Below are 144,179 nucleotides of genomic sequence, written 5' to 3' on the forward strand. Positions count from 1 at the left end.
AATCAATGGTATCACATAACATCTATGGATTGTTATTATCAACTAGTCATTTACAATACCACAAGGAGAAAACTTTCTTTCACATTTTCAAATGATAACAATGATGTCAAAGAAAATCTGTGACTCGTACCAATGCTTTCATAACAATATAAACTCCAAATGAAACATGCATATACAACCTTATCAATATTTTCTTCTACACGTACATTAGGTAACAATGATACAATCTCCTTCCATCACAATGGGGCAACATAAGGGACTTTTCAAAATCATAAGGAACATGGACATTGAAAGATATGGACAATGAGTAGCATGAACATTGTCCAACATGATCGTTGAGAACATGAACAAGCTGGTGAATCCTCCTTCACAAATGAGGGCACAATGTCAAGTTTTCTCATCCAACATCAATCTGCAAGATGATCATTCCAAGCCATTTCCATTGCTCCCTTGGACACAAATCTGCATATGCAACACAACAAAATAACAAGGACCATGGGTGCTTTCCACCCAACCATAGGCCTCAAAGAGACCACCCCCGCACTAGGGAAAAAGGCTCAAACTAGGATACACATACAATCTTTCAATGCATAAACATTACATTTCAAACTTGAACAATTTCCCCCCAAGACTATTTCACAATGGCTTCACAGATGGAACCATAAACATAGGGTGAAGGTGTGTTCTAAAATGGAGACTTGCCATACCAAACCATATTTGCAATAAACAATTTTCATGCCCTCTCGGGGCTATCATAATTCACCAAATTTCATGCCCTCTTGGGGCTATCATAAATGAACCATTTAATGCCCTCTCGGGGCCTCCACATTTCCTCCTCCAAATCCACTACCATCAGCTGTAACTCCTCAAACTTCCTTTCTACACCATACTTTCCTTATCACCCCCAACAAGATATGAAATGTTATGGCATACAATGGAGCCCATACTCCAAGGTTCTCAATACATTTTTTGAACCCAACTTAAGCCCTTCACCCTGGACTTCTCTTCCCTTCCCACAAGGGTGAGTGTAAGTCCCAATCCCATAACAATACTCAAGCACAAAACAAGAAAACAAAATCAAGTAGAAATAAAACAAGAAATTTTGGCAAACACCCCACTAGTTTGGCCAAGACCCTTTAATAAAGCCTTCCCACTAACTTATTTTAGCAAAAACACTAAGCCACTCCATCCTTACGAACTTGTCTCCTCTAAAGGTTCATCGATAGCCCTCACGAGCTCTGAGTTATGACCCTCGAAGGATCGACCTCAAAATGCACTTAGAGCACCTTGAAGACTCCTCGGTACGGGGTGGCCGCAAATGATGGATGGTCTTCGTGGCCAGAACAAAGGTGTGACTAGGGTTCACCCGCTCATCTGGAGCTAATGGGACTGATGATTCGATGCCAAGATCAGTGGTTTCAAAGTTACGCTGTGGTGCACCTATGAATTGAGGCACACTGCGAGTTTTGGCATCGAGCGAGATCGTTGTGCTGAATCCAAACGGAATGTGATCTCTAAAAAATGAGATAGGTTATTTTAGGCCTTAGGATCACCGTCCTGTAGCATTTGATAGTTCGTCGATAGCCCTCATGAGCTCTGAGTTATGACCCTCGAAGGATCAACCTCAAAATGCACTTAGAGCACCTTGAAGACTCCTCGGTACGGGGTGGCCACAAATGATGGATGGTCTTCGTGGGTAGAAAAAAGGTGTAACTAGGGTTCAACCGCCCATCCGGAGCTAATGGCACTGACAATTCGATGCAAAGATCAGCGGTTTCAAAGCTACGCTGTGGTGCACCTATGAACTGAGGCACACTGCGAGTTTTGGCATCGAGCGAGATCGCTGTGCTGAATCCAAAAAGAATGTGATCTCTCGAAAATGAGATAGGTTATTTTAGGCCTCAGGATCACCATCCTGTAGCATTTGACAGTTCATCAATAGCCCTTACGAGCTTTGAGTTATGACCCTCGAAAGATCGACCTCAAAATGCACTTAGAGCACCTTGGAGACTCCTCGGTACTGGGTGGCCGCAAATGATGGATGGTCTTCGTGGCCAAAACAAGGGTGTGACTAGGGTTCACCCACCCATCTGGAGCTAATGGCATTGACGATTTGATGCCAAGATCAGCGGTTTCAAAGTTACGCTGTGGTGCACCTATGAACTGAGGCACACTGTGAGTTTTGGCATCGAGCGAGATCGCTGTGCTGAATCCAAACGGAATGTGATCTCTCAAAAATGAGATAGGTTATTTTAGGCCTCAGGATCATTATCCTGTAGCATTTGACAGTTCATCAATAGCCCTCATGAGCTCTGAGTTATGACCCTCGAAAGATTGACCTCCAAATGCGCTTAGAGCACCTTAGAGACTCCTCGGTACGGGGTGGCCGCAAATGATGGATGATTGTTTGAAGACTACTCCATGTGTCACTATCTTTCTTGGAAAAAAAATTGCTTTTGAACATCAAGCTTGCAATATTATCAATTATTGTCAAACTTTTTCAACCAAGTCAAAATGTCAAATGCAAATATTTGTTTGCATTTTTTGCTAAGGGGAGTTTCATAAATTGACTTTGATTTTCTATGTCTCTAGTGCTTGAACATACTTAAAATGGCTCTTTGGTCTTAGAGCTATTGGTATTTTCTAACTTCATGGTCTATGATATGCATACTAAGAATTTCTTTCACTAAATGGTTTCCTTGATCTATTGACTACACTTAAATTTGTTCACTTGTCATCTCTCTTTCTATATGTTCAATACAAAGAGCTAGAAGAGACAAATAATCTTTCTTACCTTCATCTCTCTAAGCACATGATAGAAATCAATTCTAAACTTGAGAAAAGGTTAGAGGAGAATATTGCATTCTTAAATTAATCTCCCTTAAGACCTTTACATACACACGGGGCATTCTTAAATTAATCTCCATGGAAGAAAATTTCATAAAACTAAAGATTCCATAGTGTTGAAACATAAAATCCAAGATCTCATTTATGATGGGATTGTTGATACCTCTAATGACTCATCGACTCATAGCCTTCATATCCAACTTCATATCATGTCAGTATGCATGTGCTATCTTGCTTATTGGCTTTAATTGCTTATCTACATGCTATCTTCTTTCATGGATTTTATGCCTTATCCCAAATGTGCTTCATACAACTTTTCAATATGAAAGTCTTTCAAAACATTATACAATATTATGACTCTTTATGCTTTCAAATGCTATGATTGGTTGTAAAATGGAAGAAATCAAGTATTCTAATTGTTCATCCGTACTTTATGGATTTTTCTTATTTGATTAGTTTGATAAAAATAGTTTTAATAATCATAATGTCAGCTTTATGTCAAATAAGGAAAAAACCAAATTTGTAATAAGATATCCGCATGCAATTATCTTTCATATAGTTATAAATGCTCTTAAAATTGTTGTTATAGCCTTGTATCACATGCAAATATGATTTGGAAGAACTTGTTCAATATCTTCCTCTTATAATTCCTTACAAAGAACCTACCAAAATACAAAAACCATATACAAAAAACTACACATTTTACATCATAATACATCATAAATTTTAGAAATTCTCCCCAATACCACCCCCCTCCAACTCTTCATGATGTACCTACATTCTAATATCATACAAAAATTAGTAACTTATTGTATTAAACAAGATAATCATCAATTCATTAAATCATTATGAAGAAAATAACATAAGAAGTATATATACCTAGTCAAGTATTCCAATAGGGTCCTCTCTCTATTTTAGGGTCTCCAACAAGGCTTCATGATCAACATTAGCAATAGTAAAAATTTCTTTTACTTTTGGTCTTCCTTGATGCTTCAATAACTTTACATTTGTTGCTATAATAAGATGCGAATATATGAGAATTACTTTGTGCTTCTGATGGTCTTCGAATGCAGGAATTCCGTTCCTTCTAAACATGTATGTCCGCAGCCATGTTCCAGCAACAACCACTGAACCAGTAGGATACGTGAATCCATCATCATCTGTGATCGGTTGTGCAAGTTGTTTTTTTTCCTCTTACACAACGTGCTAACCAATAATTGGATTTCTCATCATTCCCCTGTGGTGTAACCAATGCAAAGACATGTCCTGGCTAAAGTAGATCTGATAGATGATTATGCTCAAGTGAACTTTCCATGTCATCATTTTTGATAGAGGGTATGATAGACAATGGAGTAAGATAATGTGGAGCCCATGTGTCCACCTACTCACTTGACTCACAGTGATCCCAATCACACTGAAAACAAGTACGACAAAAACAAGCTAGTTGTTGTGTCCAAATGGTCCATGTACTAGAATTAGAGCTCTGAAATGAATGCATTTTTGATGAGTTTTTCACTGTAGCACAATCTGATCTATCACCTATGGAACCTTCCTCAACCAACCAAAAGAACTTGCGTACCACTGAATTAAGGGTCCCCCCACTGTGATAATGCTAAACTACACCAATCAACAATGCTACGAGCATCAAGAAGCTTTGTTGTTGAAATCTTCAGTTGTTCCTTAACTAGAGCTCTCTTCACACATGCCCCTGCTCCATCATGTTCCCCTTTTCCATGGCCGGACTCAAAAAAACTCCAAATATGAGGCACCCCTCTCTCTACGTGCATCCTACACAACCAATAAAACATGCGAGCATTCTTGAATTGACCTGTACAATTATCTGACCAAATGATATGTCTATCCATAGCAATTGCATGCTCGTGTAAGAAATAAAAAATATTCTCGAAACAATGTTGCACAAACTCGTGAGAGTGAGATCTATCATCACTCATATAAAAATGATACTCTCTAATAATCTTTCGATTATCTTTCGCACTATCAGGGGCATGTCTATATGTTATGTGAACAAAAATTGCAATATGAATAGAGTTGTAATACTGAGATTGTGTCTCATTTTGAGGTCGCAATGTGTAGTTTTCAGCAAAATCAACAACTGATATAATAGTGCCAATGGGAAAAGTCTCCGCACATGTTCTAAATTGTTGATCCAACCACTGAGACCTGTGACTATGTCTTGCATACTTGTAAAAAAGATTTGCCTTGAAATCTGAAATAAAATTAGCCACATTGATATCTTTTCCAACCAATTCACATCTAGAGCTCTCACTCCCACTCTTCAATGTGTATTTCACCATTTCATAGACCCTTTTTTTCATTATTGTCTTTCCAAGATCTTGTTCACACCCCTCATGGAGACATGTGTCAAACTTGGATAAGCCACCACATTCTGAACACTTCTCATTTAAGCAAGCATTTTTATAAAAGGAACAACCATCAACTCTACGACATAAGAGTTGATCTAACAAGTCTCTTGATGATTTTGGTAGCCCACTAGCCCCACAATCCTCCAACATTTCTTTACTATGCAAAGTAGAACAGATGGAGCATAATAGTTCATGGTGCATAGAAAACTCAACATGATATTTGCAACAACATGTATTTCGAATTTTGAGTGGCACACAATAAAATGGCTTCAAAGATTCAAAAGCCCTTTGTGATATATGAACACTTGGATGACTCTCTCTAAATTGTTTGAACAACATAGTTTGACTTACCTCCAAATAGTGTTTAGGATGTGGCATGCGGTCTCTGATGCCAATTCTCAACTTTAAGACATCTTTAGCATTGGGTGATACTCGTGAGTTAGAGTGCCAAAATTCTATAATTTTTTCCTTCACATCGTCGGATAGCTTCTTATCAAAACGTGAAAATCTCCCACCAAATGCCCATGTTTCATTTTGAAGAGGATCATCAATTTTCTCTCGTCGACTAAGTGCTCTTCTCAAAGTAGTACGATTTAGATTCAAATCAATACAAGTTTGTCTCATATATCTACCCTTTCTCAAATGATGACTTACCAAAGAGGTTGTAATAACCCTTCGAGCAGCTCTATTATCTTTCTCTCTGGTATTTTTTCCAACGCTATTGAGAGCACTGAAAAGATTCTTCACAATAATGGCATTTCTTTCCAACTTTTTATTGACACGAATTTTCAATTTGGAAAGCATAGGTCTCATCTTTTGCATCTTTAATATGTGCATGAAAAGCTGACATTGCTCTACCACTGTCTTGTTGCCGAAAAACATCTGATATAGTCTTGAAGCCCATAACCGAATGGTTCTTTCTGATTTTTTTCCTTCCAAACTAGTCATAATCGTTTCATCAATTTCAATTATCCATTTTGGTGTTTTAGAACCTTCATGTCGATTATAATTAGGAGATATGTAAGGTTCTTGTGCATTAAGTTCCTGTGCATTGTCATCTTCGACATGGTCAATTATGCATTTTGGATTACGACTTGGTGGCATTTCTTCTTCAAAATTTTCAATCTCTACATTTTCAATTTTCGCATTATCATTTTCAATAGGTACATTTTCATTCCCCAACTGTACATTTTCATTATCTGACTCTATGATTTCACCTTCTATTAATTCATCGTCAACTTGATTGATATTTAGCATACCTTGTCTTTTTTTTTCAGTGTTTCATTTTGTCCTTTTCCCTATATGCTGCAATGTCTTCATTGGATATTTTCTTTTTACGTTTATTCTTTCGACGACTGCTGCTCCCCATTCAGATGACAAATTCGAACACCTAAGGTTATATTTTTGAATTCTTTTTGATTGGTTGGGCCCCAAAACACGACTTTTTACAAATCTCGTGAAAAAAGAGGTAAAAAAGTAATGTTGTCGGGTCTGTAGGGACAGTTAAATATTTGAAATTGATGCAAGTATAATCGGATATCCGATAATAGATCGGATATCCGATCCAGGATCGGATATCCGATATAGGAAAAGGACTTTTGGGGGGAAAACTTGCTAAGGTTTCCCTCCTTTGCCACAATAATATTAATATTATGAAAATATTTGGAGGCAAATGACTTTAATTTATAACTAAGTTAATAGTATATTAGTATTAGTATAAAATATCAATAATATTAATATAAAATAGTATTAATATACCTATAGTATCAATATTATTATTATACCTATAATAGTATTAATATTATTAATATAGATATAATAGTGTAAATATATAGTGTTTATTTATATTAAGCTACAATATATAGTATTAATATATATTATTATTATAGCTATAATAGTATTATTATTATTACTATACATATATTAATATTAATATTTAGTGTTTATTTATATTATAATTATTATCCTAAAATAGTATAAATAGTATATCCTAAAATATTACGTTATATATACTAAAATGTTATGTTATTATATAGATATATTAATAACATATATATTAATATAATAATATTTATAATATATATTATATTTAATAAAAATATTACGTTGTTATATATATTATATTATTATACATATTAATATAATAATATATAATACAAAGAGGGTTGTCATTTAATGGGTCAAAGGGGGTCATAGGTCACCCTATGACCCCCTTTGACCCATATGAACGACTCGACTATGTCCCTAGGGGTCCTAGGATCCCTAGGGACATACGTCGTCGTTTAATGGATCAAAGGGGGTCATAGGTCACCCTATGAACCCCTTTGACTAATATGAATGATTCAAATATGTCCCTAGGGGTCCTACCCCTAGGGACATATGTCGTCATTTAATGGGTCAAAGAGGGTCATAGGTCACCTATGACCCCCTTTGACCCATATTACCCATTCGAATATGTCCCTTGGGGTCCAAGGACCCCTAGGGACATATGTCGTCGTTTAATGGGTCAAAGAGGGTCATAGGTCACCCTATGACCCCCTTAGATCCATAATATCCATTTGAATATGTCCCTAGGGGTCCTAGGACCCCTAGAGACATATGTTGTCATTTAATGGGTCAAAGGGGGTCATAGGTCACCCTATGACCCCCTTTGACCCATATTACCCATTCGAATATGTCCCTAGGGGTCCTAGGACCCCTAGCGACATATCTCATCGTTTAATGGGTCAGAGAGGGTCATAGGTCACCCTATGACCCCCTTTGACCCATAATACCCATTCGAATATGTCCCTAGGGGTTCTAGGACCCCTAGAGACATATGTCGTCGTTTAATGGGTCAAAGGGGGTAATAGGTCACCCTATGACCCCCTTTAACCCATATTACCCATTCGAATATGTCCTTAGGTGTCCTAGGACCCCTATCGACATATCTCATCGTTTAATGGGTCAAAGAGGGTCATAGGTCACCCTATGACCCCCTTTGACCCATATTACCCATTCAAATATGTCCCTAGGGGTCCTAGGACCCCTAGAGACATATATCGTCGTTTAATGGGTCAAAGAGGGTCATAGGTCACCCTATGACCCCCTTTGACCCATATTACCCATTCGAATATGTCCCTAAGGGTCCTAGGACCCCTAGAGACATATATCGTCGTTTAATGGGTCAAAAGGGTCATAGGTCACCCTATGACCCCCTTTGACCCATATGTATGATTCGAATATGTCCCTAGGGGTCCTAGGACCCCTAGAGACATATGTCATCATTTAAAGGGTCAAAGAGGGTCATAGGTTATCGTATGACCCCATTTGACCCATATTACCCATTCGAATATGTCCCTAGGGGTTCTAGGACCCCTAGGAACATATGTCATTGTTTAATGCATCAAAGGGGGTCATAGGTCACCCTATGACCCCCTTTGACTCATATGAACGATTCAAATATGTGCCTAGGGGTCTTAGGACCCCTAGGGACATATGTTGTCGTTTAATGGGTCAAAGGCGATCATAGGTCACCCTATGAGCCCCTTTGACCCATATGAACGATTGGAATATGTCCCTAGGGTCCTAGGACCTCTAGGGACATATGTCGTTGTTTAATGGGTCAAAGAGGGTCATAGGTCACCCTATGACCCCATTTGACCCATATTACCCATTCGAATATGTCCCTTGGGGTCCGAGGACCCCTAGGGACATATGTCATCGTTTAATGGGTCAAAGAGGGTCATAGGTCACCCTATGACCCCCTTTGACCTATAATACCCATTCAAATATGTCCCTAGGGGTCCTAGGACCCTTAGAGACATATGTCGTCGTTTAATGGGTCAAAGGGGGTCATAGGGTGACCTATGACCCCCTTTGACCCATATTACCCATTCAAATATGTCCCTAGGGGTCCTAGGACACCTAGTGACATATCTCATCGTTTAATGGGTCAGAGAGGGTCATAGGTCACCCTATGACCCCCTTTGACCCATATTACCCATTCGAATATGTCCTTAGGGGTCCTAGGACCCCTAGAGACATATATCATCGTTTAATGGGTCAAAGAGGGTCATAGGTCACCCTATGACCCCCTTTGACCCATATGTACGATTCGAATATGTCCCTAGAGGTCCTACGACCCCTAGAGACATATGTCGTCATTTAAAGGGTCAAAGAGGGTCATAGGTTACCCTATGACCCCATTTGACCCATATTACCGATTCGAATATGTCCCTAGGGGTCCTAGGACCCCTAGGGACATATGTCGTCGTTTAATGCATCAAAGGAGGTCATAGGTCACCCTATGACCCCCTTTCACTCATTTGAACGATTCAAATATGTCCCTAGGGGTCCTAGGACCCCTAGGGACATATGTTGTCATTTAATGGGTCAAAGGGGGTCATAGGTCACCCTATGACCCCCTTTGACCCATATGAACGATTGGAATATGTCCCTAGGGTCCTAGGATCCCTAGGGACATGTCATCGTTTAATGGGTCAAAGAGGGTCATAGGTCACCCTATGACCCCATTTGACCAATATTACCCATTCGAATATGTCCCTTGGGGTCTGAGGACCTCTAGGGACATACGTCATCGTTTAATGGGTCAAAGAGGGTCATAGGTCACCCTATGACCCCCTTTGACCCATATTACCGATTCGAATATGTCCTTAGGGGTCCTAGGACCCCTAGAGACATATATCGTCATTTAATGCGTCAAGAGGGTCATAGGTCACCCTATGACCCCCTTTGACCCATATGAACGATTCGAATATGTCCCTAGGGGTCCTAGGACCCCTAGAGACATATGTCATCATTTAATGGGTCAAAGAGGGTCATAGGTTACCCTATGACCCCATTTGACCCATATTACCCATTCGAATATGTCCCTAGGGGTCCTAGGACCCTTAAGGACATATGTCGTCGTTTAATGGGTCAAAGAGGGTCACAGGTCACCCTATGACCCCCTTTGACCCATATTGCACATTCGAATATGGTCCTAGGGGTTCGAGGACCCGTAGAGACATATATCATCTTTTAATGGGTCAAGAGGGTCATAGGTCACCCTATGACCCCCTTTGACCCATATGAACGATTCGAATATGTCCCTAAGGGTCCTAGGACCCCTAGAGACATATGTCGTCGTTTAATGGGTCAAAGAGGGTAATAGGTTACCCTATGACCCCATTTGACCCATATTACCCATTTGAATATGTCCCTAGGGGTCCTAGGACCCCTAGGGACATATGTTGTCGTTTAATGGGTCAAAGGGGGTCATAGGTCACCCTATGACCCCGTTTGACTCATATGAATGATTCAAATATGTCCCTAGGGGTCCTAGGACCCCTAGGGACATATGTCATCATTTAATGGGTCAAAGGGACCTATGACCCCCTTTAACCCATATGAACCATTCGAATATGTCCCTAGGGTCCTAGGACCCCTAGGGACACATGTCTTCATTTAATGGGTCAAAGAGGGTCATAGGTCACACTATGACCCCCTTTGACCCATATTACCCATTCGAATATGTCCCTAGGGGTCCTAGGACCCTTAGGGACATATGTCGTCATTTAATGGGTCAAAGAGGGTCATAGGTCACCCTATGACCCCCTTTGACCCATATTACCCATTCGAATATGTCCCTAGGGGTCCTAGGACCCCTAGAGACATATATCATCGTTTAATGGGTCAAGAGGGTCATAGGTCACCCTATGACTCCCTTTGACCCATATGAACGATTGGACCCCTAGAGACATATGTCATCATTTAATGGGTCAAAGAGGGTCATAGGTTACCCTATGGCCCCATTTGACCCATTCGAATATGTCCCTAGGGGTCCTAGGACCTCTAGGGACATATGTCGTCGTTTAATGGGTCAAAGGGGATCATAGGTCAACCTACGACCCCCTTTGACTCATATGAACGATTCAAATATGTCCCATAGGGACATATGTCGTCGTTTAATAAGTCAAAGGGGGTCATAGGTCACCCTATGACGCCCTTTGACCCATATGAACGATTCGAATATGTCCCTAGGGTCCTAGGATCCCTAGGGACATATGTCGTTGTTTAATGGGTCAAAGAGGGTCATAGGTCACCCTATGACCCCCTTTGACCCATATTACCCATTCGAATATGTCCCTTGGGGTCCGAGGACCCCTAGGAACATATGTCGTCATTTAATGGGTCAAATAGGGTCATAGGTCACCCTATGACCCCCTTTGACCCATATTACCCGTTCAAATATGTCCCTAGGGGTCCTAGGACCCCTAGAGACATATATCGTCGTTTAATGGGTCAAGAGGGTCATAGGTCACCCTATGACCCCCTTTGATCCATATGAACAATTCGAATATGTCCCTCGGGGTCCTAGGACCTCTAGAGACATATGTCATCGTTTAATGGGTCAAAGAGGGTCATAGGGTAGGTTACCCTATGACCCCATTTGACCCATATTACCCATTCGAATATGTCCCTAGGGGTCGTAGGATCCCTAGGGACATATGTCGTCGTTTAATGGGTCAAAAGGGGTCATAGGTCACCCTATGACCCCCTTTGACCCATATGAACAATTCGAATATGTCCCTAGGGTCCTAGGACCCCTAGGGACATATGTCGTCGTTTAATTGGTCAAAAAGGGTCATAGGTCACCCTATGACCCCCTTTGACCCATATTACCCATTCTAATATGTCTCTTGGGGTCCAAGGACCCCTACGGACATATGTTATCATTTAATGGGTCAAAGAGGGTCATGGGTCACCTTATGACCCCCTTTGACCTATATTACCCATTCGAATATGTCCCTAGGGGTCCTAGGACCCCTAGAGAAATATATCGTCGTTTAATGGGTCAAGAGGGTCATAGGTCACCCTATGACCCCCTTTGACCCATATGTACGATTCGAATATGTCCCTAGGGGTCCTAGGACCCCTAGGGACATATGTTGTCGTTTAATGGGTCAAAGAGGGTCATTAGTCACCATATGACCCCCTTTGACCCATATGAATGATTCGAATATGTCCTTAGGGGTCCGAGGACCCCTAGGGACATATGTCGTTGTTTAATGGGTCAAAGAGGGTCATAGGTCACCCTATGACCCTCTTTGACCCATATGAACGATTCGAATATGTCCCTAGGGGTCCGAGGACCCCTAGGGACATATGTCATCATTTAATGGGTCAAAGAGGGTCATAGGTTACCCTATGACCCCATTTGACCCATATTACCCATTTGAATATGTCCCTAGGGGTCCTAGGACCCCTAGGGACATATGTCATCGTTTAATGGGTCAAAGGGGGTCATAGGTCACCCTATGACCCCCTTTGACCCATATGAACAATTCGAATATGTCCCTAGGGGTCCAAGGACCCTTAGAGAAATATGTCTTCGTTTAATGAGTCAAAGAGGGTCAAAGGTCACCCTATGACCCCCTTTGACCCATATTACCCATTCGTTTATGTCCCTAGGTGTCCTAGGACCCCTAGAGACATATATCGTCGTTTAATGGGTCAAAGAGGGTCATAGGTCACCCTATGACCCCCTTTGACCCATATGAACGATTGTAATATGTCCCTAGGGGTCTTAGGACCCCTAGGGACATATGTCGTCGTTTAATGGGTCAAAGAGGGTCATAGGTCACCCTATGACCCTCTTTGACCCATATTACCCATTCGAATATGTCCCTAGAGGTCCTAGGACCCCTAAGGACATATGTCATCGTTTAATGGGTCAAAGGGGGCCATAGGTCACCCTATGACCCCCTTTGACCCATATGAATGATTCGACTATGTCCCTGGGGGTCTTAGGACCCCTAGGGACATATGTCATCATTTAATGGGTCAAAGGGGGTCATAGGTCACCTTATGACCCCCTTTGACCCATATGAACGATTCGACTATGTCCCTAGGGGTCCTAGGACCCCTAGGGACATATGTCATTGTTTAATGGGTCAAAGAGGGTCATAGGTCACCCTATGACCCCCTTTGACCCATAATACCCATTCGAATATGTCCCTAGGGGTCCTAGGACCCCTAGAGACATATGTCATCGTTTAATGGGTCAAAGACCTATGACCCCCTTTGACCGATATGAACGATTCAGCTATGTCCCTGGGAGTCCTAAGGACATATGTCATCATTTAATGGGTCAAAGGGACCCCCTTTCACCCATTAAAGGACGACATATGTCCCTAGGTGTCCTAGGACCCCTAGAGACATATATCGTCGTTTAATGGGTCAAAGAGGGTTATAGGTCACCCTATGACCCCCTTTGACTCTTATATATTAATAATATACATATTAATAATATACATATATATTAATAATATACATATCAATATAATAATATATATATATATATATATATATATATATATATATATATATATATATATATATATATATACACACACACACACACACACACACATATACATATTACATTATTATATTTAATGAAAATATTACGTTATTATATAAATGCATTAATAATATACATATTAATATAATAATATTTATAATATATATTATATTTAATAAAAATATTACGTTGTTATATAAATATTATATTATTATACATATTAATATAATAATATATAATACATATTACATTTAATGAAAATATTACGTTATTGTATATATTAATAACATACATATTAATATAATAATATATAATACGTATTTTATATATAAATTACGTTATTATATTTAGTAAAAATAATAATAATATATATTATATTTATAGATTGTAATAAGATTAACATAAGATATTATTATATATTACTAGATTATATCTTGTATGTTTACATTACGTTATTATATATATATAATATATTAAAATATGCCTTTACATATTAATATAAGTGAAATAATTTAAAAATAAAAAAGTAGAACGTTTAAATTGAATTTCCCTCCAAAATTTGAAAATTTTTGGAATTTGACTACCGAGCCATATCAGATATCCGATCAGGCTTGGTATTTACCAAGCCTGCCCGGTCAACCCCAAAGACGTGTTTATAGAGAGTTTTAGTGATACTCAGACTTCGGGTAGTCGTCTGACAATGTTATTTTAATTGAAATTGAATGAAACGAAATGAGTTTTTTAATATCACTCTCTAGATTCCATCAATATAATTTCTGTCAAATTCTGAGTTCGATAAGTATTTATTAGTTAATTATCAATGAAGATTATTGTAAAGTGCTGATTGACATACTGAATAAAAAATAGCTATAACTTTCGAACAATATAACATTTTTTAAATCTAAAAGTTGCGTCACATTCTATACTTCACCTAGTATAAGAAAAAAACAAAAAAAGAAAAATTTGATCAAATTTTCTATTAGTTAGGGTGGTCAGACACGAGACTTTTTTTAATCCGAAAAAGTTTTGGTAGAAAATTCATATTTAATTATTTATTTGGAATAAAAATATCAAAAAATATGCGTCACATCCGGGCATGAGTCTAGTTTTCATATCTATAATTATATTAAAAAAATATTATGATTTGATTTTGATTAAGGTGGTCAGACATACACCTACTTTTTATTTTCGCCCTGAAATTTTCTTAGTACTGCATTAAAATTCAAACTTTTGGCCAATCAATTATTTTTTTCTCCTGATAAGGTCTAGTAGTTTAGAAACTACATTCAATTTTCTACAAATTATTTTCTTACAACTTTTTGATATAAAGTCCATAACCACTTCAAAATTATGTGTCAAGTTGACATAAACCTGATTTACTGATTTTTCACTGCCACTTAAGGCCATAGTTTGGTACACCATGATCTTGCACATACCCATAAATTGATTTGTTTTTATGAATGTTTTGCAATTACATGAATTAACAATATATTCTTGAACTTTTAAATGGACCAGTATCTTATCCATTGGGATATAGAGTCAAAGATCAGCAAATTTGGACCTTTTTAATCAACTTGTGATTAATTGTCAACATTAAACTCTAAGTTTCATTCTGATTGTCATGATTTTCACAAACCCTAAACCTTACCATTATAGAAATAAATTACCTAATTCTTTAAATTAGTAGCAATCAATAAGAGATATACAATTTTTTGAATTGCATTAAACTAAATGAAAATTGTTCATTTAGTCCCAAAGTTATGGATATGTGAGAAAAGAGACAAAACTTCAAAGATAATGATAATTAAGGATAACTCCTTCTCATTCAGATATTAATACTACTAATAGAAAACTCATGATATGAAATAGAGACAAAGCATTGGCCCCAACTATTCACTTTTTGTATTCAAGTATGCAAATAACTGAACTCATTCATATAACTATAGAACAAATGGATGAACTACAAAATAATACATGACATATGAGAAAATTCTATAGATAACTGACCTCTACTCTTCATCTTGGGATGAGGACAAGCTACATATGAGAGGAGGACACATGTCAAGATATTAATGGATACAAAACTTTGGAAGAAGGGAACAAAAAGGTATATAGAAAATTCTTCCAAAATATCAATTAGAAAAAGATAAGTAGCTGAGAAAATAAAGGAACATTTATATTGGGAATTTTATCTTCTTCCTCATTCTCCTTTACTTATAATCTAGGCAAAATATCTCAACTACTTCTTGCTGGTAGAGCTTTAATTTCTCCTAATGGTTCCTTGACATAAAGTTCTCTTTTGGTGGGCCACTCTGTAGTTTTTACTTCTTGTAAGTCCTGAGTGGCTTTGGTCCATCTGGCATCCATGACCACTTTGTATTCAATAATAAACTTATTTAAATCTATTTCTGCCTTAAAAATGGAATCAATTAACTTATTGTAGGGAATATTAAAAATGTCTTCAAAAATTGACACTATAGCCTCTTGAGTCAAAATTTTGTCAAAGGAGGTAAACCACTCCTTCCAGTCTTTCACTATACTAGTGGCATCCAAAATTGGTGGTATGCAGGGTTGTATCCCCTGGGATAAAACATTCAACTTCCCTTGTATAATTTGCAATTTTCCAGTGAAGAAACCCATCAATTATTTCACTATTTCTAGGCCTTCCTTTATTGGAATTATTTTGTTAGGTAGATTTGGCTTTTTAGCCATTAATACAATTAGCCTCTCTAGAAATTGAATATATGGCCCCCATAGATTAAATGTGGGTGATAGCCATTATAGTGCCTCATTGCAAAATTGTTCAACACTTTGTAAAGCAACATAAAAATTATGAGCCTACTGAGACATGTTTTTCAACACTTCAATCCTATGACTCATCATGTTTTAAAGGAAAATTGTCCTTATATCAACTCCCTACTGAGTAGATGGAGCATCAATGCTCATTATTCTTGGTTTTGATGCCTCCTCTTCCACATCCTCTATTTGTATCAAAGCCTTAGCTATATCCTTAGTTGGCTGTTGTTGACTTTCAATTTCTACTCTTTGTTTTGCAGCAACTGTTTGCTCTACCTGTGTAAGTTGCTCTTTAAGAGATGTAACTTCACTTTCCAATACTTGAACTTTGGCCTCAAGCTCCACAATTATTTCTTTGTATACATGGCTGCTTCTAAGCTTATTTTCATTGAGCTTCCTAACATCAATGTAATAATGTATGGATTTTGCCAATCTTGTTTCCATCTCCTCTACCTTGGCTTCATTCATAAAGAAAAAATGTTTTAATGCCTTAAAAATCTATGTGCTAGAGGTGCCCTGTAGAGTCCATACAATCATGTTACCTTGATCAATACTCTGTACATCCATCAACTATGGCTTATTTGAGGTAGGAGCCATACTCCAAAATACTAGCAATTTGGTATCAATGTTGAAACTAGTCCCTCTCTTCATTCCATCTGCACCAATTGCCTCATAAGAAATAGCATTCTCTTGCTTCCTTATTTGATCAAGCATAAATGCTTGTTCTAAGTCCCATATAGACATTAATAACATGCCACTCCTATGTACTAGATCCCTAGCCTCCTCTAGAGTCATTACTTCACTCCCAGGATCATAGGCTTGCAACTTCTCAACAAGTTCCATCTTCTACTCATCAGACTCTCCTGGCTTCGTCTTTAGCACAAGTTCACTCTATTTTATCTTGTATAGGAAACTCTTGAATTCAATGGACTTGATGAATTCATAATCCTCTAGGAACTATTGGGCTTGGATGACCCTATCATCTAACCTTGCTAGTACTAGTTCCAAGTCTGTGAGAGTATTTTCTATTGCATTTATTCTATTTTGTAAATAATTTTTTCTTAAATTAGCAAAGTACTGACTATTCCTTGGAAAAATCTATAATGTCCTCTATTTTATTTTAGGAGGGACACTAGTACATTTGACCCCATTTTTAGACCATCTATTACAATGTTTTAGATTAGTCAGAATATAGAGAATATAGAAAGAAAAAATATATATTTTTAAAAAATTCATGCCTGTGTTGGTCAAAATTTTGACCAACACGAGCTTAACATGTAAAAAGGGCTTTAACGCACGTAGGAGCTCTAATTTTTGTTGGGAGAGTCAAGGTTTTCCCAGAGGTCAATTGAAGTTCTGGGCATAGTTTTTGCACAGTGGCAGGCATTGAAACACAATTTGGAGTGATTTATTATGTTCTAGGGAAGTATGTTGAGTCCTATGCTTCTTTCAAAAATGCAGTGGCAAAACTGCGAGCAAGTGGTGAGAAAAGTCTGCCTTTTTTGGTATTGTCTTGAATTAAATGGGATTGGCATGCATGCAACAATATGCCATAAATGAAGTTGCAGATTTGCTTGAAGAAGTGAGGAGTATATTGGAAGAATTATGCACTCCCTATCATCTAGATACACTTACAATTTATAGCAATTTGGCTAGTACATATGATGCAATGGTAGGTGAGAAAATTAGTTTTAATTCTACCTTTATTTGTTTTGTTTCTTACATGATCTTTTTCTTTAAAGTATATTGTTTTTGCTTTTATTCTGAGATGCATTTTTTAGCAACATGTGGATCCTTCTTGGTTATCTTGGGCTTCTCTCTAGATCTATTAGGTTTGAGACTTCTTCGTAGTTTCTACAGATTGTTACCCACCTAAGAGGTCTTGTCTCTCAATTCTAGAGAGGGCATGTATATAATTTATAGTTTTTACAATACAACAATTAAGTAGGAAAGTGGGGAAAATGCATTGATGGTTTATCTATTGTATTGAAATTTATAAAAAGTGTAATTTCTTGTTTGCACATATGCACTTGTTAGTGGCATCTATTGTGAGTGGCATCTATTGTGTTTTACCAATCTTGATTAATATGCACAAACCACAATCCTACATCTGATTATTCAATCTCATTAGTATTGTTTTAAAGCTACAAACTTGTGCTTGTCTATCTTGTCAAGGTTCTATGGTAGTGGATCCTTAAGTGAATACATGTTTTGTGCATGTAAACTGTTTGCTTGGGTTATGCTTTCCCTTAAATTGTTCTGAATGTGCATTTTCTTGTGATTGATCAAGCTGGCACAAATTACTTGACAATTTCTAGGCTAATTTTAAATTCTTTTGAGAATAATAAGTTACTGGCAGGCATTGAAGCACTAATTGGAGTGATTTATTATCTATATTGTACGAAGCATCTACGTACATGAATGAATGTGTGTATCTATATTGTATGAAGCATGTCTATACATGAATGAATGTGTGATTGAATATATGCATCTATACATATATGCATGTATTAATACATATATTTCATACATATATGTGTGTATTATGTATTGTACAAAGCATGTGCAATTGAATGTATGCATGCATGCTTTCGTTGTAGGGCTTCAATGTACTTACATTTCGAGTGGTTTGGGTTCTTTATGCTTCTATTTGTTGCTTCTTGTAATAATTTTCTTTCAATTGTCAAGGTTTTTGGTAATTTTACAGTGAAGTTTTGCATCAATTGAAAATGCACCCCTTACATTGTTAAGAGCTAATGGTTTAAGTTTACACTATAGTCTTTCAATCCTTCAAACAATTTTGACCTTCATTGCATTTGAAGTTCTTACACTAGGGAAATCCTCATTCTAACTATCCAAAGTTATTTGGTATTTACAATTTTAGCTTCGTAAAGCTGGCATACTACTATACAAACCCAAAGCCATAGAGCGCATTCGATCCTCCAGCAAACGCACCTCCAAGCCCATTGTTATCAATGATTGTGGTCAGCTTTAAATGATCTATTAACTTAGGGTTTACTACATTTCTATTTTAATGCTCTCTTAAGTTCCCTAGGGTTTGGTCAATTATACTAACACTTACTAGTAAAAGGATAAGCTATAGTAATTTTAAAATATTTGTATGCCTCTGGATGATTACTCGAAACAATCTTAACAAGTTGTTTTCTTTCCATATTTTGAGCGGAGCAATAGCATATTTGTGTGTGATCTTTTTTACCTTGATCAATCTACACTTTGACATAGATAAATGAAAAAAATTTGATAGATTCGCTGCTTAAATTAATTGACTGAATGCAAGTATTCAAAATTTTCTTAGCATAGCCCAAGTAGTTTTTTTCCCCAAAAATTTGTGATTTTAAGTTTTCAAAAGATTAAGGAATGCCTTGGTAGTATTTCCATGTCTGTTGTTTAATATGGACATGTGGTGAATAATTTGGAGAATTTGATATTAGCCTTGATATCTCAAATCCTAGATTTGATGCTTTTAGAACTGGATCTAGGCAGTTTTTACTGGAAAATAACAATCAGTTTTACAGTGAAGTAAGTATGCTAGTAAATCTTAAAAATGTTTTCATATAATACTTTCACTCTTATAGATCACCTTTCATTGAGTTTATTATTTAAGTGGCTTTTCATTTGTTTTATAATCTAAGGGGCTTATCATTTTAAAGATATACATGACCAGGGATCCATAATTCTTTTTAGTTTCTTCGAAAAAATTTCATGGCCTACTTTTACTGTCATTGATTTTATTATTTAAATTAATATATTAATAGAGTTAAAATTTTTAATATTATTTATAGGTTATTTTTTGTGTATTTTAACTCTAAGATAGGGCACCTATATTATATGATAGTGTGAACATTTGTATTTGGATCTATGATGGATTGTTTCCTTGGCTATTCAAGTTATTTACAGCTATAGACAATGATGATATTTGTGCTGTAGCACAATTTATCAGTAGGTTAAGGCCATGGACTACCTTGATGGGTGTAGGTTGGGGATATGGAGCAAATATGTTAGCTAAATATCTTGGGGAAACTTCTAAGATAACTCCTCTAATAGCAGATGTATGTATCGGGAATCCATTTGACCTAGATGAAGCAAAAGGATCATCCTTTCATCATTCAACTCTCAATAAGGAACTCACAGAGGGACTGAAAAATACCCTCCATTCTAATAAGGTTAGAATTTATTGTAGACTTATCATGTCCATTATGTAAAGGAGTCAATTTTATTTCTAGACTAGAAATGTTTCTGTTAGGAAAAGTTGAGGTAGCCTTCCTCATATTCATATTTTATATTGAATGAAAGTTTGGAATGGCCACTAAACTCGTTGTATATTTCAGTTGTTAAAATTATCTTTTTTCTTGTTTTGAATAGGAAATTTGTTTTCTATTATGTGGGAGACTAATATGCTCTTTGATCATAGGCTCTATTCCAAGGGAGGAGAAAAGGATTTAATGTAGCAAGTGCTTTGATGGCAACTTCTGTAAGGGAGTTTGAAATGGCAATATCAAGAGTTTCTCATGGTTTTGACACAATAGAGGAATTCTATAGCAAAGCAAGTTCTAGGAAAATTATAACAAGTGTGAAGATCCCAACACTATTCATATAGCCAATTCTAAATTGAAATGATTTTCCTCTGATTGTAAAGGACTTAGAAGATGATGATAATTTAATATTTGATTATGTTGAATCAAGTGATGATTAGATTGACCAAGTGATCTATGATGATCTTGAGCCATTTTTGATATAACAAATAGGGCATAGCTCATTTTTAGGAGGACTCATTTTCAAATTTTTAACAAAATTGCTTCTTGAAAAATTAATTTTACTATTATGACTTGGGCTCCTGTTAATGTTTGAAATTTCATTAATGTTAACAAATTAATATACAAATTATAAATCCTTATCTAACTATATATATTTTTGGACATACCTTCATGTTTTTTTTTTTTAAATAGTAAAAATTGCATGTTCTAATGTTCAACTTTACATGTGATTTTCCCCAATTTCAGTGTAATTTGACCCATAATGGTTACAAAGAAGAACCTTGACTTAGGTGGCAGTAGATTGATCAAGAAAAACACGCTAAATGTTAAAGTAATTGTTTCAGATAGGATTTATGATTCTTGGGAAAATTATGAAGGACAGTATGGAAAAGAATGGATACAAATTGAAGAGGTCAACTTCTTTTAAGCAATATAAATATGGAAAAACTATAGTAGTATAAAATATTGGTGAGCTATTTGAAGATGAAGTGTTCAAAAAATGGAATAAAAAATCTGGCATGCATTCAAAACCGAATATTGCACTGCAACCTTCTAGGAACTTGTTTTGTCTATTTGTGTAATAATCAGTTTAATGCTATATATGGAAAGCAATAAGAAGATTATTGATGAATAAAAATTCAGTAGCATGAAGGGCTGGAAATTTTAGTGAGAATCAAACTAGTTTGTCTTCTTTTGCCATAGAAACCTGAGGAATCTCCAAGTACAAAGAACACCTTTGCAGCATCGAAGGAGCATTAATTCCAATTTGTTAACACCTTAAGCAATGAGAACTTAGAACTTTGATAGCTTTGCTTAAAGATACAACTACCAAAAAAAGCTAGATTGTACCTAAGTAGAAAATAGTGGGAAGCATTTCATTTGACAAAGGAAGTTTTCAGGGTTAAAAATCCTCTCAGATTAGGAGTGTATGGTTCAAAATGGATAAGCCAATTGTAAGAGATGCAAAGGCTTTCAAATAGAGACATCTCAATGCTTAAAAACCCCAATTGTGAAATAATGAATTAAAATATGAATGTCTTAAAAATGGTTAAAGATTGTGAGAATAGAGAAATGTTCAAACATTATGGATTCAACATATTTTAAACCCATTATTGATTAAAAGTGAGAAATCCATTTGGGAGGGGTGGGCCCAACTGACTTTATTTTTTCATTTTTGTTTCTTTCTGAAACTATCTGGAAGTAACCTATAGAGAGCATAACTCTTTCTAATGACATAATTAAAATTTAGGATGTGGCAGAAAGTGACACCTTATCCATATGGTTGACTTTGTTTTTATCATGCTATGACAAAGGGAAATTGTAATATTTCAGCCTCTTGGATCATATCAATTAATCCATTGGGTCAGTAGTTGATTTTCTAGGGAGTTGACTTATAGTTTATTGTAATTTGAATTTCAAATGCAATAAAGAGACTTCTGGATAAGCTACATGAGTATTCTTGTAAACAAAACATATGAACAAAAGATGAGACTTGTAATAGTCTAGTTCCTAATTTCTCTTTCTAGACAACCTATAGCATTAATAACTTTCATTATGGGCAAATTTGAAGGTAATCTCAGAACAGACCACTACATACTTTCCATGAGTCGCCCACTCTTTCCTTTCTTTATGTCAAGCTTTTGGACTTGACTTGAGCAGCATGCTTGTTGCTTGACTCCCAATGCCCTAACCTATGATATAAGTCACTTGGTCTTTCCAACCCTTGAACCCTGATATTTCCACCTTTGCTTATGTTCTCCTTCCAAATTGTTAGTAATAGTCTCTTTTTGTGCCATCCAAACAAAAGTCTCCAACATACTACCTATGATCGAGGCATGTAATAATGTGACCACAATACCATTTACTAAAAAGAAAAAAAAATGCCTAGTTATGGTGTTGTAGAGCCATCATAGATAGGAAAGTGGGAGGGATTTCAAGGGAAATAAGAGTCTTGAAGGTGTAGCAGTACCTTCAGCCTTCTTGTATTTGCGAATTTTTATCCTAGCTTTAGTATGTGGTAAGACATTTCTGTTTCTCAAGAAAATTTTCAAATTGCTTCTTAGTTTCTAGGTAATATTTTTTGTTAGAATTAGTGAAATAATCATTGGCATGCTATTTAGTGACAATTTTAAAACTTACAACAAAATTTGAAGAGTGAGTTTTCTAGAATGATTAGAGGCAGAGTCCTTAACAAAATGAAGAGAGATTTAATCCACCATCAAAAGCTGGAAATTATAGGTAAGTCCTTTATAGGTACCACATAGAGAAAAGTATGAATAAACATCTACAGAGAAACTCTTAAAAGAAATAGGGGGAGACCTGATAAAGCACAGAGGTGAGGGAAACCACAAAAACTATAAGATTGGCTGACCTAGTCATGTAGAGTCTTCGTCTCACTCCATGATCTCACTAGAATAGAGCCATTGTCACCAAAACCTCTTTTCATCTTTGAGTGATAATCAACATAGAGCTAGACATCATTTAAAAAGATGAAAGAAATGACTTCAATAGGATGTGTGCGTAGGTTAAAGCCATAACATGAAGACAATAGGATTGCAATAGGTAAGTTTGAAAATCAAGGAAACCTCAATAGGATTTATCTCAACAATCAAGGGGAGCCTAACAAAGCACTAAGGTCAAGGAAACCACAGATAATTATCCTTGTTAAACTATAAGAATGGCTGAGCTCATCATTTGGAGTCTTCCTCTTAATTTGTGATCTCACTAGAATTGAGCCATTGTCCCCAAAACCTCTTTTGGTCTTTGAGCCATCAGCAACATAGAGCTAGACATTATTTAAAAAGATGATAATAGTGAGTGCAGTAGGATAGATTGCAAGATGTGTAAGTAGGTTAAAGCCATAACACACGACAATAAGGAAAGTTGATAAGAAATGATTACAATTGGTGGGCAAGGAGGGGCATAGGTAAGTTTGAAAATCAAGGAAACCCCAATAGGATTAATCTGAACCAAAGTAACAAGCCTCGAACCTAGCTCTAACTCTGCAAGGGTAACTCGACTCATGACCTGGATCGGACTTTGACTCAGCAAAGTAATAAAACCCTTAAAATTTAGAGATTTTTTTGGATTTAAATTAATTCCATGCACCCATTATTGAATAAATATTAAAGACTCAATAACATCATAAAATAGAAGATAATTTGATCACATGCATAACATACATCGATCATGTAACTATAAAGGCAAAAAAATTAAAAATTAGCTGAGTTAGATGAGTCAACTGAGTCACCTAGGTGATTCAGTCGAGTTAGCTCAATTGACCCATTGAGCCAGGGTCATGGGTCATTTTGACTCAGCTGAGGTAACTTGACTCGTTGACTTGGACGATTTTCTTGACTTGTGGTGAGTCTTGTTACTATGATCTCAACCATTGAGGGGAGCCTAAAAAAGCATTGAGGTGAGGGAAATGATAGATAAGTATCCTTGTTAAACTATAAGAATGGTTTCCATAGACATTTAGAGTCGTCCTCTTACTCCTTGTTCTCACTAGAGTAGAGCCATTGTCCCTTAAACCTCTTTTGGTCTTTGAGGCATCAATAACATAGAGCTAGACATCATTTAAAAAGATGAAAACAATGAGGGCAGTAGGATGTGTGAGTAGGTTAAAGCCATAACATGGAGATAATAGGATTGCAACAAGGAAAGTTGACAAGAAATGATCACAATTGGTGAGGAAGGAAGGGGCATAAGTAAGTTTGAAAATCAAGGAAACCCCAATAGGAGTGATCTCAACCATATGTAAAACCTAATAGTTTTATTGACTAGTAATACTTAAATGCCCAATTTAAGCCTTTATCAATGTATATGGTAGCTTTCATAGGTGGGCATTTTCCTTGCAACTTCGTGACTTAGCTAATGATTCTCATATATTTTCGTCAGATATAAGGTTTTTTTCAATTCATGAGTTTAAATTGAAAATAAAATAACAAGCATCTTGGATTAAATTAAGGGTATTAATTTTTTTTTCATCGATTGCATTACTTTCCTTTTTCCTTTTTACAAGTTTTTTTCCACAATTTTGATATACATTGTTTTACACAAATCTTGGATTAGTAATTTTCTTTATTAGTACTGAGAACTCTCCTTAATTCATGTGAAATGATATGAAATGACACCTAAAGATATAATTGGTGTGGACTTTGGACTATACGTTGGTTTCCTTGTCAACTAAAGTTTGTATTCCATTATCTGGATTACAAGTTCTGATTAAACCATCAACTGGTCCCACTTTATATTTTTGGACATCTTATGGCACATGTTACTATTACATTCATGCATGAGTTTATTCTTATTGAAGCTATTACATTTTTTTTATATGAGCCTACATACAAAATTATTTTGTGGCTTCATTGAGCTTCAATTTTTGATAGCTTTAAGTATTGTATGCAAAATGATCATGTTGTTGCACCAACATTTTCTGATCCCCAGAAGTCCATAGAAGACAATCAGTTTACAAGCCTTTTGCTTTGTTCTTTAATTTCATTTGGGTATATCACTGCAAATGGACTAAATCCAACTATTCAGTGGTGTGACAATCTTGTGATTGAGGTGAATAATCGACTTCTTTGTAGGAAATTTTATCTAAATTTTAATATAGAACTCTAGAATTACTTTTGAAATTCTAAGAAACAAGTATAACTTGGAGTTATCCATTTTCATTGAAATTTGATATATATTTTTATTGAGATCCAAGATAATCATTTTGTTTATGAGTTAGTAATTAAACTGAGTTTAGAGGTGTGGAACGTGATGGAATGATGTCAAATGTAGATTTACCAATTCAAGTAATATTGTTGTAAAAACCTCAACTAGTTATAACCTTGACAAGCACTAATTCCTTTACAATTCATTTGTTTGATATTTTGTCAAAGACTTTGCAAGTGAATTCATAGTTGATTATGTCTATTATCAGAACTTATAATTGAAACTCTGCTCTTGTGTTTTTAGAAAAATAAATGCATTCAAAGGGGGAACTAGAAATGAAATTCTAAATTTAACATTTCAATCTAGCCACTGAACTAACAAATTATTATTAATGCAATTGGTGAAATACACAAGTACTAGTAATAGAACCTGTAACTCTAGTTCAGAAGGTTGACTTGCAACAGAGACATACACTTGAATGCCAAAATAATGGCATTCCAGGGCTGAAGACCTAGGCAATAGAAAATTGAAGGTATCTTTGCTAATCCTCATGTCCCAGTATCTGTGCAAAATACAAGAAATTGCAAGAGTATTCAGGTGCCCAGTGATTATAAATGTTGGAATTATGATACATTTGTCATTAGTGCAAACACTTATTCTATCCCAAATGCTTATCTTGCTCATCACTTAGTCTCAAGTATATACCGAGCATTTAGTGGTTACCTTATAAGTTCAGCAGGTAAATAGTTCTCACCGAGCATTCTAGAAGATATCGAGTGAATGAGAAGTTTAGCAGGTAAATAGTTCTCACCAAGCATTCCAGAAGATACCGAGTGAATGAGAACTTCAACAGGTAAACAGTTCTCACCGAGCATTCCAGAAGATACCAAGTGAATGAGAAGTTCAATAGTGTTTATCGAGTGAAAAAGGTAATCGAAGATCAGCAGGGTTTATCGAGTGAAAAAGAAAAACAAAGGATTCAGTGTTTACCGAGTTAAGCAAGGTAAATGAAGAAGATAGTTTCTACCGAGTGACACTATATCTATGGAGTCACCCATGGATACCGAGTTCCAAGCAATGTTCTATGACTAGTATGAACCGAGTCTCTACTTCTACCGACGATGCCGAGTAACGTAGTGGATGCCGAGTATCAAAAGGTCACCGAGTCAGTTCAGTGAACTTGAGTTATTTACTATTGGGCCGACTCAGAAATGTTTTGTTCACTTGTGTTTTGGCCGACCTTGTAACTGTAAATATTGGAATGGTATATATGTAATGTATGATATAATTTTGTAATATATGAACATATTGGCATGAAATAAGAGAGTATTGTTCACATGTGAAGAAGGTATTGTTATCAGTAGTAGAGCAAAAGGAATACAACAAGGTCAACATAGGAGAAAAAAAGTTATATCTATCACATCAGGTGATCAATGCAAAAAGGATCTTATCAGAAAATAAGTTGTAAGTAGATCCACTGCTTCATCCTAATAGGTGAATCGGTTTTTAAATCCTTTAATAGGGTAGACTTAACAATCTTTTGTAAATCTCCTAATAGAGTGCATACTTCACTGTATGTTTGTAAATCCTCTAACAAGGTGGATCTAGCAGTCCTACTTGCTCCTAACAGGGCAGATCACCAGAAGTGATTATTGTAAGCCTTAACCAGCCAACTTCATACTGCAGTAATGAAGTTTTGTGTGCATCATCCCCACCCCAGTTTTACTTTCTAATTGGAAGGTTTCTGGGTCACCAAATCACTGTGTTCATGTGTTATGAATGATTGATCTTTCATTTATGCAGTAGATTAGATGAATGAATGATGAAAGGTTAAAATGCTTAAAATTTTTATATGTTACTGATTCACCCCTCCCCTCTTAGTAACACGTCTCATTATGAATAATCCAAAATATAAATTGTAGTGCCAAATAACAACCTTGCTAGCCCCCCAATAAATTCCATCTATCACAACCAACAACAGGTTTAAAGTCCAATCTAGACACTATTATTCATAGCCCAGTAAAGCCTCCATCCACTCCCATGCTTTCCAAGAACATCTACCTACTGAGGTGCAGTGAATTTTGAAAATAGCAGCACCTAGAAGGAATAGAATTACCACCTGAAAGTGCAGGGATTTCTACACCAAAAGACAGGGAAGATCAACATTTGTTCTTAATGGGAGAATCGTCCAAATTGAGATAGGTGTGGCTATTACTAGAAATTCACTCATGCTGTGTCAAGACAGCTAATGCCAAACCACAGTGACAATAATACCCAGTGTACAGATGTAAAATGCTAATAATTCCCAACACTCATTGTTTTTTTGACCATAGTAGAAACAATAATGGAAGATATTAAATATATTTCCAAAAATACAAGTACCAATTCCAATATAACTTTGCAATGGAATCAAAAATAGCACAATTGAATCCTCTTCTCATAGTAAATACAATTTGAGAAGACCCCAAGAACAATTGTAATGGTCATCAACTATTGTAATGGCCAGAAAGCTAGGTCTTTTAGGGCTAAATTGACACAGGTCATTTTAAATATAAATGTTATTTTCCTTTCTTTTTCTTTGGAAATTACGTAATAGTCCCACTCACCAAATTTTTCAACATTAGAGGGAGTAGCCTATCAAGCCTCAAAATTTTGTTCTCAGAAGTATGATGGCTAGCTCTACTTATTGTACTAAATTTCATGCAAGACTTATATTGAGCTTTGTCTTTTGGGCATTGAAAGATATAGATGTCCATTACTTGAGCAAATGGAATGCAATTCTAATCCTTGCTAAAGGCTACATAAATAATTTTGAATCAATGACTTCAAAAGCTACATTTAATTTGGGCATACAACAAGCTTATGTAATTATTAGTTATTACATTTTCTCTATTATTTCCAATTGAAAAAATGAAAAGAGAATAAGATGAGAAGACAATAGATTGTCAAGAGAGCTACAAATATATTTGTTGTTTTACAATGAGCAGAACAAACTGTAGAAGATATAAGGAAGTCAAAATACAAAAATAGTAGAACAAATACAATATTAATCTTGTGTTGGAAATGATTGAAAAGATCATGAGGAAAGTTGATGGGATGATCATATGGAACTGGTAAAGAATGTTCTCAATCATAGTTTTGTCATTGATGTCAAACTTGCTACTTGCAGGAATGACAATTGCTTTAGTGATCCAAATATTATCAGTTAGTTGATTGACAAGAAGGAGGCAATCAATAAGATGTAACTAGTACACCAAGAGAAAAGTTGAAGTCATGATGTTGTAATGAAGTACAAGGATCAGCTAAGCCATTGATGAAAAAGTGTGTTGATGACATACTATAAGACATAGAGAATGGGCACACTGAAACATATCAGAGATGAAAGGTTCTTAGCTAAGACATCTGCAAAGCCTAACTAAAGTTCATTAGAGCGAGGGAGCTGAGTAAACTTTGGATGCCAAGTGATACAAGTGTCAAGTAAAATTCAGATGCCGAGTGATACAAGTGTTGAGTAAACTTCAGATGCCGAGTGATACAAGTGCCGAGTAAACTTCAGATGCCGAGTGATACAAGTGCCGAGTAAACTTCAGATGCTAAGTGATACAAAATTTATTAAGTGCCAAGTGAACTTCAGGTGCTGAGCTATCCAAGAAATAGACGTCGAGCATCAGAAAACCAATAGTGTCGAGTAACACAGAGGTGCCGAGCACCAGTAAATCAATGATGCCGAGTTGCTGCATTATTTTGAAAATTGAAGATTTGCCAGATCTAAGCCAACAAGGTTGTTATCTAGAAGTTTGTAAATTAAATAGAAGATAAGAATGATGAGCTGGTGGCACAGAACACCATGTAGAACATTTTAAAAAGATACAACTGACGAAGTTTTCAATAAGAACAAGATATGGGTTAGATACATTGTATCTTACCTAATCCATTTGAAACCCTAAAATTGGAGAGGGAGAATTGAGCGAAAAAGGAAAATCAGATTTCCATTTAAGGAGACATAAGTTCATGAAGAAAATAGAGAGAGAGAGGTGGTCAAGCATGAAAGCATAAAATGCTGAAGGAGGTGCTAAGGAGGAAAGAGAGCATAGTTACTCTATTTCAATAAGAAGACCCAGCTATGGATGCATTGGTATGATGAGTAGGAAGACTCAAGGAGACAAAGCTTGAGAAGAAGACAAGCATTTAGAGCTGAAATAATTAAAGCCAAGCAAAAGGATAGAACTAAAGTGTGATATGAAATCTGCAAAGTATGTTGTAAGTTATATCAGATCAAAAAGCCATTATTGTTACTCTCTAGCAATTGTAACAGATAGTTTAAATCCTATGGACTTAGGTTGGTTTAATAGCCATGAGGTAAATCCTTTAACAGGGTGACATTCCAAGTGAATGTTCAAAAGTCTTTTAACCAAGCCCATTCCTAACAGTTTGGTGAAATCCTCTAACAAGGTCACATTTAACAGTGTGTTGTAAGCCTTTAACAGGGCAGGCTTTTAACAGGGCATCAATTTAGAAGAGTGAAAATCAAGTAGCACGTTACTAGTGGTTTTTTTCAAATTGGGTTTCCACGTAAATCATTGTGTCATGTGTTGATCTTTCATATTTTATCTCTGCATGTTGATTTACTGTAACTTGGTAATATTGTTGATTTAAGTTTTGGATGGATGAAAAGTGTATGGATTCATTAAAAGTAGAGAAAAAGTATTATTAGGGAATTTGTACCTTGAATAACTAATTCACCCCCCCCCCCCCACCCCTCCCTCTCAGTTATTTTAAATAATTCTAACAATTGGTATCAGAGCTAAACTGCTGATTCAGTTTAAACGAACTATAAGCAGAAAAGATCAAAATGCCTCAGAGAGAAGTTCCCAAGCTCAACAAAGACAACTTTGTTGCATGGAAAAGTTTGATAAAGCTACATCTTGGATCCATAGGAGATTATGCCCAAAATTCAATTGTGACTGAACATGTAGATCCAACTGGTACTCTTACTGTAGAAGACATGAAAAACAAGTAGGAACACAATTAGACAATGTTGGAGATTGCCTCTGCACTCAACTATGCTGAATTTGATGATATCAAAGGATGTGACACTGCATTCAAAATGTGGAAAGCCCTATCAGACATCTATGGAGGAGATCAGAATGTACAGAGAGCAAAAAGAGAAAGTCTCAGAGGAAAGTTTGATGATATGAAAATGGAGGAAAATGAGAATGCTAATTAGTATGGCGCAAGAATAAAGGAAGTGGTAAGTGCAATAAGATGTTTGAATGGTCAATTGGATGAAGATACTGTTAATAGTAAGTTCTTGAGAACTTTGCTCCCTATCTATGCTATTAGAGTATCATCAATACAAGAACTAAGATGTGTACCAGGAAACAATCTAAGTTTTGAAGGTATAATAGGTAGACTCATTGCATTTGAGTTATCTAACTTTGACAACTACAGACATGAGAATGTTGAATTTACATTTAAGGCCAAGCTATCACTGAAAGATGTTGAACAGGTGAAATCAAAGAAAGGAAGAAAAATGAAATATGTATCCAGTGACAGTAGCACTGATGAGGAAGACGTGGAACAATTGGAAGCATTGCTTGCTAGAAGATTTCACAGAGGCAAAGGAAAACTCAAAGGTAAGATGCCTATCATTTGTTTCAATTGCAATGAAGTAGGTCATATTGCTGCCAGATGTACATAGAAAAAGGATTACAAGGAAGGCAACAAAAACAAATTCAGAAGAGATGATGACAGGAGAGATTACAAAGACAAAGGTAAGAAGTGTTATATTGTTGAAGAAAACTCTGATGATAATGATGATGAAGTTGTTTATGTAGCCATGTAGGACCAATCTAATGAAGAAGAGCCCAAATCACTGGTAACATGTATGAATAAGAATGACAGGTGGATCATAGACAGTGGATGCTCACATCACATGACAGGAGACAAAAGTAAGTTTGTTAACTTTACTCAGTATGATGAAAATAGTGTTAGATTTGGTAATGATGCTCCATGTCAAATCAAAGGAAAAGGTTCCATTAAGCTCACAGAGAAAATTTCATGTGATACTGCATACTATGTTGAAGGATTAAACTACAATTTGCTGAGTGTCTCATAGTTAGGCAATATAGGATGCAAAGTAGAATTTGGAAACAAAATTGCAAAAATCTATGATACTGATGGTAAACTGATAGGTAAAGGAGATCAAACAAGGAGTAATTTGTTTTACCTTGATATGGATGATGTTTCTTGATTTCTTACAAAATTTGATGATGAATGGTTATGGCATAGAAGGCTATGTCATGTCAACTTTGAAAATCTGGTCAAGATTAGTAAAATGAAGAAAGTAAGAGGTTTACCAAAATTGAAGAAGCCTGATAATATCATGTGCAAACAATGTCAGCTAGGAAAGATGATAAAGTCAAGTTTCAAAAGCAAAAACTATACATCCAAAGAAGTACTTGAACTAGTTCATACTGACTTATGTGGTCCAATGGAAGTACAAAGCTATAAAGGAGATAAGTACATAATGTTGTTTGTTGATGACTATTTTAGGATGATGACTGTTATGTTCTTAAAGCAAAAATCTGATGCTTTTCAAATGTTTAAGTTGTATGTGGCTAGAGTTGAAAAGGAAACAAGAAAGAGCTTGAAACGCCTAAGATCAGACAGAGGTGGTGAATTCACATCAAATGAATTCAAGATCTTTTGTAATGAGAAAGGAATCAAAAGATAAATGTCAGCTCCTAGAACTCCCACACAGAATGAAATTGTTGAAAGAAGAAATAGATCTATGATTGACTGTGCCAGAACATTAATGATGGAAAAGACTGTTGCTCTAAAATACTGGAGAGAAGCTATAAGTGTAGCTATTCATACACTGAACCGAGTACAAGTCAAGAAAGGTACAAATACAACACCTTTTGAATTATAGTATGGTCACTCACCCAATGTAAAACATTTCAAAGTATTTGGTTGCAAATGCTTTATCCTTAAAGATACTAGAAATGGAAAATTTGATGCAAAAAGTGATGAAGGCATATTCTTTGGTTATTCCACTAGAAATAAGGCATACAAGTGTTTGAATACTAACACTAATAAAATTGTGGAAAGTGCAAATGTAAACTTTGATGAACATACAAAAGTCCAAGCTAAAGAACCAAAAAGAATGGATGAATACAGAAGCTTTGTGTATTCCTATGAAGGAATGACTGATGAGGACGATGTCAATCAAATTGAAACTCAACAACAAATTTTAGTTTCAGCCGACTCACAACCAGTGAATGCTGAGTTGCATTCATAAGCCAAGTTGCAGAATGAAGGAAATGCACAATCTGATTCTGAAGTTAGTACATATGAAAGAGATGAAGAACAACCTGAAAACTCAGTACATATTGACCCTAAATCAGAAATATCAAACATGGAAACAAGGACAGAACCAAGATTATCCAAATATGTAAAAAGACATCACCTGCTGAACAGATAATTGGTGACAAAGATGCAAGACCAATGATAAGAAATAGACTAAGACATGAATCATGTCTGATTAGAAAATCTGAACCTAAGATAGTATATGGTGCATTACAAGATGATGATTGGTATAAAGATATGGAAGAAGAGATTGATCAAATAAAGAAGAACAAAACTTGGAGTTTGGTTCCCAGACCAGTTGACAAGAATGTGATTGGCACCAAATGGGTATTCAGAAACAAGCTAAATGAGAATGGTGAGATTACCAAAAACAAAGATAGACTAGTATGCAAGGGTTATGCTCAAGAAGAAGGACAAGACTATGGGGAAACATTCACCCCTATTGCTAGAATGGAAGGAGTAAGAACTTTACTTGCATATGCTGCATATAAAGATTTTAAAGTCTATTAGATGGATGTAAAGTCTGCTTTTTGAAATGGTATACTAGAAGAAGAAGTCTACATTGAAAAACCAGAAGGATTTGTTGATGAGGACAATAGGGATATGGTTTGTAAGCTACATAAAGCACTGTATGGTTTGAAACAAGCACCTAGAGCATGGTATGAACAACTTCACAAGTATCTAGTGCAAATAAGATTTGAAAGAACTAATGATAACAACAACATGTACATCAAAGTAGAAGAAGGTAAGGATATTATTGTATCTGAAATCTTTGTGGATGACATAGTGTTTGGTGGAAAGGAAGTGCTTTGCAAAGGCTTTGCTGACAAAATGAAACATGAATTTGAAATGTCTATGTTTGGAGAAATCAAATTTTTTGTTGGATTGCAAGTACATCAACTAAAACATGGTATATTTGTGACACAAACAAAGTACATCAAAGAGATTCTTAAAACGTTTGGATTGGAGGAGTCCAAACTGGTCAGTACACCAATGACAATAGGGAATAAGCTGTCCAAAAATGATGAATTAGCTGAAGTTAATCAAACAATGTATAGATCCATGATTGGAAAACTATAATATGTTGCACATAGTAGACCAGACATAGCATTAGTAGTTGGAATAGTGGCTAGGTTCTCTTCTAATCCCAAAGAAAATCATCTCATAGTAGTAAAAAGAATAATGAGATATCTTAAAGGAACTGATAACTTTGGTCTATACTATAAGAAGAATTGAAAATTTGAGCTCAATGCATATATAGATGCAGATTGGGGAGGCAACATTGATGATAGAAAAAGCACAAGTGGAGGTGCATTATTTCTAGGCAAAAGGCTAGTTACCTAGACTAGCCAGAAACAAACATGCACATCTCAGTCCACTGCAGAATCAGAATATGTGGCAGCATCAGTTAATTGCACAAACATTGTGTGGCTCACACATCTATTGGAAGGAATGAAAGAAGAGGTAACAAAAATTGTGATATTGTATTGTGATAACACAAGTGCTATAAACATATCCAAAAATCTAGTAATGCATGCAAAAACCAAGCACATCGCAATCAAGTATCATTATGTCAGAGAACTGGTAGAAGACAAATAAGTAAAGTTGGAATACATTCACACAAAAGAACAAACTATAGATATCTTCACCAAACCATTGCTAATAGATGCTTATGAATATCTTAGAGGCAAGTTGGGGGTAATACCCCTAACTCAAGAAGTTTAAAGCAACAAGAAAGCTGCCCTGCATCACTAGTAATAAATCATTAAAATATCAAAAGAATGATGCAGTGGATGACAGCAGGAGCAGAAACTCCAAATCAGTCACAAGCATGGTGACAGAGGGAGAAAAACAACAAGAAGCCAAAGCTTATATTTTGCATGATAAAGATGCTACATCTTTGAAATTTATGTCAAAGAGGGAGAAATATGCAGAAACTTGATCAATACAAAGCAAGAGGGAGATATATATGAAAGAGGGAGATTGTAACTAAGATGAACAATTGATCAGTTTGGTTTTGCCATCAATGCCAAAGAGGGAGATTGTTGGAAATGATTGAAAAGATCAGGAGGAAAGTTGATAGGATGATCATATGGAACTAGTAAAGAATGTTCTTAATCATTGTTTTGTCATTGATATCAAACTTGCTACTTGCAGGAATGACAATTGCTTTAGTGATCCAAATACTATTAGTTAGTTGATTGACAAGAAGGAGGCAATCAATAAGATGTAACTAGAACACCAAGAGAAAGGTTGAAGTCATGATGTTGTAATGAAGTACAAGGATAAGCTAAGCCATTGATGAAAAAGTGTGTTGATGACATAGTATAAGACATAGAGAATGGGCACACTGAAGCATATAAGAGATGAAAGGTTTTTAGCTAAGACATCTATAAAGCCTAACTAAAGTTTATTAGAGAGAGGGAGCCGAGTAAACTTTGGATGCCAAGTGATACAAGTGCTGAGTAAACTTCAGATGCTAAGTGATACAAGTGCTAGTAAACTTCAGATGCTGAGTGATACAAGTGCCGAGTAAACTTCAGATGCCGAGTGATACAAGTACCGAGTAAACTTCAGATGCTAAGTGATACAAAATTTATCAAGTGCCGAGTAAACTTCAGGTGCCGAGCTATTCAGGAAACAAATGCTGAGCATCAAAAAACCAATAGTGTCGAGTAACACAGAGGTGTCGAGCACTAGTAAATCAATGATGCCGAGTTGCTGCATTATTTTGAAAATCGAAGATTTTCCAGATCTAAGCCAACAAGGTTGTTATCTAGAAGTTTGTAAATTAAATGGAAGATAAGAATGATGAGTTGGTGGCACAGAACACCATGTAGAACATTTTTAAAAGATACAACTGATGAAGTTTTCAATAAGAACAAGATATGGGTTAGATACATTGTATCCTACCTAATCCATTTGAAACCCTAAAATTGGAGAGGGAGAATTGAGCGAAAAAGGCAAATCAGATTTCCATTTAAGGAGACATAAGTTCATGAAGAAAATAGAGAGAGAGAGGTAGTCAAGCATGAAAGCATAAAATGCTGAAGGAGGTGCTAAGGAGGAAAGAGAGCATAGTTACTCTATTTCAATAAGAAGACCCAGATATGGATGCATTGGTATGATGAGTAGGAAGACTCAAGGAGACAAAGCTTGAGAAGAAGACAAGTAGTTAGAGTTGAAGTGATTAAAGCCAAGCAAAAGGATAGAACTGAAGTGTGATATGAAATCTACAAAGTATGTTGTAAGTTATATCAGATCAAAAAACCATTATTGTTACTCTCTAGCAATTGTAACAGATAGTTTAAATCCTATGGACTTAGGTTGGTTTAATAGCCATGAGGTAAATCCTTTAACAGGGTGACATTCCAAGTGAATGTTCGAAAGTCCTTTAACCAGGCCCATTCCTAACAGTTTGGTGAAATCCTCTAACAAGGTTACATTTAACAGTGTGTTGTAAGCCTTTAAAAGGGCTGGCTTTTAACAGGGCATCACTTTAGAAGAGTGAAAATCAAGTAGCATGTTACTGGTGGTTTTTCCCAAATTGGGTTTCCACATAAATCATTGTGTCATGTGTTGATCTTTCATGTTTTATCTCTGCATGTTGATTTACTATAACTTGCTAATATTGTTGATTTAAGTTTTGGATGGATGAAAAGTGTATGGATTCATTAAAAGTAGAGAAAAAGTATTATTAGGGCATTTGGACCTTGAATAACTGATTCACCCCCCCTCTCAATTATTCTAAATAATTCTAACATCTTGTATATATTGTAGTCAAAATTGTAAAGTAGTAGAAAAACTACAATACTAATCTTGTTTTCAGTTCAGTACTATTTTGGTGTTTGTAAGTGGGGTTTGGATTGATAGTTTGTAGCATGCCATTTTCCCACTATAGGAAACTACATTACCGGTGATGGATATCAATGAGGAAGCCAGTTTGGCACACAAGCACACTTTCATGGAGTTTCTAGACTAAGATGTAAATTTCTTGTTTGTTCTGCTCTCATTTCATCTCATCGGCCTTTTAAAAGATTTACTAGTCAAATGTATGATGTGAGAAGCGATTAATGCATGACATAATCTTTTAACATGTTTGTGGCAACATTTTGTAGGTGGGTCAAGGTGTGTACATGGAAAAGATCAGAGGCACAATCACTTAGGGTCAATATCACCTACTTATAGACATGGCTGATCTAAGGAATTTTAGCAATGATTTAGCTCACAAGGTGATAAGGAGTCCCAGTGAGTACATTCATCCCTTATCTGATGCATTGGGGGAGGTGACAAGAAATGTGGGTCCCAAGTATCTATAGGATGGCCAAAAAATTCAAGTTGGTTTTGAAGGTCATTTTGGCTTTCACAAGCTTACTCCTCGGGAGCTCCTTTCTCCATTTCTTTGTACCATAGTTAGCATTGAGGGTATTGTCAATAAATGTATGTATATATTGCCACAGGCATGATCCCCTTGTTTAAATTAGTTTGAAAATGCTTGACAAATTGATGAACATTAGATGCCCTTTATTAACCTTATTTGTTGGCTATGACTATATACATTGTTATGTAAAGAATTGATACTTTTGAGTGAATAGTAAAAAAGGGTGTTAAAACAACAAATAGAGTTCACTTGTAACTGTGTTAGAAGATTGGAGTTCTAGATACCAGGGTACGAGAAGGATGTTTAAAACATTGCATTCCATCTTTTTCTTTTTTCTATTTTATGTTGTTGAATTTGTGACTGGACGAAGAAAAAATCTGATTTCTATCAAGTTGTGTGATAATTTCCTTGCACAAGATTTGGTGTCTTAAATTGTTTTACCTTGCCCTAGGGATTCTACAATGTATGATTAACTAATTTGTTAACATAACAACATAACTAGATTTTTGATATGTTCTCATTTGGTTCAATTGTCAAGGCTGACTTTTTAGTTGTGTTTTTTTCTTAGGATTGTAGGTTTTATACCTATTTAATTTTGTGACTAAGATCACTTCTTCTGGGGCATTTATGTGATAGAATTTGCCTATTTATGACCAATAGGTTCTTTAGTAAGACCAAAAGTTGTTAAAAGTGTCCATTATTGCCCTATCATTGGAGAATTTCAAGCTCATGAATATAGAGATATAACATCAACAACTGGCCTACCCACAGGATCTATTTATCCTACACGAGTAAGTATTCCATACATTTCTAGCATAATATTTCTATTGCTTTTTCATAGGGTAATATTTTTCTGTAGTAGCTATTGATGCCATACAATTTTAAGGGATTAATGCAAGTGAATTTGTTAATGTTATGACAGGATGATCAAGGGAATCTCTTAGTTACTATGTTTGGTCTATTGAAGTATAGAGACCATTAGACAATATCTATGCAGGAAGTACCTAAGAACTTTGTTCCTAGTTAGATACCTAGATCAGTAGATATTATTGTAAAGGATGATCTATTGACACTTGCAAGCGTGGAGATCATATAAGAATAGTGGGAATTTACAAGGAAATTCCTGATAAAAGAAAAGGCAGTGTCAATGGTGTCTTTAGGTACCTTTCCTTTTGAATAATCAATCACAAGTGGCACAATTCATTCATGGTAGCCCCTTTTTAGTTTGGAAGCTTTTTCCAATTTAGGCATGTTTGACATATTTAGCATTCCATTCAATGTGGGACTATTATTGTTGCCAATAATGTGTTTTAGCTCAATAAAGAGATAAATACCCCTATATTTACAAGTGATGACATAAAAAAAATCAAGAAAATAGGAAATAAGAAGGATTCATTTAGCCTACTGGTATAGTCACATGCATCTTCAATCGATGGGCATACTTGGATAAAGAAAGCTGTTGTATTGTAGCTACTAGGGGGTGTTGAGAATAATTTGAAGAATGAAACTCATTTGAGAGGGTAAAACCCTTAATTTCATACTTTCTATATACTTCTCTTTCTAATGGTTGTTGAGCTCATGCATTTCTATCAATTTCATTACAGGGATATAAACATGATGGTGGTTGGTGATCCTTCTGTTTCCAAATGCTAACTCTTGAGAGCTATCATGAATATTGCTCCCCTAGCAATATCAACTATAGGATGAGGGTCTTCTGGTGTTGGTTTGATAGCCACTATCATCTCTGACCAAGAGATAGGTAATTAGTTTTTACAGATTTTATGTATGTGCTTTACTATTATCTATACATTTTCTGCTGTTAAGAGGCCTAGTTTGTCATGGCCATATGCTTTGATGATGACCAATTTGACATCATTTCATTGGTCAAAGACTGGATAGTTCTATGAAATTTTTTTTTGTTCCTGGCTAATTAGTTTAAATTAATTTGGGTGAACATAGGTTGGAAGTTGGAGCAATAGTTTTGATAGACCATGGTGTTGTTTGCATTGATGAATTTGACAAGATGAGCGATCACGACTGTGTGTCTATACATGAGGTTATGAAGCAACAAATAGTAACAATTGCTAAAGCAGGAATTCATGCATCTCTCAATGCATGATGTAGTGTGGTTACCATTGCAAATCCTATCTATGGAATTGTAAGTGTTTTCAACTTCCCAAGCCTTTCACAGCAGTATTTACCTCTGATCTCGGATTATAGCTTTCTTTGCTTTAGTACTATTTACCCCTAGGTCATGCGTATTGCCTATAATTTGATACAACATAAAGTTGTGTTTTATGGGCATATTTGATGCTAAATATGATCTTCAAAATATAATTTGTGTAGTATGATTGCTCACTTACTCCAACCAAGAATATTGGACTTCTAGATTCTTTACTCTCTCATTTTGATCTGCTCTTTATTGTACTAGATCAAATGGATCCTGATATTGATCATAGGATATCTGAGCATATTTTATGTATGCATCATTATAGGTCTTCAGTAGAAGATAATGATATACATCTCTACTCATTTCTCATTGAATATAATTGGAATATGTCTTCATGTTTGATAGTTGATATGATTGACCAAAATATTCTACAAGAATTGTGATTGCTGATTAAAATTCAAGAAACATGGAAGAAGATGAAGTAGAGATTTCTGCATCCATTTTTGTAAAATATAATCATCTACTACATGGCAAGAAAAAGACCAGGCATTTAAAAAATGAAATGTTAACTATAAAATTATTGAAGAAATACATTCATTATGCCAAGAGTAGGCATCAACCTGTGCTAACAGATGAGGTGATTTTTCTGAGGTTTTAAATTTTTTACGTTGCTTTTGTGTAAATTATTTTATATTCTTATGTTTCTTTGTTTGCCAAACCCACATGGAAGTAAAAAGTCATGTTCACAGTTGTGTGCTAATGATGATAATTTATAGGCATCTGAACATATTGCAACTACATATGCTAAACTACATAATGCAGGTGCAGAAGCTAAGGTTTGCAATAAGTGTGCCTAGTCATTTTCAAATGTTTAGTTTTATTCCTAATGTTAGTCAGTACTTTTAGAACAATATTTTCTTTTTGTACACTCTTGATTTAATCTTTTTAATGCTTGGGCTGCAGTTTGGAGGAGGCACATTACCAGTTACTACCCATACACTAGAGACTATAATTCGTCTTTCAATTGCTCATGCAAAGATGAAGATGAGAAATCAAGTGAGAAACCCTTTAATTATAAATCTTGGGTTTTACACTACAATAACCAAAAATGTCTTTTACCCTTCTAAGGCCTTTGAGAAGAACACTTGGATCCATGTTCATCTTCTTTATAACTTTAATCATGTGGCTATCTCTCTATATTTTTAGGATGTATGCAGATAGCTTTAATTAGTTACTCTACTGTTAAGCTACTTGTTTTTGTCATTATTTGAACCAAAGCATCTCTTGAAATAAAGTTACGTCGGGGCAACCTTTGTGTGCATTGAGTCAATATATGATGGTGAATCATAAGGAGACCATGACTATGGATGAGGTTGCAAGGGTGATAAACAAAGGGAACACTCATGTTCCTTATAGTTCAGTAGAGATAACTTTTCTATTGCAGGTATTTGTCATATTAAGTTGTATTTATGTCTATTTACTGGCTATATTGAATTTATTAATACTTACACAAAGCTGAGTTTTACTTGATGATGGTGGATCAAATTGTATACCTTGTTTGAACAAAAGTAGATGTTAAGCCAAAGCCCCTAGTTGTTGAATTTAAAATAGGATGCCTCTATCATGTTAAATTTTGAATATATGTGATTCAAGTTGAAGTTGATTTCTCTTGAAAGCATGTGACATCTACAAGAATGCTCTTTCCTCTAATTATTTGCATCTAGCTTCTAATGAAATTGTGAAAGGCTCCCTACTTATAGTTTAATGACTTTTGTGATTGGATGTAGTTATTTGTAATGCCTTTTTTAATCACTATATTTACTGAAATAATTTTTATTATTATAATTCATTAGGATACTTTACAAGACTGCAAGTTATGAGCTGTCATCCTTGATAGGATTGCTGGCTAAGAGTCTGGGACCATCCTTTATAGAATTGTTGGTCAATAGTATGCCACTTCACTTAATTCTTAAATTGTTGGTTATACTAATCAATCTTCACCATCCCTAACTAGAAAACTAGAAATAATCTTCCTTCATCTCCCATGATTACGTGCTCAAACTTGAAAACAATAGTAATTATCTTTGATTGCAGTTAGTCTTGAGTTCATCTAAGCTCTTGAAAATTGCCACATTTCCATCACCCAAGACATCTAAACTAGTAAACTACTTAGTTTCTTCAGTAAAATTTCCATTATCATCTACAAGAGACAACACTGGAAGCTTATATTTCATGCTAGTCAAAAAATCTTCTTGGTTATGGCCTAGAGTAGTATGAACTAGCCCAATCCCAGATTCCATCATTATGTAATCTTCACCCACAACACTTCTTGATATGCATCCCTCTAGATACTCCAACTTAGCATTAGCCAAAGCTGTGCCAGACGAGGGACTCTAATGAATCAATTTCTAGCCTCTATAAATGTGGTTCTAAACAAAAATTTGCTCAAATACTTTAATCTGTGCAACTTCATACTTTGGAGCAAGTGTTAGATAGGGATTGTCCCACTCTCCCCATATTTTGTATCTCCTAAATGATTTCCTTTTAGCATATAACTTGTTGTGCATAGTTTCTAAGTTTTCTTATTGTATCGAGCATATTAATGAAGAAGCATATTAGTTACTGTCGGTGTTTAAGATAGTTTGATTAGTTATTGTCAGTGTTTTTCAGGCATTCTATAAAACAGTTCACATGCCTTGTGGATGATATGGCATTTTGCATGCATCCTGCACTCTCTTATCTGGTTGATGATGGATTATAGAGAGTGATCTGAAACCATGATGCTAAAAAACACACACAATCAAATCCAAAATGAACTTGCATTACAAATAGATAGTGAAAATCTAATATTGTTAATTTTGCATGCATGTCTACCAGGACAATCACAACTTAAACATATTTTACATTTAAGTTGTGATTGTCCTAGTAGACATGCATGCAAAATTAACAATATCAGATTTCCACAATCCATTTGTAATGCAATTTTTTTTTGGATTTGATTGTGTGTATTTTTTAGCATCATGGTTTTAGATCACTCTCCGTAATCCATCATCAACTGGATGAGAGAGTGCTAGATGCATGCAAAATGTTATCATCCAAAAGGCATGTGAACTATTTTATAGAATGCTTGAAAATAAATTTACACCTAGGCATTGGTAGAAATTTCTACCTTCATTGGTCAAAATTTTCCACCTTCATTGGTCAAAATTTTGACCAATTCCTGGTGGAACTTACACCATGGCTTTGGAAGGTTTTCAACCAATGTATTGGTTGAAATTTTGACCAACCAGTAGGTTGGTCAAAATTTTGACCAATGGGTTGTCAAATTTGGTCAAAACTTGGTCGAAAACTAGGTCAAAAGTTTGACCAATAATGGTAAAAAAATGACCTCAAATGTACTAGTGGGATATGGACAATCTTTTGTCTTTATTTGTCCTTTTTCCATCAATGATGTCTAATGGACATCATCTTCCTCTATTTCAAAGGCTACATTAGGTTTAGGGTTGTCAGGGCAAACCCTATCTTCTTCTCCTATTGGGCCTTCTAGCAATTTAGCCATGATCTCAGCCTGGTCTACAATCATCTTCCTAATCCTCTGAGGATAGGGGATATCCATGTAAAATCCCATAGATTGGGGATCAATTCTTTTCAATTCTTTCTTTAACCTTAAGACATCATCAAGCTTTTCTAGCTTGTCAACTGCCTCACCCTCAACTACTATGTTCGGAATGACATCCTCATGGGGCAATTGCTTGGTGTTTGGTAGTATGTAGTTTCTCATTTCTTTAAGGGTGATACTCATCCAATTATTAGGGTCATACATTCTGTAAGGGCCAGTAGAAAAATTATAGTGATGGAGGAAAGAATGAATATGGTCTAGGGCCTCTTTGCCAATTGTAAAATCACCAATCCTAAAACATCTACACAAAAAAGTTCCTCTATGCACTTTGGGTTCCAAGTATTCCCTATTGACCATGAATAATTTCCAAATAAATTCAATTATTCTTAAACTAGGAGGGATAAACTTAGGCAATATATGGGGTTGTTGAGGACAGCCATAGACTCTCATTAAAGAAAAAGTGGGAAATAAGAAAATATCTCCTCAATTATGGTCAAGTCTCTTTGCTTCAGGAAGCATGACTAGTCTCAAAAGATCTTTGAAAATATTAGGAGCCCTAAAGTATCCTAGATCTAACATTTTCATAATTATAGCACTAAAATTATTGAAAAATGAGATAGAATCAGAGAAATGATGACTACTAACCCATACCTATGTCCACAACTATACTGGTAGAGCTCCATTTGCATCAGAAGTGTGGTCATTGAAGTTAGAGTTGATATATCCTATATTTTTATAGAGAATCAAGTGCATCAATAGTGAATAATGATGGAAAGTGAAGTCTTTTAACTTTCTAGTATGTGCCTTGCTAATATTTTCCTTCATCACCTTCAAAATATGATTGACATAATTATACTCCCCACCATGGTAGGAGTCTTTTACATCTCTTGCAATTATGAATTTTTCTCGATAGACCATATCACTCCCATACTTTCCAACCACCTTATGGACACCATATGTAGTTTTAACAAAATAATTCTTAAATTTGTCCAATGGCATCATTTTCTCAACCTTCTTAGGGTAATCACCCAATTCCTTCAAGTCCATGGGAATATGCTACAACATAGATTTCCCAGTGTATACCATGGTGTTTGCTTCAAATTTCTTCTACAAATCTTTTAGATCAATAGGCTGACCCATAGCTCCATCCAATCCAAAGGCTTCAATAAATGATTCTAGATCTAGAGTACATAGTATAGTTCCATCTCTCCTATGGAAGGACTTAGTGGCTGAATTGTAGCACTGAAATAGGGCTTTCATCAAGTCTACATCTATAAAGACTTTTGGAAATATTAATTTGGCAAGATTCTTCTTCCATAGGTTGCACACATGAATTTTCTTCTCCCTATTATAATAGAAATATTTGAAAAGATCCGAACCTATAACATTGAGGCATATGACATCTCTACATAGGGCATATGGGTCAATGAAAGCTTGATTATTTGCAACATTGGAATTGGAAGAACCAAGAAAAAGATTTGTCCATTCTTCAATGAATCTATTTGGTTTCCTTTGTTTTGTTTTGTCTCCTTTAGAGGTTGAAGGTTCTGAAGTTGCCATGTTTGAGGCTTGAATCTCTTGTTAGCTTAAAGAATAAATTTGACAACTGAGCGTCAATAAACTTAACCATTTTTCCACTAAACAATGCCGAACAAAGAGTAGGTGCTGAGTAATATGAAGTGCCAAGCTATATCAAGTACCGAGTAACAATAGGTGCCGAGTGTTAACAAGTGCTGAGTGTTAACAGGTGTCGAGTGTTAATAGGTGCCGAGTGTTAACAAGTGCCAAGTGTTAATAGGTGCCGAGTGTTAACAAGTGCCGAGTGTTAACAAGTGCTGAGTAACAGTAGGTGCCGAGTGATACAGTTTTGTTTAGGTGTTGAGCTATCCAGGAAACAACATGTGCTAAGCATCAGCAATGCTTCAGGAGCTGTGTAACTTAGAATATCAACATAAGAGTTTGTAATTGCACAAACTATGATGCAAATAGTTTTTGCAGCCGACATAAGGAAAATTTTGAAGGATTTAATGATGAGATCGAATCTTTTATCTTTCCTATGCAATCTACATGCAGCCAATAAGAAAAATGATAAAGGCATGCAACCAATCAGTAAAAGACAAGTATTGAGCAGGAAATTGAGATTCAATGTGGATCATAGATCCATATCTAACCCTAAGTCTTTGAAGTCTTTATAAGGAAGATGAAATTTTATTGTAAATATATATGAGTGGACATACAAGGGTGCACAAGAAAATTTATTTTTAGAAGCAAGGATTATTAGATCACAAAAGGATCAAGATTAGAGAAAGTGGAACAGGTGCCTGTATTCAGCAATCAAGGATTGTAATCTATCAGGTTCATTATACCTAATACTTTCTAGCAATTGTATTAGAATGAAAATCCTATGGTGATAGGTTAGCTTAACAGCTATTCCATAGATCCTTTAATTAGATGATTAAAATCCTTTAACAGGGTGACACTTCATGTTAAGTGTTTGTAAAGCCTTTAACCAGGTCACTATTGACACAGTGTAAAGCCTTTAATAGGGCAGACCATCAGAAGTGGTTGAACAATATTGCTACAGTAATTTTTGTGGGTACCATCACCACCCCAGTTTTACCTTCTTATTCCTAGAGGGGTTTTGGGTTACCAAATTCCAGGGTTATGAGTCGTTGATGCATGTGTTTAGTTTCATATTTGTTTGATGTATTTACATGCATGCAATTTACTTGCAGTTAAAAGTTTTATTGGCTAAAGTGTGATACTTATGATTCACCAACCCCCCCCCCCCCCCCCCCCCCCCCCTCATAAGTACTCTTTCCATATTTGAATATTACAACAAATGGTATCAGAGCCAATCCAAGTTCTCACAAGGAAAAGCCTAATAGCTTAGATGAAAAGATCTAAAGATGGAAGCTTTCAAACTTGGAAAGATCATTGAAAATCAGGTGATAGATGTGCAACTTACTCTGCATAGCTTGGTGGAATTTAGAAACAAGTTGAGAAATTCATTAAAAAAAAGGAAGGATCTAGCCATAGCTGAAAATGATATACACTACAAGGAGATTGATACCACCAACATATTTTCCAATGGAGACACTAAAGAGTTTGATGCAGCAATAGCAGAATTGATGAAGAAAAACAAAGCTCAAACAAAGGAGATAAGATCTCTCAAGATGGAACATGAATCATAGGCCATAACGATATGTGAAGTTACTGAACAAAAGAAAAGACCAGTTGATGATAAGGTCATGATGGAAAATGACAAAAGAAATCTTGCAAACAGACTTGAAGAAAAATGTACTAAATTGACAAGGATCTCAAACATGCAGATGGATACACTTGCCCAAATGATGAACCTTCATCATGAACTCAATGTGAAAGATATTGAGATCTCTACTTTGAAGATGCAAAATGAACAAATGCAGAATGAATTGAACAGAGAAAGAGAGGTGGCAGAGAATCTCAACAAGTCAAGTGAAGCCATCAAATATTTTGAGCAATTACTGAAATCCCCAAGATCAACCCATGATACATCAGGACTTGGATACAACAGCACTGAAGTTGGAAAATCATCAAAGAGTGCAGAACAAAGAAGTGATAAAGGTAAAGATGTTAAAACTACATATCATTTTTGTGGAAAGAAAGGACATACATCTAATGTATGTAGAAGCAAGAATGCCCATCAGCATGATAAACCTAAAAGTATAAACCATTGTCATAGATGCAAGAAGTAAGGTCATCAAGCATATGAATGCAGAACTAAAACTACTAAGACATCAAGATTTGATGGAAATTGTTATAATTGTAAAAAGTATGGACATAGAGCTTTTGAATGTAGATCAAAGCCTATGTGGACATTAAATCAACCAACAAAGACATCAAACCATGAATTTTGGGATTACAACACCAGGTATAGTTGTCACTATTGTCAAAAATATGGACATATACCACATAATTGCATAAGAACACATTTTAGAGGGAACTAAAAAAGATGGTTGAGTCAAACTACATGTTTCAGTTGCTTAAAAACTGGTCATGTCAGCAAGAACTTCCCAACAAGGTCAAAGGCATCAAGTTCTGAGTTTAGCAATGGAAAGGCAAAGATAGATGTTGGACATATCAGAAGTGAAATGAATAAGACATGGAAGAAGAAAGATGAGTATAGCACATCAAGTGCAGAGATCACTTCACCCAATAGGTCAAGTGATCACACTTCTTCAAATTAAGCAAGAATAAGTGTGTGGGATTGATAAACCAAGTTACATCATAAATCAGTCCCAAGACATAGAAGAACTGCAAAGAAGAAATCAACATAAGCAAAGATGCTAAGTCAAAATTGAGAACTTTGCAAGATCTTTCAAAGTTGTCTTTAGGTGTCGAGCTACTAATAGTGATCGAGTTGATAGATGATGCCGAGCTGTAAAATATCAATAGGAGCCGAGCAAGGTAAAACACAATGGGTGTCGAGTCATGTTGAAACCCTTCAGGTGCCGAGTAGACAGTTGGCAATGCACTAAGCATTAATTAATCTATTTTGAAGGGTACATAAATTCAATTTTTGATCATTTTCCCACCATTCAAATGAGAAGGCAAGTCAAAAAGAGCAGAGAAGATCAAGAACAACTCAGAAGCCATTTGTGAAGATTTCAACATCGATTCAGGACAAGTTTCATCGATTTGAGGTATTTTACTTAAGTGTCGAGCTACGTAGAATTTATAAACTTGTTTAAATCATAAACACTAGTTTGACAAACAATGGCATTTGGGTCAGGAACCACTAAGGGTATAGAGAGTCATGAGATACAACTGGTCAGCAATGAAGTTAAACAACCTGAATTTAAGCCCATTCCAGAAGTAGCATACAAGAATGATCTTGTAGGTGCATTATCAGTTATTCTGGATAAAGTTGTTATGGTCCAAGATGTTCGTAGATGTTATAACTGCAAAATTGGAGCCATAGGAGATTTAGAAATCTATAATGCATATGACAAACTATGTGAGAACAAAAGACTGAAAGATGAGTTCTCAATAATAGAAAGAAAAGGATTAACCAAAAGCCTAGAATTTCTAATTGTTTTCAAAATTGAATGGGTACAAATAGTTTTGAGCAGAATACATGATGGAGCTTTTTGGTTAGAGTCAGGGCCAGTAAAATTCACCAAGAAAATTGTTCATAGGGTTACTAGTATTGCAACCCTAGATTGGCCAAAGACCCTGCGAAGTGAAAAAAGGGAAGTAATAGAGAAAAACACAGGTGCTAAATGGAACAATAGAGGAATGACTATTGACACAGTCACAGATCCCCTACTAGATTTTGCTATGAGAATCATTTCACACAAATTCTATCAATCAAGCAGGTTAAATAGTGTACCTTGTATAGCAGTTGATGTTGCATACAAGATAATAAAAAAGGATCACACTTATGATCTAGCGGAGCTCATGTTTCAACAGATTAATGAAAATTTGAGAGCTATAAGGAAGAGTAAGGGAGCTCAGTGCAAATTTGGATCAGTTTTGATGTGCATATTTTTTTATCTGATGAAAGAATTTCCTTCTATGGGTAAGGTAAGATGGAGTCCAGACAAAACAATTGTTGAAAAAATCAATGGATACATTGAACAGATGGGTGAAAATTTTGATGCCCAAATGACTAGTTACTTTGAGGACTTCAAAAAGTCCATGAAATAAAGAATGAGGATTCTAGTCTCATTGACTGAGATATATGAAAAGGACATTTTCTTTCTTGTAGATATAGATTATACCTATATACAAGCAGTTATACCTAAAGTAAGATGGCATAGGCCACTAGGTTATGAACTTGATATTGATCAAGCTTCTGTAGCGATAACAACCCTACTTGCAGAAGAAGTTGATAAAAATGCAAAATTTTTTGGAACCTATGATGTTGTTAAATCAAGGGTGATAACAAATTTGAAGACTATTTCTGCATTAAAGAAGAAAGAAAAAATGGTGAGACAAATCAAGAGAAAATTTGGCATTGAAGAAGAAGGAACAACAGAAGAGGAAGGAGAAGGCATTGAAGAAGAGGGAGATAAACCTCAAGGTTTGACTCAAGGGTTAGGAGAAGATAAAGAGGAAAGTGCTGAGGAAGAAGAAGCCGAGGAAGCACCAGTTAAAAGAAAAGCCACAACTCCTCTTGCTCCTCAATCCAAGGGGAAGAAAGTAGCTGCTCCTGCACCAAAGAGACCGACCACAAGGGCTGCAGCACAAAAAGCCCAAGAGGAGGCAAAAGGAAAGAAGAAAGACTCAAAGAAGATTTCTGTCGAGTCTAAGAAAATAAAATTTATTCCCCAGCCTAAAACAGATGAGGAGAAGATAGAGTCAGAGGACAACAGTCAATTTCAAGTGGTAAGACACAAACCTCAGACTGCTATTGATAAATTATGTTCAAAAATTAGGAATGATGATTTGAAAGGTTTAAAGAACCTAAATTTTTCTAAGCTCACCAAAGAAGAGAAAAATAAATTAGAGGAATCTGTGTATGCTATGATGGCTGAATATAAGCACACACCTCTAGAATTAGATGAATCTATACCGAAAGAGTTGTATAAAATTGTAGAGGATAAATGGAATTTTTGTTTACAAATTGAAAAGGAGATAAGGGAGTCAACATTAGCTAGATTGTTGCCTAATTTGACAAAAGATCAAGTAATAAATGCAGTAAAAAGGCATAATAATAGATTCACTCCCAAGCATAGATAATTCAGCATATTACAGAATAAGATTGAAGAAGTAGTTACAAAATCCATAAGATTGTGGAAAATAGTTTACAAGAAAATAGAAGATGTGTATAATGAAGAATATAAGGTAGAGGCAAGTGTCAAGACAAGGGAAAACAAGGTTTCAAGAACCAAAAAAAAAGAGAAGGAACAAGTGGAGAAGAGTAAAGAAGAAAAGGAAAAAAAGGCACATACAGAGGAGAAAGAGGAAGAGAAAGATACAACTGAACCACAAGATCAAAGTATGCAAGACACACAGGTATCTCCTCCTAGTCCTCCTCATGCCACCATCACACCTACATATATTATAAAAATAAAAGATGTTACATACACTTCAAATCCAAACATCAATCCATTAACTGCAGAGGATTTAGAAATCCTTGACCAATCATCACTAGTAGCAAAATTAAGTTCAAATCCTGTATTGGTTAGTGTTGATGAATTACAAAATCCAGAAGTTAAAACAAAGATAGCCAAGGTAAAAGCACAAGTGCCACCTTCGACCATACAAACTACCGGTATTCTATTTCTTCCACCACCACCTCCACCAAATGTAGTCACTTATACACTTCAATGCCGAGTACAGCAGCAGGGGAAATAAAAGAAACATCTGAATGATCAACAAGTTCAACCCCACCTAGTGATCATAAAAGGGATACTCAAGCTAAAGAAAAATATGAGACAAAGAAGAAGGAGGAGACTGCAATACAAACACTAGTTGCACTACCAAAATCTGGTACTCCAACACAAACTCTTCAGCAGCCGAGCACAGATGGGTTACATCTACAAATCAGGACACCAGGCTCGAGCTCATCAAAGTCAGTCAGGAAACTTCACTATGGAGTTCTTGAGCTTGATGAAGAAATAAAAATCCCATATTATGAATCTAGCACTCTTACTGAAGAAAAGATCAATGAAATTCAGAGTGCATTGGATAGAAGAAGGAGACAAGAAGCACTAAGAAAAGAACAAAAGCATAAGCTTACCTTGAATGAAATCAAAGACATATTCACAGAAGCTTTCTGCTTATAGTCGCCAGATGAATCAAGACCAATTATAGAGCAACTATCTGATATAGTTGACCAGGTGACTAGTGAAGAGTAGGAAACAAATGCCAGATTGCTCGAATGGTTAGAAAGGAAGTTCCAAGGTAAGGTAAATAATAAAATATCCAGTGATATAGCACTGTCACAAGAAGAACTGGCAAAGAAAATTAAAATAGTTAAAACTATACTAGGAAACATCTTTTGCCTGTACAACAAGTTGTGTGATTTTTCCACATTCACACAGGACACTAGCCAGAAAATACTGAGCTTGGAAAATAATCTGAAGATTTCTGGCATGCAACTCCCCACAAATCCAGCTCAGAGTGAGAAGCATTTTTCCCAATCGCTTCACACACAAAGAGAGTTAGCTATCTTAGCAGTAGAGGAGGCAACCAAAAAGATAAATTGATGCAAATTCAATCATCAATAAATCCTCATTTGGAACTACTTCACAAGGAGCAAATAAATATAGAGATAGTCCTCAAGAAAGACCCCAATCTTTCTTCATCTGATGGAGTTGTACACCTAGTAGCAGAGATTGCCATCCAGCATAAGCCATTGAATGTCACACTAGCAAATTGGGATGCAGCTCTGAAGGTACTCCTTGAAGTAAATAGTACATTTTTGGGCAAGTATGGCATTTCATTGTAAGACCCTTGACATAAGTGTCAAAAAGGGGGAGAATAAGTATGGGGGAGTGATAAGAAGAGATTAAGTATGGGGGAGTTAACTATAGGAATGAAATGATAAGTATGATAAAAGGGGGAGATAGAAAATTTTGAGACAACAAATTTTGATCAGTCAGAATGCAGAAATAGGACAGAACTCACTGAGTGTACATACAGGATCAACTAATAAGGAGTTATAAGGATCTTAGTTAAGTGTTTTTGCCACTCATGTCAAAGGGGGAGATTTTTAGCTTAAAGAATAAATTTGACAACTGAGTGTCAATACACTTAACCATTTTTCCACTAAACAATGCCGAACAAAGAGTAGGTGCCGAGTAATATGAAGTGCTGAGCTATATGTTAACAAGTGCTGAGTGTTAACAAGTGCCGAGTGTTAACAGGTGCCGAGTGTTAATAGGTGTCGAGTGTTAACAAGTGCCGAGTGTTAACAAGTGCCGAGTGTTAACAAGTGCTGAGTAACAGTAGGTGCCGAGTGATACCATTTTTTTTAGGTGCTGAGCTATCCAGGAAACAACATGTGCTGAGCATCAACAATGCTTCAGGAGCCGAGTAACTTAGAATATCAGCATAAGAGTTTGTAATTTCACAAACTATGATGCAAACAATTTTTGCAGCCGACATAAGGAAAATCTCAAAGTATTTAATGATGAGATTGAATCTTTTATCTTTCCTATGCAATCTACATGCAACCAATAAGAAAAATGATAAAGGCATGCAACCAATTAGTAAAAGACAAGTATTGAGCAGGAAATTGAGATTCAATGTGGATCATAGATCCATATCTAACCCTAAGTCTTTGAAGTCTTTATAAGGAAGATGAAATTTCATTGTAAAGATATATGAGTGGACATACAAGGGTGCATAAGAAAATTTATTTTTAGAAGCAAGGATTATCAGATCACAAAAGGATCAAGATCAGAGAAAGTGGAATAGGTGCCTGCATTTAACAATCAAGGATTGTAATCTATCAGGTTCATTATACCTAATACTTTCTAGCAATTGTATTAGAATGAAAATCCTATGGTGCTAGGTTAGCTTAATAGTTATTTCACAGATCCTTTAATTAGGTGATTAAAATCCTTTAAAAGGGTGACACTTCATGTTAAGATTTTGTAAAGCCTTTAACTAGGTCACTATTGACACAGTGTAAAGCCTTTAATAGGGTGGGCCTTTAACAGGGTAGACCATCAGAAGTGGTTGAACAATATTGCTACAATAATTTTTGTGGGTACCATCCCTACCCCAATTTTACCTTGTTATTCTTGGAGGGTTTTTGGGTTACCAAATTCTAGTGTTATGAGTCATTGATGCATGTGTTTAGTTTCATATTTGTTTGATGTATTTACATGCATGCAATTTACTTGCAGTTAAAAGTTTTATTGGCTAAAGTGTGATACTTATGATTCACCCCCCCTCTCATAAGTACTCTTTCCATATTTGAATATTCCAACATCTCTTCTACTTCTTTCTTAGACATTTTGATACTATGTAAATAAACACTGGATATGAAAGTTTCTCTGTTCTCAAAAGCTTTGGAAATAACAATCTGGAATGCATTGAAAACTTTGAAACTGCTCAAATTCTCTTTCTCTCTACAAATAGTGAACTATGATTGTCGAGTGGGAAAATATTTACAAATTAATATATGCAAATCAACATTCACTTTGCATTGATTTTAATATGCTTGAAATATGATATCAATCCATTCTATCAACTCAAGGGAGCATTGCCATTACTACCCAGTAATACACTTTTTGTACTACACATAAATCTCATTGGTTGATAACTTTACTATTGTTTCCAGTTCAGGAAATGACTTTCATTTTAATGTCAAAGAAAGGCCTATGATACTATGACAATGACTAATGAAAAGACCTTTTGTAGCATTTGATTGTTGCAAAAATAGTTTTTCGATGTTACGAAAACCCTTAAAAAACCCTTGTCGAATAGTCAAGATCCATGGCAAAGCCCTTCTATGATCTTACAATCCCTTCATTTTCATGACATCAACCCTAACCTTTTCTCCTTCTAGGATCTCATGACAAACAACTTTGTAACATCACTGCTTGACCTTCCTCCTCATACGATCTTACAATCATAGTCTCTTTTGTTATTTTGTAACATCACCAGTTATGTTTGGAATTCCTACGATCCTTCGATAATGATTGAACATTTGCATTGTATCATCATGATCATTATAATTTTTATGTGCGATCTTACAATCATGGCTCCATCATATCATCAGACCATACTTTTCTTTGTCATAAGATCTTATGATGAACCATTCATTGTAGCATTAGAGATCATTATATGCCATTTCAAAATAATATAATATTTCCTTTGGTCCCACTTTTTCCTAACTAGGTACACACTTGGTATCTGTACCTCTATTTTGACCAATAAAAAATTGGACACCTATCTACCAATGCACCATCACCATTGTGTACTTTGATATCCTTATGATCTTTTGACTGCAGATTCCTTGTAATATCGCAATAGTCCATTATGTCTTTTGTGATCCTATGATATATATTGCTTCATAATATCATAGCACCCCTTTTATCACTCCCAATGCCATGATGACCTCCCTTGTCATAATGTCAGGGATGGCCACATGCTAAACCATTTAAAACTATGACACAATCTTATGACACAAAGGAAGTTGTAAGGTCGAAAAGAAAAATTATAACATTCACAATATGACAATGACACATTTATCTTAAGATCGTAACAAAGAAAATACTTGCTTATGATACTCTGCTAACTCCTTCACTATAACATCATAAAGGAAGATGTTAGAAGCAAAAATAAAAACTTGCATAATTTAAAAAACCTAGGGTTAGTGCTTAGACCAATTTCATGAAGATTTTTGCAATGTGACATGAAATTCAAAGTGTAGGGCATTAAACATCACACTTTGGACAATTGATAAAAAAATTTGGATAAGATATTCTAGGGTTTCTTCTACAGATGGAAACAAGACAAATTCAACCCTAACAATAAATTTAGTATTTTCACCATAAATTTTAAAATTAAGCTCAATGAAAATAGGAGCTATCACTAGGAGTTGTGCCAACCCTATTAGGAGTTGTAGTACAATGTATGCAAGAAGAGTCCACTGCCCAAACATGTAATTTCAACTACAAGAAGAGCTCACTGCCCAAACATGCAATTTATTATTATTTTCTTCTTTCCTCTATTCTGTCAACCAAACCAATCATGGCCAGACCTTGTAGACTAGGTCACAAACATTGGATCCAAATATGAAACCTTGGATCACTTAGCAAAACCTTGGCAATGAAGTTTCCTTCACTTTTGCACTACTTTGCTCAACTTCGCATTCCACTCTCTCTCTACTTACAGTCTCTTCGTAACAATACAATTCATGTCATACTTGATAAATGAAAATGTACTTCCTTTATATCAAGTCCTCAAAACAATTCCTTAAGTTAGCTATTAGACTTTCTCAATTAATTATTATATGAACACATTAAGAACACGTTATACTTAGCGATAACATTAATCTTCCACCTTGCAACTTGAATGACTTTCCATACATGCAATATTATGACAAGTGAACTTAGCAACATTATCGCCAACATGTCTTATTTATTTCCTCAACGTCAAATCTCAAAATATCAACTTTGCTAAGAGATATAACAATTTTACAAGAACATGCCTTTATAAACTCTATCTTAGAACAGACATCACCAAAACTTACATAACTTCTGCTAGACTTGTCATTTCTTCTTCTAACATTAACTGCATATACTAGACATACAAAAGTATCTCCCATAACCTTACATAGTTATAATACTCAACTAGCTGTCTGTACTGACTTGATCTTTCTGTGGTTCTTTTGTTAGATATCACATGAAACTGCTACGTTGACATCAATGACAAACTCATTCATGAATGTAACATATCATCATAGTAATATATTTACAATACTCCCCCATAGGAATATCATTATCATTTATTCTTGCAACACACACACACACACACACACATACACACACACACACACACACACACACACACACACACACACACACACACACACACACACACACACACATTAGATATTTACACACACATACATAGGGTAAGAATACAAACCCATGCCACAATTTTTAGTATAGGTGCACCTAAGAATAATGACATCTTATGAGTTCAAAATATTTTTTCTCGTTATATGTGATGTTTGTAAGGTCACTTAAGACCAATGGGATAAAAAAAATCATTTGTAAGCCTTTAAGAGCCATGTTGTGCATAGAAGATCCTGATATGGTTGAAATTGGTCAAGGGTCAAAATGGCAAAGCAAAGGTTTAAAATTTAGTAAATAGTCATAATTAGTCCATTTTCCCATGATAACGATATCCAAGAGTAATCCTAAAAATGTTTGTACAGTTTATCAAAAACTGTAACACTTGCAACAATGCAACTTTGTAAAAAGTACAAGAAAAGTTGGAAAATGTAATCCATTAATTGTAAAGTTGGTTGGGAAGTTATAGGAGGCTAGAAAAGGTTTATAAGACCATTCATGTTCATGATATAGGTAGTAGATAGGTTTCATGGACCAATTAGCCCCAACTATTATACAGCTTGTCCAAATCCATAGATCTTACAAAGCCTTAATGGCTTATCAAATTGTATAATTTTATGATGTACATATTTTTAAGTTAGTTTCATGAAGTGTATTCCATTTCAATTAAACCGCCTCACAATAGGTGTTCCATAGTCATGCACTAGGCCTGGGTTAGGAATAATCTATTCAAGCTAAGGACTACTTTTCCCCTACCATGAGGTGCATTTAGATTGTCAACCTAAGGACGTATACTTGAAATGGTTGGCACAGTATGTGCACTAGGTACCTTGATGAGTCATTATGCTTGTGCTGCAGGAAAGTCAAAATGCAAAGGAAGGAAACTACAGTACTGCTATGGAAAGGAAAATACTGAATCTATGAATGTTGAAAACACAATGATAGATAACAGAGATTCCATCTCGACTCATCCACTAGACTATTCTGGCAGATGCTGCAGGAACATTCATGAAGTGTGATGCTCCAGGAAGGAATTAACTAGCTACGTCTTACATAAAATACTGCTAATGCTAGTAAAATGAATCTATTCTATCCTAATCTAATCCACCTTCCAAGTGGGACCCCTTGGTTGGCTTCTCTAATCTACCAACACAGGATAGAAGCTAAAGAGAACTAATTCATTTCATTAATCAGTCATTACATGATTTAGAATTGTAAAACACAACTGCAACAAACTGTGAATCAGTGTTCTCTCTTACTCGATAAAACTTTTTAAAAACCAAAAACTTTACACACAAGAGTCGATCCCAACATATGTAGGGAATCTACTCTTTATTAAATAATAGAAAAGTAACTGTCCTAGGTTAATTCTGTAGGAGAGAATATAGGAGAACAATTGAAAGCGGAAAGGAAGGATAACAAAATTGAGGAGGGAGCAATGAAGTCTCGGCATCTGCTTGTTACAACATAAATGTAGAGAGGGCAATGGCTCGTAAAAGCTCCTCCTTATTCACTGCCATGTTTCTTCGAGTGGTTATAACTTCCTTTTCGTGGTTGTTCCTTGATGCTCGTTTCTCCTTGAATGCTGTAGGCAACCAACTTCTGGATTCTTCCACTCATCCTTTAATCCTTATCATCAGGTTAGTTATGATATAAGACATATTTGTGAATAAACATCCATCAAACTAAATTCAAGCATAAGAATGCACATTTGGATATTTATATGAAATACTGCATATTAGATATAATTTAGGCAAAAGATGACATAGTTTTTCTACTCCATAATTCATCAAAGGTTTATCAAACATAGGCTTATAAGTGTTAAAACAAGGATATACGAAGTATCACAAAGTATCTTAAACATAACAAAATAAAGGCATTTTTTAGACTCATCATCTGCCCCTTGCTAAACTAATACTTTTCCTCAAGCATTACACTTCTTTGTCAAAGATCTGAGCTCCCCAACCTCTGTCTGTCCCTTTCTGCTGCTCTTGAAGGTGTAATAGAATCCTTTGGTCCTTTCCCATACTTCTTGCCTATGGTCTTCCTGCAACTTATTAAGTTTGTCAGCATCAATATCATATAGGGGCCATAAAAGCATTGGAGGTTGCATGGTCAAAGGACACCATAGCTCTGGCCTTAATTGCTTTCCTAGTTCTAAATATTTTGGAACTCTATATAGTGCTGCTTCCAAATTAATAGGACTGTGCGGCTCTGATTTCTTGAGAGAATTAGGTAACCGTGCCCATCTACTTCTTACTCTGGTCATAGCTCTCTGGAATGCAAAGTAGGGCAAGTTTTCATATTCGGCATACACTTTGGCTCTAGCAGTAAATTCCTTCTTTCTAACTTCTAGATTACTCTTCCCATAGGTTAATGTAAACCAGTCTTGAAGCATTTCTTCTAGTTGTTTACTTTCTACCCTCAAGGGTAAAGGTTTTGTTCTCTCCTCATCTTTGTAATTAACTAGTTTCTGTCATAATTCACCTCATTAGACATCCATGACATAAAAGCTTTCAAATGCACATCTCCTATCTAGAGCAAAAGATTCCACTCAGTTTCTGCAGGAATGACAAAATTATGAATATACAACTCACACAATAGATTTTGCTGTCATGGTGGTAAGGTTTGATACATCCCATAAAACTCTTGTGCGGTTTTGAATTCTACATTTACATTTCTAAGGGTTAACATCAACTGAAACAAAAGATAATTTTCTTCCAAAAAAAAAGCATATACTCGAGGAGGTGATCTGCAAGCAAGAGCTTGATCAGCTAATTTAAGTGCATGTTCCATGTGCTGTTTCTGTCTTTCTAGCTATTCTTTCAATTCTTCAATCTCCTCATTTTGTGATGTTATGATCTTGCTCAGTCTTTTCTTCTCCTCTTTCCATAGTACTTCAGCAAATAAATGCTGCCCATATAATTGGAAAAGGAGTTTTTGCAAGGTGACGACACTGTTATCCTTTTCATAATCCTTTTTCTTTTTTTGTTCTTGCCATAGATGTTCCGCCAAACTATTGATCCATGTTGACTTATATGGGACTAAGGCAATATTCGAATTATGACATTCAAGAACTACTTCATTCTCATGGCTTGAAACACCTAGTAAATCCATTAAGGTTTCATTAATTTCTTGCTCACATGCTGCAGGAGGATTACCAAAACCTTCTGTCATCTCAGTGTGAAGGGGAGAATGGTAAGAAATTACCTGCACAGGAGACTCTGGAGCAGGTGTTTTAGACAATATAGGATCTTTAAAAATCTGCCCTCTCATTCTAGGGCTTCTCCGCAAAGGAGTCTCTTCTTGTACTACTGTCTTTTGCCTACGTTTCTATTTCAATATCACTGCTGCAGGATTAGTTGCTGCAGGAACCTTCTTTGTTTTCTTCTGTTGCTTAATTGCAGGACTAGCTTTTTGTTGAGTAGCGGTTTCTTCTGGTGACTTTTGTTTCCTTTTAGCTTTACTAGTAGTGGGTTTAGGGATGTCTTGTTCAGGTGGAGGCACATTCTCTTGAGTGAAAGTAAATTCCGGTTCAATCCCTTGTGTGTTTTCTATTTCAGCTCCCTCAATATTTTGTTTTGCAAGCTCACTACTGGGAACTACGTTTTCCTCACCCTACCATTCACTAAAGTCAACTTGGGGTTGTAGGGTTTTAAATTTCACAAAGTCATCCCATGTCAAAGGATATACATCCCTAAGAGACCTTTCTATTAACAACTTAATCAAAGCATGGTGAGTGACAGAATTATCTTTCCCTTTTTGAGTCTCTTCCGCACTAATATAGAGCATATTATACAAAAAATTTGGAAGATTCACAGCAATATTGTGCCTTATACAACTAAGCAACTTAAAATGGTGTGCATGTAAGTGAGAAAATATGCCTTCACAAGTAAAATACCTGATGACATGCATTGCTAGCTCAAGGTATGGAGGTGACAGAGACAATCTCTTGCACCCCTGCTTTGTAACATCCAATTGAGGGTCATGTGGGGTAGTGAACTAGGCCCTTTCTGACCTAGCGTCATGCGAGCTCGGATAATGCTCTCCAACAGAAGGTAACTATGTTACTTCTACAATTCATTGTTCTATTGCAATTACTGTCAAACCCCACACAAAAGTTTCACCTTCATCAAATGTCCTGGTGAATTCTATAGCTGCTTCTTCATCATATGCTGTTAAATTCAAACAATAACCTAACCACCTGCATGCATTGAATCTTCTTACTGCTTCTATGTCAGAGAGCAAAAAAATGTGCTCAACTGGCTCTTTTCTTTGTAAAACTCCTCCCATTTCTTGATACTTCTTCTGCTACTTTGTTTCTCTCTCCCTTTTTGAATGCAAACTTCAAGACTCTGCATTATTTCTCAGACGCTTCACCACTTCTTTTTGGGAACAGCCATAACCAATTGTTATGTGTCATAATTAAACTTTAGGTAAAATTAAATCATGAATTTGCATGGAAATCATCCGAAAACATGGTTCAAATGCCAAAATTTTAAAAAATGGGTCACATCATGGCTTAGCACGAAAAATTAAAAAATTTCATTCAAAAAGTGGGAGTACAACACTTGACATGGCATACTTATGGCAAAAAATTCTCATTAATAAGGGGTAATGCCAAGATTTAGAAAATTGTCATAGTTAATCAGGCATGTCATTAGATAGTACGACACTCCCCTACCCACTGCTAATTTTATGACAAGTGTCCTCACTTGTCAGACTAGTATGGGTGAGGGACTAGAATACACCGTAATTATAGAGACTATGTAGTATTATATATAATTAACAAAATCTGCAAACTTATAAATGAATAATAGTTTGAAAACATTTATACCTGCCAAGTGGATTGTCACATGCTCCATAAAAGAAGAAGGTGAAAATAATATAAATGGCGGCATCCATCAGCATGTGTAGATTTGATTGAAAACACAAAAACTTAATTATGTAGAAAGTGAGTGGATGGAAGATTAAGTAATGGAGTGGGGTGGGTGGATGGAAGATTAACATATGAATGGAAAGAAATATTATGAAAATAAAATGACTTTATGTGAACATAAATTTATTATTATGGACATGCAAATTAGAATTAATGTTGAAGAGGAGCAGGCGGAAGGTTTTCACCTTCTGCTACAGGAAGAGATACTTGAGTTGTTGTTGGATCCGATTGTTCGAACTGTTGCATGAATTTGACTTTTGTTTGATGCTATTTGTAAAGCTTAAGTCGATGACCGTTGATCAACATTTTGAAAGGCACATCATCAATTGTGGTTAGTTGAACTATTCCATTGTCAAAGACATGGATGATTTGATATGGTCCTAACCCTCGTGTCTGTAGCTTCCCTGGCATATCCTTAAAGCAGGAATCATACAATAATTCCCACTCACCAGCTTTGAATTGTTTGTTGAGGATATGAGAATCATGCCAGTGTTTTCTCTATTTTTGCACCAGTTCAGTGTGTTCTAAAGCGGTCTTGCACATTTCATCCAAAGAATTAAGATGCAGGAGGCATTCTCTTTGTGCTACATGAGGATCAATATCTAAGGTCAAGCCTATTCTTAAAGTCTTTGTTCAATTTCAATTGGAAGTATTGCCACTTTCCCATACAAAAGCTCAAATGGTGTGAATCCGGTAGTGGTTTTCCAAGTTGTTCTATAAGCCCAAACAACTTCTTGTAACCGGCTGATCCAATCCCGACGATGCAAATGGACTGTTTTAGTTAGAATATTTTCCAGCTCATGGTTGGTAACTTCTGCTTGTCCATTGGCTTGTGGATGATAAGGACTGGATCTGTGATGCCTGATGTTATACTATTTCATCAACTCTGAAATCAGGTTGGAAGTAAACTGTGTGCCTTGATCAGTAACCAATTCTTTAGGAACTCCATAGCGTGTAAAAATCTCTTCATATAGGAATTCGACAACTTTTTCATCACGGACATGCTTCATAGCCTTAACCTCAACCCATTTGGTTAGGTAGTCAGTCTAAACCAGAATATAAGACTTCCCATTGGGTGGAGGATCAATAGGACCGATGAAGTCCATTCCCCATTTGTCAAATGGTGTTAACAACACTTGAGGATTCAGAGGCATTTCATCTATTTTGGTTGGGTGACCCATTCTTTGACATTGGTCACACTTCCTTGTATAATTGATTGCATCTTTATGAAGGGTAGGCCAATAGTAACTAGTGGCTAAGATTTTGAAAGCTATTCTTTTTGCTGCAAAATGTCCTCCGTAGGGCTCATTATGACATGCATGCAAAATACCATATGTCTCATCTTCTCTTACACATCTGCGCATAACTTGATCAGGTCCAGTATAGAACAGAAAATTGTCTATCCATGAGAAATGGAAGCTTTTCTGTATGAGCAACTTTCTCTCCTTATAAGAAAAATGCATTGGTATCTTATTAGCTGCAATCTAGTTAGCAATATCTGCATACCATGGAACTTTAATAGCATTATGAAACAAATGTTCATCTGAAAATGCATCATCTACCAGAGTAGTATCAGTATCATGATGATTGATTCTTGACAAATAATCAGCTATGACATTTGTTTTTCTAGGCTTATCCACTATGGTTATGTCAAATTCTTGTAGCAATAATAACCATCTTGCTAACCTACCAGTTATAACAGGTTTGTTCATGAGATATTTGATTGCTGCATGATCAATATGAACATAGATAGGATAACCTGTGATGTAATGCTGAAATTTATTTAGAGCATATACTACTGCTAACAATTCTTTTTCAGTCACTGTGTAATTCAGTTTTGGGCCATGAAGACTCTTACTAATATAATAAATGGCATTTTCAAGATTTGAGTGTTTCTGTGCTAAAACTGCACCTATGGCATAATTAGAAGCATTTGTATTTATGTGAAAAGCTAGGTTCCAATTAGGGCCTTGTAAAATTGGGGCTATTGTCAAAAGTTGCTTAAGCTGCAAAAAAGCTTTATCACACTCAGGTGTCCAATTGAATTCAGCTTCTTTGGTGAGCAACTTGTACAAGGGACTGGCTATTTTACTGAAGTCTTTTATAAAACGCCTGTAATATCCAGCATGTCCCAGAAAAGATTTGATATCTTTTAATTTAGTGGGTATGGGTAATGTTTGAATTACCTCAATATTAGCTGGGTCTATTTGTATACCTGCAGTAGATATGAAATGACTGAGTACCACACCCTCTTGCATGAGCATGAAACACTTTTCACTATTTAGTACAAAATTATGTTCTTGACATCTTACCAAAACTTTTTCAAGATTTATCATTGCTTCTTCAAAAAAAACTCCAAATGTTGTAAAGTCATCCATATAGATTTCCATACAATCATGTGATATATCAACAAAAATACTAATTACAGCCCGTTGAAACATTGTAGGAGCGTTACAAAGACCAAATGGTAAAATAGAGTATGCAAAAGTACCCCATGGATAGGTAAATGTAGTTTTGTCTTGGTCTTCAGGAGCAATACTGATTTGATTATAGCCACTGTATCCATCTAAAAAGGAGAAGTACTTCTTTCTAGTTAGTGTATCCAAAACTTGGTCTATGAAGGGTAAAGGAAAATGATCCTTTTTAGTAGCCTTATTCAACTCCCTATAATCTACACAAATTCTCCATTTTCCTTCTTTCCTAGGTACTATAACCAGTGGTGATACCCATTTACTATCAGATATAGGATAGATAAAGCTAGCATCAAGCAGTTTCTGCAATTCAATTTTGACTATTTCTCTGAGGCTTGGATTTATCCTCCTCTGAGGTTGACGAAGTGGTAGACAACCTTCATTAATATATATCCTATGGGTACACAGTGTAAGGCTTAATCCTTTCATATCACCTAATCCCAAGCAAAAGTCTTCTCATGCTTTTGATGTAATTCTTTTAATTGTTCCATCTGTATAGATGTCAATTTGGGGTTAACATGCAGTTAATGGCCTTTACTCAGCTCAACAGGAATAGTGGATTCTACCATAGCAATTCCAGAGATTGGGCTTCCTTCTAATTCATAGAGAAGTAGTGAACAAAGATTTTTAGGTTCCTTAAGTAAAGTACAACTTGTATCACACTCCTCATATTTAATCAATTCTAATACAGAGCTTTTAGACACATCTTTTCCTACCACACAAGTGTTGGTAAGGATGCTCTTTAGTCATCATGGTTGCTTTAGTCATCACATTTATAGCAGCTCCCAAATCTATTAAGGCATTTTTAACAAATTGACCATTTATGCTGACACTTACTACTGGACTCCCTGGGTCAGAATATTTTGGTGAAATCACTCTTCCTAACATGATATCAGCTAAGTGTCCAACAACATGAACTGTGGTAGGATCCTTCTTCTTCCTTCTAGGTTTCTTTAGAAAAGCTTCCCTTATAGCTTTTCCATAAGCAAGAATGTCCTTGATAGCTTGAAACAAAGGTATTTGGACATGCATATTCTTCAACTGATTAGCAATGTCAAAGGGTTTTTCCTTGCTTTGTTTAGGTTCCTTTTGTATTAGTTGGTCTGGAAAAGGAGACTCTACTGCTGGTTGAACTAGTATTGGTATGGTAACATTAGTTGGGTCAACAGGTTCATCAATCAAAGGTTCTGATGCTCCAAGAGAGTCTGATACTTTAGTTATAAGAGGTGGCTTTGGTGCTAGTAAGGTCATTCTAGATCTCAAATATATATCTGCGACATCTAGGGCATAAGCAAGGTACTGCTGGGTATTAGCACTATACATGGGCTGCTGTGGTTGACTATTTGGATTTGGCTGAGGCTGTGCAGGTAGCTATGTTTTCTTTTGAGGTCCACTATTTGCAGGTGGTGTATTAAAGTAGGTTGTTGAGCTGGAGAGGGTAATTTTGGAGCACCAGTATTTTGGTTAGGCCATTGTTGAGATCCCTTCTATTGGTTTGGATATTGCCAATTCCCTTGGGGTGGTTGCCATTGGTTCTGTTGGTTCTAGAGTCATTGGTTATTCTGCTAGTTAGGCCAAGGTTGTTGAAAATTTTGAAACCATTGAGATTGTTGTGGGTTATTTTGCCCAGCATTATTCCAATTGGGTTAGTTTTGTGGAGGACCTTGGGTATTGCGGTTTTTCCATTGATTACCATATGAATTTGAATTTTGCAAGGGGTCTTGAGGCATACCTTGACGTTGAGCCCATGGTTGGCGTTGAGCAACAAAGAATACTTGCTCATCATCCCCATCTATATTTACATATCCAGTTGGAAGATGCTGGTTCTCCATGCTTGCAACCAATTTATAGTGGCAATCCTTCTTTTTCTTTCGGTAATGAGGACAGTACTCATCGAGTTGTAACTCAGCCTCTGCTTGCTTCTTCTTTGCAGTCATTGTATCCAACTGTGTAGCAACATCATTAATGATGTCTTGTTTGAAATCTGACAACAAATTGGATATTTCAAGTTTTGAAATGCCTTGACTAATTCCTTTTGTAAGCGTAGAACGGGGTCCTCGACCTTTCTTCATGGCTGACCTTGAGTAGTTCTGACATATCTTTTTGAGGTCATCCCATTGAGCTTGATATACATCTCCACTGGCCATCAGGTCCAATGCTTCCAAACAGTCTTCATTCACTCCTCTTAGAAAGACTGGTTTTTGGGAATCTTCAGATAATGTGTGCTGAGGATTTTTTTGTAGTGTATATAAAAATCGAGAAACATAGTCTTCTAATGTCTCTTCCTCCTTCTGTGATATCCTGAAGATATCATCTCCTCTTGTGCTAGATGCTTTGCAATATTCTTTATATTTTTCCAAAAAAAGGCTTGCATTTCATCCCAATTCATAGCTGCATTGGCTCCTAAGCCCATGAACCATTGTAAAGCTGATTCTTTCAATGTGGCTGGAAATAATTTAATCTTATGGGCATCAGTGTTGTAGTCAAAACTACAAAAAAGGATGTCAAACTCAAACAAGAAGGTATTAGGGTCTTCAGTTGCAAGGCCATAGAACTTCAGAAGAGCAGTGGGAGGTATATTCTTGAGATTGACATTGGTTATGAGACTTGGAAGTGGAAATGGAAAAGTGGGTTGTGCCATGACTGGTGGGACCAGATTATGAGGTTGCTACTAAAAAGGAATGTTAGGCACTGGATGATTAACAACTGGTGGATTCAAGGTAGTGTTATCAAGAAAACTGGTCCCTATTTCAGTGAAAGATTGAAGACCAGATATATCTAGGGATTCAACTCTTGATGATGATACTGTGGGAAAAATAGGACTTGCGTCTTCAAAGGTCAACTCAACTTCTTCTTCAACTTCTTCATTCAAATTAACAGATCCTTGTGGAAGAAATCTGCCATATTTATCTCGTCGTCTTCCTCTTCGATGCATGCAACTAAAATTTCCACATTGGTAAAAATAACTTAATCTAAAAACTATGACTCAAAAATGCTCCTAGCTTGACACCATCCCCGACAATGGCACCAAAAGTGAACCACCTCACAATAGGTGTTCCATAGTCATGTGCTAGGCCTGTCTTAGGAATAATCTATTCAAGCTAAGGACTACTTTTCCCCTACCATGAGGTGTATTTAGATTGTCAACCCAAGGACGTATACTTGAAATGGTCGTCACAATATTTGCACTAGGTACCTTGATAAGTCATTATGCTTGTGCTGCAGGAAAGTAAAAATGCAAAGGAAACTACACTACTGCTGTGGAAAGGAAAATACTGAATCTATGAATGTTGGAAACACAATGACAAGATAACAGAGATTCCATCTCGACTCATCCACTAGACTGTTCTGGCAGATGCTGCAGGAATGTTCATGAAGTGTGATGCTACAGGAAGGAATTAACTAGCTACGTCTTACTTAAATTACTGCTAATGATTGTAAAATGAATCTATTCTATCCTAATCTAATCCACCTTCCAAGTGGGCCCCCTTGGTTGGCTTCTCTAATCTACCAACACAGGATAGAAGCTAAAGAGAACTAATTCATTTCATTAATCAGTCATTACATGATTCAGAATTGTAAAACACAACTGCAACAAATTGTGAATCAGTGTTCTCTCTTACTCGATAAAACTTATTAAAAACCAAAAACTTTACTCATAGGAGTTGATCCCGACATATATAGGGAATCTACTCTTTATTACATAATAGAAAAGTAACTGAGAACAACTGAAAGCAAAAAGGAAGGATAACAAAATTGAGGAGGGAGCAATGAAGTCTCAGCATCCACTTGTTACAACATAAATGCAGAGAAGGCAATGGCTCGTAAAAGCTCCTCCTTATTCGCTGCCATGTTTCTTGGAGTGGTTATAACTTCCTTTTTGTGGTTGTTCCTTGATGCTCGTTTCTCCTTGAATGTTGTCGGCAACCAACTTCTGGATTTTTTCACTCATCCTTTAATCCTTATCATCAGGTTAGTTATGATATAAGACATATTTGCGAATAAACATCCATCAACCTAAATTCAAGCATAAGAACACACATTTGGATATTTATATGAAATACTGCATATTAGATATAATTTAGGCAAAAGATGACATAGTTTTTCTACCCCATAAATCATCAAAGGTTTATCAAACATAGGCTTATAAGTGTTAAAAAAAAGATAAATGGAGTATCACAAAGTATCTTAAACATAAAAAAATACAGGCATTTTTTAGACTCATCATCAATCTTGGTTAAAGTTATAATGGTTTTTTGTAAAAACTATCAAAACCCTCCATGAGTGTAAACAATGAACTTAAAAATTATATTTCTTTCATTTCTACCAATGAAGTTTTCTATGAAATGGTGAAACAATGTGATTTGATATGCTTTAACATATTCCAAGATTCCTAAGGGAATAAGCATATTTTGGTCAAAAAAAAACATGATAAAATTGTTAGAGTGGGGTTGTTGTTGCACCAAAAAATTGATATGTCAATGCTCGATACAACCACTGAACTTATAGTACACAGGAGGTAGTTAAGCCCTTGTCATGAATCCTTAGGGGAGCAGTTAACAAATTTCCAACAAACTCCCCCTTAGCATTACCAAAGGGTATTAGGATTCAAACTTGTGACCAAGATCTGATACCACTTGTTAGAGTGGGGTTGCCACTACACCAAAAGACCAATATTGTTGGCAATATGGTTAGTTAGATATCTTGAGATTTTTTCGTTTATGGAAACTTGTATTCAACATTTCATTTATGAATTTAGAGTTAGAAAATTGTTTAAGTGTTAAACAATTCATGATAGAACAAAGATAGATGGGATGTGTATGGATGACTCATTGAGAGTTATCTTATGTGATGTTGAGGAAAGCTATATGAAATTTTCACAATGATGTATACTAGTTCATATATGTGTACGAACAGTATGACGTGAGTTATGATTGAAATAACAGTATAGGTATTTAACATAGAAGAATAAAGCATAGCAGAGAATTGAGTTGTATGACTTAAGGAATTATTTTGGTAACAAAATAATTATTAAGTCATGATGAGCCAATTTTGTTGATGTTAATCCATAAGTTATTTTATATTATTTCAAGCATGTGTAGAAATGAAGGCTAACTAAGTGAGGATAAGTGTGTGATATTTGTGATTGATGTGAAGTTGACAAGATGATATGTGAACTATGTGATGCAAGATCTGATTTATGATCAAAGAAAGTGAAAATTAGAGTAGTCATAAAGCATTAAATGCATATCTATTCTTGTGAAGAACTTCATTCTATAAATGCATGTTAGGGTAGTGGGTTGTTCTTGCATACATTGTATTTGATCTACCAAATCCTAACAGGGTCAAAGAAACTCCTAATAGGGTTGAGGCTTCTAACAAGGCCTAGCCCTCTAACAAGGGCTCAAGACACTATATGTACTCCATAGACTCCTAATAGGGTCAATATCCTTGGCAGGATTCTATTGTTTAGTGGATCATCTAGTGGGTATCATCCCCACTAGGGTTTTCCCTTGGCTAGGGTTTCCCTAGTTAAAAAATAATGGTGTTATGAGTTCTCTACATGCATGGTTATATTTACTGTTCAACATTTTTGATTACTTTCATATGCAAGTTATAAAGTAATTAACAATATTTAGTTGTACCCAAAAGTTTTTAGAATACTGATTCACCACCCTCTCAGTATCATCTATTTCTAATAATTTGTATCAGTGACTAGTTACTTTGAATAATTTTAACAATTTGAGTAAGATCCCTATAGATATGGAATAGCTAAAGTAAAACCTTGAAGAAGATCTTTAATAGACTGACCTTCTTATAGAAGAAATAGATAACCTGAAAGATAGATACGAAGATGCAAAAGTCTACATTGCTAAACTGAAAGATGAGATTGATGCTTTGAAATCTAGCAAGGAATCAATTGTGAAAACTAATGAGAATAATGAAGTAGGAAAGCTCAAGAAATAAAATGAGATGTTGAAGCACGAATTGAAAATTGTTGAACTTAAGTTGAGTCTTAAGAAAGATGGCAGTGAGAGTGAACCTAATCTAAAATATGAGAATATAGACCTTATATCCTAGTTGAGTCAAGTAACATTTGAATTATATACTATTAAGATTGAGCATGTAGAATTGGAAAAATAAAATATCATTGTGAAAGGAGAATTGACACAAATTAAGAAATAATTAGAGGAATTTTATTCCATTAGTGAGAAGATTGATGAAAAAATATTTCACTAGAGACTTTATGAGAAGATAGGACTTGGCTATCTTATTGGAGAGAAACTAGCCAAGAAAGTTGAAATAAAAAAAGAACTAGATCTAGTTATTGATTTCCCTAAAGAATTTGATTTGAGTAATGTAGAATCAAGCACAACTACTCAAGTATCGAAAGAGGTTGAAATTGTTGATTTGTTAGCAAGACATGATGAACCTAAGAAAATAGGAAAAGTTGATAAGTCTAAGCAAGATGAACCACCCAAGGAAGTAACACATGAATTCAAAAGTAGATGTTTCATATGCAATGAAGTTGGTCATATGAAAAGAGATTGCATAGGTAAGTCTTTTAAACCTATTACTAATTTCTATTGTTATAATTGTCATGTTTCTGGACATAAAGCAATAAATTGTAAGAAACCTAAATTTGATGGTAATAATGGAAATAATAGAATATTTAGGAACACTAACCCTGTGAGTAATGAAAGAGGGAGATCACATAGTAGAATGAATGATGGAAAGACAACTAATGGAGAAAATAACCAGCTTTTGTGTTACAAGTGTAACAAACCTAGATACATTGCAAGAAATTATAGAGCACTTGAAAGTTAGAATGAAACCAATTGGAGAAGAAATAAACTTGTATGTTAGTTATGTAATAATTTCAAACACACAACTAGATATTGCAAAATGGATGGAAGAAATTTTAATAGAAATCTTAACTATAGAAGGAACAACAACAAAATGACAAAAAGAATGGAAATAGTAGTGATAACAGTTAGAAGGAAGTAGTCAAGGAACATATTAATTAATTCAAAGAAGCATTTGTGATAGCTAATGATCTAGACAGATCTTTTACAATTTTGGACGAACAATATTTCAATGCACCTAATGAGATATTGAAGTCATATATTGTTTGTGACTTATCCTACCTAAATTAAGTAGTTTCAAGAAAGGTAGAGTGTCAGTTGGTCACAACTAATGTTAGAGAGTGAGTTGGAAATAGGAGGTAGTTGACATAGAGAGAAAGTTATGGTTGAGTGTACAAGGTTAGATATGACTGCAATAAGCAAGAAATTAGAAAATAAGTTTCAATTTGAAATGATTTAAGGATTGTGAAAAAGATTGTGTGTACCATTTGTTCATGTGAAGTGTCTTGAGAAATTTGATAGTGAAGTAAAGGTGTTCAAAGTGAAAAGTTACAAAAGCCCTAAAAACATGATTTTAAAGTATTTTCAGAGCTAATACTAAGTTTTTTAGTGCATATGGTTAAATTGTAATGGCTAGTTTGAAAATTGATAATGTCAGTGAAAGGCCATGATATGTATTCAAGAAACATCCATTTGTTTTACTAATGGATGACCTGTTAGGGGCAGTTTTGCAAGTTTCAGTGAATGTGCTTCCTGTTGAAGATATCATAAGCTATATATATTGTAAAATTGAGAGCATAGGTGATGGAGATATACCCAAGGACTTAGAGACTATGTGTAACAATGACCTATCCTAAAAGTTTGAGTATGCATACCTAAGTGAGTTGAATTTGGTAAAGTATATATTTGATATGGAGTTTGACAACAATGATTGAACCCAAATCATTGTAAGTAGGGTACATGATGATATGTTCTTGTTAGATGATGCGCAAGTTGAAATTGATAATGACCTAATTCACAAGGTCACATGATTGAATAAAGAGGGATGCAATCCCAAAAACAAGAAGAATGTCAAGAAGATCATTGAGAAAAACCTATATACAAGATTTGATGGAAGGAATATGAAGGTAGATTCAATTCAGGACAAATGAGTGAAATTTTTGAGTAAATTATTAGAGTACAAGTTTAACCATGCTTCAAGGGTTAACTCACTACTAGCTGGATTTTTACATGTAGCTTATGTGATGGAAATTAAGGGCAAAAAAGTAAATTTGTGTGAGATTATTAGATTGTAGCTATTAGATAACATTACAAAAGTAAAGAAGACAAGGAACACTGATAGCATGATGAAGAGTTTTTAGATTGAAATGAAATAGAGGTACATAATACCTCCATTAATGGTAGAGAAGTACATGGATGATATATGCTTCATGGTAGAGACAAATAACACATGCATGGAAGCTATGGAACCAAGGGTTAAATTCATAAAGCCCATGGGATATGAGATGAGTGCAGAGCTTATACAAGGGTACACGTAGATCATACTTCAACTTGAGAAGGACACTTAGTGACCTAGATGGGGAACCTATGATGAGAAGGTGACAATAGGTCATTTTGAACTACACAACAAAGAAAGAAAGAAGAAAGTGGAGAAAGTAATTGATTCCATCCTTAAGGAATTAGGCATGCCTAGAGAAGAGTTCAATGAGGAGAAAGGAATTACACTAGAGATGAAAATGAGTGGATAGTTTGAAGTGCTAACAATAATCCGTATTGTTGTTATAGGACCTTTAGAAGGTGTAACCATTGCACAACCATGTGCACAAGACCCTATTGCACCATATGCAGCAGTTGTACAAGTGCAACCAATAAAGAGAAGAAGTGAACATTGTAAGGGGAATCTAGAGGTGGAAAAACCTATTATGCAAAGGAAATCAAAGAGACTGGCAAAGGTTAAGCAAGAACCTACACCATCCACTGAGAAAAGGTTCAAGCATACCACTAGTGGACCAGGAAAGATAAAAAGACACTACAAGTCAGTGATTCTAAAGAATTTGAGGAAGAAGCAGAGGAGACACAACATATACTTTCTATTGTGATGTGGAGCTTAATCAAACTTGGAGGTTTATTCAGCATATTTTTTTTTCCATATTGTTTCTATGGGATACAAGGTCAATGGGCAGCGCTCCAATAGGGTCTTGGGGTAGCACACCATGTGTGTTCCTTGTTGCAGTATAGGGTGGGGTTAAGGGGAAATGCCCCTACAGGGTTTTTTGAGGTTCAAAGCCAAAAATGCCCTTATATTGTAAAAGGCATTGGTTGCTATTTTTCCATTGGATGACTTATTTTAGTCCTAATTTTTTAAGCAACAAAAGCTTGTATAAAAAGGCTTAGGGTCAGGGATTTCATGATGTAATAGTGATATTGTAGCTTCTTGTGGTGGTATTGAGTTGTAAGGGATTATGAATTGTAACCACTGGATAATAATAATGTTGGACTTGCTGCTAGTGGACATAGCCTGAGGATTGGGTGAACCACATTAATCTTGGTGTCTTGTGTTCTCATTTATGTGATCTACTATTTTCAAGTATTGGTTATATTTTTATGTAATTATTATCTCTATTTGAGGTTAATCCTAACAAGTGGTATCAGAGCTAGACAATTGTAATTTTTTTTAGCTAGACCATCACCATTTTTTTAGTTAAACTGTCATCATTTTTTTTTAAGCGATCCTCTACAGGAAGGTCTCACGATTGAGTGAGAGTCTCATGGTTGAGTGGGAGTGATGGAAGATGAGGGTAAGATGAGGGTTGATAAATTTAATGGAAAAATTTTTGAGTTATGGAAGATGCAAATGAAGGACTATCTTTATTAGAAGAATTTATGAAAGCCGTTGGAAGGAAAAACTAAGAATTAGGGAACTATAAAAAATGAGGATTGAGAGATTTTAGATAGAAAGGCACTTGGAAGCATTTGATTATGCGTGGTACCATTGGTGACATTTAACATTACAAAATCCAAGATGACAGAAGAGTTGATGCAAACCCTAGAAAAACTGTATAAAAAACCCTTTGCTTCAAACAAGGTATTTCTCATGAAGTGTTTATTTAAACAAAGATGACAAAATGTGGATTTGTTGCAGATCATTTAAATGAGTTTAATTTTGTTACTAGTCAATTATCTTCTGTGGTTATTAATTTAGATGAAGAAATTAGGGCTCTCTTAATTTTGTGCATTTTGCTTGAAAGCTATAATGGCTTGGTAATGACTGTGAGTAATTCTATTTTTGGATCTAATACCCTATAATTTGATGATGTGATCAGTGTTATTTTGAGTGAGGAAACTCATAGGAAAACCTTAGGTGGATCTACATCAAGAAGTGCTTTGAACACACAAAGCAGAGGCAAAATGACTAAGAAAGGAAATAATTCTAGAAATTGTGGGAAATCAAGAGGAATGTCAAAAGGGAGGAGGTCTCAATCCAGAGGACTAAGAGATTGTTGGTACTATGGTAAACTAGGGCATAAGAAGAAAGTTTTTTGGACTCAAAAGAATAATGAAGGAGATAAACCAAAAGGGAACAAGGAGGCAAATGTGGTAAGTAACAAATTTGATGAGGATGTTTTTCTTATTTCTTTAGAAAATATTGATGATTCATAGGTTTTAGATTCTGGTGCTTCATTTCATACTACACCTCATAGAGGTTATTTCATTGATTATGTCTAAGGGGATTTTGGGCTTGTTTATTTGGGGGATAATGAACCTTGTCAGATTGTTGGAATTGGAAAAGTTAAGATTAAGTTGTAGAATGGGAATCACTAGCTACTACATGGGGTAAGACATGTTCCAAGGTTGAGTAGGAATTTAATTTTAGCAAGGCAACTCGGTGATGAGAGTTGTGTGGTTACTTTTAATGATTAAAATTGGAAGGTTTCAAAAGGTTCCATTGTAGTAGTAAAATGTATGAATGTAGGCACCTTATATCTTTGTAAAGGTCATATTGTTCCTTCTACTTTGATTATTTCAGAGAAAAATGAATGTTTAGGAATAGTTGCTATAGTTGAGCAGGGAGAACAAACAAATGTTGTAGATTTCTATACAATGCTATGGCACAACAGACTTGGGCACATGAGTGAGAAGGTATGAAAGTAATTCATTCAAAGAAAGTTTTACTAGGTCTAAAATGTGTTAATATGGATTTATGTGAAAGTTGTATATATGGAAAGCAAAAGAGAGTGAGGTTTGTGAAGACTAGGAAGGAAAAGAAAAGTGAGATATTGGAGCTCATGCATACAGATGTATGGGGACTAGCTTAGGTATCTTCCCTTGGTGATTCTCATTATTATGTTACATTTATTGATGATGGAAATAGAAAAATATAGGTTTATTTCTTTAGACAAAAAATTGATGTATTTTAAACTTTTAAGAAATAGAAATGGTTGAAAATGAGACTAGTAAGAAATTAAAATGTTTTAGATTTGATAATGGTGGTGGGTATTGTAGTCATGAATTTGAAGATTATTGCTCCACTAATGGTATTCATAAATAGAAAACTATTCCAAGGACTCCATAGGAAAATGGAGTGGCTGAATGCATGAATAAGACTATAATGGAGCATGATGTTGCATGTAGGGTTTCCCTTAAATATGTGGGTGGAGGCTATCAATACTACTATATATTTGATTAATAGAGGCCCCTTTACTCCTTTGAACTATGGTATTCTAGAGGAAGCATGGAATGGTAAGAAGGTGAGTTATTCTTTTCTCAAAACCTTTGGTTGTGAAGCATTTACTCATATAGATTCTAAAAATAGAACCAAGCTTGAAGCTAAGTCAAAGAAATGCGTATTTGTTGGATATGAAATTAATGAATTTGGTTATAGGCTTTGAAATTTTGAAAATCATAAAATTGTAAGAAGTAGGGATGTGATATTGAATGAGGAAGTGTTTTACAAAGATCTATTGTAGCAACATGAGAAGAAACAAATGATTATCTAATACTAGATGATACTCTAAAAGATGATGTTCTAGTAGTTCCTCATGATCTACAACAACTGCAACAACAAATACCACATATCCTAGTGAATGATAGATGGTCAATAAGGCTAGGTAGACCTCTAAAAATATTTCTCCTTCTTTGAATTCTATTTTACTTATTGGTGTTGGTGAACCTAAATGTTATGGTGAAGCTATGTAGGTGTATACTAAGATTTATTGAGAGTCTGCAATGCTATACAAAATAGATTCTTTTCTAAAAAATAAGACTTAGGATTTATGCAACTTACCTATAGGTAAAAGGGATTTAGATAATAAGTTAGTTTACAAGTTGAAAAAGAGGATGAAGGTAAGAAAATATTTAAATCCATGTTAGTGGTAAAAGGATTTTCATAGAAAAGGGCATTGATTTTGATGAGATATATTTTCCTATTGTTAAAATAACTTCTATTCACATTATTTTAAGTATTGTGGCTACTAAAGATTTGAATTTGGATAAACTTGATGTCAAAACAACCTTTCTTATGGTGATTTGGATGAAGAGATCTATATGGCACAGTGACAAGGATTGGAGAACTTAATGTGCAGATTGAAAAAAAGTTTATATGGCTTGAAGAAAGCACCTCGAAAATGGTATCTAAAATTTGATAGTTTTATGCATGAGCATTGATATAGTAGGTGTCATTTAGATCATTGTATTTATTTTAAGAGGTTGGATGATGACAATTACATTATTTTATGTTTATATGTTGATGATATGCTTGTAGCTAGGTCTAACATGGATCACATTAATGGGTTAAAAGAACACTTAGCACATTCATTTTCTATGAAGGATTTGGGGGCAGAAAAAAAAATCTTTGGTATGAACATTTGCAGAGATAGGAAGAATAGGGAATTGACACTATCTCAAGCCGATTATATTATGAAGGTGTTGCAACATTTTTCTATGGAGAATGATAAAGCTGTTAGTACACCTTTACCTAGTCATTTGAAGTTGACTAAGGAGATGTTTCCCAAGACACAAGAAGAATAGGATAAGATGGTTAAGGTACCTTATGCTTCAATTGTAGGGAGCTTGATGTATGCTATCATATATACTAGGCTAGATATTGTACATGCAGTGGGAGTTGTTAGTAGGTATATGAGTCATCAAGAAATTGAGCATTGAAATAGAGTTAAATGGATTCTTAGATATTTGAGAGGAACATCCAATAAGTGTTTACACTTTGGGAGCTCTACTGATTTATAAGGCTATGTTGATTTAGATTTGGTAGGGGATATTGATACTAGGTAGAGTACTACAAGTTATGTATTGTTGGTGGGGTAGCAGTAATATGGGTTTCTAAATTACAGAAGGTTAATGCTTTATCATCTACAGAGGCAGAGTATGTTGCTTCTATAGAGGCAACCAAGGAGATGATATGGCTTCATTTCTTCATGGAAGAATTAGGATACCATAGAGGGATAATTATTGGTTCATAGATAGCTAGAGTACCATTCATCTTGCAAAGAATTCAGCTCTACATTCAAAGAAAAAACACATATAGTTGTGGTACCATTTCATTCGATCAGTTTTGGATGATGGGCAGTTAAAGCTAGAGAAGATACATACAGATGGCAATCTATCTGATATGTTTACCAAGGTAGTAATAAGGGAGAAGCTAAACTCCTATTTAGCTTTGGCTGGTCTTCTCAACTGAAAAGATTAAAAGAACAATAGAGTCCAAGGTGATTTCATATTCTAGTAGGATCTACAGGTTTAGTAGTACTATGATCAGTCTCCAAGTGGGAGGTTATTGGTGTGGAGTCTGATTAGTCTCCAAGTGGGAGATAGTTGTGATGTGGAGCTTAATCAAACTTGAATGTTTATTCAGTGTAGTTTTCTCCCCATATTATTTTTATAGGGGTGACTGGGTCAAGAGGTAGCACCCCTGCAGGGTCTTGAGGTAGCACCTTAGGTGTGCTCCCTTTCATAGTACAAGGTGGGGTCAAGGGGCAATGCCCCCATGAGGGTTTTTGTGGGTATCACCCCTGAAGCCAAAAATTACCTTATACTATAAAAGGTGTCAACTACTCTTTTTCCATTGGATGACTTATTCTAGCTCTAATTTTGTAAGTGAAAAAAGCTTGTATAAAAAAGATTATGGTTAGAGATTTCATAATGTAATGTTGATATTCTAGCATCTTGCGGGGGTATTGAGCTGTAAGGGATTGTGGACTATAATCATTAGATAATAATAATATTGGAATTTCTATTGGTGGATGTACCCTAGGGATTGAGTGAACCATGTTAAATCTTGGTGTCCTGTGTTCTTTTTTATGTGATCTACTATTTTTTGGTATTGGTTATATTTGCATGTAACTGTTATTTTTGTCTGAGGTTAATCCTAATACTTTCACCACTACACATTGTTTTGGGTATTGAATCTATGTAAGTGGATAGCACACAGATCAATTTGGATGCAAAGGAGAATTTGTTTCTAGCTTTCGGCCAAACCATTTTTCACAATATCACTACATAAACTAGCTTTGATGATGAGGAAGATGAAAAGAAGAAAGAGGCTAAGGAAAAGAGAAAAGAGGAAGAAAAGAGGAAGGAGGAAAATAAAAAGCTAGAAGAGGAAGAAAATAAAAGAAAACATGAGGAAGAGGTTAGGAAGAAGGAAAAAGAAGAGGAGAGAAATAAGGAAGAGGAAAGGAAGAAGAAAAAAGAAGAAGAAGAGAAAAAGAAGAAAGCCAAAGAAGTAGCTGAGAAGTTGGAAGAAGAGAAGAAGAAAGCAGATGAAGAAAAGAAGATTGCACTTAAATGAACTCTAGTTATAACTCCTATGGTAGTAGCAATAGAAACAACAATAATAGTGGCATCTAATGATGATGATGACTAGAACAGATTGATAAGCTCATTGAGAAAATTGTTTGAGAAGAACAAATCAATAAAGTCTTTGGAGAAGGAAATGACTAAAGTCTTGGATAGAATGTAGAAGATTGTAACCACAACTATAGCCATTCTAGACTTGTAGTCAAAGGCCAAGGAATTGGTGAAGACCTTTGATGAGAAATTCACAACTTTAGCTAAGGTAGCATTAACACAAGCTTAGGCCAAGCATGATGCAACATTATTTGACATAGTGTGCACAAATGTGAGAAATGATTTGAGGGAACTAGATGCAAGCATCAAGGAACTTAGGAAACACATTAATGGAGGTAAAAACTTGTATGGATAGTGCACACTTTTATACAAGTATTTAAAAAACTTTGAGAGTTAGATACAGGGAAATATGAGTGAAATCAAAATAGTCATTGCACCCCTGAGACCAAAATTGAAGAATGTGGAATAGAAGTGGAGAAGCTCCATAGTATGATTAGAAGCTTGGAATTAGATAAGGAGAAGGAAACAAAAAGGTTCTCTAGTCTTAGAGAAGCCTTGTCTCCAAAGATCAACATTTTGTAGAGGCAACTAGAGGAATGCCTTTCAATAAATACTTCCTATGATGAGTTTACCTATATTGACTTGAGCGCAGTTGAAGTGGCATCCTAAGCACTATGTGTACTACTTAGTATCTCTTAGATATTGAAGGATAACTAGAAGAAGGAAGTGGACCATCTAAAACTTGTTTATGCAGATTGCTTTTCCAAAATAACAAGTTGATCAACAATGTGCCTTCCATTTTTTGGATATAGATACCATTTTTGACACCTTTTCTATTGATGTCAAAGGAGGGGTACACTTATGTATCAATCTAAAGGAGTGATAAGAAATGTAATGATCCATCAAAACATGAATAAAATTGTTTTGTTTTGAAGGAAATTTTGTGTAGTTACTTTTATTTGTTTTTGTTATGTATGGCATCATTTTGGGACTTTGTTAATTTTCCCAATTGCTGCCATCAATGCCAAAGGAGGAGATTGTTAGACATTTCATCAATTAGATATCTTATGAGTTGTCTAAGTGTTAGACAGTTTGTAGTAGCACAAAGACATATGAGATGTGTACGAATGACTCATTGAGAGTTAGCTTATGCGCAACTAAGGAAAGCTCTATGATAGTATCATGATGATGTATACCAATGTGCAAATGTGTATGAACAATAGGGTGCAAGTTGTAGGATTTGAGAAAATATGTAAATCAAATCCATTAAGCTCATAAATAATTGCATTTAGAAAACTTGTCACTGAGATGAAATAGACAATAAGAGGCAAGGGTTTGAACTAAAAAAATGCAAATTCTATATTCAGATGAAGAAGAGATTCAAGAGATCAATCCTTATAAAAGGAGATCAAAACCTGAAAAGGGTAACCTAATAAGTTGCAAAGGGTAACCTAAAGGTGAAAGCTATTTAATAATTACAAAATAATTATTAAATAGAAATAGAGAAAACCCAGTGGGAAAAAATTTACTCCAAAAAGAGATAGATGAAAACCTTGTGAAGGACTATAGAAACCTCCAACTAGAGGAATGTTCCAGAAAAAAGGAACAAGGAATGATCATGAAGAAAACCACTAAAGCATGAAGAAGCCGCAAACACTATGAAAAAGAAACTGATAATCTGTAGAACCTCCTCTAAAATAGAACCTAACTAGGTAGAGAAGATTGTAATCTACATTGAATCAAGAGGCAAACAAAGGCAGAAAACTAAACTCAAAAATATAGATGGCATTAAACACCAAAGCCTAAAGAGTTAATCAATCAAACCAAGGAAGGCTGCAACCAAAGTAGGAATGAAAAGAAGAGTGTGTATATGGTAGATGATCCATCTAACTAAAATGCATAGGTATCTATCCACTGCAATCACATAGTACATAGGATCAAATATTGAATACATACCTCACTCCAATGAACCAAGGAAGCATTAGAAACAACAGAAGAACCCCCCCTTTAATGAAAATAAGGGTTAGGTGATAAGAAACTAAAAAAGTGGGCCAAAAAGAACTGCAAGACAAGGAACCATGATCAAGATGTTCAAAAGAGTACATAAGTGTGTACTGAGGTGATCAATCTCAAATACATCATGAAGCTTATGTCACAAAAAGGACACTCACTAGACAAAGGAAGATGGTAAACAAAGAAAAATATCACCCCCCCCCAGGGCCTTTTATCAGAGTAGTGCATGTACAATAAGGCCCAATATATAATGAATCCCATGAATACAATAATCTACATGAGTGTCCTTAGATGAAATTGCTCAAATTAGAAGGCAAAAAAAGGAAAACAACTCAAATGAAAAAACATATGGAGTATGTCACTTTATCTTATTGCGTTTGCACAAAAATGCTTAAAAATGATCAGAAAGGGCAAAGAGCTAATACAATAGATAGTATAACCCAAAAGAAGAGATCCCACACCAAGAAAATGATCCCTAGACCTAAAAAACCAATGATATCCACCATAATGCAGAAAAAAAAAAACATGATAGAAAGAGCATGGAGCAGAATCTGGAAGAAATTACAACATTTCTGAAAAGTAGACAAAACCAACTTTCCAAAAATATAACGTTTTCAAAAAATGAAGATGGAACACACAAGATATGCCCTCCAGAGTGAAAAAATGAACATTCAACTTTGACTGCCAAAATAGGCAACCTAACTACATCAAAACCAAAAAATCCTACACCAATGTCTCCATCTCAAAATCAACTTTCTGGTGCTCCTTTCAGATGAAAAAAATATGTCTGTATGCTCAAGTTATGGAGATTTTTTTTCAAAAATACGCCACATTGCTAGTGGAGTAGTGGTTGAGTAGTGGGAGGGTGATGGGAGGTAGTGGTCCACCATAGAGTGGGGCTGTTGTAGTAGAGCCATTCTAGAGCCACTGTAGAACTACTAGTGGGCTGCTAAGTGGTGACCGCCAGTGGTAACATAGTAGTGAACGCAATAGTTTTGCTGTGGTTAGTTAACCACTACAGTACAAAACCACTATTTTAAAATTTATTTATTAATTTTTTTTGCAAAAATCTGCCTTGTAATGCATGCGAGAGGTCTTATGACCTTGCTAAGCATTTTTTTTGCCTCCCAGATCAATTTTGTCAAAAATGGACAAACTGTATATGGAAACAGGGGTTTTGACACCTTCTGAATCCATTCTGTGAGGCCTATTTCGCCTCAAGCAGCTTCAAAAATTAGTAACCCCCTTATTTTCTCAAAAAATACCCAAAAAACTCCAAATTTGATCCATCAAACCCTTGTTCTTTCTTTTTCTCCAAATACCAAACAAGCCACAATAGATCTAGCTCTGATACCATGTAGGATTTGAGCAAATATGAAATTCAAAACCATGAAGGCCATAGATACCTGCATGTAGAAAACCTATCACGTAGAAGAAAAAGACAAGAAGAGGCAAGGGTTTGTTTTGAAAAAACACAAATTCTATATTTAGATGAAGAAGGGATTCAAGAGATCAATCCTTATAAAAGGAGATTGAAACTTGAGAAGGGCAACCTAATAAGTTACAAAGGGTAACCTTAAGGTGAAAGCTATTTAATAATTACAAAATAATTATTAAATAGAGAAATCTAAAAAATGCATAAAGCAAAATCTTAAGAAGGGAGAAAAGGTAATTTGATAAATGAAATGAAATTAACCTTTTTCTCTAACACAAGTTATGATTGAAATACTAGTACACGTATTTGACAGAGGAAAACATAACATAGTAGAGAATTGAGTTGTATGACTTAAAGAATTATTTTGGTAACAAAATAATTACTAATTCATGATGAGCTGACTTTGTGGATATTAATCCCTAAGCTATTTTATATTATGTCAAGTGTGTGAAGACACAAAGGTCGACTAAGTAGAGATTTTCTAATATACAAGGTATAAGTAAAGATCTTATCTTATGAAGATAAGTGTGTGACATATGTCTGATCTATGTGATATTTGTGATTGATGTGAAGTCAATGAGATGATATGTGAGCTACATGATGCAAGATTTGATGCATGATCAGAGCAAGTGTGAATTACATCAGTCAAAATTATTATATGTATATTTATTCTTGGTGAAATTAATTATATAAATGTATGTTAGGGTAGTGGGATCTTCTTACATATACATTGTATTTGATCTACCAAATCCTAATAGAGTAGAAGAAACTTCTAATAGGGTTGAGGCTTCTAAAAAGGCCTAGTCCTCTAACAAGGACTCAAGACATTATATGTATTTCATAGACTCCTAACAGGGTCAATATCCTTAACATGATTCATTTTTTAAATGGATCATGTAGTGAGTATCATCCCCACTAGGGGTTTCCCTTGGCTAGCATTTCCATAGTTTACAAATAATAGTGTTATGAGTTCTCTATGTGCATGGTTATATTTACTATTCAACATTGTTGGTTTACTTTCATATGCAAGTTATAAAGTAATTAACAATATTCAGTTGTGGGAATTTTTTGGTAGAATATTTATTCACCCCCTCCCCCCTCTTAGTATTATCTACTTCTAACAAGATTGATATGTCAATGCTCGTTACAACCACTGAACTTATAATACATAGGAGGCAGTTAAGCCCTTGTCACAAATCCTGAGGAGAGTATTGAACCAATTTCCAAAAAATCTAATTCTCTTTATTGTGTGTTTGATTGATTGAAAAATACTAATTTTAGTAATAATACCATAACTTTGGATTTAACAATTTGATCTTTCTATAAACGAGATGAATATTTTATAACTAGGAAATCTAAAATCTAACCAAAGTGATTGACTTCATTATCATTTTTTCTTAAAGTTACTGATGACTATTTGTTACAATTTATTATGATCAAAAAATCATGGGCTTCAAAGTAGAATATGATCAGTCAAAAATGCAAGGTATGGATACTCCTTTTGAGAGTTTGGTTTGAATCAATGTTTCCTTGTTTGAAGGCTATGATAAGATTATGATTCTTTAATAAATTTTTATTTCCTTTGATCAAGTTCATGATGAATGTTCCACATCCTTTAAACAATGTGAGGGGTATTGATATTGTTACGTTAACAAGGTAATACAAGGTGTTGGTTTTTCTAAAAGGGAGTGAGATTGGTTATCTCTTTTATAAAAATCATGACTTGAAGTATCTAGATCCTTGAAGGGTAAGAGATGTTTTTAAAAATCGTTGTGTATAGAATTGATGTAGTATTATGTTTCTACTAGAAGGTTTTGTAATTTATTGTATCTTATATGCACTTGGAATGTAATTTATTGTATCTTATATGCACTTGGAATCCTAATGATGCCTCGTGAGTGAAGGTGGGTAGGTTAAGAAGTTTCAAGTAAAGTTGAGAAGATAAAAGAATATTTTTGTATGCCTCTTAATTAAAGTTAAGGTTCTTAAATTGGGATTAGATTAGTTGTACCCTTAATATTTTTTTGTTTTTCTAATATTTTGTACATCATAATGGTATCCGAGCTAGAAGATATTGAGTGTGTAGATAGATCATCAAAGGAGAAAATCCACAAGAATTGCCTAGCTAAAATATTTAAGAGTTTAGTTTCTAAGTTATTTTGGTTGTAGATGCTTGTTCCATCTAGCTACAAGAAGGAGGTTTCTGAGGTTGTGTGTGGGAAAACAAGAGCAACTCTATCATGATCATTTGCAAATAGAGATAAGTTGGGTGATGGAAGTTGCATATAAAAAATAGAGTGAGGTATAGTCTAGGATCTATTTTTGGGTGATAAGGATAAATTTTTTGTTGGTGTGGTGAAGAAAAAATGAGAGGTGGAGATTTAACTAGTAAATCACTTGAGGTTGCAACCACATAATACTCCATTGATAGGAGTAAATGATAAGGTAGCTTTCAAGGATAGTCTTGTGTAATTTTTAAGATGAACTTGATGTCTGAGGAAATAAGATGGTAAGAGGAAGAGCTAAAGGAAAAGTTAAGGAAAAATACACCAATACAAGGATAATGAAGTTTTAGCTAAATAAAAGTAATTCTTTTGTAAGTTGTTCTATATTTCCAAGAGACCCAGAAAGATTTCAAGGCTGATTGACCCAAGCATAATGATATGAGGGAAGAAAAACATTTTTATTTACATGTGTATAGGGGGAAATGAATCCACTATCCTATGCACAAATGAAGGGTGAAAACCAAGATTCATCTCCTAATGAAGGCTTGCTTAACACAAGATATAGTGTCAATTCATAACCAAATACAAACGGGTGAATTTATTGGACTTACTATTGGAATTCTTTAGAATAACTGAGAGGGTTAGGGGTGAATCATTTATCCAAAGTCTAGATGTACAAACAAAACTTTTCACAGCTTAGTGAACCCATATCCATACAAAATTTTCATCATGCATGCATCCATTAAATCATGAAATCACTTAAACTTGTAGGTTACTATAAAATCAACTTTGTAGAAATGTAAGGATGAAATATAATAGATTCAATTACACGTTTGACATAGTGATTTTGTGTGGAAACCCAATTTTAGAAAAACCACTAGCAACATGCTACTCATTTTCATTCTTCTAAAGTGATGCCCTATGAAAGGCCAACCATGTTAAAGGTTACAATACACAGTATTAAATGTGACTTGGTTAGAGGATTTCAATCACCCTATTAGGAGTGAGCCTTGTTAAAGGACTTTAGATCATTCACTTGCAATGTCACCTGGCTAAAGGGTTTACAAATGACCGTTAGGTCAACCTTAATCCAAAGAATTTATTCTACACTAATATAATGATTAGAAAGTAACAATAAGGCTTGATCTAATAACAACTTACAACTCACTTTGTAAATTATAGATCTCTATTTTAGTCCTCCATTTTGCTTGGCTTTCACACACTTCAACTCTGATAGCTTGTTAACCCTTCAAGAATCCATATCCTTAATCCTTCTTTCTTTTCTTTCCAATAGCAATCTATTCTATTTGGTCATTGATGAATCAATATCTTAGACTCCTTGTCTTTCTTAGGTTCTTTCACATGGCAACCATTGCTTTTGGCTAACCATTTCTATAAATAGAAAATTAAAATCTTTTTCTATTCAACCTCTATCATCCATTTTAAATTTAGGTAGGATTAGGTAGGATTCAATTAATTCTTATGAGTCCCTCTTGATCACTTCTTATATCTCCCTCATCACTATCTCCCTCTTACTAGGTAGATGTAGTCATTTCTTACTCTATAGTAATAAGTAGGTACACTATCTCCCTCTAAGTAGATATTCTATGTTCGTTCTATCTATATAATATAGTTACAAATATCTCCACCAATGTCTCCCTCTTTGAAAACAATGCCAAAAACTTGTCATCTTGATAGGCAGATATGAACATTTTCAGTTTCTCCCTCTATCACCTAGTTTGTGAATGATTTGTAGCTCCAGCTCTTTGATTACTTTAGGTAGCTCCTAAAGTAAGATCCACTACATCAATGTCTAACATATGTCAATTATCTTTCTTGATGTAGGGAACCTCTTGTGCTTTGTAAATAGCCTTGGATAGGGGTTTCAACCCTAGTTTACCTCTTAGATACTCATGAGCATCCTTAAGTAATACTTTTGTGAAGATATCAACTATTTGCTCTTTTGTATTCCCATATTCCATCTTTATCTCTTTATCTTGGACTAACTCTCTCAAGTAATGATACTTGATTGCAATGTGCTTAGTCTTTGAATGCATCACAAGATTCTTTTATATATTTATAGCACTTGAGTTATTACAATAAAGTATTACAGGTTTAGTAAATTTCCTCCTTCATATGTTTAAGTTGTTTGATCCATACAATGTTTGTACAATTTACTGTAGTGATAACATATTCAACTTTAGCAGTAGATTGAGATATGTAGTATTATTTCTTGCTAGTCCATGCAACTAGCCTTTTTCCTAAGAAAAATGCTCCTCCACTAGTGCTTTTTCTATCATCAATATTTCTAGCCCAATCAACATCAATGTAGGCTCTCAATTCAAATTTTTCATTTTTCTTGTAGTATAGACCATAGTCTTCTGTTCCTTTAAGATATTTCATTATTCTCTTAACAACCACCAAATGATTCTCCTTGGGATTAGCATAGAATCTTGAAACTATCCCAATAGATAATGCAATATCAGGTCTATTATGTACTTTATATTGCAATTTTCCAATCATAGACCTATACATTGTTTGATTCACCTCAACTAAACCATAATGCTTTTAAGATTTCTATCCTATCACCATAGGTGTGCTTACTAGCTTGGAATCTTCCAAACATAAAGTTTTTAGTATCTCCTTTACATACTTTGACTAAGTGATTTATATACCATATTTCATCTTGATGTACTTACAAACCCACAAAGAACTTCATCTCTCCAAACTTAGACATCTCAAATTCTTTCTTCATTTCATTTGCAAAAGCTTTACATGAAGTATCTTGAGCTCCAAATATGACATTATCAACAAAAAATTTAGTTAGTAAAATACTTTTACCTTTCTTTGTCTTCAAGTACAATTTTTTGTTATCATCAGTCCTCTCAAATCCAATCTTCACAAGATAATTATGAAGCCTTTCATACCATGCTCTTGGTGCTTGCTTTAAACCATATAAAGCTTTGTGTAGTCTACATACCATGTTTTTTTTGTTAGCATCTACAAATCCTTCTAGGTGCTCTATATAAAACTCTTCTTCTAATATGCCATTCCAAACTGTAGATTTAACATCCATTTGATAAAATTTGAAACTTTGGTATACATAGTAAGAAATAAGATTTCTTATTGCTTCCAATCTTCTAATAGGAGCAAATGCTTCTCCATAGTCTATCCCTTTTTCTTGTGCATATCCTTTTCAAACTAATCTTGTCTTGTTCCTTGTGTCACCATTTTCATCTAACTTTTTTCTATACACCCACTTGATGCCAATTACATTTTTATCTTCTGGTCTAGGAACTAGAGTCCATATCTTATTTTTCTCAATCTATCCAATCTTTTATGGCTTTACTTTAGTCGACATCTTCTAAGGTATATTTCACTATTTTAGGTTCATGCATGCCAAGAAAAAATGTATCATTTCTCAACTTGTTCCTTTTCATTGGTCTTGTATCTTTATCGCCAATGATTTGTGCAACAGAGTGATGTCTCTTGACATACTTTGACAATCTTGGTTCTACTATATTCTCCTCATTTGGTCTCTCAATTTTTGAATCACTACATAATTCTCTATTAGGTAGTTCAATATCTCTTTGATGTACATTACTCTTAGAATTAGAATGTGCCTTAACTTTATTATGTAACTTGACATGTGATTGTAGCTTGATTTTTGAATGCAACTCGACATTCATAGCATGTGACACAAAAATCACTAATTTTTTTTGTTGATTTGAAACTTCATTTACAACATCTTAATCAACAAGAATACCTTCATAAAAGTATACAAATGATTTGTATTCATCTGGTTCTTTCATAGGTTCAACCTCATGTACTTCTATATATTCATCAAATTTCACATTTGCACTTTCCACAACTTTTTTAGTGTTAGTATTTAAACACTTATAAGCTTTACTTGTGGAATAGCCAAGGAATATACATTCTTCATTTTTTGCATCTAGTATACCATTCCAAAAATCTTTGAGAATATAAAACTTGCTTTCAAATACCTTAAAATATTTTACATTGGATGAGTATCCATACCATAGTTCAAAAGCAGTTGAATTTGTACCTTTCTTGACTTGCACATGGCTCAAGGTATAAATAGTTGTACTTACAACCTCTCTCCAATATTTCAAAGGAATATTTTTCTCCATCATGAATGTCCTAGCACGGTCCATTATAGATCTATTCCTCCTTTTAGCAATTCCATTTTGTGGAGGGGTTCTAGGGGTAGATGTCTACCTTTTGATTCCTCTATCATTACGAAACATTTCAAACTAATTTGATGTAAATTCTCCTCCTTTTTTAGATCTCAAACATTTTAGACTTTTACCTGTTTCCTTCTCAACTCTTGCTAAGTACGACTTAAACATTTAGAAAACATCAGATTTCTGTTTGAGAAACATAATTTTCATTATTCTAGAATAATCATCAACAAATAGCATAATGTACTTATCACCTTTATATCTTTGCAGATCAGTTGGTCCACACAAGTTAGTATGAACAATCTTTGGAATTCTTTTAGAGATATTCAAGTCTTACTCTTAAAACTAGACTTTGTCATCTTTCCTAATTGACATTGTTTGCTAATTATATTGTTAGGTTTCTTCAACTTAGAAAAATATCTTACTTTTCTCATGTTACTAATACTAACCAAGTTATCAAAATTAACATGACATAACCTCTTATGATATAACCACACATCATCAAATTCTACAATTAGACATGTAGCATCTTCCATATCAATATAGCATAGATTACGTCTAGTTTGATCACCTTTACCCATTAGTTTTCCATCATCATCATATATCGTAGCAATCTTGTTCTCAAACTCAACCTTACAAACTGAACTATTTAGTAATGACACACTTAACAAATTATAGTTAAGTCCTTCAACATAATAGGGATTGTCACATAAAATATTTTCTGTGAGTTTGATTAAATCTTTCCTTTTAACAAATAGCATGCATCATTACCAAACCTAACACTATTTCCATCATAAAAATTCAAGGTAATGAACTTACTTTTATCTTCAGTCATGTGATGCGAACACCCACTGTCAATGACCCATCTTTCATTCTTGTTCACACAAGACACTAGTGCAATTGCCTCATCTTCATCAAAATCATCCATTATTGCAACATAGACCACTTCATCATCATGATTGTTAGATCCATCTTTATTTTCCCCTTTTGCAATGTAGCAAGACTTCTTGCCTTTTTCTTTGTAATTTTTTTTCCTTCATGTCTTCTAGTTTTTTACTTGTCTCCATCTTTGTAGTTCTTCTTCTTTAGACATCTAGTAGCAATATGGCCAACCTCATTACAATTAAAACACATGATAGGTAGCTTACATTTGAAATTTCATTTTCCTTTGTGAAATCTCCTTACTAGTAGTGCTAAAAGTTGTTCTACATCCTCATTTATATCACTATCACTGGAAACATATTTTACCTTCTTCTTCTTCTTCTTCTTCTTCTTCTTCTTCTTATTAGGTTCCTTCAATGGCAACTTAGGTTTGAAAGAAAATTAAACATTGATAGATTTGAAGTTATCAAAATTAGATAGCTCAAAAGAAGTGATGCTACCTACAAGACCTTTAAGAGTCAGATTAGAATCTAGTATGCATCTCAGTTCTTGTATTGTAGAATCTCTAATAGCATAGATGAGAGACACTATTCTCAAAACTTTGTATAGTATAGTCTCATCATCTATCTTACTAGTAGATCCTCTTATTGCATTACAACATCTTTTATCCTAGAGAAATATTGAGCATTATTCTCACCTTTTGGCATTCTTATATCGTCAAACTTACCTCTAAGACTTTCAAATTTGATTCTTAGAACACATGTGTCTCCTCCATAAATGGTGTGAAGAGCATCCCACATTTTCTTTGCATTGTCACAATCCTTTATGTCATCAAACTTGACATAACTTAGGGTAGAGAAAATCTCAAACATTGCCTAGTTGTGTTATTTCTTCTCTTTTAAATCTTTATCAGTTAGGGCTCCAATAAGATCAACATGCTCAGTAGTAATTTTAGATTATGCATGATCTCCAAGAACTCCTATGTGTAGCTTCATCAAAATTTTCAATGCAGGAAAGTTATCTCTATTAAGCTTGGTTACCTCTCTTTTTGACATCTTAATCTTTTTGCTTCTAGTACCTTCAAACTATTTCTATTAAGTAGATGGTTCTAATACCAATTTTTGGAATCCTTTAGAATAATTTGGGGTGGGGGGGGGGGTGTAGGAAGGTGAATAAGTTATCCAAGGCCCAGATGCACAAACACAACTATTCATAGCTTAGTGAACCCATATCCATAAAACATATTCATCATGCATGCATCCATTAAATCATACAATCACTTAAACCTATAATATCAAATCAACTTTGTAAAAATGTAAGCATGAAAAATAAAAAATTCAATAACACATTTGATGTAATGATTTTATGTGGAAACCCAATTTGGGAAAAACCACCAATAACATGGTATTCATTCGCACTCTTCTGAATTGATGACCTGTGAGAGGAAAACCCTATTAAAGGTTACAATACACATTGTTAAATATGACCTGGTTAGGGAATTTCACCCACCCTCTTAGGAGTGAGCCTTGTTAGAGGACTTTAGATTAGTCACTTGGAACATCACCCACTTAAAATATTTAACAATGATTGTTAGGTCAACCTATTGGAAGATTTGGGAGATTGTTAGAAGATTGGTTGTAAGTATTGTTGGGCATTTTTTTTGCACAAGGTCAACGGAAAGAATCTATTTCATAATTCCTCTCTTCAAAAGAAAATCTTTTTAAGGATCCACTCCAAGGTTCAATATTTGTCTTGCGACATACCAAAATCTACTAAGTAAAAGATAAATGTGAGTGTTCACAAGGAGGCCTTTCTAAAACCTCTTTTATCTTGGAATTGAACTAAAATCTGTTCGCTATCTCAAAATATCACACCAAAAGAACAATATTTTTTGTATTTTTTCTATTTTTCAATGCATGCAACTCTAACAATGTGGCTACTATGAGGTCCTACTCCAATAAGGGGTTAGAAAAGAAAATAACAAAACTGATAGAAAATAACATGAAATCAAATGACTTTAAATTGAAATTCCTAAACGGACATAAGCTACAAGACACAACACATTGTGAGTTAAACCTTCAAATAAATCAGTAGGGAACTAATGAAAATAGGAGCAATGCTTCCTAGAATCCACTGGTGCAATCATCTATGAGAATCTTTAACAAAGCGAATGATGTTTCACTCTCCATCAAATCACAAGGCCACAAAAAGTATGCTCATGTGAGACAAAAAGCTATCTAGACACAATCAGGTGATCTCTTCTCAAGTTTGTTATGTCAGTGGAATTCATATATCTCTAGCAAACACTAGAACTAAAAGATCACACATCCAAAAACAATGCAATAGACCTTTGGCTCAATCACAATCTCATGAATAAAATCCAAAAAACAATGACAGATTCAGGCAAGAATAACTACACTCCAAATGCTAGCACAAAAAGAATAATTTTATTGCATAATAATGGTAGCCATTGTTACATTTTACAATGGGGTATTTATAAGAAATCCTCTCCTCAATTTGTGTTGAGAGTGAGAGATATCTTGATGCAATAAAATGCTTTTAAAACATTTAAAAAAGCTAAATATATACAAACTGATAATCTAACTGGTGCTTAGAGGGACTCCATCCATATTTTATTCATTAATTGGATGCATGAGTCCTTTACATGTAAAAAATACAGAAAGCATGAGAGAGAAAGTAGGAGGAAGCCATCAATTAAGGTGGAAGTGCATAGAGACACCAAAAATAAAAGTTGCCCCTTCACTAGGTGTGTGCTGGGGTTAACTTGTCATCAGAATGCGCTCCTGATGCATGGAAAGTGCTATTTTTTGAACTGGCAGTCAATTGTTGGCACACCTCTGAAATATGGAGCTATGGACCTCAACTGGGTCAAAATCTCAAAATTTTACTGAGTGTCAAAATTGAAATTTTGGCATCTAGGTTTTGTTCATCTTTATCCTAAAGTTATGTTTGGATGTTTGCCCTTGAATTTCTCTATAATCTTAATAATCTTAGTAGCATTTGGAAGATCCAAAGCCTCATACTTGTCCTTGACCTCCTGTCTATAGTTGTCCACCTTAATTCAAGTCTCTACAAAATCTTTGAGTTTGGTGTCCAACTCTAATAGTGCTTCCTTTGTCTTGAAGGCTTGTTTGATATCTTCATCACTAGATGCTTCCTCCAAAGTCTTTTAAAAATTTTCCATTACTACCTCAATTGGCAACAACTTCTCTTGTTCTTCATCTTCAAAAATGTTCAAGCATGCATCACTGTACAACTTTTCTACTTCCAAAATTCTCTCTTGGGCTTGGTTCTTGAGCCTATGTATCTCATCATGCAATGTTTCCATCACTTTATTTCCATCTACAATCTTTTCTATCCAATCATCTATCATGTCTAACTCCTCTTCGGTATATACATCAATTAGAATGCAATACCTTTGCCCTTTTATGGCTTGTAGAGTTTGTAAATCCTTACTCCATGCCCGTACCTCATCCATGATACTGAAGTCCTACCTCAAAATTGCCATGATCTTATCAACATTCGCTTGTGTAGCATGCAATAACTTCAAATTTCCTATGATTATAGTGACACCCTTATCCTCGAGGCTATCTCGCCAATCCTGAAAAGCTGTCAAAAATGGACTAAGCCATACACCTTCCCCTTCTCTAAGAATGGTATTCAAAGTCTCCTCAGGGCATTCAGAATCAAGAGGACCAATAACTACCCCCTTCCCTCTATCGCTCTTGCTTGGAGTCTCTTGTTGTGAGGATTCTTCTTCTATAGTCTTGGTTTCTGTAGATCCTATAGTTTGATCCTCAACTTCCTAAGAAGGTTGTTGTATACATTCTACTATCTGTGCCTCTTTTGATGGCTCATTAGTAACCCTTGGTTCTGGTTTCCCTTGTAATTATGGTTCCTTTTGAACATGTTCTTTTGAACTTGGAGGTGGAGGTGTTAGTGAAACCTTGTTTACCCTCATGACCTAAGGTGAAGATGCATGAGTGAGATGAGGACCTTGTGTCTCGGGTGGCATCTGCATCCAATCTTTCTGTTGAAGTTCACCTATAGGGGTATCTCTAATCTTATCTCCAACTAACTCTATACCCATAGGCATGAAATCAAAATCTGAGATGGAGAGAACATCATTGCCTTGCTCCCTTTTCTCATTCACCCATCATTGTACTTCATCTTCTAAAGAAGAGAGTTCTACCATTTCAGCTTGAGTGGGTGGTGATGTATTTGTGGCACTCTTACTTCTTTCCAATTCTATGGCTTTGGCCAACCAAGTTCTCCTTTGTAGAGGAACTTGCTCCTCCTCTTCATCTACCTTTGTTTCCCCCTCATTTGATTCTTCCTCAGGAATGGTTTCAAGAATAGATGGATTAGGCACTAATCTTTTATGAACTCTTTGCCTCTTGTTCATTCTAACCTTGATCCTCTTTTGTTTCTATGGAACCATAGGAGAAGAAGGCTCTTCACGCACCAGATGAATGGATGTCTTTGGAATTTCTCCCTCTTCTTGTTGACTCCACAAAATAGGAGGCAATGGAAATTCAGCTTGGATATGAGAAGCTCCACCATCCTAGAACTCTTGGGGACTAGATTCCTATTTCTAGGAAGGGGCCTATTCTTCAACCTGCTTTGCCTAAAATATCTGAGGAGAGGCTCTCTTCCTCTTTCCCTTCCTCTCTAAAGGGTGGTAGTATCCGACTAGGTGATCAAGCTGGTAGACTATTTAAGGCTTGATAGGAGATTGGAGCACAAATATGGAAACTATGACTTTCTTTCCCTTTCCCCTTTCTGGGTGAGCATGTGCATAGAAGATCACTATATCTAGAATTGGATCAAGTGGAAAGGGTTTCTTAATCTAACTCTTTGTCATTCTAATGGCATGTCTCACTCGATGATTAATATCATCTCCTTCCTCTCTATCAACTTCTTCATTCAGAATGGGCCTCTCACCAACTTTATTTGTACTGAATAGGGGATTTAGTAGCTCCTAGGAGTCCTGTAGCCTTATCTCATCTGAGATGGTCAAATGGAGAGCCTTCTCTACTAAATACAAAGTCATTCTATAATAGTCTCCGATATGAACATCATAGTCATTTGTGGTGTTCATCCAATGATCTTCAATGGCATCCTCATGATAGAACTCCTTTCCTACCAGTTTTTCCACTTTACCAACATTGTTGAAGAATTTCCAAAGAGAGTTATATTCTTCAAGAGGATAATTCTCCCATTCCCACTCAAAATTAAAGATATCCTACTTTCTCTTTACCTAGTATGCTCCTATTACAAAAGGCCAATCCCAACAAGGCCTTTGTTGTCTTTTGATCCTCTCATAAGCTAACTCAATCTGTTGAGATATTTCCATCAGGACCAACTTGTCACTTGGGTACCTTGGGAGTTTCTTTAGATTGATGGATGCACCACCTACCCGAATGTATGTGAATTTTTAGAAATGGATGAAATATGCATTGAGAGCTATGATCTATGTCTTGGCTTCATTAGAAAATCTCTTCCCATAATCCCCTTTGATGAATTGAATGATGGCAAAGATGAAGGCATCATTCACAATTCTATACTCCTTGCTCTTCGACGAGAGCTTCTTCTTCACCAACTGAGGATAAACTATATACAACCATGCTTTAGGGTCCTGCATATTGCCCTTCTTGTACAACATGGGATAGTTAGTTTCCCTTGTTGCAAGTAGATACACCACATAAGAAGTCATATAGAACTTCCTCTTGTCCTTTATTGTCTGCAACTCATCACACAAGTTCTCACCAAGTGTGTTGACCCAATCCAATGGCATCTTTGTGTGTCTAATGGTCTCAATGAAGTTGACCATGAATGGAGCCAGATGACCCAGTACAAGCAATCCCATAACTCTGCTCAAGAGAATGATTGAATATCCAATGTCATCCCTCATGTATCCTCAAGTCATATCTACTTTGCTGATTGTCTTTCCCTGAGGTGGCTTCTTAATGAAGTATAAGGAATATATGATGTCGATGGCCTCCTAGTAATGATCTTTATGCCACCTCTTAGCTACTTCATATGAAATTATAATGAACTAATCAGCTCTGGGTAGATGAAAAACCCTCTTGACTTTATTAGGTCTGAAATCTAAGACCACTTCCCTAGTGACGCTCTTTACCACCCTTTCGTCAGGAACAAAATGCCAAGATAGGTTCATAATCAATTCAACTAACTGCATGATCTTAGGATGTGATGCTGCATTTACTAATCCAAAATAGATTAGGTTAGACCTCAAGGATGACCTTTCGGTTGGACTGTTACAAACTCTCAAGAACTCTCCCAAGTTCGTGTGTCTGAGATATGTGTATTTGATCTCAGCGTACTCATTGTGTAACCCTAATTTTGGGATTATGACTTGGAACTTGTAAAAAACTAGTTTTTTTGCTGATCTAGATGTGGATGCCATCTGATTATATTACTTGGACATTACAGGAAAAAGAAAACATGATCAATCATAGGATAACGAAAAAGAATAGAAAAAACAAAACAAAAAACATACCCCTTAGGGACTTATTTGTTTTTTAAAAATTTTTTTAAAAAAAAGTTATTATTATTTTTTAAATTCAATTTTGTTTTTGAATGATGGAGCAGGTGCAGGCAAGAGCGCCAATGCAAGGGTGTGGGCGTGTGCGGGCATGCGCCACTTTGGTGCCCCAAAGGGAGCTACATGGGCACTACGCGCAGTGTCACAAGGGTGCTCGTGTGGTGGTGTGAAGGCTTGGCATGCCACACAAGTGCCGCTTATGCACCCAAAAGGGTGTGACACATGACATGGACATTGTGCACAATGTCGTAAGGGTGCTCACACAGCGACATGAAGGAAAGAGCATTGCGTGTGCCCAAAAATGGCACGCACTTTGTGCTGCTCGCATGCCCAAAAGGGCATGACACACCACACATCCAAAAAGGGCACTACTGGCGGCACGTAGCTCAAGCAAAGTGCATGCGCACCCATTAGGGCACATGATAAACTAAAAAGGGGGGGGGGGTGTTCTTACCTTTCCCTCCTTGCTCTCTTGTGAGAAATGAGTAAGACAAAGGGGGAGGGAGGGTTTTTTAACCTTCTCTCTCTCTCTCTCATAAAATGTAAAGCACACTGTGCCTTGATGTGCGTGCATGAGTGAGGTTTTAATTTTTTTTTTTGATTTTATTTAGATTTTTTGAATTTTTTGAATTTTTTGGGAATGCAACTTTTAAACAAATTCTTTCTTCTCCCGACTCTTGAATTGTGAGTTCGGGAGTAAAAAAGGTAGGGGGTCCCCATTCCTGGTGAGGAATGGGGCATGCATTGTGAAAACCAAAAGTATGAATGCTAATGATATTCCTATGGGGGAGTATTGTAGATATGCTACTATGATGATATGTTATATTCATGATTGAGTTTTCAATTGATGTCAACATAACATATTTCTATGCTATCTGACAGAAGAATAATGGAAAGATCAAGTTAGTATGGATGGCTAGTTGAGTATTGACACTATTTGAGGTTATGGGAGATACTTCATAGTATCTGGTATATGTAGTTAATGTCAGAAGAAGAAAGGATAAGTCTAGAAGAAGTTATGAGAGTTTTGGTGATGTTTGTTCTGAGATAGAGTTTACAGAGGCATGTTCTAGTAAACTTATTATATCTCTTAGCAAAATTTTTATTCTAAGAATCAAGGTTGAGTACATGAAGAAGACTTGTTGGTGATGATGTGGCTAAGCTTGCTCATCATAATATTGCATGTATGGAAATTTATTCAAGTTGCAAAGTGGAAGATTAATATTATCGCTAAGTGTAACATGTTCTTAATGTGGTCCTATAATAATTAATTGAGAAGGAATAATAGCTGACTTAGGGAATTATTTTGAGGACTTGGTATAAAGGAAGGACATTCTCCTTTATCATGGTAATGAAAGTGTGGAATGAAAAATTGAGGAAAATAGTGCAGAAGTGAAGGAAACTTCATTGCCAAGGTTTTGCTAAGTGATCTGAGGTTTGGTATTTGGATTCAAGGTTTGTGACCTAGTCTAAAAGGTTTAACACTGATTGTTCTAGTTGAAAGGATAAAGGAAAGGAGAAAATAATAGTAATTACTTGTTTAAGCAATGAGAAAATAAAGGGAAGGATAAAGGAAAGGAGAAAATAATTGTAATTACTTGTTTTCCATGTGATCAAGGGTTTCCCTAGTCAACATATCTAGTGTAATTATCTATGAGCATTTTATTATGGTTGTTGTTTATTTTGGTTGAATGGTTAAGTTTTTTTAAACAAGATAAATGGTTTAATTTTTGGATAACCGATTCACCCCCCCTCTCAGTTATATTGGTGGACTATTCTTTCTAACAATTGGTATCAGAGCATCAAGTCCTTGAAGATAAAGTTTAACAACTTTGGGAGATCCATGTCAAATATGTTTAGGTTAGATAGTCCAAAGTTTGATAGAACAAACTATGATAGCTAGAAGGAAAAGATGAAGACACATTTGTTGTTTATGGGTCCAAGATATTGGATCTTAACTAAATCAGCAAAGACAATCATTGCCAAAGAAGACCTGGAAACTTGAACTAAGGTAGAAAGAGATATTTTCATGTGTGACATGAAGGCCAAAGAAGCACTATTGATTGCACTTCTTGAAATTGAGTACAATAAGGTAAAATCACTTGCTACTTCACATTTGATTTGGAAAGCTTTGGAAAAGTTTGATTTGGAAAGCTTTGGAAAATAGTTTTGAAGGTGATGCACATTCCAAGAAGTTGAGGCTAAAAAGTTGGATTTGTGCATGTCAAGATGCTAAACTGATGGAAGATGAATCTATAAAAACATATATAGGTAGGATATCAGTAATTAATATCAGTATTAAAGTTCAAGGAGGAATCATAGAAAATGATGAGGTTATATGGAAGATATTGAAAAATCTAACACCAACATTTAAGTTAGTAGTTCAGATGATACAATTGTTGATATCTTACATACCAAATATTTCAAAAAGGAGACATTTCTTGGAAGACTTAAAGTAGTTAAGAGTGAACTTAGGCAGTCCAAAGAATTGACCATAATAGAGATAGCTTTCAGTGCCTTGAATATTTGACATAACTTATCAAGTTGCACAAGTGCTAGAGGAGATTTTTCTAGTAGCAGCAGATCTGAGGAGGACAAAAAGATTGAAGGAGTAGCCCTTCTGGTAAGAAGAGAAAAATGAGGTAAGAAAATTTTCAAATGTTGGACTTGTGATGAATATGGTCATTATGCATCCACGTGTCCTAAAAGAGAGAAAATGTATAAGGAAAATCATAAACCTAAAAAAGATAGAGAGTATTTGTGCAAATGAAGATAATGATTCTAATGAACAAGCATTAAGTGCTAGTGATGATGAAATTGGATTTGTGGAAATTAAAGAAAAAATTCTAGGGAAGGTAGTTTTGGTATCATAGGTTGAGAAGAAATCTAATTGGATAATTGACAATGGATGTTCACATCCTATGATTGGTGATATGAACAAGTTTGTTGGATTCAAAAGTGAGGATGGAGGAATTGTCAATGTTGGAAACAATGCAACATGCCAAGTTAAAGGTATTGGATCTATAGCTCTTGATGGTAAAATTAACATTGAGGATGTATACTTTTTTGATAGTTTAAAGCACAACCTTTTGAGTATTGGACAACTGGTAGACAAAGGTTATCAATTGTAGTTCACAGAAAAGACATGCATGATCAAAGAAAAAGATGGAAAGGTAATTGGAATATGAACCATATCTAGAGGTAATGTATTTTAGTTGAATCCTATTAAAATGAATTTTTTGGTTGTAAAGGTAGAGGATAGTTAGTTATGGCATAAGAGATTTTGTCATACAAACTTTAACAATATTATAAAGACTAGTAGAGTGTTTGCAATTATATATTTGCCACTAACATAATTTTTGAGGAATGTGTTTCAGCAAAGAATAAAAAAAACTTCCTTTCCTAGAAAAAAGTTTACCAATAAAGCAAAGTTGGAGATTGTACACATAGATCTTAGTGGTCCTACAAAGACTAAAGGATTCTATGGTGAAAGGTATTTTATGATTCTAGTTGATAATTTTTCTAGAATGATGTGGGTTGCATTTCTTAAAGAGAAATTTGAGGCATTTGATAAGTTTAAGATGTTCAAGAATAGGGTTGAGAATGAATTTGGTATGAAGATTAAATGTTTAAGATTAGATAGGGGGAAAATTTTTACTTTGAATGAGTTTAAAATATTTTGTAAAGAAAATGGAATTAAAGACAACTATCAACTCTAAGAACCCTTGAACAAAATGGTGTTGCAAAGAGAAGAAATAGGTTACTTATAGAAGCTATGAGACCTATGTTAGTAGGGAATGATGTATCTAAGAAATTTTGGAGAGAAGTTGTGAATACAATAGTCTACACTATGAAAAGAGTACAAGTTAGGAAAGACACAAACAAGACCCCTTATAAACTATGGTTTGGTCACTCAGCGATAGTTAAGTATTTCAGAATCTTTGGGACTAAGTGTTATATCAAAAGATATGATGATATTGGTAAGTTTGATGCTAGAAGTGATGAAGGAATGTTTCTTGGTTATTGATTGAAAAGTAAGGTTTATAGATGTTATAATCAAAGAACTAAGACTATTATGGAAAGTGAAAATGTGAGAATTGATGAGAAATTTAGGATACAAGAGAGAATAGTTGATTAAAATTTAGATGATGATATTGTTACTAAGCCAAGGAATGATGAGGTATTTCTTGAGACTAACAATGATTTGTAAAATGAAGGAGAGCCAATGCAGGAACGAAGCTTGGAACCTTTAGTAGAGCCAAGAGTTGAGATAACAACTCCCACTTGAATAAAGAATATGATAAAGAATCAACCATTTGAAAAAATCATCAGAAGCAAAGACAAAGGAGTGATAACAAGAAGTAGAGTCAATGAAGAACTATGCTTGATATCTCAAGTTGATTCTAAGAATGTAGATGAAGCCTGTAAAGATGATTACTAGAAACAAGCTATGAAAGAGGAATTGGATTAGATAGTAAAGAATGAAATATGGGAATTGGTCCCTAGATTGGAAAACAAGAATGTGATAGGAACCAAATGGGGATTTTTTATGCGATCTGATCTTTGTAATCAATCCCAACCAGCAGAAGTGAATGCAAAACAAAGAAGAACACTCCACCACCCCCCAGTCGATCCATCTGCTTGGTCAGAGCATAGTTATGGTGCTATTTCCATCTCCTCAAGGCATTATTGACACAAAATATAAGATACCATTGCATCTTGGTCAGATATTCCTCATCATTTTTCTCTGTCAGACTTAATGCAGTAGTTGTGGAGTAATTGAAAAGAAGAGGACATCTCAGTTATGCCTGCACTATAAAGGCAATTTTTGTAAATTTTGTTAAGGTCGATCATTCTCTAATTTTTCTCTTCTGATTGCTCTGCAATTCCAGTGTAAAATTCCCCTGCCTCTGAACCGTATGAAATTCTGTTGTTTTCTCCTTCAGCCATTGGTGTGAAAGTATAGAGCACTCTACCTCTCACTAATATTTTGTGAAAATCTGTAATCTACATGACTGTATCTCTTTCAGCTTGTGAATGATATATAAGTGAATCTTCTATTTCCTTGTGTCATTCATCTTGGTCTCTTGATCTACATGTGGCTATTTGATTGAAATAAGTCTAAATGTGTAATATCCTTAGTTTCATTCTGGTTCAACAGTGCATATATGGGAAGAGATTGGTCTAAACACTCTATTTTGGTGCATCACCTCTTTAGATTAGATTAGGTAGATTTTCTTCATGCTCTTCTTCTCCCTTTTCCCCTTCAAGAGTAGTTAGGTGCATCCCGATAGTAAGAGGAAGTCGGCCTTCTTCAGAGACTCAACCTCACAGTTCAAGTCCCATAGCTTGGAGGTTGTTTCTATGTTTCACTAAGTTTTCCTCATGCATAGGCTTTGGACAAGGGTGCAAACTTAAGTGACAACAGTTTTTGGCATGCCTGGTGGGACTCATCTTCTTAGAAAAATTCAAGCCTGTTGGTGTCAAAAGGGAAGATTTCAAGATTAATACTAAAGAGATAGTACTGGCTTCAGTGTTCAAGCCTTCAAGAGGTTCATTCTTCAAAGTGCTTGGGGACTCTGAGCTTCAATACATATCTAGTTCTAGACCAAAGTTGTAGTGATACATGTCCAGAGCTGAAACAAGGGCATCTTCTAGAGGTAAGTTTCATTATCAAGAACTTTCACTTTCAAATCCTAGAAGAAGGAAGGCTAGAATATCTTTATCATCAGTTACGAGTGCAGTAGTAAAAAATACCCCTAAAAGATCTATCTCTACTCCTCTTGCTGTTAGATCTCATCCTAGATTTCCATCAACACATATCAATAGATCACTTGTCTTTATGGTGTTGCCTAGAGCTCATACTTTTTCCACCTTTAATGGTGGGAGCCCTCTCTTATTAGCCTAAAGGCATGATATATCGGTAGCTGCTCTCAAATGTATACCTAAGTTTATTGGTGAGACTTCTATCTCTCCCTTAGAACATATTCAAGAGGTTGCAAATTTTTGTAATATTCATGGTGTTATAGAGGATGGTGTTGTAGTTAGGCTTTTAACCTCATCTTTGAAAGGAAAAGCACTACAATGGTATAGAGGTTTAGCTCATGGTTCTATAACAGATTGGGATGGATTAGGAGCAAGATTGTGCAAACATTTTGAGGATAAAAGTGACTACTTATCGCTTCTAGAGTAGTTGACTACTATAAAAATAACCCCCCATGAATGTATGATTGATTTTAATTATAGATTTCAAAAGACATGGGATAGAATAGCTGCTTTAGTAAAGCCTACCCCTGGTAATTCCTTCTTACATTATCTTAGAGCTTTTAATAGTGATATTGCCACTACAATCCAAACTATGGGAGAAGATACCTTACCTAATGCTTATGAAATAGCAATAAAATCAGAGAACATCCTAATACAAGGAGGTAAGTTAGCTCCAAGGCCTCCTATGCCCTTCTTTCCTAATGTTCCAAATCATCAACCAATAGTGGCTCCCCTTCCTACAACTTCTACATCTCAATCCCTTGTCCCAGTCCCGCAAGCTTCCACATCCTCAAATGGGATAGATGAAATGAAGGAGATGATGCAATCTATGATGCTGAATATAAATAAGGAGTTAAAGGATCATGGAAAGAGACTGGAGGATAATTCCTCTATAATACAGAAAGTGAGCAACAAGGTGGTAACTTAGAAAGACATCAAGCTCAAGGTAGTAAACCTCATCAATTAAAATATCAGACTCCAAGTGGTGGTAGGCCTCCAAATCTTAATCATTGGAATAATTCTTTTGATTAGAATAGGTAAGGTGGCCATGCTTCAACCTCAAATGCAAACCAAAGTAGGGCCATAGTCCCTAAAAACAATATGGCTCAAGATCAGGATCTTTGTCCATCTTGCAACTACATCTATGCCTATTGCATGTGTTAGAAGGCTGAATCTTTTATGGCCTTGACAGTCCAAGAAATTGTAGCAAGACAATCATTCAAGGAGGATAAATGTAAGAATTCCTTAGATATGCAAAGACAAGGTGATTGCGCTTTTATGAATCATCAGATTGAGGAGCATTGTAATGTAAACTAGGATTCCATTGCTCATAACACTAGAAGCAAAAGAAGAGCTATGGAAGAGATTGTCCTTCCTCCTCCTAATCAGGTCTCAACTTCAAGTGCAATACCTCATGAGCAAGCAACAAATAACCAATCAAGTACCTTTCAGCAGCAAAGGCAAAATCAAGGCAGAAAAGATACAAGTGATCCTCAGGTTATTCCATCTCAACCTCATATAATTACAGCTCCCAAAGCTCCTACCAAGGCACCTGCTATGCCATTTAGTGTGGTAGAGTAGATGAAGAAGACTAATGTGAATATCTCTATGTGGGATGCTATTGCTACTATACCCATGCAAAAGAGGTTGCTGTAGCAAGAATTGGAAAGAATTGAACCAAAGGATCAGACACTTAGTATGGAACGTGCCACATGTCTAGTACAACAATCAAGGGAGGTAGAAACAAGTAAAATGGTTAGACCTCCTCCATTATATGTTTCTTTAGTTATAGGAGGAAAACTAGTCCATAATTGCATGATTGATTCAGGGGCTAGCAGTTCAGTGATGCCTAGGTGTGTTGCTGATGCTTTAGGAATGAAATATGAGCCCATTGTTAGGGATGTATTACAGTTGGATGGTAGCACTGTCAAGACTATAGGGATCCTTAGGAATGTGGAGATGACCTTACATGGATACACTAGTTGTTCTGTAACCCAAGATATCTCTGTTGCTGATGTCAAGCCATATTTTTCCATCTGTCTGTCAAGAAACTTTTCTGCCCAAATAGGTTGTTTCATATCTTTTGATTGGTCATATATGTCTTTTAAGATGAGGTATGGAGCAAATTCTTCAATCACAGCAGAGCCTCAAGCCCTCCATCATATTGAAACCTACACCCTCAACCCCATCAACATGAATTGCCCCATTCTAGAGATGGACGAGAATGACATACTGAATGAGCCCACTACTTCCCTACCAAAGATACTTGATTTTTTTCTGGATGAGTGGGCTAATGCATATCAATTTGACCCTATGTTAGAAACCCTTGAGATAGGCCTCAGTACATATTGTATAGTGGAAAAAGATGCTCTAGTTCCCAATCTTGTGGGTACTAAAGAAGATGTGAGTGGGATATGGAGTATGTACTTTGATGGATCAAGAAATAAAAATGGATTAGGGGCTGGTGTGATGTTGATTTCTCCTACAAAAATAAGCTACTACTTCTTCTTTAGGCTCCAATTTAGTTGCACTAATAATGTAGCTGAGTATGAATCCTTGATTCAAGGCCTCCTACTCGCTCAAAAAAGAGGAATTCAAGCCTTAAGGGTGTATGGAGACAGTGAGTTGGTGGTTAATCAAGTGAGAAATCAGAATATCACCAAGAATGGTTTGCTCAAGTCCTATAAACATAGAGTGTGGGATTTTCTTGAAGGTTTTAATGCATTTAATATTCAAAACATCCCTAGAAAAGAAAATAGACATGCTGATAGACTTGCAGCAATAGGTGCATCTTATGATGTGCTAGGGAATCTTGAGGAGGAGAAGAAGCAATGAATCAGAGTGGTAGTAAGGCCTACCATCCTTGTTAATAACACCCATTGGCAAGTGTTTGAGTTTGATGAGAAAATTGTGAGGTTCTTGCAGAATGCAAAATTTTTGGGCAGAAATCAGTCAAGACTGCAGGATTAGTATGGTGATTAGATCATTCATCTCATCTCTAACAAGTTGCCTAAGGGTCTCATTACCTTAGAAAGTGCTTTCAATCCTAATGATCAAGCAAGAAATAGAGGCATGAACCTAGCTACTAATGAAGATGATCATATTCCAGTCATGGTTGCTGATGGAAAGTCCTTGAACATGGGAAAGGTATGCTCTAAAATTGAACAAGAAAATTTTGTTCATCTATGTCAAGAATTTAATGATGTATTTGCTTGGACATATGATGATTTAAAGGGCTTTGACCCAAGGTTATTTCAGCATACCATAGATCTAGTTGATAATGTAAAACCAGTAAGACAAAAGCAGAGGCCAGTGAATCCTAAAATTGAACCCTTAATGAGAAAGGAGCTATCCAAATTGATTGAGGCCAATATAATTTTCCCTATCAAACACTCATCATGGGTAGCAAACCTTGTCCCTGTTAGGAAGAAGAACGGAGAAATTAGATTGTGTGTGGACTTTAGGGACCTTAACCAAGCTTCCCTCAAAGATCACCATCCTCTCCCTTCTATGGAGTAGATTTTGTCCAAGGTTAGTGGTTCAAAGAGGTTTTCCTTTCTTGATGGATTCTCTAGTTACAATCAAGTGCCGGTTAAAGAGTCTGATATGTACAAGACTGTGTTTACCACTAAATGGGGTACCTATGCTTATTGTAAGATGCCATTTAGGCTAACCAATGCAGGTGCTACATTTTAGAAAGCAATGGAGATGGCTTTCAAAAGATTAATTGATAAGTTTGTCTTAGTTTACCTTAATGATATCATTGTATATTCAAAGAATGTAGAAGATCATTTTGATAATCTAAGACATGTATTCTTAAGATGCAGAGAGTTTGGAGTTTCCCTTAACCCAAGCAAGTGTGTCTTTGCTACTAATCAAGGAAAATTATTAGGGCACATTGTATCTAAGGATGGCTTAACCATTGATCCAGAGAGAAAAAAAGCAATACTTGCCCTCCCTCTTCCTAAACACAAGAAAGGGCTACAAAGTTTCTTGGGTAGAATAAATTTTGTGAGAAGATTTATCCCTAATCTTGCTACCATGGTGAAACCTCTTACAGCTATGCTCAAGAAAGGTATGGTCTTTGCATTGACCAAGGAAGGGAAGGAAAGCTTTGAAGAGATCAAGGCAACTATAGCCTCAGCCCCTACTCTCATGAACCCAAATTTTGAGAAAGATTTCATTCTTTATACTCTAGGTGGTGAGTCAAGTATCTTTTCTTTTTTGACTCAAAGGAATAATAAAGATGAAGAACAAACCATAGCCTTCTTTAGTGAAGGGCTTAGGGAATATGAAGATAAGTACAGTTATGTTGAGAAGCAAGCCCTTGTAGTCATCAGAGCTTTGAAGAAATTCAGACACCTCCTGTCCCATAACAAGATTCATTTGCTAGTACCCCATGCTAGTGTGAAGGATTTCCTTTTGAATAAAGATATTAGTGAGAAAAGAGCTAGCTGGATTACTAAGGTGATGGAATATGATGTTGAAATCTGGATTACCAAGTTGGTAAGAGGGTGGGGGTTGTGCAAAGAGATGCTATCATCTCAGGAACCTGATGAGGAGGCTGCCATGGTATTAACAGAGCAACAAGAGGTGATAAATAGTAACCCAAGGAGTTGGATGGATGACATGAAGAGTTTCTTATTGGGGAATGGATACCCTCAAGGATTAGATAGAACTAAAAGGAGATAGTATAGATTACAGTCAATTCCTTATTTCATAGTTGATGGTATCTTGTTCAAAAGAGATTTTAATGGAGCCCTATTAAAATGCCTTGATACAGACCAGGCTAAAAGAATGATCAAAGAACTTCATGATGGTCCTGATCGCAGTCATTTCTAAGGAAGGATAACTACAATGAAGATCATGAGGGCTAGTTACTTTTGGGCATCCTTTTTCCATGATTGTCATAGGTATGTGAGGAAATGTGAAAAATGTGCCTTCTTCTCTGGAAAACATAGACTTGCAGCTCTTCCCCTTCATCCTATCCAAGTGGATCAACCTTTTGCTCAGCGGGGATTGGATTTTATAGGCCCTATCAATCCTCCTTCCAGTTCTGGCCACAAGTGTATTTTGGTTGCTACATATTACTTCACCTGATGGACAAAGGTAGTTACATTGAAGGATGCCACTGAATCCTCAGTTGTTGAGTTCCTTGATGGAATTGTGACTAGGTTTGGTTCCCCTTCAACCATCATTTTAGATAATGAAAAATCTTTTGTTGGAGCTAAGATTTGTGCATGGGTAGTGGATCATAATATTTATTTGAGCACTTCCTCAAATTATTACCCTCAAGGTAATGGCCTGGCCAAATCATCTAACAAGAACCTAATCAAAATTATTAAAAGGACAATAGAGGATAACCAGAGGTGTTGGCATAAAAAATTAAGGATAGCTCTGTGGGTTGATAGGATAACACCTAAAATATCAATAGGGAACTCTCCATTTGTGCTGGTATATGGTAGAGAGGCAAGACTTCCAATTTCATTAGAGTTCCTAGCCCTAGAGTTAGCTCATCAGTTGGAATTGATTGAAGATGATGCCATGATAGTGAGAATGGCAGAACTGATGGAGTTGGAAGAGAAAAGAAATCAGGCCATGTAGATGCTAGAGACACACCAGCAACAAATGAAAAAGAGTTTTGACAAAAAGGCTAGGGTCAGAATCTTTAGGGAGGGAGATTTAGTCCTCAAATGGGATGCATATAGGGAAAAACCAAGAAGACACTCAAAATTTGACACACTGTGGAGTGGCCCCTATCTGATTGAAAGTTGTAAACAAGTCAATGCTTTCTAGTTAAGTAGGCTTGGTGGTGAAATTCTACCCTTCCCAGTCAATGGGATCTATCTCAAGCCATGTTTCTGAGGGTTTGAGATTCCATGTACATAGTTAGTTTAGTTTAGTTTTCCAGTTGTTCCTTGCTTTTCCAAGAAGTACTCGAGCATAGGGTTGTCTCTCTGTAAGACAACAAGTTTTGGAATTTTGAAGGTCGCAGAGGAGGAGGTTTTATCTCTGGTTCCAGTTGTAGAGACAGGGGTTTCAGGGTTTTCCTCTTAGACGGAGGGTTAGGGTTTTTACAGTGCTCAAAATCTTCACATCCCATGACTTTGTAGCCTAATGGATGCTTTAGGCCACTAATCTTATGCATAGTAGGCTCGCATCCCCTGTGAGTCACCAGAAATATTATCCATTTTTGCCCCCCACCAAAAGTTTGAATTCTGAATGTTGCCCCATCTAACGACTACCTGCCAAATTTATGATATTTTAATGCTTTAGGAATTTTGATGTTTTTCACCACTAGCGTGCAACTTTCCTCACCATCAAATCACACCAGATCTATGGCAGACACATCCCCACATTTTACAAATACACGAATTTTAAATATTGTGGGGAAGCCCCTTTGTGCCACATGGCAGGTGGGTCCATGTCCTTCTTGTCGGCTGTGGGATGGTAGGCTGAGCTAAAATTTTGTTTGGTGCTTTCTTCCCTAAATTCTAAGCTTTTTCAGACCTTTTGACAGTGTGGGGAAGTTCCCTGGCAACATGTGTCCAAATGAAATCATAGAGGTTAGTCGCGCAGGGGTCCAGAGGCGTTTGTTCCAAGCATTGTCGGATCTTCTCTGATCCACGGCTGGCACATGCCCACAAGATGAAGATGCAAAAACTTTAAATATTACGGGCATGCCTCCTTGAGACACATGGAGGGAATGACATCATAGGCTACCTCGTTCAAAAAAATAACACTTGAGAAGTTTCCACCATCGGATCTGCGAGAATCAAAGGCTGGCACTTTCTCGCTTGATGGAAGTGTAGGGGCTTTAATTATTGCAGGCATGTGCCTTGCTACGGCATGTCTCTGTGGACTCCCCCTTTTCTTGTGTAGGTCACCAAGTGGTGCCAAGTTGTGGCCAAGTGTCTATATGGGCTAGAGGTGCAAGGGTCATCATAGTAATGGAAAGGATCTTCACAATCGTCGATCTCGCCAAGATCAGTGATCAAGGCACCCCCGCAAGATAGAGCTGCAAGGTATTTAAATATTGCAGGGAAGCACCTAAGGGACATGTGTCCCAACAGGCCCGACCAAGGTATTAATATGGAGGGGCTGGCAGTTAGCGAGGCCGTCGCGGTCAAGTTTTAAGAGGATGACGTAGTTAGTTGGAGAAAGACATGGTCAACTCGGGGAGACTTCTACAAGGTGGCAAAATAAAAGGAGGTTATTGGCCCACGTGGGCTGTTTTGGATGCAGAGTTTGGTTGATTTGCTGACTCCACTGATTCAAGCACTCAAGAATGAAGAAGTCAGGATTTTTTATGCGATCTGATCTCTGTAATCAATCCTAACTAACAAAAGTGAATGAAAAACAAAGAAGAAGACTCCACCGGCCCCTAGTCGATCCATCTGCCTGGTCAGAGCATAGTTATGGCACCATTTCCATCCCCTCAAGGCATTATTGAAATAGAATATTAGATATCATTACCTCCTGGTCAAATCTTCCTCATCATTGTTCTCTGTCGGACTTAATGCAGTAGTTGTGGAGTGATTGAAAAGAAGAGGACATCTTAGTTATGCTTGCACTATCAAGGCAATTTTTGTAAATTTTGTTAAGGTCTATCATTCTTTGATTTTTCTCTGCTGATTGCTCTACAACTCTAGTGTAGAATTCCCCTACCTCTAAATTGTATGACATTCTATTGTTTTCTCCTTCAGTCATTGTTGTAAAAGTATAGAGCTCTCTGCCTCTCACTAATGTTTTGTGAAAATCTATAATCTGCATGACTCTATCTCTTTCAGCCTGTGAATGATATATAAGTGAATCTTCTGTTTCCATGTGTCATTCATCTTGGTCTTTTGATCTACATGTGGTTATTTGATTGTAATAAGTTTGAATGTGTAATATCCTTAGTTTCATTTTGGTTCAACAGTGCATATATGGGCAAAGATTGGTCTGAACACTCTATTTTGGTGCATCACCTCTTTAGATTAGATTAGGTAGATTTTCTTCATGCTCTCCTTCTCCCTTTTCCCCTCGAAGAGTAGTTAGTTGCATCCTAATAGTAAGAGGAAGCCGACCTTCTCTGGAGACTCAACCTCATAGTTCAAGTCCCACAGCTTGGAGGTTGTTTCCATGTTTCACTAGGTTATCCTCATGCATAGGCTCTGGACAAGGGTGCAAACCTAAGTGACAATAGTTGTCTAGATTGAATCATGATGCTTCTTAAATGGGGTTGTATTTGTGATGGAAAGAGCCATCTAGGACTCTTGTTGACATTGTTTTGAACAATGTCTTTTGACACTCAAGCTAGTAATTATCAGTTGTTGTAGAGCTTGATGTAGAGTTGTTGGTTATAGAAACCTTTGACATTGATATTAATGGGAGAGATTATTGCATGAAAAAAATCATGGAACATCATGGGGAGAAGTATTTTAGAAAGCACATTGAGGTATATCAATGGGGGAGAATGATTGACTAGATGTTTTTTCATCTATTGTGCCATCAATGCCAAAGGGGGACATTGTTGGAAGATTTCCAGGAGATTGGTGGAAGATTGGTTGCAAGCATAAATGCTAATGGGGGAGTATTGTAAATATGATACTATGATGATATGTTACATTCATGACTGAGTTTTTCATTGATGTCAACATAGCAGTTTTCTATGGAATCTGACAAAAGAACAACAAAAAGATCAAGTTGGTACAAATGACTAGTTGAGTACTATAACTATTTGAGGTTATGGGAGACACTTCTAAGTATCTTGTATATGTAGTTAACATCAAAAGAAGAAAGGATAAGTCTAGAAGAAGTTACGAAAGTTTTGGTAATGTTTGTTCTAATATAGAGTTTATAGAGGCATGTTCTGGTAAACTTGTTATATCTCTTAGCAAAATTGTTATTTTGAGAATCAAGGTTGATGACATGAAGAAGACATGTTGATGATGATGTGGCTAAGCTCACTCATCATAATATTGCATGTATGGAAAGTTATTCGAGTTTCAAGGTGGAAGATTAGTGTTATCGCTAAGTGTAATGTGTTCTTAATGTGATCCTATAATAATTAATTGAGAAAGACTAACAACCAACTCAAGGAATTGTTTTAAGGACTCGGTATAAAGGAAGGAAATTTTCCTTTATCATGGTAATCAATGATATGTTTATGATGATTGATGATAAGGAAAAAAGAGTGTGGAATGCAAAGTTGAGCAGAGTAGTGCAAAAATGAAGGAAACTTCATTACCAAGGTTTTGTTGAGTGATCTAAGGTTTAGTATTTGGATTTGAGGTTCATGACCTAGTCTACCAAGTCTAAAAATTATTTGTTCCATTGGTAGGATAGAGGAAAGGAAAAGATAATAGTAAATTAATTGTTTGAGTAGTGAGCTCTTCTTGTAGTTGAAATTGCATGTTTGGGCAGTGACCTCTTCTTGCATACATTATACTACAACTCTTAACATGGTTGAATTCTCCTAACAGGGATTGAATGTCTCCTAATAGGTATTCTATGTACTAAATGTTGTAATAGACTCCCAGCAGGATCCATCCTTTAACAAGGAATATTTATATTAGTATATAATCTTGTGGGCATCATTCCCACTAGGGTTTTCCCTTTGATCAATGGTTTCCATAGTCAACATATCTTGTGTAATTGTCTATGAGAATTTTATTACGGTTTCTATTTACTCTAGTTGAATGGTTAGGTTTGTTTAAAGAAGATAAATGTTTTAATTGCTAGATAACTGAGTCACCCCCTCCCCCCACCTTGGTGGACTATTGTTTCTAACAAAACCTTAATCCAAAGGATTTAACCTAGACTGGTAGAATTATTAGAAAGTAATAGTAAGGCTTGATCTGATAACAACTTGCAACTCACTTTGTAGATTAGAAATCTATGTTTCAATCCTCCATTCTTCTTGACTTTCATACACTTTAACTTTGATATCTTGTTCACCCTTCAAGCATCCATACTCTTAAGCCTTCTTTCTTTTCTTTTCAATAGTAGTCTCTTCTATTTGGTCACTAATGAAGCAATACCTTAGATTCCTTGTCTTCTTTAGGTTCTTACAAATGAAAACCTTTGTTTCTAACCAACCATCTCTATAAATAAAAAAATTAATATTTTTTACCATTCAACCTTTTTTGTCCATTTTAGGGTTAGGTAGGATTAAATGAATCTACCCATCTTTTCATTTTATTCCCTTCTAGAAACTTCTACTTCGATCCTCTTTGAATTTGTCTCAAAATGATTTACCATAAATTCCATGCCACCAAATCATCATATTTATCTTCCACATGCTTTACAAAGTTCAAGAAAACAAAATAGTTAGGTCAAATTTGTCAAATCCATGATTTAACATGAATACTAGAACTTGACATCAATATGCTATCACTCAGCTTCCATATTGTTCTTTCACTCAGCTTCAACTAGATCACTCAGTTTCCATATTGTTCTTCCACTCAGTATCAATTAGATCTCTATTTAAACACTAAAGTTTACTAGTGCTCAACATCAACTAAATTTTACATGGCTTACACTGTATCACTTGGCATACACTGCAATTTGACTTTTTTCGGCACCAATTAATTTTCTTCTTGTCTTTCACTAACTTTTCTCAGCACCTACTATCCACTTGGTCAAGCTTGGTAGACTGAATTCATTTTACTTGTTCTTCTAAACTTAATTAGTGTGTCCATCCTTTGCAACCTTAAGTAGATAATCAATGCAATGCAACATCACTATTTTAACTAATCTTTGTACACCTTTTTCATACCATAATTCAATCTTTCCTCTAGGTGCTATTGTTATTTGATTTTATCAAAACCTCCTCAGTAGTCAAACAAATGATAGTACACCAAATCATCTATGTAGTTGTCTTACCAGTAAGTAGCAGGTTTGACATCATTGATAAAACAATGATTGAAACACATTCTCATCCTTGTATTAATTTTTTTTCAACAATTACTTCTCCCCCACCTACACAAAGAGAGATTTTATGAAGATATATATGCAATATAAAGATTAATTTAAGGAAATGTGGATTGAAACAATTAATGAAAGAAGACTCACCTTGCAAAATACAAACCTTTAAATGAGTTGCCAAATGCCATCAAACCTTGTTAGAATTCAGACTCTAAAATTATACCAATAGAATCTACAAAACCAAATAGTCTTTAGGCCATTAGTTAGGGTTGATCTAAAGGATCAAGGCTGTACTACATCCCCAATCTTTAGTGTTTGATCATGAGATAAGTTAAGTTTTGAGTTTTTGAAGTTTCATGAAAATGGTATGTAAGTGTGTGCTCTAATTCTCCTTTTGAGATCTATAACCTACAAGAAAAATGGTTTTGTTTGATTGATGGGGGTTTTCCTTGGTTAAACCCCAATTTAGGAATTAAACTTGAAATAAAAATAATTGAAATGTAAAGTAAATACAAAAATTTACCTTACCATAATAGGATATCTAAAATTAAACACAATATGCTCACTTAACCAGTCAAATGGATCAAGAGGATGTGAAAGAAGAAGGATGAATGTAGAAGCCCTCCCTTGATGAAAACATTAACTATCACCAATTATGGGAGCTATAACTTGAAAAGTTATAGAATGAACATAGAAGTAATGATGAAGCCCCCATATGAACTCCTTTAAGCTCCTTGAAAGCAGAGATAACTTTAAGAAACCCTTCCCAAAAAAAAGCCTAAAATGCTGGTGAATCCAACATCTGGGGGGCAGGACAATTTTAATATCGAGGGTGATTTTTTTGTTGCATATAGGGAAATAAAATATTATATGTTGGCATTTTATTTCTTGCCCTAGCAAAAGTCATTTTAAATGTGGCGAATTAATATTTTTTTTCATTGACGGATATATAAATGATGGCTATTTTTTCCCTGGCCAAAAATTAGTTAATAATTTTAGAGGCGAACTACTTGTTTTTTAGGAAAATGAATAATAATGGTCTTGGATAATCTTTAGTGGTATATTGAAAAATTATTTAATCTGAAAGTGAAATTTGCACATGTATTGGTTAGTGATTGTACTGACTGCTGAGTAGTCACTTTCAAGTTTCAACTTGTGTACTATCTTAGGTGTGTTATTAATAATGTCATAACATCGTTTCGTTAGTGTCACAATAACCAAGTCGACTATCATCACTTTTTTTATGTTAATAATAAATACAATAGTTTTATTGACTGTTGATTAGTTAGAGATCAACAATAGTAGATGCATCTCAGGGCCACTCGCTCGAAAAGATTTGGAGTCACACGTAATTTTCCAGAATGGAGACACATGGAAAAGTTTAGATGGAGATCATTAATCATCTCAGGCACTATTGACTATCTGACATTAATGCCAGCACATTTTGGCATTTCACACACTTGAAAATTAATAGAAATATGAAAAAATAAGATATGGAAGATCACGAATACCACGTCACCAAAGAATTAGATGCAATTGTAGTCTGCCATTAAATAGGCTCTTCAATTCCTCTTCCAATATCATTTTTCATATTCTAATTTCTTCAATCTAATTTTGTTTTGTAGTTTCACTTTGCAGAGTTTTCAGTTTCTTGAATCATAGTCATGGATACGCCAATTCACCTAAAATGCACTAATATGGCTCTGCAAAAGCCCTTTCTGGGCAAATTTTTTGATGATGTCCTTGCCACGGTTTGCAAGGTAGATGGCTGAAGTCCTTTTATCCGCCATGCTATATGCATGGTACTCGGCCATGAATTCTTGAGAAATGATAAGAGGTACTGTGTGTCCATGGATATTACCTCCCGCTTCCTTGTGTCTCTTCTCGACCTTGGAGGTAGAAAAATAGATATGTTGATGCTTCTGTGTAACATTTTTAAGGAAACATTTTTAGAAGATGATGTCAAAATTATTGTATTGGCTGAATAGATACCGGGGCCAAGTATTGGCATCCCTTTTGTAGATGTAGTAGACAAGTGCTGGGAGGAAGGCATAGGGTGCATTATACATAAGCATCCTTTCTTGCTCGACATGTATGAACGACAACTAACTCGCCATCGGAAGTGGGTACAGCTCGGAAGAGATTTTTTGCAAAAATGGTTGTTGTTGGATGATGATGTCAGTGAGACAGACTTCACATGGCTGGACGAGTTTAGTGACATCATCTTCTTCAATAGATTCCTCACAGATGGAATTGAAGACCTTTCTAATTAAAGGCTTCAATCCCTCAGCCGCTCAGCCCACTCAAGCTTCTAGCGTCCCTATTTCCCTAGTTCCCTCTTTAGTGTTCCCTATTCCCTTGGCCCTTTAGGGCAAAAAAATGTTTTGACTAGGGAAAAAGTTTGCCAAAAAAATGTTTCCAAGATATTTGTATTTTTCTTTGGATTGGGCCCTGCCCTTTTTTGTAAATTATGAAATAGTAAAACCAGGCCGATTAGTGATTTAATCAGCTATTTTGAATATGTATGCTATGAATAAGTATTATGCACATTGTACAGTCTAAAATATTATCAATGAAAACAATAGTTTTTGGCTTCTCAAATCGTTGTTCTTCTTAGTCTACGACTTTGTAAGTTTGTTTCAAATTTATGTGTCAAATTTTTATAATTTACCTATCTTGTCACCTTTTCCTAACTTTTTTTTCATTATGAAATCTTTTAAATAATGGAGAATAGTTTATAAACAATTATCAGAATTTTCAATATATGTTAAATTTTAATAATTTATAGATATTATAACTATATTATATTTTAATTTTGAAACTAAATAATAAATATGAATAAAAATAGAAAAATTGCTATTATATTTTTAAATTGTACTTATAACCATATCATATACATATAATATAATTAATTATAATATAATATAATATAATTATAATTTATAACCATATAATATTTATACAATATAATAATAATAACAATGAGTATGACCATCTCATATTAAGATAATCATGGATTCCATGACATGTGTCACGATTCTAGATGAATCTAGGCAGATGGGAAAAGATTCCCTAAATCAGCCCGAAATTCATCTCGAGCCGTCAATGACTTGAGTCATTATTATTATTATATAATATAATATAATATAATATAATATAATAATAATTTATAACCATATAATATTTATATAATATAATAATAATAACAATGAGTATGACCATCTTAGATTAAGATAATCGTGGATTCCATGACACGTGTAACGATTCTGGATGAATCTGGGCAGATGGGAAAAGATTATCCAAATCGACCTGAAATTCCTCCCAGGCCATCGATGACTCGATGGTTCTTCTTCTTCTTATTATTAATATTTATATAATATAATAATAATAATAATTACTCGAGTCATCGACGAAATTATTAGTATTATTATTATTATTAATATTTATATAATATTATGTGGACATAATATTATATAAATATTAATAATATTAATAATAATATTAATAATAATATTATGTGGACATAATATTATATAAATATTAATAATATTAATAATAATATTATGTGGACGTAATATTATTAATATATATAATAATAATTTCATTGATGACTCGAGCCATTATTATTATTATTATTATTACATTATATAAATATTATATGGTATAATCTTATAATAATAATAAATATTATTATTATATTATTTAAATAATAATAATAATAAGAACAATAATAATAATAATAATTATATTATATAAATATAAATATAAATAATAATAATAAGAATCATCGAGTCATCGATGGCCCGAGAGGAATTTCGGGCCGATTTGGAGAATCTTTTCCCATCTGTTGAGATTCATCCGAAATCGTGACACGTGTCGCGATTTTGGATGAATCTCAACAGATGGGAAAAGATTCTCCAAATCGGCCCGAAATTCCTCCCAGGCCGTCGATGACTCCAGTCATTATTATTATTATTATAATATCATATTATATATAATAATAATATTATATTATATTATATTATATAAATATAATAATAATAATAATAATAATTTCGGAGTCATCGATAGCCCGAGATGAATCTCGATCTATCAGATTGAGATGGTCGTTATTATTATCATTATATTATATTATTTAATATTATATAAATAATATTATATTAAATAATATAATATAATAACAATAATAAATTTAATAACCATTTGATAGTCTATAGATCGATGGCCCGAGATGAATTTTAAGTTGATTTGGGGAATGCTTTCCCATCTACCAAGATGCATTCGGAATTGTGACACGTATAACTTATGTACATCAATGATTCAATATATTATTTAATATTGATTTTGAGTCTTAACAATTTATTATGGTTAGATGTACATTGTACATCAAAATTAAAACCATTAATTTCTTATTACTTTCATTTTAACTATTAAACTTCAAGTATTACCTTTTTAGAGTATGAAGTTGAGAGTTCTAGAATTGTAAGACGAGAGTCCGATAGAATAGTCATAGGGTTTTCAAATTTTAAATTTCCAAAGACTAGCAGAATTCCTTTTCGTGTTTTGGTTTCTGAAGACTGAAAGTGTGAAACCTGGCTATCAGACGACAACACCAATTATCCAATCTCAAATCCAAGTATTTAATTTTTTTCAAAAAAATTCCATTGCAATTTGCAGCAATAAAAATCTTGATTTTAATTGTCTTAGGTTTACACTTTACAATTATTTTGAATAGGGTATGAAGTCTAATAACCAGTAGTAGCAAGGCATGGGAAAAACAAAGTAAAAAACATCCCAAATGAGTGCACCCATAAAGGAAAAGAACACCATTATACAACTCAGACAAGTGCTACAAAACCCAGGTTTCACCAATGAATGTCATGATATTTTTTATCCTGTTATCCATGGAGATTCTAGAATCATGGCAATTAGACATTCATTGTTTAGTAAGTGGAAAGATCCCCAAAAGGGGAGAATTTGTTACAAATATAACAACAATATTGGTGCATATACAAATAAACTAGCTGCTCTGGTTACTAAATTAGCAAACCTCACTGTACTTGAAGTATTCCCTTCCCTTGAAATTGTAATGCTATGCACTCAAAATTAAGATGAAAATAGAAAGGCAATTGTAAATCAAAACACTTAGGAGGAAATTTTATCAATAAATGAGAGTGAATTTTTCACTTTGTTAGACCTAGGGTTAGGGTTTAGAATAGAAAGCTCTAATGAGTGCATTGACTTGGATAAACTAGCTCAGGCTTATGACAAGCTAGAAAGAAGTTTTCAAGATTCATATATTAAGGGTTTAATACCCTCAGAATCCACTAGTAGTGCTATTGTTACACTGGACAAAGACCATAAGCCTCCTTATTAGTATGATATTTTTGTGCCATGGGTTCAGAATACTATTTCTTTGTTATCCTTTTGCCTCGAATTGGAAAGTAACTAGGAAGTGTGGGCCAGTGTTCTTGAAATGATTTATAATATCCGTTGTCGAGGTCAGTCAGTTGACAATGTAGTAGTAAGATATGATTTTATTCAGTACATTGTTGAATCTATGCAACAACAATTAGTAATGATTAAAAAAAGTACAACTACAGGCAAGATGAAGACATTTAAGTTCACAAGTTACTTGTGCTACCTTCTTTTAGAAAATTATCACCCAATAATTGAGACAGAGAACAACAAGCTTGATATTGAGGTCTATATGTTTGATGAGAAAACCCAGAAGAAATCAGAGACACCAAGTCCAGTATATGAGTGGACACATAAGATGAGGATGATTGCTAACAATAAAAACTACAACCATTTTGTAGACTTCTTTTTGGCACCTATTTGCAAAAAAAATCACAGGCACTATAATGCCTAGATTACCTGTGTCTTGTAAAGATTGCATTCAATTGGAAAGTTAGATTCAATTGGCTGACTAGTTCTTCATGGAAAAGTACATTGTCTTAAGGTTTTATGGTTCAATGGTTGAACCCTGCAAACTTCCAATGCATGTTACAGAAAGGGTTTTTACACTGGAATATGTAAGGCAAATGGAGAGTGCAGATGAACTTTTCAGTGGACAGCAAAAGAAAATGATATTTCCTTCCTTGCCTTTCGCAATTGGAGGCCTCACATTTGAGAGAAAGGCTTTCAAAGTGGCAAATGAATTGGTAACTTTTTTTGGCTTTCATTTTGTTAGTCACTAGAATTATGATCCACTGAACATAATAAAAACAAGACTTATTGCCAATGAGAACTCTGTGATCAAATATCAACATCAGGAGATGCCATTGATAGAAAAGTTAAAAAATGAGGATTCGTGGGATGAGGTTAAGAAAGAGATGGAGAAACATGCAATAGAGAATTAGATTTCAATGCAACAACTGTCATCCCAAATTACAACATTGCACATATCAGAGTCACACAAATTAGGGCCTCTAAAATACTTAAATTTATAGGAGAGACCACCTGAACCTTCTAAGAAGTCTATGCCGAAAGAAATTAAAGAGGCATGCATATCTTAAATTTGGTGTCAAACCAAGATAATTGAGTTTTGGAAAATGAGGCAAAATTTGGGTGAACCAAAGACATCAGCAAAGTTTGAGGAAATTGATGAGGATGAACCAAAGACTATATCAACTTGAGAGTTGTAGTGACAGTGATATTCAAAAATAGGAGGACCTCCAGTCTGATGCTGACATTCAAGGTATTGAGGATTCCGGGTCAACTAGGGGCAGAGATATTATTAAACTTCAAATGATTGATTCTACTAAACAAATGTATGGTAAAGGAGCGACTATGATACAAAAAATGGGTTATGCAGGTACAGGGCCCATTGGTGCAAGTGGTGATGGGATTTGGAATCTAGTTCCAGTACTAGACCCACCCAAAAGAGGAAGTAAACCAATCATTGGAAGCTCTGAGATTGAAGATAATTCATCTAAAAAGGGCAAAAAAAATTATACTTCTGCTTCTGAAGGTCATCCCAACACATTATTTATTAAATCTTCAAATCCAGTTGTAGTTGATCCCACTGACACTAACACTGGCACTAGTAGGGATGAACCTTGTGCAAACAAGCAAAAACTTATGACAATTACATTGCAAGAAATGTCAGTGGTTACTTCAACAATGTATGCACCAGTGGCTTCTGTACAAAACTCTAAAAATAGTCCTAAAACACCAAGATTTGGAATGGGCCATCTTTAGTATGTTGGCAATCCTCAAAATACAGTTGTAGGTGGAGTAAGTTTAGCTGGAGATGGAGGAGCATCTAAATTCAATGATATAGTTGATAATTCACCTTTTATACACTCAGTTGTGTCAAAAAACCCAGATTTTAGTTTGAACAAGTTGGCATCAAAGTTTGAACAGACAAGTGAAAGAAATAGGCAAATTATGAAGACTTTGAAAAGTGATGCAATTGCCGAATGTCAGGGATCTACTAACAAAATATTTCCAACATATGATCCAAACAATGAAATGATGAACTTCATGGCTGTTATGCCCCTGGGTAGAGATAATAATCCACCACAAAATATAATAAATTGTAATGATATACAAGCTACTAGTCTTCAAATGGATTTGTCGAAAGTGAAAAATATTGACAAAATCAACATATCAAAAGAGAGCAACAAAATGGTCTACTCTACACCTCTCAAAGCGGAGAGGAAAAACAAAAGGTTTACAAAATAAATAGAAAAATTACAGGCATAGCTTGATAATGTGAAGGTGAAAGAGAAAGCAACAGACAATAGGTTCAAAGAATTGCGAAACAGGACAAAGAAATCTTCTCCTACAGAGGCAATTGTCCAACAAGAAAAGATGAATGAACAAGTGCAACATTTGGCTAAAGAATTGGATGAGTACAAATAAAATCCAAGATTTGAAGAAGAAATTGGAGGATGAGAGGAAGAGAGAAACTGATTGGCAAAGGAAACTAGAGGAAATGCAAAAAAAGAGTGAAAAAGAGATGTCTAAAATGAAGAAAAAGGTGGGGAATGTAATGCCAGAAAATAGAATGACCTCTTCTGAAGACCATCATGTGAAGGATACTATAATAAACATAATTAAGCTTATGAAACAATAAATTTGGGAAAAAATAATGATGGTTTGGTTGAATGGCTTGATTTAAATAGCAATCTCAGAGTTGTCTTTGAAAATGTAAAAATTGATTTTTAGGGTAAAAGAAAAATCTTCACCAGTTCCTTAAAAGATCTTTCTGACCAAGTTCTCAATAAATTAAAGAGATCCAGTGATAGGGATTTGGAAAACCATGGAATAAAAAATTGCTTGGATGCCTATGTAATGGCCATTAATGTCTCTCAACATTGTGAAGAAGTAACGCAAATTGGTGAATCACTCAATTTTGTTCCCAAAGAGTTGATGAAGATGAATAACACCATAGTGAACTTTCTGAATGTTGGATTACCAAATCCTGCTAACTCAGAAAGTACATTAATTGGAAATGAAAATTACATGAAAAAGTTGCAAGGCAGGATGAATTCTCATTTAGGGGAATTGCCTGAGGAATTCACTCCGGAGGTAATTGCAAGTTGCATCAAACCAGTATCAACAAAGAGTGATGCTATAGATAGATTCCTCCTATCATATGATTCTATCTCTTAGAAGTATTTTTTGTTTACAAGACTACAACTAATTAGCTACAACCTGAAAGAAATGGGGCTTCCAAATGATGTAGAATGGAGCGCCCTAAAAAAATTCAGTGAAGCTGTGTCATCTTCTCAAACTATTACTGTTGCTATCAGTGGTAGTCATAACTGATAGCACTAAGTAGTAACTCTATAAAAACTTAGTAAGTGATAAAGCTATAATTGTTTTGTTACTTGTTGCTCTTTAATTTCAAATTTTGGATTTAATTTTAACTTTGTTTAATGTTAATTGTTACAGGAATCAAGAGCCAGCATATCAGGATAGTTGGGCAGCCAGGCACTAGCATAGTAGCATACTATGGCATATCAAGAATCAAGAGCCAACATATCTGATCATATATACAATTACAAACCAACCTACAACTATTGTTGCTCCCTTGTATCTGTAAAAGGGAATTTATGATCATTGCAATTTGACATTGAGTCATTTGAAAAGGGTTGTAATTGTTTGTAATTGACAATCGTTAAATGTATTATATTACAAGTTGATTTGTAATTATAAATTATAATAATTTTTTTAAAAAATGGAGCTTATTCTGTTAAATGCATTATGTTACAATTTCTTAAAGAAAAAACTAGAATCAATGAAAATCTCAACATTTAAAAAAATATAATCAATGAAAATCTCCAAATGTAAGTACTAAGTTTGTAACATCAACATGTTCAAAAATAAATAAATAAAATTAAGCATCTATAAAGGGATAGTGAATGAAGGCTATAAATTAACTTCTACAAAAATGTTACATAATTAATTAGTAGGTAGAGTCTTAGATCAGAGCTACTAGCCTACTACTTGACTCACGGAGAAGGTTGAGAAGCTGCTATAGTTGCCATTTTTCCTCGACCGGCTCAACATCACTATCATCAAAATCATCCTCATTTATTGCATCTAACATTTCATTTTTTGTTGTGTTTACTTCAGATTCACTATCAGTGTCAAACTCACTATGCATGCCAAATTCAACATCATCTTCATTGCTTTGACTTTCAATATCATGATATGAACCACTGCCACCACCACTACCACTGCCACTTGTGTTTGAAATGTTGGCAATCCCTCTTCTTTGACATCGCTTTCTCCAAATGCTGACAGCCTTGTCATAAGGGAAACTTTCTACCTCATACCTAGAATTATAGAGCCTCAGACAATTATCCAAATTTTTGTCTAATTTGTTTCAAACCTTCGACTTAAGGAAGCCCAAAGTACTGAAAACTCTCTCATCCTCCACTAAACCCAATATCATTGTCAAATATAAATTGTTAAGCTTGAAATATTTTGGTATTGCCTCTCTCAACTGATTTCTCTCACCAAGGTTTTTTCAAAGCTTTTTTACCACTCCCTCTTTATTTGGGTTCCCCATAACAACATATTGTTCCCTCATTATGTTTGCAAAAGAGTATGATTGATCTCTCAATCAAGTTTCATCTAAAATTTCATTTATGGTGACTCCATTGATTACTTTAGGTGTACAAAAATGTTGAATTAGAGTTGTCATCCTTCTTTGAAAATTAGTTGGACTGTTTAGAGACCAATATTATGGAAAAATAATTGACATTGCTTCCAGCAGTTCCTCTGGAGGGAATTTGAATCTGATTTCTAATGACAGATTGTAGCAAACTCACTTGATAGAGTCAAGCACATAGTCTTTGATTTTTTTGAAGGCTTCACTTGTAACACGTGAAAGTACCTTCTCTGGTTTTCATTCAACTTCATTCCTACTTCTTTGGGATTGACGCGAGCATAGTACTGCATTGGTATGTCAAATCCACGTACCCTGGCATATACCTCATCGTTTGCACCAATATGTAAAAAGTTCCTAGGATTGTTCAAATTTGAGATTTCTAACCACTTTGCAAACTTTATTTCATCTAATGGTAATAATCGGTATAGACTATCCAGGCTACTACATGTCATTTTACGTAGCTTATTATATTTTGCAATGTACATAGCTCTTTGCTGAACCTTTTTTTATAATATTTCTCATGTCCTATAGCATGGGGAGAATAGTTGCTAAAGTTAAGAGTACCTTAACATTAGTTAGGCTTGAATATAGCTGAGGGAATCTATCTTGCACAGAGTGGATTAGTCCAAGCAATGATGGGTATTCAAACATTACTCGATTTGCTGGTCCATCCAAAGAGATCCATCTAGTATCATTGTCTTTAAGAAGCTTCCTCCCATTAGTAAGTCCTACAGCAAAGTGTTGAAATTCTCGGACTCATTTTGGACTTCAACAAAAGTATTGGTAAATCTCTTTGATCAAAGATTCCATTTTACTTACAACCAAAATTGCTGACAATTTCAAAAGCTAGATTCATTCGATGGGCCATGCAATGAATGGGAATAGCGTAGGGTGCCAAATCATTCTTGATCTTTTTGCAAAGACCGCCTTTATGACCTTGCATAACCAAAGCACCATCCATTCTAACACACACCAACTTTTTGGCAATATCCATGCTATCCAAACCTCCAAATTCAATTAGAGTAGTCTTTAAAAGTTCATATAAGTTTTCAGTTGTTGCACTATGATTCAATTTAGGAACAAATAGTAGAAATGGTTGACGAAAAAGATTGTTTTCAATATAAACATGCATGCACACCTAGGAAGTATTATCAATTGTTGTAACTTCATCTAGAGACAATGCAATGAAATCTAAGTTTTTTATAGATTCTTTCATATCTTATATTTTAATCTATGCAAGACATTTAGCCCATTCCCACCCACTGTTTACTGACCAGTGACTATTAGGATAGTTTTGAGTTTTCAAAAAATGCAATAATGCAATCATTGTAGGGTAGTCCATCATAGGGCATCCTCTACTCAATATATAAAAGACCACACCTAATTGAACTACTTTTCCCATATTTTGCACTTATGTTTCTTTCCCAATGAAATCTTCAATGGAACCTTTTACTGTAGAACGCTTCTCCTGTATTTGCTGGTGTAACTCGTATATTTCAACATTCTTGATATGTAGATAGTTCTCCTTTTTTTTCCAAGTTAGCATGGATTTTTCAACTCCATCTATAATTTCCTTCTTGTAAACTTTACTGACATGCTTTTCTATGGTATCAATTTTAAGTTGCAGCCTCTTCTCCTTCTTTGTTATCTCTATGCAAATCTTACATCTGCATTCTGTAGGAGGCTCACCATCATTTGGATTGGGCATTGGTTCAATGAACCAATACTTTTCCACCCATTCTAGCTGAAAATTCCTTTTGGACAAATCCCAGTGAGATTGATCTTTCTTCGATTCCAATTTTTTTTTTTGCTTTTGTGCATGAACCTGATTTATGGAATCATTTTTGGTTTTCTCAACCGATTGGTCTGGGACAGACTCCAAATCTGTAATCTTAGTTTGTGACTCCCTACTCAGGCAAAGTTCCTCCAAATTTTGTTCAAGTTCATCGTCGACTGAGATATCAGGTTCACCAACTTGAACTTCAATACTATCTGAGGGTCCAACTTGTGATGAATCTCCCTTTTCAGTAACCATTGGAGATCTAACTTGTGAATCTTGTAGGTTGCCAACATCTCCACCACCAAAATATGCTACTATTGTTTTGGGTTTTGGTAATGGTGGCCTCTCTTGGATTTTAGGGATTGGACCCCTCTTGTTTGACATGGCAAACTAATAGAGGTTGCAAAAAAATATCAACTTAGTTGTTGAAAAAAAGACTTAACTACTTAGACTACATATAATAAAAATAATATGATTCATTCCCAAAAATGAGTACTACTACTACATTACTACAGTCTATGGTACTACCCAATATAATTTTCAAATCTAATACCTATAGGCTATCTTAGCATGTGAGATGTCCAGTCACCAGCAGACACTAGACAGTGAAACTAAAAAAATAATCAGTACCACTTACAAAATAATTTAAAAATCACTTTCCTTTTACAAAAACCAGGTCCACGAGTCAATGGCCAATGCACTGAGCACTCTGAAAGTTTGGCAGCAATAAGAAATGCCAGTCTCCAGACCAAAAAATAGAGAATTGTGTAGAATAATAATTTCTTATAGTCCAATCTAGGTTGGTGAATTAGGCAGGATTAACAAGCGAGAATGTCAAATGCAGGCGAAATGCACCTTTTGATGCAAGCCTATAGTAGGAAATAGTTGGCCAAATGGGGCGGGTGATTGACACATTTCGATAAAATGGTTGTTGACACCCAACCCAAGGAAAAATTAATATGGTTGTAGTAATGGAGAAATAACGTCGTCCAATAAGAAGCAACATGCAAAGGCTGGTGAATTGTTTACAATAAATGTATCCAAATTGTATATCGCATTGGTGATTGCACCAATATTTTTGACCAATCATGTGATAACTAATGGGCGACCACCCTGGGTATTGGACCCAAATATGATAAATATCCGACAACGCGGTTGGACCCAAATATGATAAATATTCACCAAATGACGATTAACCTGTCAGATGGGATTGCCAAAAGGTGAAGATTTGCCGCTAAAGTAATCCCTACTTGAAAGCACCTTGAATGCAATAGATCTCCTCTCCAATGGTTTGCAAAAGAATCTACTTGAATGTACTTGAAGATGTCTTGAGTTCTTGAATGCTTTTATTTGAGTTCTTGTGTACAATGATGGAGAAATATATGTGTAGTTTGTAAAATAAGGAAAATGGATGTGCTTATAAAGGAATTAGAATAAAATTTCTCATGCTAGCTAATCAAGCACAAAATTAATGCCTCAAATCAACCTCGACATAGGGTCTAAGAATGGGACCGAAAATTGGGTTCTAATCAAGGATATATTGCATCATCAAGGATGCACTATGTCCTTGATTCCCAAGTCCATAAACCCCTAAGATTCCCTTGCAATCCCAAAATAGGTCCTAGATATAGGAAATTGAATGTAGGTCTTGAGAAAACCTAGTTTCAGTGTGAAAAAGAAATTCCAAGTGATTGGAGAAAGGAAAGGGAAGACCCTAGTAGATAGGCCCTACCTTAATCTTTGTGTCATGAAATAAGAATTCTAAGGAGGAACTATTAGGTCCTACCCTAATTCTATCTTGAAGGAATGAAAATAGATAAGAAGAAAGGGACAAATCCAAATGAAATGCAAAATCCAATGAAATCACTTTAAATAGGTACTAAACCATCATTAAATTAAAATTCTTCTAGTTTAAGATGGTACATTTAACCCCACCTCAATTGCCACTTCCTCTTTCTTAATCAACTCTACTAACTTCTTTTACATTATAAAATATGACTTATGTTGAGAAATTTACAAAATTTGATCTTTACATATTTGAGTTGTACAAATTTGAGCCCTACAATTTTGGGCATTATAACTTTTTGAAAAGTTTTACATAACACTTTGGCGATTACATAAAAATATCCATCTTGGAATTTGATACAAGAGGAGACCTAATTAGTCATTATTTGGCATCTAAAAATTGAGTATCAACCCTATAGGAACTTATAACAATCCCGCCAAGAACAATTCAAAAAAACCACAAACCAACTATCCAACAATCCTCAGATTTCAAAATTAATTGGTACTAAAAGAGATAAAGATTAATTCCATTTCTCATAGCATTCAGTCATATATGTTCCTCTACACATTTTTAGAAAAAAGTCACCCTGATACTAAAAGAAAATTATGTTGAGTATTTCAACTTCTACTATGATGAATAACCCCTTTGGAAATATAGATGGAGTAATTGAGAGGGGGGGCGGGGGGGGGGGGTTGAATCAGTGACCAAAAAAAAAATCCATAGATCCCTTAGATGTTTGATAAAACTATTTACTACTGTCACTTAGTAAACATACTTAAAATGCTATAACTTTGTAAATGCAGTGTATGTTAACTTTAAAAGATCTTGAACATCCACAGTGATTAACATGCAAGCATTAAAAAAATAACATGAACACATCATACACAAAATTTAACATGGAAACCTAATATGGGAAAAACCACCAAGTAACTAGCTACTAATTTTCACTCTTTTGAAGTGAGCCCTATTAGGAGCCAACTTGGTTAAAGGTTACAAAACACACTGTTAGGTGTGACCTTGTTAGAGGATTTAATCACACTCTTAGGAGTGGCCTTGCAAGAGGACTTTAGAACAATTCGATGGAGCTATCATCTTGTTAGAGGATTTACAAATGGCTATCAAACCAACTTTGCTAAGAGATTTTTGAATCACTGCTACAATGGTAAGAAAGTAACAATGGAATAACCTGAATGAGATGCAACTAAATTGCTAATACAAATCTTTGTTCTGCTTCACATTAGATCCTTCCTGATCAAATACAACTTTGTTGCTCCTCAAGGATATCTGACCATCCTTCAAATTCGTTCACACTTTTCCTTCTCAAATAATCAATACGCTTGCATACTTGCTCATTTTTTAGAATTCTCAACTTGACCCTTCATATATACCATTTGGATTATCAAGTTGGCTCATTTACAACTTACAATCATCAATAATCATTACCACAATTAGCTAGAATCAATACTTGAAATAATTAAACTTCATTTCTCAAAATCAACAAAATCCTTCATTAGCCAACCCTACTTGGTAAACACTAATCCTAAAAAGATTTCCTCTGTTAACCAATAGACATTTGGTTAACACTGAAAACCTCCAAAATCTTTTGGAGACTAAGTGAACTTGGTAAACACTAGCTTTCCCTCATTAACCATGAGAGCTCAATTAACACTACTTTCTACCACAATTTCCTTCAATGCTTGAGTGAGCTCAATAGACATAGTCTACTCGGTAGACACAAAAAATTGCCTGCTAACCAACTGAGCTCTGCAAGAACTATTTGCCAACTGATATTAAATTTGTGTAACATCAAAGACAACACACAATTAGACAATTGTGCCCAACAATCTCCCTCTTTGGCATTGATGGAAACACATGTCATGGCACAATGAAATTTGAAAATAAGTCTTTCTCTAATAGAAATTCTCCCCCTCTTATATTTTATGCCACAAACTTCTCTAATATAGTAATCTCCCTCTATGAAGGAATTACATAGCTTCTTCTTCAAATTGTAAACTTTCCCTTAATTTTTTTTTAGAAAGATATGACAATAAACTCTACCTCTTTGACAACGCATACCAAAGACAACACATACCAAATGATCATCAATGTACCTTGACTATTGATTCATATGCAATATTCCCTTAACTATGCTGCATCAACTGATAGATTTTCTACTTGGTTCCTATTGATGCATCACTAAAATATTATTTTAGTGAGCTTCAAATAGTGGAATGACCCCTAACTTACCTCATAGATACAAGAATGCATCCTTAGGTAATGGATTGGTGAATATGTCTGTAATCTATTCTTTCGTATGGAAATATTCTAGTCTGGTTTCCTTATCCTGCACCAATTCTCTAACAAAATGACATTTTATAACAATATGCTTGATTTTGGAATGCGTTACTGGATTTTTAGATATGTTAATCACACTTGTATTATCACAAAACATAACAATTGGTTCTTTGATCTCAACCTTCATGCCTTCCAATAACTATTTAGACTAAACAATATTAGAATAGTTCACTATTGTTACAACATATTCTGATTCTACTGTATATTGGGATGTGCAATTTTTCTTTTTATTTTTCCAAGATACCAATATTTTGCCAAGAAAGAATGCTCCTCCACTTGTACTCTTTTTGTCATTAATGTTTCCTTCCCAATCAGCATCAGTAAACACTTTTAAGTCCATATTTCCTCCAAGTTTATACAATAGTCCATAATCTTTAGTTCCTTTCAAATATTTCAAGATTCTTTTGATTGCCATCATATGATTTTCTTCGGGTTTTTCTAAAAATCTTGCCACTATACCAATTGCAAGAGCAATATAAAGCCTTGTATGAACTATTAGGAATAAGGTGTCTCAACCTTGTATAATTCCTATTCTTATTATTTATTTTGTAAAATGTATTTCTTGCAAATAATGTTGATGTGTTGACATCTTGAATTGTGTGTAAGGAGATCATGACAAAAATGGTTATGATAGATTCCTATGACACGTAAGAGCTATGTTAGGAAGATTCAATGATAGGCGAAGACATGTGGTAACTAAGATATTTGAGTATTGTACACTCTATCCCAATAGTGAGGCAAAATTTTTTTTGGGGTTCCTATTTTCTGAGAGAATGGTAAAACCCTAATACAGTTTACCTTTTGGGAGTAGCCCTAAAGTGAAGCGCATGTTATAAGTGTTTTTAGGGTTGTGAAGAGATGTGATGCGAAAAGGTGTGTATTGTTGGTACTGCGAGTAGCTACTGGAGTCTTCTGTTGTCGATGTTGAACTTGCATTGTAAGTGTATTGTAACCTCATGTTGAAGATAATACATTGTGCATGCATCTGAAGGGGTGGGGTTGTTTTACTGAAAGGTTTTTCCCCACCGACAAATCCTTGTGTTATGTGTTCCTTTCTCTGTCTATTTTCTGTATGCATGTTTGGCTGCAATATTGTTGTTTACATGATATTGAATTTGTAAGTGTAGAAGATATTAATAGGATTTGCATCATACTTTCCTTATGAGATTAGTGTAGGAAGTTGTTTCTGCACTTGAGTTTCCTCACCATCTTCATTCAGACATCTATATGTCTTACTTTCACAAGAATATCTTAAAAATATACATTCATCACATTTCACATCAAAATTTCCTTTTCTAGATTCTTTCAAGATATAACATTTACTTCCAAATACTTTTAGATAACTTACATTAGGTTTATAGCCATACCATAACTCATATGGGGTTTTGGACGAGTCCTTCAACTATACTTGATTTAAGGTATGAACTACAGTGTTGATAGCTTCCTTCCAGTATTTGATATCAATGTTCTTTTCAATCATTAGAGTCCTTGCACAATCCAAGACAGATCTATTTCTCCTTTTAGATATTCCATTCTACTCGGGAGTTCCAGGAGTTTATACCTATCTTTTGATTCCTGTTTCAATGCAAAAGTTATTGAATTCATCTCCAATGAATTCATGACCTTTATCTAATCTCAAGCATTTCAATCTTTTTCCTATTTCCTTCTCTACTCTTGCCAAATACCATTTGAATTTCTCAAATGCTTTTGACTTCTCTCTTAAATACAAAACAATCATCATTCTAAAGTAGTCATCAACAAAAAGAATAAATAACTTTTCTCCAATATAGCTCTCAATTCCAATAGGTCCACACAAATCAGTATGTAAAATTTCCAAGATATCTTTAGACTGATAGTTTTTACTTTTAAAGCTAGTCTTTCCCATTTTACCAATCTAACAATTCTTGCATAGACCAACATCAGGTTTCTTCAAACTAGGAATGCCTCTTACTTTCTTGAATTTGCTTATTTTTACCATGTTATCAAAATTTACATGACATAACCTTTTGTTCCATAACCAACTTTCTTCAACTTGACCAATAAAACATGAGCACTCACCAAGATCAAGATAAAACAAGTTACTTTTTGTTTGTTTGTCTGATCCAATCATTTTTCCTTTGTCATCCTATAGTCTTTCCTTGCCATGCATGAATTCTACCTTGAATCCAATATTGATTAGCTATGCCACACTCAATAGATTATGTTTTAGTCCTTCAATCCAATAGACATTATCACATACAATTTCTTTGGTTAATGAGATTTGACCTCTTCCTTTTATGTAACAAGGTTCATTGTTTCCAAACCTTACACTACCACCACCATAGTCTTCAAAGTGTTCAAACTATATTTTTTCACTAGTCATATGATGTGAACATCCACTATCTATGATCCATGTATCATTCTCACTCACATGAGAGATAAGTGCCATCTCATCTTCTTCATCATCATCAAATTCATCTTTTACAAAAATGTAGACTATTTCATCTTCACTATTGTCAAAATCTTTAGCCATAAAACATGTTTTCTTACCTTTGTCCTTGAATGATTTGAAATCTTTCTTGTTTGGGCACCTGGCTGCAATATGACCAATTTATTTACATGAAAAATAGATTAGGGGAACTTTACCTTTGTATTTTCCTTTGCCTCTAGAATATTTTCTTGCAAGTAGAGCTTCAACAACCTCAAGATCATTGTCAGAAATTTCTTTTGATTCTTCTTCACTTTATAACTGAGTGTCCTTTATTTTCTTGCCTTTCTCCTTAAATGAAAGCTTGGCCTCAAATGTAGATTCAATATTCTTGGAAGTTGGAACATAATTGTCATAGTTATCTAGCTCAAAGGCTGTCAATCTTCCTACTAGGGTATTCAAAGTTATCTTATGATTTGTCTCACATCTTCTTTCTTGATTTATAGATACTCTAATTGCATAAATTTGAAGCAATGTTCTAAGAACTTTACTTACAACAATTTCTTCCTTGATTTCTCCTCTAGATGCTTTGATTGCACTGACAATTGCTTTGATCCTTTCAACATATTTGGCAATGTTTTAATCCTCTCTCATTCTCATTTGAAATGTCCCTTTTCTGATTTGATATGGTATTTCACACCTCTAATCAGATTTTCAAAAATCAAACAACTGCTATCACAAAGATCCACCAAATTTCTCAAGAAACCCCAAATCGGGTATGTTGAAAATAGTGCTAAAAGCTTCACAACTTCACAAATTATTAATGAATCTGAAAATGGAAATTTTTACAGAACTTTCAGCAGAATAACAGCCTACAAATTGACATTTCCAGATCCATATAGCCTTTACACAATAGCTTGAAAATGTAGGACCAAAACTATGCTCATCGAGCTCCCGAAATAGCACAAAATATGCCCGGAAACACCACAAGAACACTAATAATCTATCTCAGAAGTTTAATCACATCCCAATATATATATTCAGATCTATTTTAATAGATTAAAGTATAAAATACAGCAGCAACCAAAACTGATATGAAATACTCAACCGGAAACACCAAACTCTTACAAAAATACACCCGAAAACTCACAAATCTGCACTGTTCAGCACAAAGGCAAACTCTGTATGAGCATGCACATGGACTGGCTTCAAACTCCCATCCTTAGCCTTCTTGGAAACCTGCAAACTCCCGTTCTTGGGTCTCCCTGGAAACCTGCAAACTCCCGTTCTTGGGTCTCCTTCTCCACAGGTTTGGCAGCCTCTGAAGAATAACAAAGAATGAGTGAAAATCAAGTCTGGAATCCCCCCCAAAATGCCTCCAAACCTCTTTAAAAAGGGCATAACTGTAACTCACGTCCAAGAGAGGTTAATGAAACATATTTTAATAATTATTATCATTTATTAGTCCAACGGTTTCCAAAGATTAACTCCCTTTTTCCGAAACTTCACTTTCTTGGGCCTGCCTGTCTTAGCAAAAATTATTATTTTTTAATTATTTGAAAAGGGGACATGACAAGTCCTCCCCTCCCAAACATTTCTTGTCCTCAAGCAATGGCTGAACAATAAACCAATCAATCCTCCTGGATCCCAAATGTAGTCATGAACTATACTACTACCAATTAACACAGACTCCTGCAAGATCCTCTGCAATATGACCAAGAGGAATCCATAATCAAACTGGCAATTATACCTCAACCAAACTCCAAAATCACCATTACCACAGAAAAAAACCCATGAGACACAAACTCTTAGAATATCAAAACCCAAGTAAAGTGGACTACCAACATAGTAAATACCATCAATGCATTCCACTAGCCTATATGGAATGTACAATCCAACTCTGCAACAATGGTGAATGCTCTCAAATGAAACTATACCAAGTATGGAGAATCCACACACTGTACAACTCCTACAGTCAACACAACTCTGTAGATCATTGGCCACTGTCTCATAACCATAACTCCCATGCACCCCTGATGGTGAAAAGCCATCACAAGATAAACAACAAGAAATGGAACCCAAACCAAATTTTCCTGCCATCAACTCCTCAGCATAAGGATCAATTTTTAACTGATGTACATACCCTGCAATATAATGTTGATTAAAAAAACCAACCTCAGTCAATAGCTCACCATGAACAAGTGATACAACCCACTATGACTGATCACTAGCTAAGTCAGGAGATGTCATAGCCAAAGGAGTAGAATCAATAACAACACTTGCTGAAGCATCACTCCAAAACTCCTGCTCTAAGTCATGTATTATCAAGCTATCAACTACAGAACCTGTCGCCATGTCATGCCCATCACAACTCTCATCTCGAGACATCAAACTATTCCATAACTGATGATAAGCACTAGGAACCAAAGTACATCTCTGTATCATAATCTCATCAACATGGTCATCAAAGGTAAATTGATGAGCGTACCTTACAGTGTAATGCCGATAGAATGCGCCAATCTCAGTCAGTGGCTCAGACTATAATCTAGATGAAACTAACTACAATTGATCATCAACCATGTTGGAATTGACTACTACCTCCAAAGATATCACCAAGGGAGTAGTATTACTAGCAGGAATCATGCCAACTGTTGACTCACCAACATCACACACGACCTTTGATACATCTCTAGTCTCTGTGCCTTTAGTACTAGAGGCCACCACCCTATCAGGCATACCACAAAAATCTGCTGTAGCACCCAACTCAATTGAACCTGACTCTAGTGGGAATGAACCTGATATGCCAATGTTAGTATCAAGGATGGATGCATCCCCATCTCCACTGTCTCTAACAATCTTGGCCATGGACATCCTCGGATCACCAAACACCATAGCTTGTGACTGTATAGAATTAGGTAAAGACTGTAGTCGCTCTAACTCCATGGTCACCTTAGCCAAATGAAACTGTGACTCCTTGAGAGCCAACTGTGTACTCTCAAGAGTCTCAGAAGTCACCTCAAGCTGCTCAGTAAGCTCACTCACCTCATCTTCCTTGGCCAACAATGCATCATATGCTGTACTGCCCCACTCCATAAGATAATCTTTGTCGGCTACCAACTGCATATAATTTTGTCTCAAAATCCGAATAGCCTCCCATAAAGAGTGGATCTCTGTCAAGGAAAGATAACTTCCTCCCTGCTCATCACTAGTAGGAGAACCCCATCCATAAACTGCTAACAACTGACGAGCAACATCGAAACGTTGGCAAGTGATAGCAATGTCTTGGTCACTAACTCTCAACTAATTAGACACATGATGGCACTGGTTTGACTGTCTCCTACAAACCTCCTCTGATGCACTGTCTGAAGGAGTGTCGTCAAAGTTACTAGTCTCTAGAGTATTACCATCCATATCCTGTAAATCAAATCTAAAGCTCATATCAGCATATAGAGTATCAAAAACATTAGCATTGCTGTCCAACTCCTCTATACCCAAGGGAACTAAGTCTTCAAAACTACCCACTGCATCCTTCTGGATGTTGTGATCCTGGGACTCATCTATACACACTGCCAAATATGAAATATCATCAACACATTCCAGCAAGTATGGCTGACTGGATATATGAACAAAGCCCAACATTGGTGTATAAAAACTAATACCAACATCAAACAAGATACTGGCACAAGAAAAGACAACACCGTGTAATCTGCTAATCAAATCCATGATAGCACCCAAACAAACACTGCTACCAAAAAGTGTTAAAGATCTCCAGTCAACTGAATCCCAAATGCCAATATAATAATCTCGAGTCCATATCCATAAACTAGAATCAACTGGTAACTCAAGAAAACTCCTCACCTGAGTAATATGACCAATACCAATTAACTCCACATACCTATCATGATGAGATAATGAAGTCACACTACTATCTTTGTTCACCTTCAGCTGGCTGGACAAATCATGTGAAGTACTACCAGCCTCAACCTCATGTGATGAAGCATCTAACTGTGTCTGGTACTCTTTCTCAGAAAAGTCATGAATGCTCAATGTTTGCTCATCTCTACCAGGTATCTCACCATCCTGTACAACAACATCCTCATAATCATCATCTGAACCCACTACACTGTAGTCACTGCCTATTGTAACTATACCATCCTGAATACCTGTGGCATCACCCTTTGACAACCTGTAAACAATTGTCTCAATTTGAATATCAAGTTGATCGTTACTATCGATCTGTGTAATATCCTTTCCCACCACCTCCTGTGGCAGAGTAGAATCTGAGACCTCTACCTGGCTATCAGCTAGTTTCTCAAACTCCTCATGCAAGTTCTTGGGAATTGTGTCATCTGTCCTGTGAGAAAATTTGCCAAATAGAAATCCAGTCAACTTATCCACCTTAGCTAGGTCAGATAACATGTCATTTATACAGTGGTGCTCAACCAACTGTTTAGACATGTCATGGCTTATTTTCATAAGTTTATCTCGAATGTCTAAATAACCATCCTTTCTATTATTTTGACTCTGGCTATCAATTGTCCAAGATTGTTCCCTCTGAGACTCTGTACTATACCTGTCCATTCTGGATAAAGTAGAATGTAACCCCAATAGGATATAACTTCTTCAAACACCAAGAACTAACATGCAAATAATTAGAAGTAGCATGAAACCATAGATTTGGACATGCAACTGATTAGAAGCAACATACAACCACCAAATTATGACATGCAAGATCTGGGTAGTTGTCAAAACTGACATGCAAGATCTGGGTACTTGTCAAAACTGAAATGCAAACTTCTACAACCACCAAATTCACCAAGAACTAACATGAAAATGATTAGAAGTAGAATGTAACCATAAATTTTAACATGCATCTGATTAGAAGAAACATGCAACCATAAATTATGACATGCAAAATCTGGGTAGTTGTCAAAACTGACATGCAAGATCTGAGTAGTTGTCAAAACTGACCTGCAACTTCTACAAACCCTCAGGCTGGCAAGATCATGGCTCTGATACCACTGAAATGTCCCTTTTCTGATTTGATATGGTATTTCACACCTCTAATCAGATTTTCAAAAATCAAACAACTGCTATCACAAAGATCCACCAAATTTCTCAAGAAACCCCAAATCGGGTATGTTGAAAATAGTGCTAAAAGCTTCACAACTTCACAAATTCTTAATGAATCTGAAAATGGAAATTTTTACAGAAATTTCAGCAGCATAACAGCCTACAAATTGACATTTCCAGATCCGTATAGCCTTTACACAATAGCTTGAAAATGTAGGACCAAAACTATGCTCATCGGGCTCCCGAAATAGCACAAAATATGCCCAAAAACACCACAAGAACACTAATAATCTATCTCAAAAGTTTAATCACATCCCAATATATATATTTAGATCTATTTTAACAGCTTAAAGTATAAAATACAGCAGCAACCAAAACTGATATAAAATACTCAACCGGAAACACCAAACTCTTACAAAAATACACTCGAAAACTCACAAATCTGCACTGTTCAGCACAAAGGCAAACTCTGTATGAGCATGCACATGGAATGGCTTCAAACTCCCATCCTTAGCCTTCCTAGAAACCTACCAACTCCCATTCTTGGGTCTCCCTGGAAACCTGCAAACTCCTGTTCTTGGGTCTCCTTCTCCACAGGTTTGGCAGCCTCTGAAGAATAACAAAGAATGAGTGAAAATCAAGTCTGGAATCCCCCCCCAAAATGCCTCCAAACCTCTTTAAAAAGGGCATAACTGTAACTCACGTCCAAGAGAGGTTAATGAAACATATTTTAATAATAATTATCATTTATTAGTCCAACGGTTTCAAAGATTAACTCCCTTTTTCCGAAACTTCACTTTCTTGGGCCTGCCTGTCTTAGCAAAGATTATTATTTTTTAATTATTTGAAAAGGGGACATGACATCATTTGATCAAATTGTCCTTTAAGGATTTCTACTTTGGCTCTCCTCACATTGTCATCATCTTGATAGATATCTTTTAGCTTGTTCCAAATTTCAAAGGTAGTTTTGTAATCCTTGATATCATCAAATTCCTCATAGATAAGAGTAGATGCAATGTCTATCATCATGGTGTTATGAGTCTTTTTCTTAGCCATGTCACCAAAAAATATTGTACTAGAAGTAGTCCTGTATTCTTCATCAAGGTATTTTAATCCTATATCACTAATTGAAGCCAGATGAAGTCTCATGAGACCCTGCCATGCTAAAAAGTTATCTCTATTAAGCCTTGGAATTTCTCTCTTGTAAGACATCCTAATCTTTAGCTTAAGTCCTTGAAACCTTTCCTAAAAATACCAAAAGCTTTGATACCAATTTTTGGAAATATAGATGGAGTAACTAAGAGGGGGGGGTGAATTAGTTACCACAAGAACAAATCCACAAATCCCTTAGATGTCTGATAAAACTATTTACTGCTATCACTCGGTAAACATACTTAAAATGTTATAACTTAGTAAATTTAGTTTATGTTAGGTTTAATAGATCTTAAACATTCATAGTGATTAACATGCAAGCATAAAAGAAATGACATGAACACATGAGACACCAAATTTAACATGGAAACCCAATATGGGAAAAACCACCAAGTAACTAGTTACTGATTTTCACTCTTTTGAAGTGAGCTTTGTTAGGAGCCAACTTGGTTAAAGGTTACAAAACACACTGTTAGGTGTGACCTTGTTACAGGATTTAATCACCCTATTAGGAGTGGCCTTGCAAGAGGACTTTAGAAAAATTCAATGGAACTGTCACCTTGTTAGAGGATTTACAAATGGCTATCAAACCAACTTTGCTAAGAGATTTTGGAATCATTGCTACAATGGTAAGAAAGTAACAATGAAATGACCTGAATGAGATGCAAATGAATTTTTGATATAGATCTCTGTTCTGCTTCACACTAGATCCTTCCTAATCAAATACAACTTTGCTGCTCCTTAAGGATATCTAACCATCCTTCAAATTTTCTCACACTTTTCCTTCTCAAATAATCAATACACTTGCATACTCGCTCATTTTTTAGAATTCTCGGCTTGACCTTTCATATATACCATTCAGATTATCAAGTTGACTCATTTACTACTTACAATCATAAATAATGATTACCAGAGTAAGATAGAATCAATACTTGAAATAATTAACTTCATTTCTCAAAGTCAACAAAATCCTTATTGGTCGACCCTACTCGATAAACATTGATCCCAAAAAAATTTCCTGTGTTAACCAACAAACACTTGGTTAACACCGTGAACCTGAAAAATCCTTTGGAGACTGAGTGAACTTGGTAAACACTTTCCCTCATTAACCATGAGAGCTCAGTTAAGACTACTTTCTGCCACAATTTCCTTTGACACCTAAGTGAGTTCTGTAGACACTACCTACATAGAATAATTTCTAGGAATGCTCAATAGACACAAAAATTTCCTTGTTGACCAACTGAGCTTGGTAAGCACTATCTACCAATTGATATGACATTTGTGTAACATCAAAGTCAACACACAATTAGAAAATTGTATCCAACATAACCCAATATTCAAAGGAAAAAATTAATGATTATTAGATTAAATATTTACCCTAATTCTCACCTCAAAGCTCTGAATAAGAGCCTTACACTAGAAAAACTTGTGATGCCAAATATTTTTTCTCAATTAAAGATAGTATAGTCATATTAATAGAAATAAAATCCCAAAAAGTCCATAAAATTAAAAGATTAAACTAACAGGATAAAATATAGTACTTTCAAATTCCAACTTAGGGAGTAACTACTTAGGGCCTCTAGTCTTTCAACGAAAAGAATGACTACTAAACAAAACCAAAATTTTAAAAGCTTTAAGAGTCCTACCTTCTAGTAAATGCAATGTTACTAATATTTTTTTGATAAATTTGAGAAAAATGATAGTGACTGATAAAATTTCTACCTTCTATTTTAACTGTTTAAATGTTTAATAAAAAAACATAATAAAGTCTGAACATGTAACTTTACAGAAACTAGAGTTTAAAGAAAAAATGAAAGACAAAATTAAAAAAGTATTTTCCAAAACAAAACCATCCTATTCTTGAAAGGCATCCTTGACGTCTTCTATGGTTGCATGTAGTGACCTTTCATGTAGGAAACCTTCCTTGAAAATGTAATTCTCCAGCTAATCTTCCTCAATGGCATCTAGAAGAGCATAAAATAATGTAAGGAATTAGAGATTCCTTTCATAAAAAAATCCTATCTTCCCAAAAGCTAGTTGGGTCCTTAATAAAAATGGTTAGGTAAGTAGGGATCGACTCCCCCCAAATATAGAGAATTCCATAATTAGTAGCTAGAGGGAGGGTGAAGTCATCCCTAATATTCAACATGACCATGTCTAGACTTCCTAGAAGCTCATTTTATAACAAGTGTCTACACAAACTAACAATAAGATTATGGTCTTCATAAATATGTTTGGAAATGTTTATGAACTTCACCATAATATCAACATTAGACCAAAATATGTTAGGGTAATTTATAAATTGGACATCAATGAAACAAAGCACTTCCCTACAAATAAGTTTTTTTTCTAACATGGACAAATTGCCTAATTTCATTGGTGGTAATGAGAGTGTCAAAAGTCATGAATCTGTTAGGACAGATAAGCTTGATATGGGTATCTATGATTGTAGTATGGAAAAAATGAGCTCAATAAGATATACAAATAAGAAACATGAAGATTCTAAGAGAAATTACCAAAATGAAATGCAATAAATAAAATTAATAGGAAAAAGGGCAACACAAAAGATCAACAGAATCCCAAGTGTGGGAAAAAGATTTTCATAGGGAAATAAATGATCACATTACACAAGAAAGAATAAAAATACTAAAATGATAAATGTTCAATTTTTTAGCATCAATGTTTTAGATCACACTTTGTGATCCATCATCAGGATCACTCTCTGCCACACTTTTTCATTCTTGCATTCTCTCATCCTAATGATGGATCACAATGTGTGATCCGAAACGTTGATGCTAAAAGAATGAACACAATCAAATCTAGAAGCAAAAGATAAAAAAGTCTAATGGATTGTGGAAATCTAATCAGATTGAAGCTTCCAACAATTAGAACATCCAAAAAATGTCTAGATCCTAGTTCTCCAACACATCCACTATCCTCTCTTCATAATCAGTCATCGGGTCCATCCTAAAATGAATGAAAAGATCTCAAAGGTATGCCTTGTCATGTTCCTTTTCCACCACAATCATATCCTTCCTATAATTAGCATAAAAATTGAAGGTTTTATCCTAAGACCCATAAGGATATCAATATTCTCTTCTTCATCATCCTCAATTAAGTTAAACTAAATGACTAGGATTGGATTTTGTTAGATAACTGAGATGGGATGAATTGGTTATAACCAGTTATCCTATAGTCCTTAAAAAAAATTTTCAAATCTTAAACTCTTTTATCATTTTGATTACTATCTTAGTAAATAGATCTAACTTTCAACTTCTTCTACTGAGTATCAGAGTAAACTTTCATCTTATACTGAATTGCAATGATAACTAGTAAACATGAAATAAACATGCAACACAATCAGTATCCACACAATTTTAACACAAGGGAAAAACCACCCTAGAATTGACAACCCAAAAATTATAATCTTCTGAAGTGAGATCTGTTAGGAGCCAACCTTGTTAAAAGTTACATACACATTGTTAATTTGACCTTGTTAGAGGAGTTTCAATAAAAATCATCTAGACCTTATCACTCCTTGAAACATGTAAAGAGTGGTATTCTTTAAAGGATTTACAAATAAGACTATTGGGTCCACTCAGTTAAGATATTTTATGCTAAAATGGTTAGAAACTAATAGTGAAATGGTTTATTAGGTTTCAACACTAACATTTTTGTTCATATCTCTATGTTGCTCAATCTCTTTCCTCTTTCATAGCTCTTTCTTCCTTATGATCCCTTCTAGCTGATTCACTTAGTCACACATCAACTCGACACTTATCTTAGTTGATCTTCATAATATAGTTCTTCTTAGTTATCCTTCTGGCTATCACTTAATTCTTCAACTTTATCAACAAAAATGAACAATGAGTTCACCCCTTAAATAGAAATTTTCTGATGCTACTCTAGAATCTTCTAGTTTTTCCACCTTAATCACAATAATTAGATCTTCATTAGGTTCAGACTCATTAAATCTAGATTCTTGGAAAATATACTTCCACATTGAACTTTGTGCTCCAATTCAAATTATCAAATCTCCTTCAGAAGATCTTCTTTAGATTTCTCCTATTGTTGATCTCATAAATAACTTCATCCTTATCTTTGAAACTTCTCAAATAATCTTTATTTTCATCACATGTCAGCCTTAGGTTAAATATTTTGAAAAATGTTCTTCCTTTTCATGCCTAGTTAACATTACATCTTGATCAGTCAACACCATTATTAGTTAACATTGTAATTTTTTGGTTGATAGTACACATTATTCATTTCTTCTTTAGGTGCTCAATGATGATTGCAATTGCTTAGGTAATATTTTGGTTCTTCATTCATTGATCAAATGGTCTTTCTTATACATGATATAAACACTTAATCAATTCATGTAAAATAATCAAACCAACATTATATTGTTAGAGTCTAACTCATTCAAGTACGCATTGAATACCATACACTTATCAATACTTGTCTATTGGGTTTGATGGATCTCTACAACTCATGATCTTACATTAGGATCTTTAGCTCAACATCAAGTTCACAACTTGATCTGCACCATCATATGCTCCCCCTCATACTATGCTTCTTTTCTCAATAACATCATCAACTTGATTGATCCCCCCTTTAGGTGCACTCCTTGTAGAAACTCTCCTTGTAACTACAATCTAGTTTCATAATCATACTTCTAGTCATTCCAAATTACTTACTCATCTCCCCCTTTAACAAAAATTCTAAAGGTAACTATAAGATTCAATGAGAAACTTATAAAACCTTTTATTCATACCTTGTATCTTGCATGTACTAAAATTCAATAAACTTTCTATCAAAAATTTAGAGAACAAAACAGAGGCAAGAGAAGAGACATGATTTGGGATGAAATCAGCTCTTAGTATTTCTATTCAGTTTCTTTGAAGTCTATAGAATTCAGTGATTATCTCTGTCAAAAATAACTCAAAAGACTAGCAACTGTAACTTAGTATTCAATTATGGAATTGATTTATAGTCTGCATGGACCAACTTAGAATTTACATATGCTCATGCAATAAAATAAATGTGGACCCTCCTGTAGCCTTGGGAACTCACTTATACAACATGAGTTGCAACAAGCTTCATGCATTGAGAGAAAATGACATTTATCCTTCACACAAAAAGATTTACCAAAAAGGATAAAAGCTGTCACTACTACAAAAAAGACAAAATTTGGTGCTCATTTTCCTTTTGCAATAGAATGGCTTTCTCATTGAATTTCTTGTTGATCTACTACATCTGATGATTGAACCTACTCCATTTGTTGTTCTTTAGGCTATGGGACCACTTGGCTTGTACATGATGTATCATGCTTCGATATTTGGATGTTCAAAACAATTAGTTTGTCTTTTGTCAAATCATTTTTTTGAGTGTCCATGTCCACTATTTTAGTTGGTCGCTCTTTTTCTCTTTCATTTGTCTAAACTGCTATATCAACCAACTGCACATCTTCTATGGAAATTGATTTGTCCATATTTTCTCTCTCAACTTCCATTTGTAACAACTATGTTGTTGGTGAATAATAAGCTATCATGTTGTCAAAAAGTGCATTATTAGGCCAATTGATGCTCAATATTTATTTTTCTTCCTTTAGGACATTTTTTCCCATTCTTCTCATCTCATTAAAATCTTGTTTGAAAGAATAAAAAAAAATTGTACTTGTAAAACTTCCTTAGTAGTTCTAGCAAACCAAATGTATTTTTCATCATTTACCACCTTATTAAGCCTGATGCTAATTTCTTGGCCCATTCCTCCTTTCCTTTTATTTGAACTATAACTTTGAGTGCATGAGGACAAAAATCAAAATTTTTACCAAGATACTTTAGGAAGTAGTTATTTATCCTTCTTTGCAAAAATTTCTCTTATGATTAAAATCAAAGAGATCATTAACTTGCTCAAAAGTTCTTTCAACCGGATCATTAGAAAAGTCAATGAAATGACAACAAAGGGATGTAATGGCATCATCCCTGTTGATCCATTTGTTTACAATTGGCCTTAAGGTTTTCTCATTATTTATCAGTTCATTCCATACCTCTACTAACTTTCAAAATTCAAAATAAAATGAGGGCCAACCTACCCTATCTACTAGATACTAAATTGTATCTCTGATTCCATCCTCATGTTTGATACCTAATTCCACATGTAGTGACCATAATGTTTTTCTTCTTCAAGCTCCTTAGCTAAATAAAGTTGTGGTTCTTGAGGAGTACTTGAGATTCCTACAATTGGAGTAGTGTTAAAGGGTGGCATTGGGGGAGGGGGAGCAATATTGAGTGAGCCAGATCATGTGCCTACCTTTCTTTTCTGAAATTGTTTCTCCAAATCTGCAATCTTGCTTTTTAATTGGTCGATCTTCCTCCCACTTTCATCATAGGCATCCAAAACCTTTTAAATTTTTTTCATTTAGTTCTATGAATTTTTTTTTATATTGGTTTCCACAACTATATCAAAGTCAACCATTTCCTTATTTATTAAGGCCACCTTTTCACTGTCTACTTTTTCAACTCTGTAGACCATGAGATTGTCAGTATGCTTAGAATTTGAGACATCCTAAATTATGGAATTTCCTCTCTTTTGAATGGACCACATAACCAAGGATTTGTGTTCATCACTATATTGGATCCCCTTGTAAGCTTGCAAAGCCTCATCTTTAGTTCTAAACTGGGTCTTGGTTTTCTTTTTGATTGCATCAAAGACCATTGCATTAGCAATGTCCCATTCAAGTAATATTTGGATTCCTGAAACCTTTAGCATTTTCCTTCTCCCCTTAGGGGTTATCTGTCTAAACTCTTCCATAAAGCTAGCCTTGACCTCCTCTTCAATATTAGAGTCCCACCTGTATTCACCCTAAAATGGTCACCTAGACTATGGGCCCCCATTATTCATTTTATCAAATTTCCTAAATCAATGATTTGCAATATTTTAATAAATCAATTCAAATCAATTTCTTTGATCAACTCAACCAAGAGACCAAAGCTAACATAGTTATGCCCCCTAGACAAAGACCAATTCCAAACCAAGGTAACAAGGACAAGGCATGATGGAGAATGGCCAAGTGTCAAGAACACGTGCTAAGAAATAGGGGTGCAAAGGCCTCAAGTAGGGCCCATTTCTAGGTTTTCACCACTTGAATATTTTATTTTTGTTTTTTTTGGAATATATACTTTTTTTGGAGATACATCAAAGCACTTATTTCAAATATGATCATTTTTTTAGGACATTTTCCAACTTTTAGAATTTTGACAATATATCATTTTTTTGTATTTTTCCAGGAACAATAAATATGTATAAAGATGTCCCCATAAAGAATGGGCATCATGGATAGAACTTCTTTAGGTGCAAGACATTGATAGGATTAGGGAGCTGATCTCCCTTTACTGTAGACAATAAATAGGCACCAGACCCAAAAGTTGTTGTAATTGTAAGGTCCAAGCCAATT

General features: G+C 35.1%; 1 pseudogene; it reads left to right on the forward strand.

Annotated features, from left to right (window-relative positions):
- The first annotated feature begins 37,104 nt into the window (after window positions 1-37,104).
- Window positions 37,105-95,534, forward strand: LOC149541601 (DNA replication licensing factor MCM3-like; annotated as a pseudogene).
- The last annotated feature ends 48,645 nt before the right edge of the window (window positions 95,535-144,179 follow it).

Source organism: Cupressus sempervirens, chromosome 8 (genome assembly GCF_028749045.1).
Source record: "Cupressus sempervirens isolate cs-2001-9-10 chromosome 8, ASM2874904v1, whole genome shotgun sequence".
NCBI lineage: Eukaryota > Viridiplantae > Streptophyta > Pinopsida > Cupressales > Cupressaceae > Cupressus > Cupressus sempervirens.